General features: G+C 48.2%; 8 protein-coding genes and 2 pseudogenes across 9 annotated transcripts; 6 read left to right on the forward strand and 4 right to left on the reverse strand.

Annotated features, from left to right (window-relative positions):
- The first annotated feature begins 13965 nt into the window (after positions 1-13965).
- Positions 13966-15585, forward strand: HIGD1B (HIG1 hypoxia inducible domain family member 1B). Its single transcript, XM_036268229.1, has 3 exons — positions 13966-14143; positions 14762-14896; positions 15521-15585. The coding sequence occupies exons 1-3, from the start codon at positions 14044-14046 to the stop codon at positions 15583-15585; spliced, it is 300 nt and encodes a 99-aa protein (XP_036124122.1). The 5' UTR covers positions 13966-14043.
- A 547-nt stretch (positions 15586-16132) lies between these two features.
- Positions 16133-60687, reverse strand: EFTUD2 (elongation factor Tu GTP binding domain containing 2). Its single transcript, XM_036268227.1, has 28 exons — positions 60624-60687; positions 54493-54601; positions 47199-47364; positions 45109-45187; positions 43854-43929; positions 43318-43383; positions 42528-42563; positions 39415-39505; positions 38596-38678; positions 32993-33159; positions 31034-31158; positions 28076-28139; positions 27661-27751; positions 25929-26064; positions 24619-24746; positions 23680-23873; positions 22641-22752; positions 22088-22228; positions 21132-21233; positions 20067-20149; positions 19264-19350; positions 18900-19026; positions 18609-18696; positions 18004-18122; positions 17822-17916; positions 17217-17370; positions 16942-17049; positions 16133-16594 (listed from the first exon to the last, which is right to left on the reverse strand). Exons 2-28 carry the CDS (start codon positions 54595-54597, stop codon positions 16499-16501), a joined length of 2919 nt encoding a protein of 972 aa, XP_036124120.1. The 5' UTR covers positions 54598-54601; positions 60624-60687; the 3' UTR covers positions 16133-16498.
- LOC118633946 lies at positions 45943-46293 on the forward strand (annotated as a pseudogene).
- Positions 48549-48660, forward strand: LOC118635185 (annotated as a pseudogene).
- LOC118633945 (mitochondrial inner membrane protease subunit 1-like) lies at positions 58019-58618 on the forward strand. The gene is given in 1 exon segment (XM_036268228.1): positions 58019-58618. A coding segment is annotated over 1 exon segment (501 nt). The 5' UTR covers positions 58019-58117.
- A 38-nt stretch (positions 60688-60725) lies between the features above and the next one.
- CCDC103 (coiled-coil domain containing 103) lies at positions 60726-64036 on the forward strand. The gene is made up of 4 exons (XM_036269827.1): positions 60726-60817; positions 62011-62162; positions 62816-62948; positions 63584-64036. Exons 2-4 carry the CDS (start codon positions 62020-62022, stop codon positions 64034-64036), a joined length of 729 nt encoding a protein of 242 aa, XP_036125720.1. The 5' UTR covers positions 60726-60817; positions 62011-62019.
- Positions 64037-65534: 1498 nt separating this feature from the next.
- FAM187A (family with sequence similarity 187 member A) lies at positions 65535-66776 on the forward strand. Its single transcript, XM_036268470.1, has one exon. The coding sequence runs from the start codon at positions 65535-65537 to the stop codon at positions 66774-66776; it is 1242 nt and encodes a 413-aa protein (XP_036124363.1).
- An 813-nt stretch (positions 66777-67589) lies between these two features.
- On the reverse strand, positions 67590-76762 carry LOC118634771 (glial fibrillary acidic protein). 2 transcript variants are annotated; one of them, XM_036269523.1, is made up of 10 exons: positions 76290-76758; positions 75331-75391; positions 75049-75144; positions 74009-74170; positions 72734-72859; positions 72295-72515; positions 71692-71735; positions 71201-71320; positions 69761-69846; positions 67590-69140 (listed from the first exon to the last, which is right to left on the reverse strand). In XM_036269523.1, exons 1-10 carry the CDS (start codon positions 76748-76750, stop codon positions 69099-69101), a joined length of 1419 nt encoding a protein of 472 aa, XP_036125416.1. In that variant the 5' UTR covers positions 76751-76758; the 3' UTR covers positions 67590-69098. The 2 variants fall into 2 exon arrangements, with proteins under 2 accessions (XP_036125416.1, XP_036125417.1); XM_036269524.1 differs by lacking the exon at positions 71201-71320 and having other exon boundaries at positions 76290-76762.
- An 8294-nt stretch (positions 76763-85056) lies between these two features.
- Positions 85057-108213, reverse strand: KIF18B (kinesin family member 18B). The gene is made up of 16 exons (XM_036268471.1): positions 108102-108213; positions 95196-95522; positions 94413-94570; positions 93974-94078; positions 93569-93679; positions 93291-93488; positions 92959-93135; positions 92238-92312; positions 91978-92078; positions 91164-91341; positions 90725-90852; positions 87713-87918; positions 86936-87452; positions 85904-85993; positions 85523-85605; positions 85057-85399 (listed from the first exon to the last, which is right to left on the reverse strand). The coding sequence occupies exons 2-16, from the start codon at positions 95512-95514 to the stop codon at positions 85203-85205; spliced, it is 2643 nt and encodes an 880-aa protein (XP_036124364.1). The 5' UTR covers positions 95515-95522; positions 108102-108213; the 3' UTR covers positions 85057-85202.
- Positions 108214-118239: 10026 nt separating this feature from the next.
- On the reverse strand, positions 118240-125975 carry C1QL1 (complement C1q like 1). The gene is made up of 2 exons (XM_036269006.1): positions 125122-125975; positions 118240-118854 (listed from the first exon to the last, which is right to left on the reverse strand). Exons 1-2 carry the CDS (start codon positions 125716-125718, stop codon positions 118675-118677), a joined length of 777 nt encoding a protein of 258 aa, XP_036124899.1. The 5' UTR covers positions 125719-125975; the 3' UTR covers positions 118240-118674.
- Between the last annotated feature and the right edge of the window lie 14050 nt (positions 125976-140025).

The following is a 140025-nucleotide window of genomic DNA, read 5'->3' on the forward strand; positions in this document are numbered from 1 at the left end:
CCCGCCGGAGCGCCGCCGAAGTGCGCGCCCAGGGTACCCCGGGCTCTCCTCCCGCCGCCGCGGCCGGGCCCACCCCCGAGCCGTTTCCCTCCCAATTTGGAAACCGCGCGCCTGGGGACAAAGCGGGAGGGCGCGCGGGGGGCGGCGGCGGGAACCCCTTGGCAGCGCCCCAGTCCCTCCCCCCAACTCCTCCTCTTTCTCGGCCCCCAGTCCTCCGAGGCCCCTCTCCCGCCTCCTACAAGTTCTCCCGTCTCCACCCCACCCGGGCCGACCCCGGGCCCGCCCCTTGCCCGCTTCCCCTCAGCCGGCCCAGAGGTCGCCCCTCACCGGGCGGCGGAGTCCCCCGGAGCCGCCTCCTCCGCCGGGCCTGGGCCCGTCCCGCCGACCGCCGCCTCATGTGCCCCGCGTCGCCATCGCCTTCGCCACCACCCTCGCTTCTCCTCCTCCTCTTTGGCCGCCGCCGCCTTCGCCTCAGTCTCCAGCCGAGGCCGAAGCCGAAGCCGCTCCCGCCGCCGCCCGGACCCGCGGGGAGGCGCCTGCGCACTACGTACCGCGATGGGGGCGGGGGCGTCCCGCCGCGGCCTGGGAGCGAGGGGCGCGCGGCACGTGGCGCTCGGATGGGAGAGGGGGGGTCCCAGAGTGCGCGAGCACCAAACTTTCCGCGCTCGGGGCGCGCGCGGTCCCGGCTGGCCCGGGAGGCGGCGGAAGCGCGGCGCGTGTAGGACCCACCCGCGTGGAGTCTGCGCCCGGCGTGGACGCGGACTTCTCTGGGTCAATACATTCCTCCAGCTTAATTCCCAGGACCCGGGTCCCCGGCCGGCAGGGCCTCCCTTGGAGCCGGCGACTAACGGCGCGGTGAGGACACGCCCTTACCTGGATAGTCTGGGTGGGTCCAACCAGTCCGGGAGCTGTCCTCTGCGCTCCGCCAACGCCTTGGTCCACTGTAACGTGGGATGCTGACGCCCCTGGTTCTGCTCTACAGCTGAGGATCTTACCAGGCATCGATGGGCTCACCATCCTAATTTCTTCGAGTGTCTTTTAGTGACGTTTCTAGATACATTTGAAGTCCTGGACTTGTCGGATTAGCAAAACCCTAATAGGCCATTTCCTCTTAACCCCTTGCATCCCAGCAATCTAAAGACTTATTTTTTTTTTTTATCCTCACCCGAGGATATTTTTCCATTTTTTGTACAGATAGAGTGGGAGGGAGAGAGATGAAGGGAGAGAGAGAGAAACATCGACGTAAAGGGACACATCGAGTGGCTGCCACCCGCACGACCAACCAGGGCCGGGGACAAACTGCAACCGAAGTACGTGCCCTTAGCGGGAACCGAACCCGGGTCTCTCCGGACCGCAGGCCGATGCTCTACTGGCCAGGGCTCTAAAGACTTATTAAAAATTTGTATTCATAGGAATCTCCAGTCTTAAACTGGTAAGAATCTGAAAATTTCTCAAATGCTTTAAGTAGCGTGAGTCAGTGCACAACAGAAGAGATACTGAGGAGATGGAAAAGTACTCTCTGTATAGTGTTTGACAATTCCCAAAGCCGGAATTCCTAAGTCATTTCATTTGACCATCACTATACAAAAGGATAGGCTTTTATTTTTCCCTTTTGACTGGAGAGGAAATTAAGCTCTAACAAGTCATATAACTTGCTACAGGTCAACCCCCAACCTCCACCCAGAAAGCCCTTTCGGGCCCTAACAGCTAGTCCAGAGGTTGAAAACTTGAAGGCTGGGGGCATCTGGCCTACTGACAAAGTTTGGGCAGTACAATGTTTTTCAAAAATATGAATGAATTGCCAAATTTTAAAAAACCTTATTTCTGACTTTGAACCTCTATTTTCAAGTGGCAGCTACTTCTGAGTAACACCTGTTTATCCAGGGCAGGCACTTCCCCACTCAGCTGCTTGGACTCTGTATTTAAGTTCTCTTCCCCCTGTTCTTGCCATGTTCCAGTCTCCTCCAATCCACCATTATCACATTATCTCTACAAACCTATTTAAAATGACAAGTGTGAAGACTGTAAATTTATGAAAATTTGAATAAACATGTTAGTGAAAGTAACATAGATGACACATCATTGTACATGCAGATTGAAGTATTAAACCTCTCACATATTGCTAAACCAAGTACAAATTGGTACAAATCACTTTGGAAAACTGGCAATACCTTCTAAATTGGAAGCTGTGGATGTACTATGACTCTGCAATTCCATGGGAATTCCTCTGAAATGTGTATAGATGTTCACCAAAATACTTGTACTAGAGTATTAATAGCCGCAGTATTTGTAAGAACCAAAAAACTGGAAACTACCCAAAATGCCCATCAGTGGTAGGAAGGATAAACTGTATTACATTCACACAATGGTACATTATGCAGCAATGAGAATGAATAATCTACAGTTACACACAATAGGACAGATGAATCTCACAAAATCTTCCATTTATATAAAGTTCAAACACAGGCAAAATTAACCTCTGCCGTTAGAAGTAGGGGATAGTCCCATTCTGTTCTTCATCTGGATGCTGAATACACAGATGTGTTCAGCTGTCACATATAAGCTGTACACTTTTTTTTTATCCTCACCCGAGGACATTTTTCCATTTTTTGTTCAGATAGAGTGGGAGGGAGAGAGAGGAACAGAGAGAGAAACATCGACGTGAAAGGGACACATCGAGTGGCTGCCACCTGCATGACCAACCAGGGCCGGGGACAAACTGCAACTGAGGTACATGCCCCTAGCGGGAACCGAACCCAGGTTTCTCTAGGCCGACGCTTTAACCGCTGAGACAAACCGGCCAGGGCTGAGCTGTACACTTCTGTGTGGGATATTACATGGTGTTAAAATATTTTATTATAGCCCTGGCCAGTTTGGCTCAGCGGTTAGAGCGTTGGCCTGCAGTCCGGAGAGACCCGGGTTCGGTTCCCGCTAAGGGCATGTACCTCGGTTGCAGTTTGTCCCCGCCCTGGTTGGGTCGTGTGGGTGGCAGTCACTCGATGTGTCCTTTTCACGTCGATGTTTCTCTCTCCCTTTCTCTCCCTCCCACTCTATCTGAACAAAAAAAAAAAAAGGAAAAATGTCCTCGGGTAAGGATAAAAAAATAATAAAAATAATATGTTATTATAAATGTATATATAGTGTATACGTGAGTGACAGAAGTACCTTTATAGTTGTTTATATGGAAAAATAGGTAATACAAGAATAAACTCTGTCCCTGAAACCTGTGTAATTTTATTACCAATGTCACCTCAATAAATTCAATGAAATTAAAGACAAAATAGCCTAGCCAGTGTGGCTCAGTAGTTGAGCATCGACCCACGCACCAAGAGGTCACTGGTTTAACTCCTGGTCAGGGCACATGCCCAGGTTGTGGGCCAAATCCCCAGGGGGGGCATGCAGGAGGCAGCCAATTGATGTTCTCTCTCATCGATGTTTCCATCTCTTTTGTTCTCTCCCTCTTCCTTCCTCTCTCTCTCTCTCTTTTTAAATTTTGTTTTCTTTGTTGATTTTAGAAAGAGCGGAAGGGAGAGGGAGAGAGAAATAGAAACATGGATGAGAGAGCACATTGATCGGCCGCCTCCTGCATGCCCCACACTGGGGATTGGGCCCACAACATAGGCATGTACCCTGACCAGGAATCGAACCAATGACCTCTTGGTGCATGGGTCGACTCTCAACCACTGAACCACAACAGCCAGGTATGACTAGGTTATTTTAAAAAAGAAGAGCCTTGGCCTGTTTGCTCAGTGGTTAGAGCGTCAGCCCGAGGACTAGAGAGTTCCAGGTTCGGTTCCTGCTAAGGGCATGTACCTCAGTTGCAGTTCATCCCCAGCCCCTATTGGGGGCGTGTGTGTGGCAACCAGTTGATGTGTCTCTCTCATGTTGATGTTTCTCTCTCTCTCCCAACCTCTTTCCCTCCCGCTCTGTCTGAAGATGAATGCAAAAATGTCCTCGGGTGAGGATTAAAAAAAAAAAGAAGCAGCTCATGTTTCACATACTCACAACTGTAAACCTACTTTTGCCACCCCTGTATATAAAGAATACATATAAACACATATGTACAGGATAGGGCAAAAGGTAGTTTACAGTTGTGAGTACACAAAATGCAGTTTATTCTCTTTTTTTTTAATTTATTAATTTAAGGAAGAAACATCCATCCATTGTTCCACTTATCTATGCTTTCATTGTTTGGTTTTTATATGTGTCCTGACTAGGGACTGAACCCGCAACCTTGGTATATAAGGACGGTGCTCTAACCAACTCAAGTTACCTGGCCAGAGCCAGAGTTTATTCTTGTATTTTTATTTATTTATTTATTTTTAATCTTCACCTGAGGATATTTTTCTATTTCTCTTCAGATAGAGTGAGAGGGAGAGAAAGGGAGAGAGAGAAACATGGATATATGAGAGGGACACATCGACTGGCTGCCTCCCACATGACCCCAACCAGGGCCCGGGAGGAACCCCAAACGAGGCACGTGCCCTTGATGGAATGGAACCCACAACTCATTGGTCTGCAGGCCGATGCTCTACCACTGAGCCAAACTGGCCAGGTCTTGTATTATTATTTATTAATTATTGCATTATTTTCCATACAAACAACTGTAAACCTACTTTTGCCCCATCCTGTATTATGTGTGTGTGTGTATAAATAATATATAATCAAATGTTTATTAAATATTTTCTTGTAAATTCATAGAAGAATGTGCCGAGGAAGCCTTCCCATCTTTTAGCATTGCCCATTCTTTATGGAAATTGGGAACGATACGCTTTCTATATCTGTTACCTTACTACTGAAGGGATTCAGAACAAGCCTCGCCAAGATGTGCCACTTTGACATGTGAATTATTTTGAACTGAAGGTAGTCGAGATCCTAGGAGCTCAAGAAACTTTTAACTCTCCCTTAAAGAATTTAAATTAGGGGCCATGCCCACACTAAGAGTTATCACCAGATAAATGTTTATGATCTATCCCTAGGGTAAGGCAAACTTTTAATTACTGAATATCTACTTTTCTTATCACCCTTCCCCTTGCCTTAGCTCAGAATGCCATATATACCTCATTTTCCCTTTCTGTCTCTGAGTCTCCCATGTGTGGGGTTCCCATATGTCTATATATAAATTTGGCTACTTTGTTAATTTGATTATTAGATCAACTGAAAGAACTTAGAAGGGTAGAGAAAAGTTTCTTCCTCCCCACACTACAAGCTTGCAGTCCTGTTTCTCTTCTGATACAGCAGCCTTTTATTTTTATTATTTTATTTTTTAAATATGTTTTTATTGATATTTTTATAGAGAGAAACATCCATGTGAGAGAGTAATGTCAGCCAGCTGCCTCCTGCACACCCCCTACAGGGGATTGAGCCCACAACTCAGGCATGTGTCCTGACTGGGAATAGAACTGGGACCTCTCAGTCCATGGGACAGCGCTCAGCCCCCTGAGTCACACCAGCCGGGCAGGTAGAGCAACTTTTTAAAGGTGGAAATAATGAGACCCGGGGCAGCTACATTGTTTTACCTGCAGATAATTAAAAAAAATACACATAAGCCCTGGCCGGTTTGGCTCAGCGGTTAGAGCGTCAGCCTGCGGTCCACAGAGACCCGGGTTTGGTTCCCGCTAAGGGCGCGTACCTCGGTTGCAGTTTGTCCCTGGCCCTGGTTGGTCGTGCGGGTGGCAGCCACTCGATGTGTCCCTTTCACATCAATGTTTCTCTCTCTGTCTCTCTCTCTCTTCCTCTCTCTTCCTCCCACTCTACCTGAACAAAAAATGGAAAAATGTCCTCAGGTGAGAATAAAAAAATAAAAAACACACACAAAAAAACAAATATAACCAAAGGATCTTGTCTCCCACTTATGTTTTGCTCATCTGTCACCCTGCCAGTTAGTAACATCCTTTAATCCAGTTACAGGTGGGAAACTGAGGCCAGAAACTTAAGCCAGAGGATTTTTCAACCAGGCATTCACCAGGGTCCAGAGCAAAACAGGGTGTCTGCTAGAATATGAGCTCCTGGAAGGCAGGGCCACAACATCCAACCCAGCTTCTAGAGCACATCCCAGCACATAGTAGGTGCTTAGAAAGATGGAGTGTGGACTGAGCATCATCCCATGGTTGGGGAGGTCCAGGTTCAGGTCCTGGTCTGGGCAAGTGCCTGGTTTTCAGGCTCCCTCCCCAGTGGGGGTAGTGTGTGTGTGTGTGGGGGGGGTGATCCATGTTTCTTTCTCACATCAATGTTTCTGTCTCTCCCTTCCTCTCACTCTAAAAGAATCAATTGAAACATATTTTAAAAAGAGTGAGTGAATGAAGGAAGGCTTGCCATTCCTAGCACAAAAAGGCTACCAGAGAGGAGAAAAAGAAAAGCCCCCATTTCATACAGAGAAGTGGGTGCTTTCCAGCCTCTGGCAGGGAGTAGAGGAGCCCAGTGCTGTGAGAACATCTCTTTTTATTCACATGGGGCCCAAGCTGGAAAAGATAAAAACCCAGTTTGAGAACTTTGAGAGTCACTCTGGGGCTTTGTGGTTTGGGAACTGTAGGGTCAACTTGAAGACTGCAGTGTGTCACTATTTCCATTACACATTTTCCAGGGTCTCCACTTGGCTGGTAAACTCAGAGCAGATTCTTCTGGGCTGGGGGATGGGAGCAGAGGCCCAGAGAGGTAGGATTTGAGAAAGCTCCCTGTTGGCTATTGGAAGCCCTGCCAGCACCCCCCCACCCCACCCCAGCCGATAATAAGAATTGTGAAAGAAGCTCTTGATGACTCTACTGATGGGGGGTGGGGGTGGGAGCGGAGTATTAGTAACACCAGCTCCTCCCCTCTAATCCCCAGTAGTTTCAGTTAACCTGTGTGACACATTATACTGCTTCTCCCTGCCATGGAAATGTTGGCTGAAGCAGATTTTTTTTGTTGTCAATTTTTTTAAAGTAGGTAATACAAGTAGCGTAGAAGGAACAGTAAGATGAGCCCCTACCTATGTTTCCCAGAGCCTGCTTAGCAGTTTCTTGTGTATTAAACCTGAATTTTAAATTACGATCAATTTGCCCTGGCCGGTTTGGCTCAGCTTCTGCCCGTGGACCAAAGTGTCTCAGGTTCGAGTCCGGTCAAAGGCAGGTACCTCAATTGTGGTTCAGTCCCCAGAACCGGACAGGGTTGTGTGGGGGGCAACCAATCAATGTGTCTCTCACATGGATGTCTCTCTCTCTCTCTTTCTCTCTCCCTCCTTCCCACTCTATCGGAAGATAAATGGAAAAATATCTTGGGGTGAGGATTTAATTAAGATCAATTTACTTGCAAATAAAGAATAGGTGAAGTTGGGGTTGGGAAAAAGGGTGTGAGAGGGAGATGTACAGACCTGCTTCGATACCCCCTCCAGGCAAGGACTTTTGGACATGCCTAGACACAGTGCGCTGGCCTAGGACCCATCCTGTCTTGATGATAAGTAGTGGAGTAGGTGTGCAGTTCTTGAATGACTGGAAGTCCACTCTGCCCAGTTGTTTGTACTGGTTTACTTGCATTTCTAAGATGGTGTGAGAATGAGATGATGAAATGTATACGAAATCACATTATTGATTATTGTTAATTTTCTATTGTCAAGTGGTCTATAGTGGTTATCACTATTGGTTGTAAAGCTCAGCCACTTACTTGTGTGATCTGAGCTTTGCTTTCCTCCTTGGTAAATGGGGATAATGAGATCTACCTGTTGGGACTACAGTGAGGATTAAATAAAATACTTAAAATGCCTAAACCTTGTAGTCTGTGAAGACAGTAAGTAGTTCTTTCCCATAGTGTGCTTCAGAGGAAGCTGGGTATTTGGGTATTTAGAAGCATCCAACATAAGGATCTTAGCAAAATATTTCAAATCTCTGGATCACCCATTTGTCATCTGAGAGAGTGGTCTCTATTGGTCTGTCTCTCTCTTTTTTTTTAATCCTCACCTGAGGACATTTTTTCATTTTTTGTTCAGACAGAGTGGGAGGGAGAGAGAGGGAGAGAGAGAGAGAGAGAGAGACATTGACGTGAAAGGGACACATCGAGTGGCTGCCACTCTCAGGACCAAGCAGGGCCGGGGACAAACTGCAACCGAGGCACGCGCCCCTAGTGGGAAGCAAACCTGGGTCTCTCCAGACCGCAGGCCGACGCTCTAACCGCTGAGCCAAACCTGCCAGGGCTCTACTGGTCTCTTTTACAGCTCAGAACTGTTCCTTCAGGACAAGATTCCATAACATCAGCCCTACAGTCTGATTCAGCCTTTTTTTTTTTTTTTTCTTTATTGATTTTTAGGGAGAGATTCGGAGAGAGAGAGAAAGAGAGAACCATCAAGCCCTGGGCAGTTTGGCTCAGTGGTGAGAGCGTCGACCCTCGGACCAAAGAGTCCTGGGTTGGTTCCTGCTAAAGGCACGTACCTTGGTTGCTGTTTGTCCCTGGCCCCGGCTGGGTTCATGTGGGTGGCAGCCACTCAATGTGTCTCATATAGATGTTTCTCTCTCTCTCTCTCTCCTTCTCTCCCTCCCCCTCTATCTGAAGATAAATGCAGAAATGTCCTCGGGTGAAGAAAAGAAAAAAAAAGAAACATCGATGAGAGAGAACAGCAATTGGCCCCCTCCTGGATGCCCCCCCCCCAAATGGGCCCACAACCTGGGCGTGTGCCCTGACCAGGAATCAAACTGGTGACCTCTTGGTGCATTGGTGGATGCTCAACCACTGAGCCACACAGGCCTGGCTGATTCAGCCTTCTAATTATATTAACCACACCCTCTTAGAATTTTTTCAAATATGCCCAGCCTGGGCACACGCCCAAGATGTGGGCCAAATCCCCAGTGTGGGGGCATGCAGGAGGTGGCCAGTCTATGCTCTCTCTCATTGATGTTTCTATCGCTCTCCCTCTTTCTTCCTCTCTCTCTAAAATCAATAAAGAAAAAAATTTTTTAAAGAATTTTTTCAAATATGTGAGCGGTCTCCCCAGAAAGATTAGTGGGTACCAAAAACATTTTCCTGGCCCTAGGCCAGTGGCTGTTGGGGCTGTCCTTGGACAATTGCTGCAAGGTCCTTGGAACTCAGTGCCTGTTTTTAGAAGAAGGAGGTGTCACCCCCCCACCACCTCAGGCACCTTCTAGCGCAGCGGTTCTCAACCTGTGGGTCGTGACCCCTTTGGGGGTCGAACGACCCTTTCATAGGTGTCGCCTAAGACAGTTGGAAAACACATATTTCTGATGGCGATTCATAACAGTAGCAAAATTACAGTTATGAAGTAGCAATGAAAATAATTTTATGGTTGGGGGTCCCACACCATGAGGAACTGTATTAAAGGGTCACGGCATTAGGAAGTTTGAGAACCACTGCTCTAGAGGCTGCCTCAACCTAGCCACATTATCTGGAAACTTCCACTGCCCCTGCCTGTTTCTGTTACCCCACTCTCTGCCTCTCTAGTCCCTGAGACACTGCTTACTATATGGTTTAATGTTTTCTCCCCTGTGATTCCCCCAGCCCTTCAGCCTGGGTCCTTCCCATTCCAACCCCAACTCGGAGCATCCTCTCTGTTCCTTGTCCAATTCATTCTTCAACATCCCCTCACTCACAGCTCTCTGTAGCTCAAGAGCTCAAGGCAAAAGCTGCACGTCCCTCCCTTCCCCTGTCTAGTCACTCAACTCCCTTGGGCTATATATAGCACAGCTGTGCCTTAGATTATGTAGAGCTTCAAGTCCTAGTCCCTCCTCCCCTCCCCTCCCCTCTTCTCCCCTTCCCCCCCCCCCCCAACATAATAGGGAGCCTGAAGCTCCCAGCTAGGATGGGGAAGAGTTGGAGAGGGACAAGAGTTGGAGAGGTCCACTGCATTGTGGACCACCCAGAACATGGTATCCTTCCCATCTGTTGTCAGGGACTTTCCAGTTCTCCCCCAGCATGCTGGCCATTTCCTGCCACTTGTTCATTCTGAAGAAAGAGGATCAGGCAGTGTGCTAGGGAAATTATCTTATTTAATGCCTATAATGATCTTATGGGTACCTGCTATCTCCATTTTACAGATGATATAGACTCAAAGAGGTCAGGTGGCAGAAGACCAAGTATTTAGGGAGTAGTTGGGCCTTGGCCAGTGTGGCTCAGTTGTTTGGGCTTTGCCCTGTGCACAGAAAGGTTGCTTGTTTGATTTCCAGTCAGAGCACATGCCTGGGTTGCAGGCTCTATGCCTGGTAGTGGGCATGTTTCGCTCTCACATCGATGTTTTCTTCCCTCTCTCTCCCTTCTGCTCTAAAAATCAATTAGAGGGTGGTCGGTCAAGCAGCTAGCTAACTGACCCCATGTCTAACTCCAGCCTACAATCTGGATCCCCTGTCAGCATCATTCATTTAGAGCCCTGTAAATTAGAACTTTTATTAGTGAGACCTGATCTGGAAGAAAGACAGTTACTAAGCAAATTACTAATGTAGAAATGCTGAAACCAAAATAATTATTAAAGACTTGGCATATTAGCCCTGACCAGTTTGGCTCAGCGGTTGGAGTGTCGGACTGCGGACCAGAGAGTCCTGGGTTTGGTTCCCGCTAGGGGCACGTACCAAAAAAAAAAAGACTTGGCATATTAACAAAAATGTTATCATAATTTTATCTTCTGTTTACTTAAGCACGATGCTCCAGAAATCTGTTCCTTAAAAATTTCTGTGTGTTCTCAGAAGTTTATGAAAATAAAAGGCAATTTTATTTTTTCTATTTCAGGACTTCCCCTCCATTTTAGTCCTCCTCCCTTAGTCCAGAGTAGTGAGATTTGATTTTAGGAATGGTGAGAAGTCTGGACCTTTTTCTCTCTATCGTCACTTACTGTGACGTTGGGCAAGGCATTTAACCCAAGCCTCAGTTTTTACATCTGTGAAATGGGAAGAATAATAGTACTAGTATTTTCTTCATAGTTATTGTAAGGATTCAATAAAATAATCTACTTAATGCATTTAGCACGCTTTTTGGCTCCTAGGTGCTCAGTAAATCATAGCCTATTATTATTATTTCCTCAGTTCTGGGCTGGAATGCTGTGAACATCAGACATGATCACAACAGGGAGAAGTTGAACTTCGCTCTCTAGAACTTAGTCCTTGTTCTCTATAGGGCTTGGGGTTGATTTTGTTTTGTTTTGTTTTGTTTAATCCTCACCAGAGGATATTTTTTCCATTGACTTTTTTTTTTTTTTTTAGGTAGAGTAGGAGGGAGGGAGAGAGCGAGACAGAGAGAGACATCAACATGATAGAGCCACATCGACTGGCTGCCTCCCGCACCACCCGACCAGGGCCGGGAACTAATGCAACCGGGGTATGTGCCCTTGACTGAAATCGAACCTGCGACTCATTGGTCCGAGGGCCGACGCTCTAACCACTGAGCAAAACTGGTCAGGGCTCCATTGATTTTTTTTTTTTTTTTAGGGAGAGTGTGGAAAGGTGTGCGGGGGTGGGGAGAGAAAGAGGGCCACAGCGAGAAACATCAATGTGAGAGAGACACATCTATTGGTTGCCTCCTGCAGGACCAGGGGTGGGGATCAACCTGCAACCCAGGTATGTGCCCTTGACTGGGAATTGAACCCGTGACCCTTCAGTGCATGGGCCGATGCTCCAACCACTAAGCAACACTGGCCAGGGTGTGATCTGGATTCTTGCCATCTCATTCAGACATTTCCACTCCCCACCTCTGGACCAGACCATCCGTCTCTTGAGAATTCAAGCCACTGTTGGGACCAGGATAGGCAGCATGGGAGAGTGTGTGTGAATGACTGGGAGGAGAGTTCCCATGGTCACTGGGATATGTGAAGGCCCTGGGGAGTTGCTGTGACCCTGGATTTCTTCCTACAGCAGTGAGTGCTGGGGAGAGAAAAGAGAGACATCAGCTGCTGGACACATTTCCAGTGCTGAAAAGCCCCTTTAGGACAGACAGGGGGGCTGAGAGTAATCTAGGGAAGTAACCAAGGCCTGGAATGGAGTGGGACTCTTCAGAGTGTGTCCCAATCTTTCTCCATTTGCTTAGCCAGAGTTACTTTTCTTTTCCTGTTCAAGGGTGGCATGATCAGTTAGCATTCCTAAGCTTCAGTATCAATTCAGAGATGGTTTCAGCTTGGCCAGCCTCCCAGAAAGTGGGTTCTTTGGAGCCAGCCAGACCTGGGTTCAGATCTGCCATTTACTAGTTGTGTACCCTTAGGCAAAACATTTAGCTTCTGGAAAACTCAGTTCCCTTGTCCATAAACAAACTGCTACTTACCATGTAGAGTAGTTGAGGGGTTTGAAATGTAAATATCTAGACTAGAATAGGCACTAAGGCTGGTCTTTGTCATCTCTGTAACCCCCAGACAGCATGAAGAGCTCTGGAGATGTGAGGGAAATCCCAGTTATTTCAAACTCCTGCCCTGGCCGGTTTGGCTCAGCGGTTAGAGCATCGGCCTGCGGTCTGGAGAGACCCGGGTTCGGTTCCCGCTAAGGGCATGTACCTCGGTTGCAGTTTGTCCCCGGCCCTGGTTGGTTGTGCGGGTGGCGACCACTCGATGTGTCCCTTTCACATCGATGTTTCTCTCTCTCTCTGTTCCTCTCTCTCCCTCCCACTCTATCTGAACAAAGAATGGAAAAATGTCCTCGGGTGAGGATGATAAAAAAACAAAAAAAAAAACTCCTGAACAAATCTCCTTGGTCCAGAAAACATCCTTGAAGATATCAGAACCAAGACCAGAGAGCCTGCCTCCCGTAATTGGAGTGTCTTATTTACATCCCACACAGAGTATTTAAGGCAGTATATCTCAGGGGAGAACCCAGGATCTCTACCCATCCTTGCCTCTATATTCCCCATCTCAGGTCTCCATAGCAAGTCCATCTCTGACCCAACCACTTAGGACCATGAGAATTAAAAGATTAAACCTAGCTAAGGGCCCCTTTCCATTTGGTCTTTCATGACTCTCCAGTGCCTGGAGTCCAGCCTGAAACTCAGCAGATGGGGGGTTAAGGCCGATGCCCTGTCCTATCTCCTCCCCTCTCCATTCCTGACTTCAAAGTGTCCATAAAGCCTGCCACTGATTCTCTGACCCCATAGTGGCAGCTTCATCAGCTCTTGTCCAGCTCAAAGCAGACGCTGAGCCCTGGCGCGGCTGCTCACAGTCCACTTTCTAGCCATCTCCTGCGGTAAGCATCAGCATGCTAAGGACCTGTGGGGCCAAAAGTTCTTGCTCCTTCAGGACAGGAAGGGCAACTAGGTATATAAGTTGCCTCAAGCAGGGAGTTTGTTTCATGGTTAGACTTAGAAGGCAACCTACAGGCAGAACCCCTCATTTAAGGACCTTAACTCTGGGACTCTGTCTAGTTTGTGACCAGAGAAGACATTTGCAGAAATTAGCAAGTGGAACAATATGGATCACCAGCCCAGGGATGGAGGCAGGAGGTAGGTATTTGCAAATAACCTGGCAAGAGATGGACCTGGAACAGGAGCGGCTCAGGGACCCGAGTTTGTTCTGTTAGTATTAATGTCTGAAATCTATGCTCAAGTATACACAAATCCATGTCCAATTATTTTCATCTCTGGCTCTGGTGATTGGGTAACCATGCTGTAACACTGTCTGGGATGGCTCTGGTTCCCTGGGGCCAGATCCCATTCTGTAGCTCCCTCAGGAGTAACCGTCACAAACTCAAGGCAAGTTTTGGAGGGGGGGGGGGTCCCAAGGCTTAAGGCCTTTTCCTCCCACCCTCATCTGTGGATTTTTCCAGCTGCTTTTCTTGGCCCAAGGATGACACGCATAGGGATGCAGATGGGGGTGGGGGTGGGGGGAGCAGAGAAAACAGTGAAGTCTGAATGAGCTGGGGAAGAGGCAGATATTAAGATGGAGAAATGGCACTAGTGGTCCACCCATCTGAGACAGGGCATCTGGGACATCTTTTTAAGTAGTGGCTGTATAGGGCATGGTAAGACAGGGTCTCAGCCGGCAACTTTCTCCTTTCCACCCCAAACTGAGGAGCACTGGAGTTCTGATTGTGGGGTGCCTCCTTCTAGGACTGGGCTGAATTCTAGGAGTCCCAGCTGCTAACATCTGGGGGCAGAATCATGTCTGCTAACAAAGGCTGGTGGGTGCCACCCAAAGGTGAAGACAGCGTGTCTGAGAAGTTCCTGAGGAAGACCAGGGAGTCTCCACTGGTGCCTATAGGTGAGTGGCAAAGGAAGGAATGGGGGGCAAGGAGGGGCTTTCTCTTAGAAAACCTCTCTCCTAGTCTTTTCAAAGAATGAAACAGAGAACTCAAGTGGTCCTAACCACTGAACAATCAACAGCTAGGAGTGAACCAATAGCAGAGGTGCCAAGGGATAAAAGGACACCTCTTACAATGAAATGAGGGAGTCTGGACGGGTGGAGGTGGCAGCCAACTGAATGCATGGGATATAGGGAAACATGGGGGCACCAACACCGACGTCAGGAGAAGGAGCAGTTTGGGGTCTCCCAGGGCTTCCTTCAGGGCCCTGGGAAAGTAGGAAAACAGCTGTATCAGGACATGGGAGCCAACAGTGGTTGGAAAAGGGCCCAGAACAGAGCTAATGGGGCTAGGGGAATCATGACGATTTGTATATGGGGTAGGGGAGTCACAGGAGGGAGGCAGCCCACTTTGAAAACACCATCCAGAGAAAACAACTCAGCAGTCTAACCCCTACCTCTGTGAAGCTGCACCAAAGCAGCTGTTCATCCAGATGCCCCGTCTGTCTAGTGAGGTGTATCTCTCATGAGTGATGTGCTTTGTAGATGAAGCCCAGGGGTCATGTTCTCTGACTACAGGCTTAGGAGGCTGCCTAGTGGTGGCAGCATACAGGATTTACCGGCTGAAGGCTCGTGGTTCCACCAAGATGTCCATACACCTGATTCACACCCGAGTGGCAGCGCAGGCCTGTGCTGTGGGTGCAATCATGCTAGGTGAGTGGCGTCACAGGAGAATGATAGCTGTGGGTCCTGACAGTTAAAGGACCGTGATTTCAGTCTGTTCCCTACACAAGGCTCCATATCAAGTCCCTTGGTGAGACCCCCATACCGAGACATTCTCAGGGTTCCGTTTAATCTTCTGTCCCAGGATTGTGGGGGCAGTGTGCAATCTATTTCATGACAGTTTATCTTATAGAGATGAGAAAAACTATGTAACACTGGCTGAATTTCTCTTCCTCTCTGGATCAAAGGGCAGACAGCTACTTACTAGCTGTGTGACAGTGGACAAATCCATTTCTCTGACCCTTGGTTTCCCCAGGTGTAATGCAATAACCACCCCTGGCTTGCCTACCTCACAGGTTACCGTAAGGTTTTTTTTAGATAGAAATGCACTTGAAATGCTTTGTGAATTGTCAAATGGGTTATTTCCCAGGCTGTGTGGTCGGGTGCTTGTAGCAGCTGTTAAGCCCTAGGGCAGAAAGGTGAGCTGTAAGCTGGACTCTCAAGGGACCTGCTGGAGTCAGACCCCTGGGCTCTGGAGTTGTTGGGACCCCTGGGAGAGTCAGAGGATGGGAAGCTTTTGATACCAAGGTGTGTTTTTCCTTCTCCCTCACACAGGTGCTGTGTATACAATGTACAGAGACTACGTCAAGAGAACAGCACAGGATGCAGGGGAGAAGTAGGTTCCTAAAGCCAAGGGCAGTCAGATCCTCTCACATCAATCCCTGGTATGTTCCTAATAAAGGAATTTTGTGGAAAACCAACAGTCACTTCTTCACCTGGGAGAGGGCAGAGTAAGGGATTGGCAGTGGCTGGTGGGGGAATTTAGAGCAAAGGGTTGAAAATCAAAGAGTTTTGGCCTTGAACTCCAGGGCAACAGAGATTCTCAGGAAGCAGAAAAGGAGGTACTGTAGGCGTCTGATCCCAGAAACCCAACAACTCCTAAGCCAGCTCAAGTCGCACTTAGAGAGGCATGGTAGGGAGGACAGGACGCTGGGAATGGGGGCAGTAAATAGGCCTCCACGCTCACGGGAACACTGAATTAAGAGGCAGGCGCTTCTCCCACCACAGGCTGCTTCCCTGGAGACCCAGGCAGGAAGAAGGCTGCAGCTGGGAGCAGAGGCAGTGAAGCCTCATGGGAGACGACATAGATTTAGAACCCGAGTGCCGGGACTAGACTGTGCTGGAGGAAAAGGGGGTAGTGGGTGGGGATGAAAGGACAGAAAGGCAGAGGTTAGAATGTTCTGTTCACTTATAAAACATGTTTAAGGTCAAACTTGTAAAAAAAAAAAATTTCCATGTAAATTCCGAGGACAGGGCCCCTGGGGTTAAACACTTCCATCCCCTTCCCCTTCCCTGAGCCCAGGCTTCTCTCTGTTGTTCCCTGGGAATGGAGCCAGGCAGAGGCCACAGAAAGAACCAGGAGGCCAAATGTGCCTCCCTCACTGGGCTCTGGGTTGGGCTCCTGGGTTGTTCAAGACAGCCACAGCAGCTCCCAGACACTTGGACAACATGGAGTCCAAGTCACACCAGGTCCCAAGTTCATCCAGGATGCAGCCCACTGCAGCAAGCAGGAGCTGGTAGGAGTCCCGGCATTCACATGGGGTAATTGAGCACAACATCCTGCTTGGCAAGCTCCAGCAACATGGGATCATCGAAGAACTTGCTGATGCTCACATCTTCACTCAGGCCCTGCAGAGAGAGGGAAGGGGCAAATACTAGAATGAGTTCTGTGTGGTGTCTGAATGAGCTTGGGGCCATCAGAGACCTGTGGTTGAGTGGGAGGCTAGTGGGCGGTGGACTGTCAGCCAGGCTGTTTCAGGACCCCTGTCTTTAGGGCACTGTCACTGGGAAGCAGGCCTTCCTTTCCCAGACAGACTGGGCTCTAGGACTGGCTGCCTGAGGCCTATACAGATTGCATCTCTTTACGTTGTAAATTGCTTAGTCTTTGAGAGAAGGGTTCAAAAGTAAGAAATGAAGAGAAGTAACACTTCTGCTGGGGGTGGAGGGGTGGCCAATAGGTCTGCAGGGACACACACCTTCCTACGACGGGTTTTGATCATAAATTCCCGGGCCAGGTGAGGAGCTGGCTGTGGCTCCAAGGGGCGGATGACAATGCTCTTGTCCAGAGGATCACCAGGAACAATCTGAAAGGCAAAGGGGTTTCAGAGGGTCCAGGCATCTGGGCCTGAAAGCAGGACCCTTCTTGAGAAGGTTAGAAACTCTCAGTCAGGACTTGTTAGGCGAACAGGTCAGAAGAAACTGGCCTTGTACAGGGGGAGGCCAAGTCAGCCAGCCTGCACCATTTTCTCACCTGCCAATGGTGAAAGACAGACAAGGAAAAGGCTTGCCCCTGGGTGTGAGTCCGCAGATCAGTCTCAAAGCCAAAAGAGTCAATAGCCGGGATGAAAGCTTTGATGGTATAGAGAGGAGAGCCTGGAATGGGTGCATCCTGAGTCACGTGCCCCCTGAGACAGAACAACAAAGACTGAGTCAAAAGCAGAGAAGCAATCTGTCCCCAAATACACCCCAAACCAGAATTACCATCAAATAAAGAGTAACTGTGAATGCACAACAGGAGACAGTGTAATTCCCTGTGGAGGTCAAAGGGGCAGCAATCTATAGGCTGAGGTAGGAACACTGATGAATAAAGTTTTATAGACATTCTCACCACTGACTCACTGCAGTGCTTTCCCCAGGAGCTCTCTGAGGAGGGGTGCCCAATAAGGAATCTCAATTTTTAATTTGCAGGAAGGCTGGGGATTTCCTCATTCCAGTTCCTACTACCTTCCAAAAAGTCAGCTCATTAGGTTTCAGGAGTGGAGAGGGTGGGGAGGCTGATCTCTCCATTGTGGCCCAGTGATTTCCTGCTCTGCTCTTCCTCTCTGTGCTCTCCCTAACATGCCTGGGGTTGCTCACCTGCGCCTGGCCAAGACGGTATAAACAGCGGAGACACAATCTGCAGGGGCCTGGACCTCTACAAAGTAGTAAGGCTCCATCAGGCGAGGAGTAGCCTGCAACAGAGCAATAAGAAAGGGTTCCTCAGCTTGAGGAAGGCTGAGGACTTAATGTCCTGGAGCAGCACAGCCCCACTTACTTACCATAAGGAAGGCAGAATAGACAACTCTTCTCGCTGTGGGGATGATCTGGCCCCCACCCCGGTGCAGGGGCTCCTGGGCAACCACTGCATCTAGGATCTTAAACTTGACATTTCGAATCACTGGAAAGGAGATGGGCAGCTGATTAAAGAGTGGTTCTGGTGCTAATTAAGGGTCCATGGCCAGAACAGCAAGGAGCCTCTTATAGCTCTGCAGCTGTCCTGCGGCCACAAAAGATAAGGTACAAACTTGCCCTGCAGCTGGGCATTCTGACAGGACATGCAAGGCCTGCAGTGAAGAGGTCAGCAGTGAAGCATACATTCATAGTGTTTGTTTCAGGCATCATAAAGCTTCCCTACAAGTTTATGGGCTTCTTTTACAGACATTTAATTATTTTTGGATATAGAGTAAATTCTAAAAATTGCATATTTGTTCCCATTAAGTCCAATACATGTCTATACACCACTCCAATCCCATCCTCCTCTTGATACATGGGATGGCTCTGCTGCTTCTCCTGCCAGGTCCCCAAAATGAGCCCACCCCACCTCCTATAGTGCAAGGACCCTAGAAGACTAAGGTAGGGGAGGCAGAGAAGCCGGTGGACTTACACTCATCACAGAGTGGTCCCTCCCTGGTTCCCCACTGGAAACCTTGAACAATGCTGTCCTTCACTGAGCCGAGGAGAGCCTTGTCCACCTGTAAAGAACATAAGGGTTCTTTAGTAGTGACCCTGGCAATAGCCAAAGAGTTTAGAGGGAGAAGAAGGTAGGTACACTGTAAGAGGGTATTTTCCTTCACCAGAAGACACAAAATACTTTCAGGGGGAAAAAGGGCACTTTGTAGTTTCTTCCACTTGAGCTAAGAGACCTCCACACAGGCTCTCATCAGTTCTCCGGTACCTCAGAGGGCAGGGTATCATCCACCAGGATGTTGGGGCCGGTGGCATCAGGGCCAAAAGCCCAGATGGAACGGGCAGCCAGCAGATCCCAATCATACTTGGTTTGGAAGAACTCCCCCAGCTTCTTCCTGGCAAAGAGGAGACAAAAGAGGGTTCAGCCAGCTCTGTGATTGCTGGCTCCTGGGGTCATGGATCCTGCCTTTCTGTAGGTAGTCACCTCACCCCGCCCACACTGTGCCCAGGAAAATAGCAAAGTGGGAGAGAAAAACTATTTCCCAGAAAGATGTGTGGTATTAGAGACCAGCAGGTAAACTAGGTGCCCTGCCCATCTCCCTTTAGCCCTGGAATCGGAGCTGTGCTCTCGCCTGTTCCACGTGATCTGGACCACTTCATTCTCGATGTCTTCAGCAAGGCCCTTTTCAAGAGGCTCAGCAATCATGGTGATCTTGTTCCTAGTTAGAAAGGAAATGAGTAATGAGGGTGAGCAGGACTAGCAGAAGGGCCATTACTAAGAAAAGGGTGACAAAGAACAGCTAGGGCAATGACATCAGTGAAAGCCACAGAAGCAGAATAGAGTCAAAGGGCTTATCTTCTATCCTCTTTCAGTAGAATCTACGACTCTTTTTAAAAGTAAGGTTTGGGGCAACATTTTAAGATGGTCCTACTAGCCCTGGCTGGTTTGGCTCAGCGGTTAGAGCGTTGGCCCGTGGACCAATGAGTCGCAGGTTTGATTTTGGTCAAGGGCATGTACCTCAGTTGCAGTTTGTCCCTGGCCTTGGTTGGGGTCGTGCAGGAGGCAACCAGTCAATGTCTCTCTATCATATCGATGTTTCTCTCTCCCTCCCACTCTATTTGAACAAAAAAAATAGAAAAATATCCTTGGGTGAGAATTAAAAAAATAAAAATAATAAAGTAAGATGGTCATACTATATACAAAGGAGAAGTGACAACTGCAAGCCATCCTGGCATAGAAAGTCTTATTGCAAAGAATTTCATAGGATCCTGTCCAAAGGCATAATGGATCAGAGGCCTGGGCTAAAACTCAAGTGTCCTAAGCACCCCCATCCTAAGACTTCAGGGTTTCTATTTCCACAGTGTCTGTGATTGTGGTGGAGTTGGTGCAGAGGGGAATGTGTCAGTCCAAGGGGCACTATGACCCCCAGCTTACTTCTTATTGGGTGTTTCAGCAAAGCACTTGAGGGAGGATGTTTCTACCACCGTCTCACAAAAGGTAACGACAGGGTCAGCCACCTGGGAAACAAGATAAATTATTAGGCAAGGTCTCATTTTGTTGGAAGGACAAACTTCTGCCAAAGGGAATTCCGAGGATTCCTTGACACTACCTGTGAGAACCCCCGTCTTACTCAGTGTCAGTGACAAATGCAACAGCAGGCTAGAGTCACTAAAAGTTACCATCACTAAGAAGCCTGAGAAAACTTAGTGTAGTGTAGCATTTATGTCCTGGAGCCAAGAGTACATGGGATCAAATTCAGATCTAAATTATAGTCCCTCAAGGTGTCGTTCAACATCCATTTAGCCATCCCAACCCATTCACTGAGTAACTCCTGCAGGTCTGCCAGAGCTCTGACAGACTAGAGACTGACTGGGGAGCACCCATTTGTTCTCAACCCGAGATGTGGGAAGCGTAACTCTTCCCTGAAGCTCCCACATGGTCTGTACTCAGGAAACCAGCATCTTCTGTAGCACCAGTCCTGGGCATATCAGTAGAAGAGTCTAAAAGGGGTACTTGTGGGCATTCATTCTTATCACCCTAGGGCTTTGGAGAAATATGTGTCTCAACTGGGAGACTGAAGCCATGAAATGGGGCTACTTGAGGGGCCATGTTGAGTTGGCAATGTATCCATAAGAGTCAGGCCCCATTCTCTCCTTGAAACCATCCACTCTGAGCCTTAATCACCACAGATGGGTTAATTGTCCAACTTTTCTTTTTTTTAAACAAATGACCAAGAATAACTTTGGCTTGGGAGCCTTGACTTTAAATGTATGACACTGAGAACAACCCTGCAAAAGGGGCAAACCAGATCTCAAATACCTTCCCATTTAGGGAGCAACAAATCATGTTTTTCCGAAACGAATCTTCTCTAGTAGGGCACCTCTCTTCCCTTGGGCCTTCCAGGGGAATCTAGGGTTTAGTTGCTTGTGAAATCAGTCTGCAGCTGCAAGCCAGCCCCCTGGCCAGGCAGGCAACTCAAGAAAAAGGCTGCTGCTTTACCTTGATGTCTATCTCTGAGTACATCTTCCGCAAATCATGCATCACACAGTCCAGGTAGAGCTCCCCAGTCCCCAGAATCACGTGCTCACCAGACTCTTCCACCTGAAACACAACAGCCCTAGTGGTCATAGCCTGGACCCTCCTGCGCCAGTAACAGCAGACAGAAACAGAACCAAGGCTTGGACCCAGGAGGAGGCGCCTGAATCCACTATCATAGACAGTCACCGCTCACAGATGGTGCCAGCTTCTTCAAGGGTCAGTGAGGAACAGTGACCTATAAGTCAGTCCTCAAGACACCTGTCTCACTCAGCAGAGTGCTACTGGGTGTGATGGGAATTTTATTCCCATCATAGCCATTTAGGATAAACCTTGCCCTACATCTGTGGACATAAGCTGACCTTTTAGCCCTGGCCAACTATTCAGAAAGGTATGCTGGTAGGCTTGAGTATAGAAAGGCCCTGGCCAATGTGGATCGGTGGTTGGTGTCAGCTCATGCACCCAACGGTCACAGGTTTGATCCTCAGCTTGCAAGAGGCAACCAATCGATGTGTGTCTCTCACATAGATGTTCTCTGTCTCTGTCCGTCTGTCTGTCTCTCTCTCTCTCCCCCGCTCCACTCTCTCTAAAAATCAGTGGAAAAAACAAGAAGAATATAGAAGGGTCAGAGTGACTGACTTTTCCCTCTCTATTTTCCAGAAAATTAACTCAAAGTGTACTCTCCAAGGAACATCTCTTTCCTATCTAGACACTTGTTAACGATACACACACCCCTGCTCCCCTGCCCTCAAACATGGGTCTCATCCTGCCTTTAAATGACAGTGATAGGGATTAAGTCCTGATACAGGCTGTTGGAAGCAGCAGATCACAGACACCTGATGGACACGAAGCAGTGGGCAGCACAGACCATTTAGCTGAGGCAAATCGGGCTTGGCAGCTGCTGCAGGCCTCAGGCCTACCTTGGTGGTGAGGGACGGATAGCTCTTGTTGACCTTGCGAAGACCGTCTAGCATCTTGGGCAGTTCTGAGGGGTTGACTGGCTCTACAGCAATCTTGATAACAGATGTGGTATTGAACTTCAAGGGTCGGAAAATCTGAGCCTGAGATAAAAAATGCAGAGGTGTGAGGCTACCTGGCCTTAGTAGGCACAGAAGGTGTGGAGGTAAGAGAAAAGCTGAGGACCTACTTAGGAGCAGACTCTTCTCCAATCTGAAGCCACGGGGTTGCTTGGAGGCAACCTGAAGGACCATTTATTCTCATGTATTTTGGCAGAACAGAGAGAAGAAAAAGAATAAAGGGCATGCCTCCTAATTCCTAGTACCTGGGCAGAGTACAGGGCGACCCCAGCAGGGTCAGATCTAGAAGGCTGAGCCTGTGCTAAGGGCTGGAACCAAGAAGTGGCAGACTCTGGATTAGTCCCCTGCAAGTTCTGCCGCTTACTGCTCATGTGTGCCATGGTTCCTGTGACCCCTCTAGCTTAAGTCAGTTCAGCTGCCTTTTTAGAAACTCTACCTCCTCATTGCCTCGGGGTTCAGTTATGGTCGCTGTCTTCACAATTGGTTGATCAACACCTTCAATCAGAACCCAGTTGCCAGCAGGAACTCGGTTCACCTCAATGTGGTACCTGGAGCAACAATCAATATGCAGCAATGACACTGGGACAGAGTATTCATTCCATAAACATGTACTCAGTGGCTGCTGTGTGCCAGGCCCTGAGCCAGGAGCAGGAGTCAGCCAAACAGATACATTCTAGCAGGGGAGAGACGCAATAAACAATCAATCATATCAAACATATAGCCACATATATATGTAGTTAAAAACCGATAAGTGCTATGATAAAAAATGCAAGGGATTAAAGAGAACAAGATAGGAAAACCTAATTCCAGTTGGATGTTGGTGACAAAGACACAGGATGTAAGGAGAAGCCAACAGCACCACAGAATATACTGCAGCTGTCTCAGTTCAATTTTCTTCTGCCTTCCAGTGAATGGCGTGGATTTAGAGGGAAAAGGGGCCTTCATGAGGCGCAGCAGCCACGTTAGAAACAGGACTGCCCAGTTCTGCCTCCTAGCTGGGATGCTACACTTAGGAGCTGACAAGCAGTCCAGAGGCCCAAGTTAAATTTGATTCTGTAAATGGGAATGCTAGATCCAGCAAAGTCATTTCTCTTGGTCAAAGAATAGTCAGTGGAGGTTAGGAAACAATTTCTTTTTGGAAGAAACATAATGGCTATGACTTAAGGAACATAGAAGAGGAAGAGGGGATTAAGATGAGTAAAAACAGAAATGCTGCTACAAAAGTTCATATAAGTCATCCAAACGCAAAGCAAGGCTCTTGGAATTATTGCAACAGTAGCCGCCTTTTGGCCCTAGCAATGCTGGGTAGTAAGAACTAGGAATCAATAGATCTGCTGAGGGAGGGTCATCTTAGACTCTATTGGAGGGAGCCAGGCAGCAACTGTGTTTCCAGGGAGGACCAACCCTTCCAGCTGCTTGGGGCAGTTCCAGTATAGAGGACAAGGCAGAAGCCTAGAGGCTCTGCTTAGCAGTACCTGGCCACAGAGATCCAAAGGCGGCCCACAGTGCATATCTGGGAGTCTTCCTCATCCTCCAGGGTGTAGTTCTCCCCCAGCACCTTCACAGGCTGCCCAGCATGGATGGTGCCACTGAGCACCCGGCCAAAGGCATGAAACTGAACTCCATCATCTGTGCTGTACATCTTGGTAGTGTGGCACATCAGGGGACCCTGGAGGAGGGGACAGAGTGCAGCCTCAACCACATATACTCTATGGGTAAGCACCACTGTGTCCACTTCCCCTCACAGCAATAGCATGAGCTCTATGAGAAGGCAGCCCAGACCTAGAAGATGTGGCGATCTCCTGGGAAAATTCCAACCCACGCTCTACCCCCTGCTTATTAACAGATGTCAAAGGCATAGCAAAAAACCTATTTTCCTTTTTTTCTGGGGAGATGAGGGCAATAGGGAAGAAAAGTAGGTTTAGGATGGCAGAATGGCACTGTTATTTGCAAGATTATAAGATTAATTTGCCCCAAATTTCCTCTGAAGATATAATTCACCATTCTCAATTGGCTGTATGTTTATGCTGAGAAACTAGATTGCTGAAGGAAAGGCTGAGAAAAAGTTTTTGAAAAGCCAGGACTGACAAGATTAGCAACAATTCTTGAATCTTTTCTACTTGGCAGACACCGTAACACTTTCTTAATCTTATTTAATTCTCATAAGGCACACATACATATATTATCCTCATTTCACAGACCAAGACCCTGAGGCTCAGAAAGACTGATTTCTGTTCCCAAGATTATATCACTAGTAGCAGTAACATCAGGCTCTGAATTCAGATCTGTTGGACTGTGCCCATGGGAAGGGGCATGCAAGGAAGGGGAAAGAAGGCATTACTCCTGTGACCAGAAAACAGAATCCCTGCAAAGGAGGGAAGAAATAACAGAACTGGGGAGCCACATTCCCTTACATCAGGGTCACAGTCGCTCATGGCCTCGCCGAGGTCGGAGTCCACACCGCCAGTGTAGGTGTGCTCAATCTTGGGCTTGGCGCCCACCTTTGGAGAAGGGATATGCTGCACACACATGTCCACAAAGCCTGTGGAGGAAGAGAAAGCCATTATTCTACACCTTCACAGGGGGATGTGAGCGGTGCCTTACTCATCTACTCGTGTTGGTCAGAAAGCTACGTGAGAGGACTGACTTCCTGCTCTAAAAGCTATGACACTATGATTCTAGGGGGAAGTGATACCAAAAGGCTGGAGTCACACTGAGGCCAGGAAGAATAAGAAGCAGGCCTTAGTGGTTCCTTGGAACTCAGCTGACAAAAATTCTCAAGTATCTCTATCAACTCATGACCTGCTAGAATGTAAACACTTACATGAAACTGAATAAAGTACCCCATCTCTTCTTTTTAGATCTACTTAGAACAATCCTCGAATTGACTCTCCCTTTTGGCAAACATCACACAGGTTTCTGTTCAATAAATTATCCTGTTTTTCTAACAGTCAATAAGCCATGCAAGAAAGAATCTCCATTAGCACTTGGGGGTAGGCATGTCCGCTTTAAGTGGTGTCTCCCATCAGAATGATGGCCAGCCCAGGATGAACTACTAAAATTGTGTACTTTGCAGACTCAGACACCTATATCCCACCAGACGCAGAATCAAGAAACTGCTAAGCGGGCCCTTAGCCATTACCTTTTCCTCTCCTTTATTTTACAGATGAGAAATTAGAGTCATAGAAGAACTCTATGACTGGCCCAGGGTCAGCCCATAAGGGCCAGGCCTAGCACAGGATCAAGACTCAGGTTTTTTCTCAACCAGTCCAGGACCCATTTGGCTAGATCACCTACCTTCTGTGTAACTAAAATACGGGAGAAAAGAGCTCAGGGGAAAGACAAATTTGAGTCTACAACCTGTCTCCCAAGTCCTAGTCTGGTGCTTTTCCCACTATTTCACATCACCCAAGAGTCCATCTTCCTGACTGTCCCCTGGCAAAAATACCAGAACCTCGGAATCTGCTTCCCCATTCCTTTACTTGCATGCTCCTCCTGGTAGGGAAATTTAATTGCTTTTGTTTCCCAAGATGGAATTCTTGATACCAACCATTAAGGAAAGCAGCTAGGAAAAAACCCAGGTGCTCTGCATCCTGATCTGCAGTTGATTATTTAAAAGAGCGCACATCTCTGACCACAGCTGTGGGTTAGGGAAAATTTCCTCATGACACATGGCAGGATGTAATGATGGTGATGTTAAGGGGACCATGAACTCTTTATTAACCTGTGAATTCGCCAAAGAACTTTTTGCAGACCAGCCTGAGGAGGGGACGGATGTTCAATTTCAGCTCCTCCTTGGTCAGGTGGATGCCAAGCTCATCCAGGGTCCTTGGGAGGCTGGTGTCCACATCACCTACAACCTGAGAAAGTACCAGACACATCAACTGTAGTGATAGCCCCATTGTGCAATGGAGGAAAAGGGAAGGCCAATGAACAACTTAGGTTCTTGTCTCTGGAAAGAGCTTTTGGTAAGAACAATTTAGTTTCAAGGAAATGTTTGATACCTACCCTTCAAACCAACCCTGGGCAAAGCAGGCTTGGTTAAATACCAGGTTAAACCTGGCACTCTCAGATGGACTGCTATCTGTGCTGCCCCCTGGTGTCTGAAAAGCAGCATCTCATCCCACTCAGGCAATCCCTTACCCTTCCCTATTTAGAGACTGCTCAGATTTAGAGGATCACTGCACTGGAATGAACCAAAAAAGGTCACCTAGCAGTCCATCCGCTGTCAGGGCAGGGCCAAGCTAAATCATCCTCAGCAGACTCAAGGTCTCTACCAAGACAGATTCTATAAATTTCTTTTATTAATCCATTCCAGCCTGACACAAGATACTAAGCATTAAAAAAAAAAAAAGGTTTGATTTTTTTTTTTTTAGAGAGAGAGAGGAAAGGAGGAAGAAACAGAAACATCGATTGGCTGTCTCCTGCATGCCACCTACTGGGGATCAAGCCCACAACCCGGGCATGTGCCCTGACTGGAAATGGAACCAGGGCCTCTCAATCCATGGGGTGATGCTCAATCCACCGAGCCACACCGGCCAGGCTCTATGAAAATTCTTGCACAACATTATTACTTTTAGTTCTGTCTTTTAGGGAGCACAAATTCATATGAATACAACATTACACACTTTTCTTTGGGGCATCCCATATGTTTAACTATATCCTTACTACTGTCTGAAGCATCCTGTTCAATCTGACAAACACCACATACACTTGTGCCCAGAATAGTCATTAAAACCAAGCTCATGTCTGGCCGGTGTGGCTCAGTGGTTGAGCGTCGACCCATGCACCAAGAGGTCACTGGTTCAAATACCGGTCAGGACACATGCCTGGGTTGTGGGCCAAGTCCCCAGTGGGGGGCATGCGGGAGGCGGACAATAGAGGTTCTCTCTCATCGATGTTTCTATCTCTCTCTCCCTCTCACTGCTTCTCTCTCGAAAAATCAATAAAGGAAAAAAAAACCAAAAAAACAAAAACCAAGCTCATGCTTTCAGTCTTTTAATGGCTGCGAAATATTTCATTTTATGGCATAAATTCATTTAATCAGATTCTCACTGATGAACATTTAACTGATTTCCAGGTTTTTAAAATTTTGCCTACTGTTATAAATAATGCCATAACAAACAAATATACATAAAAACTGAAGAACTTCCACAATCATATCTGTAAGTTAAATCCCTATAACTGAATTTACTAGTTCTCAAGTGTCATGTGCTTTTGAAGTAAAAACCTTTGCACAAAATTTATTTAGGTTGTGCCTTTTCTTTCTTTCACACATTCCCCCTTTACTGTAGATTCAACAGCACTTAGAGGACTGCAGTGTTCTAGAACCAGAAGATCGGTGACCAACATCTTCACAATAATACAAAACTAAGCAGGTCTAGGGGCAGGGGGAAGTTCAAGTCCACCTTCTGCTTAGAAGTGCAGACCTACACCAGGTGGCCCAACACATTTACCTGAGCGAGGATCTTATAAAGGGGCTCCAGAATAAACTCCACGAAGCTCCTCTGGGAGCTGCTGGTTGGGGCCTTTTTGGTGAACTTTCGCCTAAAGAGAAAAAAAAAAGCTTATGGGTGATACAGGAGGAAGAACGCAGTGTCACTGACCTCCAGGGCGTATTTCCTAAGTTCTGAATCTAAGCATGGCCAAGGGGGAGATGTGTGTGAGACAGCGTAACATTTCCAGACTCCTGAGAGCGCAGACGGTTATAAGTCTCACCCTGTTAGAACTCATGTAATCAGGTTACTTAGAGGAGAAAACATGGTAGCTCATGTCTAAGTAAAATGTAGGTTTTAATCTTCAGAACTCTTTGTCCTCACGTACTGGGAAAATGGATCACCCCTCTAGTGTCACTTCCCACACCCTACTTACGTTTTGGGGTTGAAGTAGATGTCACCCCAGAGTCTTTTAGCAAATTCCTGGTAGTTAATGTCGCCTATAAGAGAAGCCATATAATTATAATCTATTTAGCAAACTACCGTAATTATAGAAAAGGTCTTGGATTTTGCTTTATGTGCTGATACAAAAAACATTCAGAAGCATATAAATTGGAATCCTGTTTAGATGAATTCACATATTTTCCATCTATCCATTTTTTAAAAAAGACTCATCTGGAGACAACAATAAAATATGTCTGATGATGAGAAAATGGTTAAGTTATTGGTCCATCTATACGGTGGACCAATCGAATTTATATAAAATAATTTTTATAAATAAATTTTAATAAAACAGATAAAAATTATGATCTAATGCTGTGTGAATACTTATCCTGTGTGAGTATATATAAAATATGATCTCATTTTTGTAAACCACTAAACAGAGAAAGAAGGAACCATAACAAAATGTTTGTAATGGTTATGAAATGATGAATTTTCGCTTTCTTGACTAGATTTTACTGTATTTTCCACTTTTCTGCAATGAGAATGTGGTAAACACACACACACACACACACACACACAGTTTCTTTCCTTCCTTCTTTCTCTCTCTCTCTCTTTTTTTGGTACGGCCCCTAGCGGGAAGCAAACCCAGGACTCTCTGGTCCATGGGCTGACGCTCCAACCGCTGAGCCAAACTGGCCAGGGCCCTTTTTTTTTTTAAATCCTCACCCGAGGACATTTTTCTTCAGGGAAAGAGGGAGGAAAAAGAGAGAGGGAAACATCAATGTGAGAGAGACACACTGAGTGGCTGCCACCCACACAACCCCAATCGGGGCTGGGGACAAACTGCAACTGAGGTACGTGCCCTTAGCGGGAACCGAATTCAGGACGCTCTGGTCCAAGGGCCGACACTAACCACTAAGCCAAACTGGCCAGGGCTACACACATTTTCAAAAAGAAGAACGACTAAGTTTTATTTGCCCATTTTTTTTTCCACAAGAGCAAACATATCCACACTGAGTGTAAGGAAGGACAGCTGACTGGCAGGAACAGAAACCCTGAAGCTCCAGCACCTGAGGAGATCGTTCACAGAGCCTGTCTCCTCAGCTCTAAAAACAGGGTGACAGCCCTGGCCAGTGTGGTTCAGTTGGTAGGAGCATCATCCTGTACACTGGAAGGGCATGGGTTTGACTCCTGGGAGGGGCATATAGCCAGATTGTGGGTTCAATCCCCAGTTGGCGTGCATACAAGAAGCAACTGATCAGTGTTCCCCTATCTCCCTAAAAATCAATAAAAATACACCTGTGGGTGAGGATTAAAAAAGATGATAATAAAATAGAAAAAGGTGCCAAGCTGGTGTGGCTCAGTGGATTGAGCATTGTCCCATGAACTGAGAGGTCCTGATTCAATTCTTGGTCATGGCACACACTCGGGTTGTGGGCTCAATCCCCAGCAGGGGGTGTGCAGGAGGCAGCTGATCAATGTTTCTGTCTCACATCCATGTTTCTATCCCTCTCTCCCTTCTTTTTTTTTTTTTAATCCCCACCCGAGCACATTTTTCCATTTTGGGTTCAGACAGAGTGGGAGGGAGAGAGAGGGAGAGAGAGAGAAACATCGATGTGAAAGGGACACATCGAGTGGCTGCCACCCACACAACCCAACCAGGGCCAGGGACGAACTGCAACCGCGGTACGTGCCCTTAGCGGGAACCGAACCCAGATCTCTCTGGACCACAGGCCAACGCTCTAACCGCTGAGCAAAAAACAGCCAGGGCTCTCCCTTCTTTTCTAAAAAAAATCCATAAAAACATTATTAAAAAAATAAAATAGCCCTGGCCGGTTTGGCTCAGCGGTTAGAGCGTCGGCCTGCGGTACAGAGAGACCCGGGTTCGGTTCCCGCTAAGGGCACGTACCTCGGTTGCAGTTTGTCCCCGGCCCTGGTTGGTCGTGCGGGTGGCAGCCACTCGATGTGTCCCTTCACGTCGATGTTTCTCTCTCTCTCCCTTCCTCTCTCTCCCTCCCACTCTATCTGTACAAAAAAAATGGAAAAATATCCTCGGGTGAGGATAAAAAAAAATAAAAATAAAAATAAAAATAAAATAAAAAGAGTGATAATGACCCCTCTAATGAAGTACAGTATTTGACACATGATACCCAGGACATGATTCCTATTGGAATCTGAAGGAACTTGGGAGGCACAGAGGTGGAAAGGAACGCAGGAGCCTCTTGGGATGAGAAGCTGGTCTCAGGGTTCTGGGATCCCAGTGCAGGCTTGTGTGCGCTGACTGCATGTCCAGTATGAGTTCTACCTGCCTAGACATGGCTGGAAAGACAGCTAGAACACTACTAATGAGGGAGAGTCCATCTTTGAGGAAGCGATCTGAAGGGGCTTTGTGAGCATGGATAATTACTTTTTTTTTTTTTATCCTTACCCAAGGACATTTTTTTTTTTGTTTTTTGTTCAGATAGAGTGGGATGGAGAGAGAGAGAGAGAAAGAGAGAGAGAGAAAGAGAAACATCGACGTGAAAGGGACACATCGAGTGGTTGCCACCCACACGACCCAACCAGGGCCAGGGACAAATTGCAACCGAGGTACGTGCCCTTAGCGGGAACCGAACCCGGGTCTCTCTGGACCACAGGCCAACGCTCTAACTGCTGAGCCAAACCAGCCAGGGCTGGATAATTATTTTTACACAAAATCTGACACTCTAGGAGCATCTTATTCCTAAAGGAGCTCCTTCTTCATCCTTTCCTTCCAAGTCAGCTTTATTGTTCTATTGTTTAGAAACTACTTAGCCAGAAGAAAGGGTCTAGGGGCCAAAAAGAATCCCAAATGTGAAGATAATAGTTGATAAGATGCTCCCCTCAACAGGGACTCTGGCAATTTCTAAACCATTCAGCAGGAAAGGCTCACAGGGGAAGCTGGCGAGACAGACTGCCAGCTAGAGCTTACCAAACGTGTCAGCATAGATCTTGGCAAAGGAGCCCAGTGTGAAGCAGATGCTGTACTGGGAGCTGGAGAAGCAGACGTTGCCCAGGAGTGGGGACAGGATCAGGTTCTCATCAGTAGAATACATGCTGAAACACAGATAGTCATGAATGCTCAGCTAGGCTGACACACCACCAAAAGTAAAGGGCAGGGACCCAATATCACAGCCTTTCTCCAGCCCTTGCCCTCCAATGGGCTTACATAATATAGTCAGCTTTGCCAAAGAGCCTGGTCCAAGAAAGTGACATAATGGAGTTGTTCCCTAACTCCCAGTAACAAGCTGACTTCCCAGAGCTGGGAACACTCTGCACGATCTTGGAGAAGTTAACTGCCTAGACAGACAAGGGAAAACTTGGAGGACAGAGACAAAGGTCTTAGAACACAGGAAATGAATCTAATGTGACCACAGAGAAATACACTCTGGAGAAATCTAAAGCTTAAAACACAAATAGACATAAACACCAGTATAAATGACTGACTGACTGACTGAATGAATGAATGAATGAATAAAAGAAAAAGTAACTTTGCTCCCCACTCCTACCACCCTACTCTTTCGTCCTTCTTCTGTTGTTTGGTTTGTTTTACAAATTTGTGTTAAAATTTTGTGTCTAAAAAGCCATGCAGAAGCAACAGCATCATAAGTTCACTAACAACAAAACCAGCTGTGCACAGGGATCAAATCCACAACCCTAGCCTTACTACACAATGCTTTATGAAACTTCTTAATTTAGAAATAAAAGTACTGGCTTATAAAGAGCAGTCCCTACCTCGCTCTACCCCACTCCCAAGTTATGCTCCCCAGAGGCAACTGCCTTCAATTCGTTTAAAGCTGCTTTTGGAGCATTTACCTCCATATTTCTAAGTAATATGTTTATATTGCTACTTCTTGTTTAGAGGCTGAGACAGGACTTTGTGACTTTCTATTTTGGTAGGTGGGGAGTTAGCCCTATTCCATCTCATCTCCCTTTTTGAAGAAGTTTATCGTTTCATATTTTGGATTGTTGATATTATATTGGGCTCTAGTCATTCTCAGACCTTCCAGATACAGAGAGAAGATATCCCTATTGATAGCCAGTGCTGTAACCAGAGAAGCTCCCAAATGAAAATCTGTCTCTGGCCATGTAGGTACTGTCCCCAAGCTTCAATTCTTCCTGAACCCTTTAAGGGGCCACAAGAAGTCATCCAGTACATTCTTCAGCCCACAGTTAAAATTGTCTTTAAGACATACTTAATCTATTCTTCAAAGCCACCTTGACTGTGTATTCTAGCCTCCCAATCACCACTCATATTTATGAATGTAAGTCCTTGTAAACCTATCTCATAAAGCAGCTATATCCAGGATCGACAGCCAACAGTTCCCTCATTTACTAGTGTTAATAAGATGACAGCACCTAGTGTCATTTACTGATCAGTTACTGCTAAGCACTGTACTAAGTGTGTTACATCAGATATCTATGTAATTTCTTGTAACATCTTATTAGGCAAATATTATTATCCCTCTTTTAAAGCAGCAGAAACTAGGGTTCTACAAACTTAAGTAATTTGCCCAACTTTTCATGGTTGGTATGAGGTGAGGACAAGACTGTTTCTAGAGTTCAAGGCATTGACCACAATACTAAATTGAAGATGTGTGCACAACTGGTTAAGGCAGAAAGTGGAAGAAGCCAGACTGTGGAGTAGTCTCTGTAGAACCATGTAATGCATCTCTAGCCCTGCCCAACAAGCTCATCAATGCATAATAAGAAATCAGAGTTGTGAGGGAAGGGGGGGGGGTGGAACTTGGGAGAAGGGTGTCAATGGGGGGAAAAAGGAGAAACATCTGTAACAAAAATAAATTAATAGAAATTGCAATAAAAAAAAAAGGAAATTAGAGTTGTCCCCAGAGTTCAAGGTTCAGATTTATAAAAGCCAGGGTCCCTATACCTTATTAATCCATTGACCTCATCAACAATGTGGCGCAGCTTGTAATAAGCATCAGTTGGAGGCAGCTTCAGTTCCAGGATCAGCCGGTCGATCTTGTTGATGCACACAGTGACTGCCAGCCTCTCTTGCACTGCGTGCTTGATCAGCCGCTCTGTGTTCAGCATCACCTGAGAGACACAAGGCGGTGAAAGTAAAGAGGGCAGAAAAGTCCAGAGCAAAGTCAAAGAAGGTACTATTTTACTTAAAATTTTTTTCTTTATTAATTTCAGAGAGAGAGGAAGGAAGAGGGAGAAAGAAATAGAAACATCGATGAGAGAGAACATCGACTGGCCACCTCTTGCACATTCCCCACTGGGGATTTGTCCCACGGCCTGGGCATGTGCCCTGACAGAGAACTGAACTGGTGACCTCTTGGTGCATGGATGGATGCTCAACCACTGAGCCACACTGGCTGGGCAAGAGGGCCTTATTTTAAAAAATGAAGTATGAGGAAAAGAGGACCTGGGGAAACAGACTGTTGGGTGGAAAGAGATGGTATCTTGCCCAAACGCAGATTTAGGACCTTTAAGAGAGCACCTGCAGGGTTGAGAAACGAATAAACACATTGACGATATTAGGGGCCAGGTTTCTCAGTGCTAGAGAAGGAACAGGCGAAGATTAGGAAGAACCTGTGGTGCTAAAATGGAACTGCAAGAATTAGGATAAATTATTTTTCTTCCTTTTTTGTTGTGTTACTGATTTTTTAACATATATGAGTAAAAATAATTGATATGCATGGATGTGTATTATCTGTGTTCAGTGAAAGGACCAAGAAGCAATGTACCCCAATAGCAATGAACATATCCTGACCTGTTTCTAAATACCAGTCCCTACCCTAAGGAGCCAGAGTTCCTTGGAGAAATGACTGATTCCAGGATTGGAGCAGGGAAAGCACAGGATGAGTCTAGAACATCTTTTTGTGCCTAAAAGTAAGAAAGTACTAAAAAAAAGGATCAGGGAGTCAGCCCAAGGGAGCTTTCACTAGCCAAATTTGGGATAACTAGAGTATCAAAATATCTAAGGATAGTAGTGGATTATATAACTCAAAGAGTATAATAAAAATCCATGTATCCATAAGAATAAATAATAAGCAAGTGGGGGAGAAGAAAAAGCTCTTCTTTACAACAGAATTCCTACCAATAAATACAGAAGGAATAATGAGGGTTAGACAATCACCACTTGAACTATTATAAAAACAACTAGGAATGATCAATAGAAGACAAAATTTACAGGTCAAATTTGACAAGGAACAGAATGTGTAATAAACTCAAGGTATTCCCCCTATAAATTCTGTATTACAAAGGAGAAAATTGTGACTTTACACTTAAGAAACCTGACAGACCTGCCTTAACCAATTGATCAAAGTTAACATCACCAATGGGCTAAGGTGACATCATGGGTCTCCTGATGGGATGGACTAACAAGAACACAACTATACTTATGTAGTATTCCTGCCAAAAATAACCTGAACATAATCATAAGGAAAACTAAGACACACTCAAATAGACATTATACAAAATAAATGGTATATACTCTTCATGCCAATGTCATAAAAAAACTAAGAAAAGTAAAAGAACAGCCCCAACCAATTAAAAAAAACTAAAGAGACATGAAGACTAAATGGTATACAACATCCTAGAGGGAAAAAATTATACAAAGGACATCATTAGGACAATTAATGAGATTCAGTTCTTTAGAAAAAGATCTGTACAACAACACTGTATCAATGTTAAAGTCTCTGGTTTTGGTACTGTACTACAGTTATGTAAGTGAATGTCTTTGTTTTTTTAATTTTCATACAAGGTCATTTTTCCATCTTTGTTCAGAAAGAATGGGAGGGAGGGAGGGGGAGATAGAGAGAAACAATGTGAGAGGGACACATCGACTGGTGGCCAGGGAGGAACTGCAACCAAAGTACACGCCCTTGACCGGAATCGAACCTGCAACTCATCGGTCTGCGGGCCGACACTAACCACTGAACAAAACCAGCCAGAATGTCTTTGTTCTTAGGAAATACATTTTGAAATATTTTACTTTCAAATAGGTCAAGAGAAGAATACCCACACTTGTGTGATTACATGTATACATGTACAGAAAAAATTACAAAGCAAATGAGGGTGAATTCTTTGTACTTTGCAACTTTTCAGTAAGTCTGAAATGATTCCAAAACAGTCAATTTAAAAAAGGCAATTCTGGCTCCCTCTGCTGGCTATCTCACTAATGACAACATGAATGAAGTTAGCCAAATTACCTAATCTTTTTTTTAAATGAAAAAAAAAAAAGTATCTTTATTGTTGAATGTATTACAAATATTTCTTTTTCCCCTATTGACCCCCTCCTCCCCACTCCTGCTCCACCTCTTGTCTTTTCCCATAATGTTGTCTGTGTCCACTTGTTATGCATATATGCATGTAAATTCTTTGGTTTATTTCTTCCCACCCCTCCCCACCCCCCTTTCCTTTGAGGTTTGTTAGTCTAACAACCAATTTGTACTTCTTAATCCCTTCACCTTTTTCACCCATTCCCCCAACCTCCGTCCCATCTGGCAACCAACAAAATGTTCTCTGTATCTATGAGAATGTTTCAGTTCTGCCTATTCATTTTGTTTGTAGATTGAATTGTCTGTCGATATATATGTATTTATTGCCATTTTGTTTGTTCATATTTTTTATCTTTTTCTTCAAGAAGAACCTTCAACATTTCATATAATAATGGTTTAGTGATGATGAACTCCTTTAGCTTTTTCTTGTCTGGGAAACTCTTTATATGTCCATCGATTTTAAATAATTTTGCAGGATAGAGTAATCTTGGTTGTTGGTTCTTGCTTTTCATCAAGCTGAATATTTCTCACCACTTCCTCCTGGCCTGCAAAGTTTCTTTTGAGAAATCAGCTGACAGCCTTATGGGAGTTCCCTTGTAGGTAACTAACTGCTTTTCTCTTGCTGCTTTTAAGATTCTCTTTGTCTTCATGATGTGTCTTGGTGTGAGCCTCTTGGGGTTCATTTTGTTTGGGACTCTCTGTGCTTCCTGGACTTGTATGTCTGTTTCCTTCACCAGGTTAGGGAAGTCTTCTGTCATTATTGTTTCAAATAGGTTTTCAATTTCTTGTTCTCTCTCTTTTCCTTCTGGCACCCCAATGATGCGAATGTTGGTACGCTTTAAGTTGTCCCAGAGGGTCTTTACATTATTCTCATTTTTTATGCTGTTTTAATTGGGGGTGTTCTTTGCTTCCTTATATTCCAAATTGATGGTTTGCTTCTTGGCTTTATCTACTCTACTATTGAATCTCTGTAAATTATTCTTTATTTCAGTTAGTGCCTCCTTCATTTCTGACTGGTCCTTTTTTACACTCTTCAGGCCCTCACTAAGATCCTTGAAGTTCTCACTAAGTTTACTGAGCATCCTTATGAGCAGTGTTTTGAACTCTGCATCTGTCAGATTGCTTATCTCCATTTCATTTAGTTCTTTTCCTAGAGTTTTGTTCTGTTCTTTCAATTGGGACATGTTTCTTTGTGTCCTCATTTTGACTGCCTCCCTGTGTTTGTTTCTATGTATTAGGTAGAGTTGCTATGTCTCCAGCGCTTACTAGGGTGGCCTGTTGTAGTAGGTGTCCTGTTGGGTCCAGTGGCACAGCCTCCCTGGTCTCCCAGCTGGGCCCTTGAAGTGCACCCCTCATGTGGACTTTACAATCTTCTGTTGTAATTGAGTCTTGATTGCTGTTGGCACATCAATGAGAGGGTTTTACTCAGGCTGATCAGCTGCAAGAACTGGCTGTGCCCACTACCCACCGACGTCTGACTACTTTGGATGATCAGCTGTGCAGGGGCCCACTACACAGAGCAAGACTTATTTCAGCAGGGCTCTGGTAGCCACTGAATCCATTCCTTGAGTGTGTCACTTGTGGAGGTGGTTGGGTGGTGGTGCTTTGCAGTGGTCTGAAGCTGTCCACTGGGTGTGCTGGCTCTGGGGCCAGGTCAGCCACTACCTGTGTTCTACCTGGGGCCATCAGGCATAAGTTACAAAGCTGTCTGCAGATTCTGCTTCTTGTGCTGGGCTTGGAGGTGCCCAGGCAAAGCTAAGTTGTGAACCAAGGCTGGCTGCTTCTAGTGCCAGGCCTGGGGCTACTAATGAGAGGTATGAGGCTTGTTGAGACCAGACGCTGCTTGTTTGAGAGAATTTAGGAAAATCTGAAGCAGGAGCCAAGACAGGCCAATCCTATGGTAAAGCAACTGGCAACAGCTTAGGTGGGCCTGAAAGTTGGGTGGGGCGGGGCCTCAGGGAATCACTAGGGTCGGGCAAACAGTGTAAGACAGGTTGCTGGAGTCTCAGATATGGCAGCTGTCTGCCTGCTCTGTGGGGGAAGGGCTCACCAAAGGAACAAAGGCCTCTGACAGCACGTCTGTCCAGAAGAAAGCCACCTCTCCAGCCCTTGCCCCAATGCCAAACAACTCAGTTCTTCCCTGTATGTCTCTGGTGCCTTTCAAGCTGCCTCCCCTACACTGGAACTGAGGGAACAGATCCGAATAAGTCCGTGAGTGGGCCCTTTAAAAGGAACTGCCTGGGGCTCCCACAACCTCAGCCTCCCTCAGCCTCGGTTCCTGCTGGTATTTTACAGCCAGAAGGTATGGGGACTTCTCTTCCTGGCAATGGAACCCTGAGCTGGGTGCCTGGTGTAGGATGGAAGCCCTCACTCCTCAGGGGGCCCTTCCCAACCGAGGTATCTCCTGATTTTTATCTACCACACATGGGTGTGGGACCAGCCCCTGCCACGCCTCCAACCCTCCTACCAGTCTTGATGTGGCTTCTTTAATTTCATAGTTGTAGGACTTCCATTCAGCTTGATTTCAGGTGGTTTTGAATGATGGTTGTTCTATAGTTTAGTTCTAATTTTGATGTGGTTGTGGGAGGACGTGATACCGTATTTACCTACACTGCCATCTTGACCAGAAGTCCATCTAATCTTTCAATTTAGAAATATAAAAGACACTCTGGGCCTTTTAACTCCAATCTCTCTCGAGATTAGAAAAAAGTCAATATTTAAAATCCATTTAGCCTGCCAGTGTGGCTCAGTGGATGAGTGTCGTCCCATGGACTGAGAGGTCCTAGTTCGATTCCCAGTTGGAGCACATGCCTGGGGTTGTGGTCTCAATCCCCAGTAGGGGGCATGCAAGAGGCAGCCAATCGATGTTTCTCTCTCACATCAATGTTTCTATCTCTCTCTCCCTTCCTCTCTCTCTAAAAAAGAAAAAAATCAATAAAAACATATTAAAAAATAAAATCCATTTATACAAATATATTCTCCTCCCTTCCTTTTATTTACATTTGTCATTTTATCATTGTGTTTTCTGAATGGCAATAGGTCCTATCATTCATTTTGAGCTTCACTGGGCAGGGAGTGAGGAACTCATAGTGAATATTAATTTTGAACTTTAATTGTTGCCTTAATTTTAGAGCAAATGTGAGCCTTAATCCTACAGACTCGCATGCTCTCTGGCTCCCAGCTTGCTCAGTATTCTAGGCATTGTGTGGGGCAAGCCTAACAGGAAGGAGGGGTCTAAACTCACACCCTCGGCAGCATCAATGAAAAGGACCACTCCATCTGAGATGCGCAGGCCAGCCGTGACTTCATCAGAAAAATTCACATGTCCTGTAAAGCAAATACCAACTAAGTCACCAACTAAGCAAAGCATGTGAACTCCCAGTATCCCTTTTCCCTTCTCCCCACAGCTCCTTGCAGTGTATAAAATTCCACCATCAGAGTCACACCCTAGGATTAAACTTTTATACAGGAGGTCCCCAAATAAAAAGAAGGAAGTGTTTTACCTAGGAGGGCATAACATATTCACATTCACATAGCAGCTTAGCATAATTAGCAGTAATCAGAGTTCTGTGGGACAGAAGACAATTTGGAGGCAGAAGAAAAGGCAAAGGAGGGCTGGAACATGAGATATAGTACCTGGCAAGATGCTGGTGGGGGGCAGAGCTGACAGGTATAAAGGGCATTGGGCAAGGAAGGCCAATCTGTCAAAACTCAAATTTTCATATTTAAAACTCTGCCCACTTGGTCATCTCCAAAAGATAAACAGTCAGCCACAGGGCAAGGCACACTCCCATGGTAATGTGTGTCCACCAGCAAGTAGTTGGTGTATTGCTCCCACAGTCTCCTTCAAAAGATCGAGAGTACCTGAGGCAGGGAACTATGTCAGACCCACCTTTGTTACCATAGCATCAACAAGGGGCCTGACACAGGCTCAAGTGAATAAATGAATAACATTCCCTAAAATTTAAATATTCTAGAGAAGAGTAAAGAGAGGACCAAAATGAAAGGCCTGGAGCACAGCACTTGCTAATTAGCCAGAAGCCAGAGTCAAGGAATGTCCTACCTGGAGTGTCCATGATATTGAAGAGGTAAGATTTTCCTTTGGTATCTGGCAAAACCACTGTTACAGGAGTGCTTTTGATGCCAACACCTCTCTGAAAGTCACAGAAAGAGAGTGCTTAAGACTTCTTCCTATGCAAGAGGGGTTCATTCTGCTCTTGGGGTTTGCCAGTTGCTAGTAAATTACACTGACTTCTCTCTTTGTAGTGGGTATGATTTGTATCTAGGCATCCAACCAGAATGATCCTGAAGATGAATTATCTTAATGTTAAACAGCTACTTTTGGGGGAGGAGGGAGGAGGGGTAGTTCAAATAGTAAAACTAAAAATGAATAAGCAAGCAAAGCTGTATTAAACCTTAACAGAGAATCAAGGGTCCTAAAGACTTATCCTCCTGATACACTGAAAACAAAAATAATAACCAAGCATCATGTAAGTAAAAAAGAAATAATCTGAGGGCATTTTAAGATAAGCTATAACAGGGAGCAGTTATTAAACTCTAGTCAAATAAATAGATTCAGAAAAAAGAGTAGCTAACATTTGTTGATTGTTTATCCCATGTACCATTCAAAGTTTATTTGTTTGTTTCTTCTATTGATTTCAAGAGAGAGAGAGTGCAACATCGATTTGTTGTTCCACTTATTTATGTATTCACTGGTTGCTCCTTGTATGTGCCCTGATCAGAAATCAAACCCACAACCTTGGCTTATCAGGACAACACTCTAACCAACTAAGCTACCTGGCCAGGGCCAAAGTTTCTTTCTTTCTTCTTTTAATACTCACCTGAGAATATGTTTTGTTATTTAAAACAAATTTTTTGTCCTGGCCGGTTTTGCTCAGCGGTTAGAGCGTCGGCCTGTGGTCCAGAGAGATAGGCATTCAATTCCCCCTAAGGGCATGTACCTCGGTTGCAGTTTGTCCCCGGCCCTGGTTGTGTCGTGCGGATGGCAACCACTTGATGTGTCCCTTTCACGTCGATGTTTCTCTCTCTCTCTCCCACTCTATCTGAACAAATTATGGAAAAATGTCCTCAGGTGAGGATTAAAAAAAAACAAATCAAAAACAAATTTTTTTCTTTATTGATTTTAGAGAGAGGGGAAGGGAGAGGGAGATGGAAACATTGATGAGAGGGAACATCAACTGGCCGCCTCCTGCATGCCCCCAACTGGGGATTGGGCCCACAATCTGGGCACATGCCCAGACCAGGAATCAAACCGGTGACCTCCTGGTGCGTAGGTTGATGCTCAACCACTGAACCACACTGGCCAGACTGAGAATATGTTTTTATTGATTTTAGAGAGAGAGATTGATCAGTTGCCTTCTGTACGTGCCCTGACTGGGAATTGAACCCATAACTTTTTGATGTATGGGATCAAGCTCTGACCAACTCAGCCACCCGGCCAGTGTCTCAAGTTTCTTTAGTTAACCATATTTATGTACTTGAGCTGACTATGTAGTCATTCAAGAAAAAGAGACAGCCCAGCTGGTGAGGCTCAGTGGTTGAGTGTCGACCAATGCACCAAGAGGTCGCCGATTCGATTCCCGGTCAGGGCACATGCCCAGGTAGTGGGCCCGATGCCCAGGTTGTGGGCCCAATCCCCAGTGGGGGGCATGCGGGAGACGGCCAATCGATGTTCTCTCTCATCGATATTTTTAGTTCTCTCTCTCCCTCTCCCTTCCTCTCTCTCTAAAAAATCAATAAAGAAAAAAAAAAATTAAAAGAAAAAGAGCCCTGGCCGGTTTGGCTCAGTGGTTAGAGCATCGGCCTGCGGTCCAGAGAGACCCAGGTTTGGTTCCCACTAAGGGCACGTACCTTGGTTGCAGTTTGTCCCCGGCCCTGGTTGAATCGTGCGGGTGGCCGCCACTCGATGTGTCCCTTCACATCGATGTTTCTCTCTCTCTCTCTCCCCCTCCCACTCTTTCTGAACAAAAAATGGAAAAATGTCCTCAGGTGAGGATAAAAGAAAAAAAAAAAGAGAGACAGAAATAATAGGGGGAAAGACAAGGGGTTAGAGGAGAGGAATAAAGATCCAGATGAAGACAAAGAAAGAACAACCAGTTGGAATAGGAAAGACAGATTTGGCCCACTCCTTTATACAGAAAGAAAAGCACAGAGACAGACAAACCCATTCTTTTTGGTTTTTTTTTTTATCCTCACCCGAGGACATTTTTCGATATTTTGTTCAGATAGAGTGAGAGGGAGAGAGAGAGAGAGAGAGAAACATCGACGTGAAAGCGACACATCGAGTGGTTGCCACCCACACGACCCAACCAGGGCCGGGGACAAACTGCAACCAAGGTACGTGCCCTTAGCGGGAACTGAACCTGGGTCTCTCCGGACCGCAGGCCAATGCTCTAACCGCTGAGCCAAACCGGCCAGGGCGACAAACCCATTCTTAAGGAGAAACTACTCATAGCCCTGGCCAGTGTTGCTCAGTTGGTTGGGTGTCTTCCTGTGCATTTGAAAGGTTGCCAGTTAGAGTCCTCCTGGTCAGGGCACATGCCTGAGGTGCAGGCTCAGTCATGGGTAGGGGGCATGCAGGAGGCAGCTGACTGATGTTTCACTCTCACATCAATGTTTCTCTCTCTCTCCCTCTCACTTCCTCTCAAAAAAATCTTAAAAAGAGAGAGAAAGAGAGAGAGAGAGAGAGAGAGAGAGAGAGAGAGAGAGAGAAGCTACTCCTAGAAAGGCACTGTCATGTGGATTAAGTCATCTTACAGATTTTAAGGTGACATCATTTAAGAATTCATTTTGAGCTTTTGCATAACTTATAGCATAAATGTACACATCACCTCTTAGTATTTGCCCTTTAAGCCACATTAATCCGGGGCACATGCATTTGAAAGGTTGCCAGTTAGATTCTTCCTGGTCAGGGCACATGCCTGAGTTGCAGGCTCGATCATGGGTAGGGGGCCTATACCCCACAGCTTGTTTACCCAACTCTCTTTCAAGTTACAGATAATGGGATGACTGGTAGAAGCAGAGCAATAAAGAGGTGGAAGTGAGAGAAGTGGGTGTGGTATGGACCAGTGTTATCATAAAGGGTCCTTACATTCCCTACAAAACTACTGCTGGGTCTGGTGCGGGCAACAATTGGATTTCCCAAGGCACACTTACCTCTTGCTCTGTGAAGAGGATGTCAGTATAGCACAGCTAAAAAAAATAAACTGTTGTTACCAACTGAATTCAGACTCCTCTCCCCACAAACACCATCAATCACTTTCCCTCACCACCTCCCAACTCAACGGTTTCTGCCTCAGGAGGAGAATAGATTGAAGAGAGCAGGGTATCCCTACAGAAATTCCAAACAATGAAACCAGTGCCTTCGCAGATGGAAAATGCTCCTGGATGTGTTTTTTGGGGGTGGGGGTGGTCACTGAAGACCAGGTATGGCTGGAGAACTAAATTATAGCAAATGCACCAAATTCTTAGAGTGGTAAAGGGAGACATATCCAGCCTTCATCAAACACCCACATGTCAAGACAGTCAATCTGGCAGAGAATGAACAATTATTGCACTGAGACTTGCAGCCACACTTGGCCTCATTCACAGGCATTTAAATTTATCACGAAAACAACAAGGTCCAATTGTATTATATTTATAGAGGAAGCTTTTAATATTATGACAGGAACAAATAGGCTATAAAAGTCAGAATATATCATAACAAAGGAGGAATCCCAAGTGCAAAACAGATCATCCCAAAACACTGCTGGTTAATATTCTTTATGCTCCTGAGAAAGTTGTAATTATTTTCTTAAAGGCAATTAATAGAGATTGCAATCATAAAGCAGTACTTTGTAGGCATCATTATTCATAAGTGGGAAGGCTGAAGGAAGGGGAAGGAGAGAGACACACCCCTGTATATCTGAGTGGCTCATCCTAAATCCTCAACAGAATTTCTACTTACATCTTGGTCATAGCGCTTTCTGATTTCCGGGTGAGTCTGCTCTATTAAACAATCTACAAAACATGTCTGAAAGGAAAGAGAAGGTTAAGACCTGCCAATCGCAGAGGAAAATCCATTCTACCCTCCCCCCAGCTCCCAATACACCACATCACTTAGGGATAAGGAAAAGGAGGAAAAGAACAAGGAGGATTATGGGACAGCAAAGGATTAACAATGAAGCCACAGGATTATTTTCAAATGAAAGATGCAATCTTTCTTGGACAAGCATCCCCAGGGAAATGAAAACATAAAATCAGAGTAAGGCTCAATTTCCCTTCTTCTGTCCAGCTGTAGACACAGGCTCAGGCATGCAAGTGGCTTACTAACAGGATCCACCTGCTGCTTAGGAAAAGCCAGAATTCACAATAAGCACCGAGGCCCCCAGAGTCAGGAGGTCCAGCCTTATGGGCTCAAACACCAATCTGTGACTCCGAGGGCTGAAAAAATGAGCAGGAATGAAGAGAAACCCTGTTCCAAGTACATAAAAGTTCTCTCACCTTGCCATGATGGAGATGGCCACAAAGGGTCACATTTCTGATGAGTTCTGAGTTATCCATCAGATCTGCCAAGAAACTAAAAGGAAGGAAAAGAGAAAAGGAAATTTGGCAAAAGTTTTCTAATGGGGAGGGGTGCAGAAGTGTTTTAGGTATTTTCAGTTGTTCAGGAACAACTTTCAGACCAACAAGAGAATGCTCAGAGGCAGACGTAAATTTCTCTATCTATATAGTTCTGGCTTTGGGACTGGAATAGTCCATGAGGGTGACGCAATCTGTGAAATGTCATGAGAATTTCAACAGTAAAATAATGAGATTTAAAAAGCAAGTAGGAAAAAAAAAACACCCACAAATACCAGAACTGACACACATACATGAGTATTATCCCTTTCAAAATCTTCAGGCAAGTCCTGGCCGGTTTTGCTCAGCGGTTAGAGTGTGGGCCCACAGATCAATGAGTCTTGGGTTCGATTCCAGTCAAGGGCACGTACCTCAGTTGTGGTTTGTCCCCAGCCCTTGTTGGGGTTGTGCAGGAGGCAACCAGTCGATGTGTCCCTCTCACGTCCATGTTTCTCTCTCTCTCCCTCCCATTCTATCTGAAGATAAATAGAAAAATATCCTGAAATAAGGATTAAAAAATAAATAAAAGTTTCATTATTTAATATTGAGTCACAAGCACTTTAATATATGAGGGCCATATAAGTGCATTTCATCAATTTAAATACGTTCAAAAATAGTTTGAAGAGTCTAAATTATTCTATACATACAAGGTTGGGTAAAAGTAGGTTTACAGTTGTTCATATGGAAAATAATACAATAATTAATAAATAATTATATAAGAATAAACTGTATTTTGCATACTCACAACTGTAAATCTACTTTTGACCCACTCTGGATATTTACCTAATTGTGCCCTCCTTTTCAAAATGGAATCATGAAGTTTTCAAAACATTTAGCAATTTTGTGGAGTCAAAATAGTCTGTGGTGGCCCAACAATGACAATTATACTACTCAGCACTCTCTGTCTGAAAGGAGAGGAAACAGCCGAGATATGGATGAGAGCCAAGAGAAAAGTTAAAACTGAAACTAAATATCCCAGAAACCATATACACTAAAAGAAAATCTTGGCAAATTGTAGGAAGAGATTTTATTTTTGCAATTCACTAGTTACTTCAACCATAAACCACCTCCTATACCCCTGTGAAAAAAACAAACCTACGCTATTCATGAGGAGAGGCTGAGAGACCTTATAACTTACTCCATTTCATACACTGTGACAGGTAACGTCTGTTCCATCAGAGTGAATTTCTTGGTTTTCACTGGCTTAATGATGGGTTCTAGGGAAAAAAAAAAAAAGGCAGTGATGTGCAGGTTAGCTGAAAACATAAAAATACAGAGCCCCATTAGGCTGAGCTTTCAGAATGTATGATACATGATATCCATTTATGTTATTCTCAAGGATCACTCATATGTTACGAAAGTTCTGGGAATGCTGTTTTGCACAAGACAGTAAAGGATCTTGAATTGTGGACTAAGTTTGAACTTCATTTTGTAGAAGAAAGGGGGAGGAGCTGGATATAGGTTGAGGTCAATGTCAGTTCAAAACCCCTTCTTGGCCCTGGCCGGTTTGGCTCAGTGGTTAGAGTGTCGACCTGTGGTGCAGAGAGACCCGGGTTCAGTTCCCGCTAAGGGTGCGTACCTCAGTTGCAGTTTGTCCCCGGCCCTGGTTGGTCGTGCAGGTGGCAGCCACTCAATGTGCCCCTTTCACATCGATGTTTCTCTCTCTCTCTCTCTCTCTTCCTCTCTCTCCCTCCCACTCTATCTGAACAAAAAATGGAAAAATGTCCTCGGGTGAGGATAAAAAAACAAACAAAAACTCCTCCTTGCATTTATAAAATGCAACTACTCAGAAAATAAGCATCGTCTGTTTCCCTGTAGCAGTTCTCTATTGCTGGAGAAGAAAAGTGCCCTGGATCCTCCTTTCAGGACTTTTGTCTTGTGAGCGCGACACAAATCGAGTGAGGGAAGGAGAAAAATCCCCTGGATCCCTGCAGGGTTTATTCAAAAAGAAAATAATAGAAAAGTACTCAACATGCAAAAGTCTTGTGAAGAAAATGAAGGAAAACAACTGAACATGCCAAAACCTGAGGAAGCCCATCCTTCAGAAGATGTACCACAGGAGGCAGAAGGAAATTATCAACCTTCGGAAGAAAGTGTAAGCCAGGAAGCAGAAGGAAACCTCAAAAGCAGGCTGACTCAACCTGTCTAGGGATTTAAAGAGGACACTCCCATTAGGCATTTGGACCCTGAGGAGATGCTAAGAGGAGCAGATGAGTTGGAAAGACTTAGGGAAGAAATAAGAGTAAGAAACAAGTTTGTAATGATGCATTGGAAGCAAAGACATTCACGCAGACGACTTTATCCTGTGCGCTTTAGGCCTTGAATTCCACATATTTTTAATCCGATAATAAAAACTGGCCCCTGCTTTCTTTCTGTTTGCATTTTCTGACGTATCTTTTACCTTCGTTTTACTTTTAATCATCTGGTGGAATTTTGTTTTAGACAGTTTCCTTGTTAACCAGCATTTCATTGAATTTTGTATTTCGACCCATTCTCCAGGACTGTTTTTCAATTGGGAAGTTTCACATAAATGCATGAAAATATGTTAATTCTATATTGTAAAATAACTTGAGTTACAAAGCAGCATATTTAGTATCAGCTCACATATGTAGGATAAAAATCCCAAATTCTGTGAGTGCGTGCATGTGTGTATACACACATACATGCATACATCAAAAACTTAACTGCTTATTTCTGTGCGGTGTGTTTTCTTTTTGCTTATATGTATTTTTTAATGAACTTGTGTCACCAACAGAATGAAAATTTTTTAATAAGAGAATCAAATAATTTGCAATTAGCTTATAAGGGCAATAGGGACATTTAAACTCTTAATGAAATAATTATTAAAATGTAAACCTCAAATCATCTCTGGATCTCTTAGCCAGAGGAATAAAACCGGCAATTATTACAGAAAAAAGAAAATAAGCATCGTGAGGATTGGTTAAAGGAGTTGGGATTACTTGGATGAGAGAACTTAAAAACAGTCTTCGAGCACCTAAATAGACATTAGATAAATGAGGAAATAAGTCTTATTTCCTTAGAAAAAAGCTATGAGTTTTAATGAATATTAAAACAGGGTTAACTGAATCTCAATCAGAAATAGTACCTGAAAGTAGTAAAGAAAAACTAATTAATTCATTCGCTGAACTCTGAAGATTGCTGATGGCTATGAAATGAATTGTTCTAGTTTTACTGTCACCTCTCATAACCCAGTGTCTCCTAACTTACCTGTGAGAGGCTGGGTGTCTTCCTCCTGAACTATGGTCTCCACCTCAGGACCATACACCTCTTCAGCTGTGGGATAGTACTTTTTGTCCTCATGTAGCACCACCTCCATCCCAGGGTGATCTTCATCATGATCGCCTACATCATCGTCATCGTCATCGTCATCCATCTAAAAGCAAGAGAGGCTGAAGAGGCACGCACTTTTCCTGCTTAATAACTGACATTACACGAGTTAAGAGCAATGACTTCACATACTGACAGCTTCTGATTTTGAGTTCTGTGCTAGAATCAATGGGGCAAGTTCTACTCTTGCATGATCCTTCACAAAGAGAAGACTATAAGCCATGGCTACAGATGGCTCTTCTCATCAAACCAGCTCCTTCTTAAATGTGGGCCACTGGTCACAAGTGGATTGAGACTGGAGAAAACAAATGGCTGATCACAACACACCCTTTTAAGGGAAAAAATAACTTCTTCCAAGGGTGGAAACCAGAAAGCAGAGGTAGAAATTGAGAATAAGTCCATATCTTTAATATTTTCACAGAAATGTTTTAGAAAAATACTTTTCTGACAGAAAATAACAGGTGTTGGTGAGGATACGGAGAAACTGGAACCCTCATATACTGCCGATGGGAATGTAAAATGGTGCAGCCACTTTGGAAAACAATTTGGCAGCTCCTCAAAATGTTCAACACAGAGTTACCATATGACCCAATAGCTCCATTCCTAGCTAGGTACATACCCAAGACAAACAAAAACTTATATTCACACAAAAACATATGAACAAATGCTCATAGCAGCATTGTTCGTATGTCGAAAAGTGGAAACAACCCAAATGTCAATCAGCTGATGACTGGATAAATAAAATGTGGTACATTCCCACAATGGAATATAATTTGGCAATAAAAAGGAATACTTACACATGCCACAACACTGATAAATCTTGAAAACATTATACTAAGTGAAAGAAACCAGACACAAAGCAATGGTTTTCAACCAGGGGCAATTTTGCTTCCCGGAGAACATTTGGTAACATCTGAAGATATATTTGGTTGTCATAGTCGGTGTGTGGGATCTAGTTGGCAGAAGCCAGAGATGCTGCTAAATATCTTACAAAACACAGGACAGCCCCCAAAACAAATAATTATCTGGCCCCAAATGTCAACGATGCCAAGGTTGAGAAACCCAGCTCCAATGATTCTGAGCAGGGGAGTAACATGATTAGACATTTGTTTTAAAAAGAATCACTCTGGTTCCCATACTGAGAATATACTGGAAGGAGGAAGATTAGAAGGTAGTGAGGGGAGGTTGATTCTGGGTACGTTCTGAAGGTAGAGTCAAAAGTATATTCTAATCACTTCTCAGCCTTTTGGCTAAGTTCAAGTGTAGTACTTGTTCTTGTCAGTTTCATATCTGATATGTCCTCTAACCGCAGACAATATATTTTTTTTCTTTCTCTCTCTCTCTCTTTCTTTTTTTAATTCTTACCCGAGGACATTTTTGCATTTATCTTCAGATAATGCAGGAGGGAGAGAGGGAGGAAGAGAGAGAAACAGATGTGAGAGAGACACATCCAGTGGTTGCCACCCACACGACCCCAACCGGGGCCAGGGACAAACTACAACTGAGGCCCTGGCCGGTTTGGCTCAGCGGTTGGAGCATCAGCCTGCGGTCCGGAGAGACCCGGTTTCGGTTCCCGCTAAGGGCATGTACCTCGGTTGCAGTTTGTCCCTGGACCTGGTTGGTCGTGCGGGTGGCAGCCACTTGATGTGTCCCTTTCACGTCGATGCTTCTCTCTCTCCCTCTCTCTCCCTCCCACTTTACCTGAACAAAAAATGGAAAAATGTCCTCGGGTGAGGATAAAAAAACAACAACTACAACTGAGGTACGTGCCCCTAGCGGGAACCAAACCCGGGACTCTCTGGTCTGCAGGTCGACGCTCTAACCACTGAGCCAAACCGGCCAGGGCATGAGGGCAATATTTACATGGATTTTGGGGGCAGAGAGGCAGAATAGGAGCTTAATGAATTCTAATGAATTGTGGGGCGGGGGAAGTGGCAAGGTTTCTGACCTGAGCAATTGGAGAATGGCATTGTCTTTACTGAGATGAAGAAGACTATAAGAGCAGGTTGGGGGTCGGGGGTGAGGAGGCTCAGTGTTTAGGTCTTAGATATGCTAAGGTGACATGCCCTATTGGACATCAAGTACAGAAGCTAAGAAGGAAGTTGGATGTACAAAACTGAGGTTCAAGAGAAAGGTCCAGGTTGGAGATATACATTTGGGAGTCCTCAGTGAATACAAGGTATTTGATAGATCGTATGAGATCACCAGGGGACAGAGTATAGACAGAGAACAGGTTCAAGGAATGGAGCCCTGGGGCTTGTTGACAGGGAAATGAGGAGGAACCAGTGGTAAAACTGAGAAGGACCAGCCAGCAAAGAGAAGGAAAACCTGGGGATTCCCTGGAAGCCCGAGTGATCAGCTGGGCTAGTCAGATGCTATAGAAAGGTCTAGTAAGAGGAGGACTGGATCTAGGGCAGAGGTCACTGGTGACCCTGACCAGAGCAGTCTCTGTGGAAGAAGAGAGGCAAAAGGATAGAAGTGGGTTTGAGACAAAATGGGAGGAGAGAATTTGGAGACAGCAAGCATCAACAACTCTTTTGAGATGTGCTGCTTTGAGAAGCAGGGAAATGGGAGGTAATTAAAGGGGGGAATGTGGTCAGGGGGATTTTAAGATGAACTAACAGCATGTCTGTATGCTGATGGGGATGATCAAGTACAGAGGGAAAACTGGTGAGAAGGAATCTAGTTTCTAGTAGATAGAAACATAGACAAAACATACATAAGAAAGGAGGGAAAGCATATGGCACAGATGCAGGGAGGTGGGCGCCTGCTTTCTTTCACACAAATTCCAGCACGTCAACTTCTTTCTTAAAAAGAATACAAAACCGTCCAACCCTGGCCGGTTTGGTTCAGTGGTTAGAGCGTCGGCCTGGGTCCAGAGAGACCAGGGTTCAGTTCCTGCTAAGGGCATGTACCTCAGTTGCAGTTTGTCCGCAGTCCTGGTTGGGTTGCGCGGGTGGCAACCACTCGGTATGTCCCTTTCACGTCGAAGTTTTTCTCTCTCTCTCCCTCCCACTCTATCTGAACAAAATAGCGAAAAATGTCCTCGGGTGAGGATTAAAAAAAAAAAAAAAAATTTAAAAGAAAAAGAACACAAAACCGACCAGCCGGTGTGGCTCAGTGGTTGAGCGTCAACCTGTGCACCAAGAGCTCGCCAGTTCTATTCTCGGTCAGGGCACATGCCCAGGTTGTGGGCCTGATCCCCAGTGGGGGACATGCAGGAGGTGGCGAATCGATGTTTTATCTCATTGATGTTTCTATCTCTCCCTACTTCTCCCTTCTTTTCTCTCTAAAATCAATAAAGAAAAAAGAGGAAAAAAAAAAGAATACAAAACCCACCCTGACCAGTGTGGTTCAGTGGTTAAAATGTCGGCACGCCAACCAAAGGGTCACAGGTTTGATTCTCAGTCAAAGTCACATACCTGAGTTGCAGGTTTGGATCCCTGGCCTGGGTCAGGGTGTATACAGGAGGCAATCAATTGATGCGTCTTTCTCACATTGATGTCTCCCCCCACCCCCCGCTTCACTTTCTATAAAAATCATGGAAAAAATATCTTCAGGTGAGGATTAACAACAACAGCAACAAAACAAAACCTACAAACAAAAACAGAACAAAACCCTCCACTGGTGAATCAACTGGCTACCATCTTTACATTCTACCTGTATTAATGTGGCCTAGGATTACATTTGCTCTTTTGGCAGCCACATATATTCTGCAGGTGGCAGATTCAAAATAACCATCAAGAGCCCTGGCCAGGTAGCTCAGTTGGTTAGAGCATCATCCCGATATGCCATGGTGGTGGGTTCAATCTCCAGTCAGGGCACATACAAGAATTAACCAATGAATGCATAAATAAGTGAAACAACAAATTAATGCTTTTCTGTGTTTCTCTCTCTCTCTCCCTTCCTTGCTCTCTCTCAAATCAATCACACACACACACACACACACACACACACACACCCCATCAGTCAAGCCAGTTTCCTCCCACCCATACTGCTGGATATTATTTTGAATCTAAGTGCAGGATTTTATGTAATAATTTTTAAGTACCTGTAATTACTTCTACTTGAGTGCCCTGACAGTAGCTCAAGCTTGACAAATCTAAAATGAAACTAAACAAGCATCTTTTATCACTTCCCTTTGTCTGTTATAACCAGTGTTCATCTAGTCATCCAGCTCCCTTCTCCCCCCACACCCTGCGTACTTTCAAACAGTGGCCCAAATCTACATCACTGCATCCTTCCACTGTGATGAACTTCTGTAGGCTTGCTTTGATCATGTCACCCCTTACTCCCAGTTCTCCATTCGAGGACTTGTATAGTCTGGCCTCTCCCAGTCTGCGTCACACCCACAGCCATGCCCCAGCAACTGTGCTTCAGCAATCAGGAGGAGAAATCATAACCTCTGGGCTCCTGCTCACTGCACTCATTTCTGGAATGCCCTTCCTTCTTTCCTGTCTCTATTATGAAATCCTATGCATCTCTCTACTGTTATATACCTTCAATTAAAAAATGTTTAAAAATATCTATGCATCCCATGTGAACTAGGATATAAGAATCCCCCCCCCCCCTTTATTGATTTCAGAGAGAGAGGAAGTGAGAGGGAGAGACAGATAGAAACATTGATGAGAGAGAACATCAATTGGCCACCTCTTGCATGCCCCCTGCTGGGGATTGGGCCCACAATCTGGGCATGTGCCCTGACCAGGAATCAAACTGGTGACCTCTTGGTATATGGGTCAATGCTCAAATACTGAGCCACACCGATCGGGTGCAGATCATTTTTATCACCCCAAAAGAAACTCTGTACCTTTTAGCCATCACTCTCCAATTTCCAACCTAGATAATCATTAATCATTCTACTTCCTATCTCTACAGATGTCTACCCATTCTTTAAGTTCACTTTGAATGTGACTTCCTCAGATACCTTTCTTGGTCATCCCAGCCAAGAGTAATCTCTCCTTATACCCTATTAGCATGGATATAAATTAATATGTCTTAAATGGCACTTGTCTTTCCCTGTCTTGTATTAAAAACACTTTTAGCCTGGTTGGTGTGGCTTAGTGGTTGAGCGTTGACCCAAGCACCAAGAGGTTGCCAGTTTGATTCCCGGTCAGGACACATGCCCAGGTTGTGGGCCCGATCCCCAGTCAGGGGGCATGCAGGAGGTGGCCAATGGATGTTCTCTCTCATCGATGTTTCTATCTCTTTCTCCTTCTCTTTTCCTCTCTCTCTAAATCAATAAAGAGGAAAAAAACACCTTTATATGTACTTCATCTCCTCTGGCCAGCAGTAGGTTCCTGGAGGGCAGGGATAATGTTGTGGCCATCCCAGCATTATGATTCCATGCAAATAATAAGTGCTCTATAAATAATGAATGAATTTTGGGGCTTTATTTAGCCTGCAATTCAAGTTTGTTGGGATTATTCTGAATTCAGATTGTTATCCAATATATTAGCTTGTGTGATGTGCAAATTTTATGAACTTCTCTATCTTCACCTAAGTGATTGACAAAAAGGTTGAAAAGGATGGGACCAAGAACAGGCCTGGGGCATGTCACAAGAGCTCTGGCAGTGACCCATAAATCAAAACTCTCTAGGTCCTATTGTTCAATGGCTGTGACTTCTTATTGTACTATGACCCAGCCCATATTCTTTCTACAAGGACATGTTACAGTGGTTACAGTGGGAAGGAGAGTGAAATGGAATAAGAACAAAGGAATACTTCCTATTTGGTTTGAATGAGAATGTATTCATGAATTACTTGTATAATAAAAAATAACTCTTTAAAATAATATTTTTAAAAAGAAAATAACTAGCCCTGGCCGGTTTGGATCAGCGGTTAGAGCATTGGCCTGCGGTCCGGAGAGACCCGGGTTCAGTTCCCGCTAAGGGCACGTACTTCGGTTGCAGTTTGTCCCCGGCCCTGGTTGGTCGTGCGGGTGGCAGCCACTCGATGTGTCCCTTTCACGTCGATGTTTCTCTATCTCTCCCTCCCTCCCTCCCTCCCACTCTATCTGTACAAAAATTGGAAAAATGTCCTCGGGTGAGGATAAAAAAAATAAAAAAATAAAAAGAAAATAACTAGTTTATAAAAAGAATAATGTGTCAAATGCCTTGCCCAAATCAAGATACATAATATCTACAGCAGACCCCTGACTTATATCTCCATCTATTATTTGTATCAATAGATACAATTAAGGAAAAGGAGGATGAGTTGTCTGATTCACTTTCTAGCACCACAGCCAGTTCCCAATATCTTTCTTTTTTTTTATTTTTTTATCCTCACCCGAGGATATTTTTCCATTTTTTTGTACAGATAGAGTGGGAGGGAGAGAAAGGAAGGGAGGGAGAGAGAGAGAAACATCGACGTGAAGGGACACATCGAGTGGCTGCCGCCCGCACGACCAACCAGGGCCGGGGACAAACTGCAACCGAGGTACGTGCCCTTAGCGGGAACCGAACCCGGGTCTCTCCGGACCGCAGGTCGACGCTCTAACCGCTGAGCCAAACTGGCCAAGGCCAGTTCCCAATTTCTTAAAGATGACCACAGTAGCTCTCAGGTTACCTCTGCAAGGTCTCAGCCATCCAGGACCTAATGCATCTGGGCCTGGAGACTTGAACACATCTAAGGTTGTAAGATGCTCTCTTTTCACTTCACCTATAGAGCTTCAATTTTCTTTTTCCAGTGTTTATTCTATTTTTTCTAGTTTGAAGGACATTTTCCCTGATGGAGAATACAGATGGCAGCCAGGATTTTTGTTCTGCTTCCCTGCTCTTTTGTTAATGTCACACCTCCATCAATGAGTAGTGGGCCTACCTATTTCTTGTTCTGAACATTGCTAAAACACAAAAGACACAGACTATTCTGAACTTCATCCTCTATAGCTCTTTTGAAGGGGAGTCATAGAAATCTGCATCCCTCTTTCTACTGCTTTTACTCATCTTTCAAAATCTGACCTTATGAGGGAGTTGCCAGTACAGCTGTACTCAGAAAAGGTGACTACCTTGTATTTCCTTTTGGAACTTCAGTAGTTAAGTTTTCTTAGGGGCAGTATGAGACCCCAATAAGTTATATAATAATGTACACAGGTATTATGGGAGCAAAGATGATTCTGTACTCTGTTGTTTCTTTTTTTTAAAGAGAAGAAAAAAAATCAATACATTTGTCTTACCTCATCAAGATCTTTGGTCTCTCTGCCCAATTCATCATCATCTTCATCAGAATCTAGCTCTGGTCCAATATAATTCCCAAATTCATCATACAAGTCAGTATCCATGATGCTAAAATTCAAGAAAAGGAGTTAGATTCTGACAAGGTAATCAAGGCCTCCGCGACATAGCCCCACATGTCTAGGCTTATAGTTGACCATATCCCTTCCCTTCACACATCTCCTCTCCAATTACACCAATCTACTGACTGCCCAGCTTCCCTCTCTTCTACTTGTTGTCTCTGTTTACATATTCTTCTTCTTTTTTTTTGTTAATCTTCACCAGAAAATATTCTTTCATTGATTTTTAGAGAGAATGGAAGGGAGGGAAGGAGAAAAAGAGAGAAAGAGAAACATCAATGTGAGAGACACACACTGATTGGTTGCCTCCCACATGACCCCTACCAGGGCCAGGGATGGAACCTTTGGTCTATGGGCCCATGCTCTAACCACTGAGCAAAACCAGCCAAGGCCATACTCTTCTTTTTTTAATACTAAAATAAAAAAATAATGACTTAATATCAGAAGGTTTCTAAAAAAAAAGTACAACTAATTTTCTTTTTCCTAAATTATTTGAGAATATGTTGTTGACACAATGCCTCATTATCACCTAAAAGTTTGATGCAGGAGTTGGTGCATTATGGCCTGTGGCCAAATCTAGCCTGTCCCCGGATTTTATAAAGCCCTCAAGCTAAGAATGCCTTTTACATTTTTATTTTTTGTGGGTTTTTTTTACCCTCACCTGAGGACATTTTTGCATTTATCGTCAGATAGAGAGGGAGAAAGGCAGGGAGAGAGAGAGAAAAACATCAATGTGAGAGAAACACATCGACTGGTTGCCACCCACACAACCCCAACTGGGGCTGGGGACAAACCGCAACCGAGGTACATGCCCTTAGTGGGAACTGAACCCGGGACTCTCTGGTCCGCAGGCCGACGCTCTAACCAATGAGCCAAACCGGCCAGGGCTACATTTTTAAATAGTTGAAAAATCAAAAGAATATTTCATGATATATGAAAATTAATGATATAAAATTCACATTTCAGTGTCTATAAATAAACAGCTTTAATGGAACACAGCCATGCTCAATCTTTATATTGTCTATGGCCGTTTTCACACTGTAACAGCAGAGCTGAGTAGCTGCAACTGAGCCCATATGGTCCAGAAAGTCTAAAATATTTACTACAGAAAAGGTTTGCCAACTACTGCTTTAGTGTGTGTGATTTCCTACAAATAAAGACATTCCTCTACATAATCACAATACAACCATCAAAATCAGAAGATCAGACACATTACTACAATCTAATTCAGTCTCCAAATTTTACAAACTGTTCTAATAATGTCCTGCACAGCAAAGGATCCAAGCCAGGATTGTATGTTTGCATTTAGTTGTTATATCTTTAGTCTTTCACTCTGGAACAGCTCCTCAGTCGTTTCTTGACTTTTTTTTTTTTTTAACCCTCACCCAAGGATATTTCTCTATTTATCTTCAGATAGAGTGGGAGGAAGGGAGAGAGAGGGACAGGGAGGGAAAGAGAAGAGAAACATCAATGTGAGAGGGACACATCGACTGGTTGCCTCCCGCATAACCCTGACCAGGGAAGGGACGAACTGCAACTGGGATAAGTGCCTTTGATGGGAATCGAATCCGAGAATCATTGGTCTGCGGGCCAATGCTCTAACCGCTGAGCAAAACTGGCCAGGGCTTTCCTTGACTTCTTAACACTTTTGAAGATTACAGGCCAGTGAGTTTGTAGAATGTCCCTTAACTTGAGCTTGTCTGATGTTTCCTAATGATTAGATTAAGCTTATGCATTTCTGGCAGGAATATCACAGTGATGCTGTGTTCTTTTTAGTGCACCTTCTATCAGGTGGTACATGATTTTAAGTTGTTCCATTAATGGTGATGTTACCTTAATCACTTGATTATAGTGGTGTCTGCCAGGCTTTTTTATTGTAAAGTTACTTGTTTTCTCTTTTTAATTAGTTAAGTATTTTGTGGTTTTCTCTTCTTCAATTACTGAAATTCTATTCAAAGTACAATTCAACTGCCACCTTTCAAGCTTTTCTAGATCCTCGATTTCTCTCTCCAGCCTTCTGCACCTTTACCAGCATTTAATCGTTCTGAACAGCAGTTAACTGTACTAATTACCCTCACCAATTACTCTACAGTTTACAAGTAATAAACAAGAGACCAGAGCATGGGTTAACTAAAGGCCTGGGCTCTGGAGTTGGAAGACTTGGATGTGAATCTTATCTTTGTCATTTAGTAACTATGTAACTTCAGGTAAGTTACTTCACTTCTCTAAACCTGTTTCCTCAACTGGAAAATAGAGTGAATAATTTCCACGGCATGGAAGGTTATGTGAATTAAACAAAATAATCTGTGTAAAGAATTTATCAGAGTCCCAGGCTCAATAAATGTTAGCTAGCATTATTATTATTATTTTTTGCTATTCTTGAATACAGGAACCCTGTGTTCTTTGTGCCTACCTGACAATGCACTTTGCATTAAGTAGGTACTATTAAATATTAAATGAATGGAATGTTTAATTTTGAGACATCGTTTTTTTCTTGCACTAGGTTAATTCCCCCTACCTTCCTCAATGCAACCTGTTGAGTGCTGATTGTAGATAAAATACAGAATTAAGAGCTTGAAGGACCAGTAACTAATGTAAATCATTATGGTAACTTTCAATATGCATAGAGATTTTTTTTTTCTTTTTTAATCCTCACCCGAGGACATTTTTGGATATTTTTGTTCATATATATATATATATATATAGAGAGAGAGAGAGAGAGAGAGAGAGAGAGAACATCGACGTGAAAGGGACACATCGAGTAGCTGCCACCCGCACAACCCAACCAGGGCCGGGGACAAACTGCAACTGAGGCGCACGCCCACAGCGGGAACCAAACCAGGGTCTCTCAGGACCGTAGGCTGATGCTCTAACCGCTGAGCCAAACTGGCCAGGGCGTGCATAGAGATTCTTTATACATCCAAAGAACTATCATATCTGTGCTCATTTCATTCTCCCGAAATCCATGAAGTAAGGTAGAGATTTTTATATAAGGCTATTTATGGGACAAACCAAGCTAATTTATGATTCAGGACCATTATACTTGCTGTTCTCTGAAATGCTCTTCCTTTGGATATGCATACCTTGTTCCTTCATTTCACTCAGGTTTGTATGAAAATGTCACGTTTTCCGAGAAACCTTCACTTGTTACCCTATAAAAGTCCCCCATAACCCGGTGGTGTGGTTCAGTGGATTGAGAGTTCCCGGTCTGGTGATTCCTGGTCAGGGAACATGCCCAGGGTTGAGGGCTCCATCCCCAGTAGGAGGCATGCAGGAGGCAGCTGATTGATGTTTCTCTCTCTCCCTTCCTCTCTCTAAAAAAATCAATAAATCGGAGAGCCTACCAGGGTTCTTTGGGGCTAGAGGAATCCTGAAACCATGGATAACCCATGTATGCTTTGAGACATGCATTAGATGCTTTTTTTCTGGAAGCCCTGCAACTACCCTAAAAATTGAATGTATTGTAGAACAGATCTATGGCCAATGGTGACAGAGTCTACATAGAACTATGCTTCGTGGTGTTCTGGGAAAAACCTTTCAACTTGTGGGCTATACTATTCAGTATGGCTGTATAGCTCATTGTGCTTTTGAATATGTTGGTGGTGTTGTCATGTGTTCTGGACCATCAATGGAGCCTACAATTCAAAATTCAGATATTGTCTTTGCAGAAAATCTTAGTTGACATTTTTATGGTATCCAAAGAGGTGACACTGTGATTGCAAAAAGCCCAAGTGATCCAAAGTCAAATATTTGTAAAAGAGTAATTGGTTTGGGAGGAGACAAAATGTTCACCAATAGTTCATCAAATTTCTTTAAAAGCCATAGTTATGTGCCTATGGGCCATGTTTGGTTAGAAGGTGATAATCTACAGAATTCCACAGATTCCAGGTATTATGGACCTATTCCATATGGATTAATAAAAGGACATATCTTCTTTAAGATTTGGCCTCTGAGTGATTTTGGATTTCTGCATGATAGCCCTAATGGCCACAGATTTTCTGATGATTAGCCAGCATTTATTCTTTTGATTTTGTTTTTGTCTTTTAAGTGAAGTTATTATTGCCAATGAAACCAAGTACTTACTAATAAACTTTATTTGCTATTCAAAAAAAAAATCAATAAATCAACTTACACCATACACAAGAATAAACTAAAAATGGATAAAAGACTTAAATGTGACCCATGAATCCATAAAAATCCTAGAAGAAACTGTAGGCAACAAAATTTCAGACATCATACACAGCAGAATTTTCACTGATATATCACCTAAGGCAACAGAAACAAAGGAGAAAATGAACACATGGGACTACATCAAACTCAAAAGCTTCTGCACAGCAAAAGATACAATCATCAAAATGGAAAGGCAACCCACTGTATGGGAAAGCATAATTGCCAATGATATATCAGATAAGGGGTTAATTTCCAATATATAGAGAGCGCTCATACAACTCAAGAAAAGAAAAACAAAGAACCCAATTAAAAAATGGGCAGAGGAACTAAATAGACACCTCTCCAAACAGGACATACAAATGGCTAAGAGACATATGAAGAAATGTTCCACATCACTAATCATCAGAGAGATGCAAATTAAAACAACAATGAGGTATCACCTCACACCTATCAGAATGGCCGCCATCAACAAATCATCAAACAGCAAGTGTTGGCGAGGGTGTGGAGAAAAGGGGACTCTAGTACACTGCTGGTGGGAATGCAGAGTGGTGCAGCCACTATGGAAAACAATATGGTGTTACCTCAAAAACTTAAAAATTAAACTTCCATTTGACCCAGTGATCCCACTTCTAGGAATATACCCTAAGAAGCCTCAAACACCAATCAGAAATAATATATGTACCCCAATGTGTGTAGCAGCACTATTTACAATAACTAAGATCTGGAAACAGCCCAAATGTTCATCAGTAGACAAATGGATAAAAAAGCTGTGGTACATATACACAATGGAGTACTCCTTTGAGATGACATGGAGGGACCTGGAAAGTATTATCCTAAGCGAAACAAGCCAAACAGAGAAAGACAAGTATCATATGATCTCACTTATTTGTGGAATATAATGAACATAACAGTCTGAGGAATGGGGTAGTCCCAGACACGTGGAAGTGGGGTACAGACTGACAATCCCCAGAAGAGGGGGTGGTGGGGGAGAGATAAACCACAGAATTTCAATGCATGTATGCATGAACAATGGACATGAACAACAAAGCTGGGGACAGGGCGGGGAGGGAGGAGGAGGGGGGAATCAGTGGGGGGGGGGGGGGAGAAACATCTGTAACAAAAATAAATTAATAAAAAGCCAAAAACATCAAAATAAATAAAATAAAAAAATCAATAAAAACATAAAAGAAAAAGTTCCCCATACACACATTCTCCAATCCCCACATTCACTGTTTTATTAACACTTATTAACACTTGTTATTATTAACACCACTAGCTGAAATATATCTACTCATGTGTTTACTGTCATCTCCCTAACTACAATTTAAGCAAGGCCTAGCACAATACAGAGCCTCAGTTAATACTTGTTGAGTGAATGAATGACTCTAACAAGGTACTAGGTACAAGATAACTGACTTGCCCACGGTTGCACAAAACTAGTACCTTTAGGTACCAAACCTCACTGCAGCTTCCCGCTATAATGCAGGCTCTCAAAGGAATACAGAATAAGGTCGGAGGGAGCTTGGCAGAGGAATGAAGATGGCACAGATGGGAGAGGGGAGACGGGGGTGGGGGGACGAGAGAGAGAGAGAGAATGAATGAGAATATGACCCCTGCCTAGGGAAGGGATTTTACGGACAGACAGAATTGAGGGAATCCTGGAATGCGGAGTGTGTGTTGGCGGTAGGGAGGCTTTCATTCCTTTCCCGCTCCACACCTCCATTTACCCATTTGTAAAGTGAAAGAGGTAGACAGCATATAAAGTCTCTTTCAGCTCTGACACTATTTAATTTCCCATCCCACCCGGTGCAACTTTCCCGTGCCGTTCACCCGCGTCAGCTCACCTCCCTTGCGCTCAGCCAAAACCTCCAAGTAGCCCAACGGAGACCGCGCTTCCGGCCCACGCCGCGGCACTGCCTGCGCCCGCTGTCGGGAAGGACCCCGCGGACGCCGCGGACGCGTTTCTGCCGCGGAAGACAGCTCTCTGCCTGAGGACCAGCTGGGAGGAACGGTGACCGCGGACACACGAACGGATGAGGTGGAATTGTAGGCCCCTAAACTGATGCGTGGGCTACTCCAAACAGAGTGAGGCCCGAAGAGGCCTGAATCTGATCAGGCGCTTCGCGACCACACTAAAATGGGGCCTTCGGGCCTATCACGTGGGCAGACTGTTGGAGCAGTTGCTGGGCAACCGCGGCGGCTGGGCCTGGTCTACACTGAGCTGTTATGTTTCGAAGAATCTGAGAATCCCCAAAGAAAGCGAGGGACCTGGCCAGAGCTGCTGGGGTGACGGTCAGAGGGCAGGAGGGTTAGTTCTATTTATTCAATGACTGGGAAAGGCTCAGAACTGGACAGCAGACAGAACATCTGAGTTCAATTCCTGGTCAGCCCAGCCCCCTTCTTGATGTTCAGGTTACCCACGTTGGGGTGAAGAGGGAGGGTTATAGCTTTGGTTGCAGACATTCTGCTCTCCTGTCCTAGGGCTGTTGGTGATGATTCTGCCACAACATCTAGCTCAATGCACCAGGAATCTGAGGTTCACAGGGATCTCACAGCAAGTAAAAGCCAGAGCCAAGACTAGAACCCATATAGATGAGCTCCCTGCAGAACAGGCCAATCAATCAGCCTCAGATACGCAGAGGCTGCTGAAGTACAGCAGTAGAACTAAAGAGGTCGCTGAAGTACGTAGGGACCTGTCCCAGAGGGATTTTGGCACAGGGATCAGTAAGCCCCTTCCTCTGCCACTTCTACTTGATTTTTCTGCTCAGTCATTGTATCGGGTTTGGGTGAAAAGTATCCTTTCTCATTAAAGACATTTAATGGTGGGTGAAATTCTATCCCTGGACTCAAGAGTAGCTAACAATAGTTCTGCTTTTGTGGGAGGTTCTTCTCTATCTTGCTATGTGGAAGAGTGAAGGGACTGAATTCTGGGATCCGAATGCTTCCTCATCGAAAACACCTATATTAAAATATTCTTAGAGACGGAGAACAAAATTAAGACCTGGCTCCAAACTGAAAGTCAGAACTATTCTATTTTCAGTGACAACAAATCTTTAGCAAGTCCTCACTGTGTCACTCTATAAAATAGAAAACTAGGTTTTTGTAAACCCTCCAATATAAGTGACAAGATATCCAGAGTGCTTTTGGGTCATTTTGTGGTCTAGCAAACAATCCACTTTCCTTCCCCTGTTATTGACCTTCCAGTGATGGCCATTCCCTTTGCCTTCCCAGACACAGGACATGGAAAGGAATGACATCATTGACTTCAAGGCTCTGGAGAAAGAGCTGCAGGCTGCACTTACTGCTGATGAGAAGTACCAGCGGGAGAATGCTGCCAAGTTACGGGCAGTGGAACAGAGGGTGGCTTCCTATGAGGAGTTCAGGTTGGGTTAATGTCATTTTTCTCAGGCCCCTTGCCATGGTGGACTGTAGTGCATAAGAGCATGTGCTTTGGTCCTGGCCAGTTTGGCTCAGAGGTTAGAACATCAACCTTTGGTCCAGAGAGATCCGGGTTCGGTTCCCGCTAAGGGCATGTACCGTGGTTGCAGTTTGTCTCCAGCCCTGGTTGGGTCGTGCAGGAGGCAGCCACTCGATGTGTCCCTTTCACGTTGATGTTTCTCTCTCTCCCTCTTCCTCTCTCCCCCTCCCACTCTATCTGAACAAAAAATAGAAAAATGTCGTTGGGTGAGGATAAAAAAAAGGCATGTGCTTTGGAGTCAGATAATTCTGGGCTCAGTCCTGGTCCTACCCTCTGCTACCTATGTGACCTTGTATAAGTTATTTAACCTCTCTGAGGCTCTATTCCTCATCTGTAAAAGAGTAACCATTACTATGATTAATGAATAAGATTTCACATGTAAGATTTCTGAGTAGTGTCTGGGACATGGGAAGGGCTTAAAAGCTGTCCACTGTTGTTGCTGCTGTTATTGTCATATTGACCTGCCAACAGGTTCAGCCTATGTCATGCAAAGTCCAGCCACCTTACACACACAGATAGCATTAGGTCCATCTCTTAATCTCTGTCCTTTGCCTACAGGGGTATTGTCCTTGCATCACATCTGAAGCCACTGGAGCAGAAAGACAAGATAGGGGGAAGGAGGACTGTACCCTGGAACTGTCACACTACTCCGGGAAGGACCTCTCAGGATGAAACCACTGAAATCTCCCAGGTAGGTTAGGCCCAGCAGGATTCTCTGCCCTAAACCTCCAGTATTGTCTTCTTACAGCACGTACCTTTTCCTTATTCCTCATGTTAAGCCAACAGAGGCATGTTTCTGCCTCCAATCCCAGAAAGAAGAGCAACCATTGGATTGTGAGGGTGAGTTAAATTGGGCAGAACCAATCAGAAAGTTGGGCTAGGCAGGTGCCTTTCAGTCAGTCCTTTGATTTGCATTCACAGATAAGATTCGGGTTGTTCTGGGTTATATGGTGTACAGTATAATAACCCTGTGGCAGTGTTGGGAGGGAGACCCAGCCTGTCAGATCCATAACACTCCCCTTGAGTTCTTTCTCTCTTCCGGAGGTTTTGTCATTCCCTCTGCTCTACTCAGAGTAAACCCTGACTAACTCTTACAGTCACCAGTAGGAAAATCCTGGTACATCTGAGAATCTCAAATCATGGCCTGGGTTCTTTGGGATCCTTTGTCATCTAAGAATGAGGCCCACATGGACTGTAGCCTTCCCAGTGCTCAAAGAACAGGAGCAGAGTTAAGATGAAAACCCACAGGCTCTCCTCACTCTCACTCTCACTGTCACAGAGCAGCTGGAAGAGCTTTGGATTCCCTTTTCTTCTTTTGTCATCTAGGAAAAAACACTCCTGCAACCTGAGACCTCAGCAGAGTTCTACCGTGATTGGCGACGATACTTGCGGAGTGGGCCAGAGCGCTACCAGGCCCTGCTGCGGCTCGGAGGTCCCAAGCTGGGCCACCTCTTCCAGACGGATGTGGGGTTTGGACTTCTAGGGGAACTGCTGGTGGCACTGGCTGATCACGTCAGGCCGGCCGACCGGCTGGTGGTGCTGGGGATCTTGCGCAGCCTGGCCAACACCAGACGCTTTGCCCTGAACCTGAGTCTGATGAGCTATGCAGAGAGAGAGAGCTGCAGAAACTTGTTTCGGAAACTGCAGGCCATGGGCACCCCCAGACCCATGCAGGAGGGGCTCAGCCAGGAAGAGCAGGGTCTGGAGAGGCAGCCTGGTGGGCTCCAGGAGGAGGAGAGGCTCCTACAAGAACTCGTAGGGCTGTACCAAGTGGATTGATGGGACCAGTTATCTTCAGAGGCGCCCAGTGGTCTCTGAGGGCAACATGTTTTGGTTGTCTTGAGGGCTCTGCAGGACTGTAATAAGAAGCCCACACCTAATTCCCTTCTCAACTTGGAATCTTCAGGGCAAAAGCTAGAATCAAACCTTCCCCTCTTCTCCAGCCCCTCGGTGGCTTGATATTCCAAACTGTGTAGATCCACAGGATGGTCAAGGGTCCAAAAAATTAAAAGGGCTTTGCTTCCCACCCTCAGAATCCTATCAAGTCTGTGGCCCACAGCCCTGAAAGATGGGCATGTGCCTAACCAAATGCTGGCTACACCAGTTATAGTCTCCACCCAAAAAAGGGAAAAAGCAAAATAATTAGTCTTTTGTGATAAACAAATACTGATCTCCACAGCTTTTTTTTTTTTAAATCCTCACCCAAGGACATTTCTGCATTTATCTTCAGATAGAGCGGTAGGGAGAAAGGGAGGGAAAGAGGGGAGGAGAGAGAAAGATAGAAACATCAAAGTGAGAGAGACATATTGACCTGTTGCCACCCGCATGACCCTAACCAGGGCCGGGGACAAACTGCAACGGAGGGACGTGCCCTTAGCGGGAATCGAACCTGGGACTCTCTGGTTTGTGGGCTGACGCTCTAACCGCTGAGCCAAACCGGCCAGGGCTCCAAGAATATTTATGCCCAGCTGGTGTGGCCCAGGGACTGAGAGGTCCCAGTTCAATTCCTGGTCAGGGCACATGCCCGGGTTGTGGGCTCGATCCCCAGTAGAGGGCATGCAGGAGACAGCCAATAGATGTTTCTGACATTGATGTTTTATCTCTCTCTCCCTTCCTTTCTCTCTAAAAAAAAATCAATAAAAACATTAAAAAAAAAAAAAAAGAATATTTATAACATAAAACCAATGAATGGGCATTAAATGGACAAATGGTCAAATACTACATCATTTGAGGTGTAGTATTTTTCCAAAGGGGCTGAGTTCCTGTGCAGTTTGGGCCTGGAAAAGCCCCAAGCCATCGATTTAGGTCTGGCTAGCCTCCCAGTCTTCTTCAGATGGCCAGATGTGAAGGTGGTGGGTTTCCTTCAACTCCTGGATTAACCAAAGGGAAGACCTTTCCACCAGGCAGGCAGGGCAAGACCTGGAACAGAGAGGCAGAGATTTCCCTGTCTAGCTCCTAGGCCTGTGCTTCTCATTCCAGTTTCTCCTGACCCATTCTTGGGTGAGTGCCAGTGTTCTAGAAAGGGGGGGAGAGGGCCAGGTTCTAGAATGATTTTTCCTCGAGATCACAACTGTCACATTAGAAGGGCATCTTGTACGTCAGCTGGGAATAAATTGCCTTGCCTTTGGCCGCTTCCTCTGAAGAATGTTGATTCCTTTCTTGGCTGCTTAATTCTTTCCTTATAAAGATGCCTCCCCTGGCAGTGATTTCCAGCAGCCCATAGGCCTTTAGTGCCTTGGTTTTTCCCTGGCTCTTCTGACCCTTCCCTCCTTCAGGCATGAACCTGGCCCACACCATTGTGCTCCTGTGGACATGGGGGAGTCTCCAGGCCTTTGAAATTGTGGAGAAGGAGAACATTTTTCAGAGGACCCCCTGCCCTGCTTTCCTGATGTTCGACAATGCAGCCTACCTGGCCGACATGAGCTTCGAGCTGCCCTGCCACTGTAAGCCCGAGGAGGTTTCTGCTGTCGTCTGGTACTATCAAAAGCACCTTGGTACTAACACCAAAGTGCTGACGGACTTTGATGGGCAGGTGATGACAGAGGCAGCGCAGGTACGGGTAGGCAGTGACCTGCTGGTCCGCTTCAGCATTCGCATGTTCAGCCTGTTGGTTTTTCGGGCCCAGCCCGAAGACTCGGGCTTGTATTTCTGTGGCACCCGCAAGGGGGACTACTTCTATGCCTATGATGTGGACATCCAGAGCAGTGAGGGAATGGTGGCCACCTTCAAGGACCTGGGCCAGGAGCCCTTTGCAGACGAGTACCGTGGGAGCCTCCATGTCTTCACCACCTTCTGGGAGTGGACCCCCTGTGACCGCTGCGGGGTGCGTGGGGAACAGTGGCGCATTGGCCTCTGCTATCTGCAGAGTCCGGACCTCTCCCCACGCTACCGCAAGACACTGCCGGATGTGGTGTCCTGTGGTTCTCGGGCTGTGCCAAGGAAGCTTCAAGCCAAGGCCAGGGACCACACTCCCGAGCTGCTGGTTCAGAGCTGCATGGTGCCCTGCAAGAATACGACAACGACCCGGAAGGGCGTGATGGCCATTTTCAACTATGTGTCCAAAGTAGGCAGCCGGCCCTGGGTGCCCCAGGTGCCCATTCAGTTCCACCAGCAGAGGCTGGGTCACGGACTCATCCTCTCCTGTCCTGGGGCCCGGCCAGAGCACGCTGTGGCCTGGGACAAGGACCAGCAGTACTTCTATCGCACACAGTACTTGAAGGGCACCAATAGGTCCATGAGGGTGTTCATCGACCATGGCAACCATCTCCACATCCGCTTCACCCAGCTGGATGACAGGGGCATCTACTATTGCTGGCGGCAGGGCGTGCGGGTCGCTGGTTTCCGATTGGGCTTGATATCTCGAGGGCCCTACAGGGTCTCATTCTCAGACCCGGAGGTCCGCTCTGCCCTGGAGCTCACCCTGATAGGGTACCTGCTCATCACAGCAATCTTTGTCACCACTCACCTCTGTCGCTGCTGCTGTTACTCACTTCGCTGTTATCCCACCTTCTCTCGCTAGGCTCTCTTCCCCTTCTCTGAAAACCAGCTGTGCTCAAATGTGTTTGTTAAATCATTTCAGATGCCTCTGAGTGGGCTTCCTGGGCTGGAATGTGTGGCATGGGTGTGTGGACAAACTTGTTAGTTACAGCCTACTCCCTATTTTCAAGGCACATCTGGGACCTGATTTGGGACCTGGGGAAGCCTGAGGGTGGGAGATAGGAGTCTGAGGCTATGATGGAAGTAGCCGAGGTGCACGTCTTCTGACTTCATCAGATCAGAGAGGGAAGAAGGGAACCTAATATTTATCAAATGGCCTATCTGGTATTGAACAGTGTTTGAGATGCTTTATTTTCTTGCCTTCGAGGATTGCCAAGTGGGTGCTGGTGAATTGGGGGTAGCAGGGAGAAGTAGGAAGAAAAGGGTGGGAGGGGCTCGTATTTTTGCTTTCTGCTTTTCTCCCAGCCTTGTCCTGGGACCCGCTGGTAGGAGTGGCAGGTTTGGGAATAAAGGTAGAGACCAGAACAGGGAAAATGGGTGAGGAAAATGGAGGTCAAGTTCAGCACTTTCCTGAGAGACTGCTCCCATGCTGGACACTGGGGGTGAGAAGAGGGGCTGGGAGCAAAGGTGGGGTGGGGTGGGGTGGGGGCACCAGGACTGCTATGGCAGAGCACGGTTGGAGGTGGGATCTGTCATGTGGCTTCGGGGTTGCTGAGCTCCTGAGATGATCAGTGACAAGAAGCAAGTTGGGTCTTGTCTGAGGCTACTTGCTGTCCCCTTCCTCCAGCCACAGCTTCCGAACAGATCAGAGTCCACTCTGGGGGAGGCCACAGAAGTCGACTTTATTTACCTCAGTAACTAAAGGCATCAGTGGGTGGCAGGAGGGAGTCAGAGAAAGGGCACCAAGCCGTGGGAAGAGGGAAGGATTCCCACTTATCCCTCCCTTTGGCCTTAGAGGGAAGAGGGGGATCCTGGAGTGGGTTCTTCTAGTCTCATTTCTGGGCACAGATAATCCCATGCCCCCCACAGTCCTCCTGTGGAAAGCAGAGCAGATGCTCTGGGTGAAAGTATCTGCCCCCCTTCCAGGCTGTAGGAACGCAAACGAGGGTCTTCACTCTGCTCATGCCTCAATTTCCAGAATTATAAAGTAGAGTGCTACCTAAAACACTGGGGTACGTTTTGTATTTGAGTAAGAGGGGACCACAGGGCCCTTGGTTTAGGAAAAGCATCAGGTTACTGTTGGGTGAGGGAGGCAGATGTAGAGCGTTGGCTTCACCCAGCAGTGTTTGCTGGGGCTGGGAGGCAGCAGCTGCAGGGGCTCAGAGGCTTTGGGGGACAGGGATTATGCAGCAAGGAAGGGGCCTTCGGAACTGGGGCAGTGTGTGTCCTGCCCCTGTGAACAGCAGCCCCTTTCTCTCCTATTTCAGTACCTTCAAGAGGATGTCACTTCCTTGATTCTCATGATCCAGAGGGCAAGTGTAACTGGTCATTCACAACCCCAACTCTGATGTCTGGCATCATCCCACTCCCTCCTCCACCATCTCTACGTGCCCCCCTGCCCCAGCCTATATGGGGGAAGTCCTCCTTGGCTTGACCTCTGTACTGACAGCTAGGGGCCAGGCAGCCTTCCCAGCACCACTTAGTAAGATCCCCTAGTGCTGAGAATCAACTCCCACCTGCCCACATGGCAGCTCACTGAGGCTGAGACCCTGGAATCATCACTCAGGAGTCCTCTCTGGAATCGGGGCAGGCCAGGAATTCTGTCTGCTGATGATTCCAGGTAGCAGGATACGCTCGCCTACTCTCAGACTGGCCAGGGTCCGTCTACATTAAGAATGACCCTCTGGCCAGTGCTACCTTGCCTGCGGGGACTTCCCCTTCCTGTCTCAGAGTCCCAGATCCCAGTTTTCCTCCAGCAGCCCCAGGAAACTCAAAGGCCCACTTCCCAGATAGCCCAGAGACCTCCAGCTCTGGCAACAGTTGCCATGACAACAGGGATTAGGATATGGAGGGTGATTTATTAGGTCTCCAGGCCCTCCCCAACTTCTCTCTTCCCTGCCAATTCTAACCCAAGCTTCTGGTCATGCCCCTCCAGGCTGCTCCTGTGGGGTGAGTGCCCTGTTAGGTGAAGTTGCTGGCAGTGGGGTGGGTGCTGTCTGGCAGGCTTAATGCTAATGGAGCCTATGTCAGAAGCTGGCAGAGATGGATGGGGGAGGGGAGCAAGCTATGTTGGGGTGGAAACTCAGGTCTGGGGAAATTAGCTATCAGAGGAGGGACAACTATAGGCCCCTCCTACTACAGGCCCCTCCCAGTGTGGAACAGGGGCCACCAGACGCTTCCGGCCTCACATCATGTCCTTGTGCTCCTGCTTGGACTCCTTAATGACCTGCAGGGGACAGAGAAGGTGCATAGTGCCACAGTTAAGAGCTCACCCAGACCCTGGGTCCACTACTGCCAGGCTATGTGACCTTCGGCAGATTCCCAGCCTTCCCAGGTATTTCTTTTCTATAAAAGTAATCAGAACTCCCTCGTGCAGCAAAGGACCCAGTGATATCACACCTGTAAATCACTTAGCACCATGCTGGTACATGGTGAGCTGTGGTATAAAATGAGCTAGTACTGTTGCTGGTGTGATGGGGAGTGGGTTATGCCAAGTCCCCTTTTCCCATTCCTCTGGAAGGTTCCTTTAACCAAGCTGTAAATGGAAAGTTGGGAGCAAAAACTTCTAACTTTAATTTTCTTTGTCTTTCCCCAAGGCCTGGCACTGGGGGCACCTGAGTCAGGGTGAGAAGGGGAGAAAGCCCAAGTCAGGACTCCATTCAGTGGTCTAGGCACCCAGGCTCCTCTTAGAACTGCCAGTGAAGGGTCATTGAATTACATCCAGGTTCCTGCCCCTCTCTCAGAGCCCCCCCCCCGGTTCGGGTTTTATTCCAGAGCCTGGCCTCAAGAATTCCTGGGAGCAGCCAGAGCCTCACCGGGCCAGAATCTCAGGTCTGCTCTCCTCACCTCTCCATCCCGCATCTCCACAGTCTTCACCACGATGTTTCTCTTGAGGTGGCCTTCTGACACGGACTTGGTGTCCAGGCTAGTTTCTGTGGATGTGAGGAGAGGAGGTCTGTGGGCTCTCCGGGTACTAGACATCCTCCGCCATCCCTGGTTTCCTATCAGACCAGATCATGAGTACAAAAACCTATCCACCCAGGAAGGGAGGACCTAGGCTCTTTCAAGGGGACTGGAGACTCCCAAGTCCCCACCGTGTTGGGCAAGTCCTGACTACTCTGTCCACTGCCCTGCTCTCTCTCCTGGCCTAGCTGCATTTCAGTCTCTCGGTAAGCCCTTGCCTGGCGCCTGGCTTTCTGACAACTAGCACTGTGCCGAGGAAGGAGAAATCAGGCAGGCCAGACCTGGAGTCCCAGCTCAGCCACTAACCAGCCACACAACTGTGGGCAAGTTCATTTACCTCTCCCAGCCTCAGTTTCCTTATCTGCAAAATAGGGATGATGGTGCCTACTTCTAGGTGGGAGTGCCCTGGCCGGTTTGGCTCAGCGGTTGGAGCGTCGGCCTGTGGACCAGAGAGTCCTGGGTTCAGTTCCTGCTAGGGGCACGTACCAAAAAAAAAAACAAGGTGGGAGTAAGGAGTCAGTTAATTGAAATAATGTATGTTAAGCAATTGGCTCAATCAATGTGAGTCCCCTTTCTTGTCCCCCTTCCCCTTTCCTACTTCTCTCTGCCACTTCTCTGGGCCCTGATGACACTACTGTCTGGCACTCGGCAGTGTTACCTCTAGCTCATCTACCTGGTTAACCCTTCTGATGCTGAACTAAGCCCTGGGTGACACATATCTAGTATTACTACATTTCTACCCTGGAAGATTTTCCCCCCTTAGCTGAGAAGCATCTGAAGGCCACATACAAGTAAGAAGTAATTTAGTTTCCCCCCCTCAGAGAGAAAAATATAACATGTCACACTCACTACTATTTAAAATTAAGAGCAGGGAACATAAAACTTTATTCACTGCAAGAGCAGCAGTCCAGGGGGAAATAATCCTCTGGGCTGAACCAGCATTGAGCTGAGCCATGGAGCCGCGGGGACAGGAGAATCAAGCAGAGAGACCCTAGGGGCCCTCTCATTGAGACCCTAGGGGCCCTCTCAGTGATGGGGAAGATGTGAGGCAGAGGCTGGCATTTGCTCAGAGGCCCCAGAGCATCTCATCTGAGCACTTGAGGACATAGCACCCTGAACACCAGCCGGCTCTGCTAGTTTAACCTACATTACCCTGTGCCAGGTCCTGGGCTCGGCACTGAGGTTGCTGGGAAGATGACACAGGCTGGCCCTTTGGGGAAACCTGGGAGGAGGGAGTCCAAGAGGATGGGGAACATGGGCTTGATGAGGCTCCCTTCCTGCCACGTGGAGAAAAGCACCGTGTCTGAAAGGCAGGCAGCTAACCGAGAGCCGGCGGGGCTCCATTTACAATCAGGTGAGCCTGAATTGGTACAACTTGTACTGTGAGGCTTTTGAGATGTCTTGTGACCTTGTGACCTTCCCCTTCTTTGGTGCTTTTGCCCCCTGTAGTGACAAGCAGTTAAAAAAAACAAAAACAAAAACAGAAACACTCAGATGGGCAGAGCTTGTTCAGGAATCTGCAGACAGGACAGAGCTTGAGACCCTCACCCAATTCTGTAGGGAATTAGGTGCAGGGATGGAAGCGGGACACAGGGCAGAGCAGGACAGGAGTGACCGCAAGCCCCACCTGAAGTGCCCTGGGATGGTGTGTTCTGACCAGAAGCTCTGCGTTCTGACCAGAATCATGAAGGCCCTCAAGGAGAACCCAGACCCTTTTACCCAGGTTCTCAGCCCCAGGCCAGAGCAGCAGCCCACAGGCCTGGGGGAGGGGACATTAATCCAATACCCTGGCCACTGGGCCCTGCTCTACTGACCTCGGATCTGCAGGTTGGAGAAGGTCTGCACAGGAATGGTGATGCTGAAAGACAGCAGGGGGAGAGGGGTGACCAGGCTGCCCAAGACGTCCAGGTCCTGGTTCAGGGTTATTAAAACAGGCTTGAAGAGCGCATTTCCTAACTTTCCCCAGCAGCCAGCATGCTCCAGGGAACTCCAAGAGTCTGCAAGGGGCTTGGGGGTTCTCTGCAAACATCTCCATTAGATGGAGAATGAGGACTCAGAGGATGGCAGAGGGGAGGGAAGAGTGGCAAAGAAAGTTCTGAGGAGCCACAAAAGACAAGTCAGGGGAAAAGAAGTCTAATTTTTGTTGGGTGAGTGGGGGTGGGGGTGAGCCTTTTAGTTTAGGGTAGGTGACCCAAGTCCTTGTCCTGGGACCTAATCAACATTGATTGAATTGAATCCATTCACTCATTCGTTAAACTTTTCTTGCATACCTACTGTGTGTTATGTGAGCACTGTGCTGGGCACTGAGATAGGAGGGGGCTGGACACAAGGCTGAATAAGACAGTGCCTGAAGGGAACAAAGTGATTCTAGGGAGGAGCAGCAGGGCGGATTCCCCAGAGCTGTGGTCGGGGCTCACCGGTTCTCCTCGCCCTCCAGCAGCTTCCTATAGGTGGCGATCTCGATGTCCAGGGCCAGCTTGATGTTGAGCAGGTCCTGGTACTCCTGTAGGTGGCGGGCCATATCGTCCTTGAGGGTCTGCCCCTCCTCCTCCAGCCGGGCCAGGGTCTCCTGGTAACTCGCTGCTTCCCGCGCGTGGCGTTCGTCCTGCTCCCGCATCTGCCTCTCCAGGGACTGGTTCTGTAGGGTGGAGCCAGGCGGTCCCTCGAGGCACCGTCTCGCCCTCGACCAACTCCAGAGGGATTTGAAGCCCCGCCCCATCCTTGTTCTGGCCCCGCCCCCAGTCCTGGTCCCACCCTTGGCTATTCTACTGTAGCATCCCCTGGGTTGCAGTGTCCCCTCCGCGACAGCCCCAGCTTGCGGCCCCCGTCCGCCTGCTCTGGCTTGCTCATGCTCACCGTGCCGCGCAAGGACTCCAGGTCGCAAGTCAAAGCCTGCAGCTGGCGCCGGTAGTCGTTGGCCTCATGCTTGGCCTGGCGGAGCAGTTCTGCGTTGCGGGCCGCGGCGTCGGTCAGGTCCGCAAACTAGATGGGAAGGGGATCCTATGCTAAGGGGCGGGTTGCAGCCGCATATGGGGAGCTGCGTGGGTTGTGGGAAGGCACGGTCTCTGGGAAGTCAGGGACTGGGCAGGACCCCAGGGTTGTGGTCCTGGTCATCCCAGGACACTGGCCCTGGGTGGGATTATTCCCAGCGACCGTGAACCATGGGAAAACAGAAGCTACTGCTGTGTCTTCAGCACCTAGCACAAATGCCTGATCAGGGAATGAATGAATGAACAGGAGAACCCAGAATCTCCTGCTCTGGCAGCTCCATCTATGGGACTGAGCCCTGTTTTCCCCGTCATAGATAGTAATGGGTTCTGGCGAGCAGATATCTGAGTTCTAATAACCCTCCCTCTCCCCCCTTTACAGGGCTCCATCAGGCCTCAGTCTACTCAGAACCATCATTGGCTTCTGCTATTCACACTCCTCAGCTCCGTGCCCTGGGCTAGCATCTCTGGGCTCCACCTCTGTGCCTTTCTGCCTCCAGGCCTCTACACCCACTCTGTCCTGTGTTCGGAATGCCCCTTCCTTATTCTCTTCATAGCCTGCCAGTCCCGCTTAGGTCACATGCCCTCCCTTCTATGATATCCTCCCTGGCCCCCACATTGCACATAGACTCTGCCCTGTAGTGTTCTCTGCAGACACCACACTTGATTACACATCACATTTCCCCGGTCGGACATCTCTGTAGCCTGGCCAGTGCCCGGCATGCAGCAGATGCCCAATAACCCAGCATACAGATGGCAGAGGCATCAAGAGTGCAGGCTCCCAAGTGAGATGGCTGGAAATCTAGCTCTACATCTTAGAAGCTGTGTGACTTTGGGCAAATTAGTTAACCTTTCTGGATTTCAGTTCTCTCATTTATCAAAGAACAGTACTACTTCATAGTAAGATAATCTATGCAGAGCACACGGCCTGGCACACAATAGTGTTGTTTAATAATAATAGTAATAGTAGCAATACGTTCTTATTGGAAGTAACATTGCCTATGTGTCACTGGGCAAGTTACCTCACTTCTGTGGTAAATGTCAGTCACCCAGAGAGGATCCTCTCCCAGTTTCCTCCACCCTCCTTTCCCGAGTCTCTTGTATGCAGCCAGGAGGGCTGTCTGGAGGAGGTTGTCAGGGCTACCTTGGACCGGTACCACTCCTCTGCCTCGTGCATGTTGCTGGATGCCACTGCCTCATACTGGGTGCGGATCTCTCTGAGGGCTGCTGTGAGGTCTGGCTTGGCCACATCCAGCTCCACATGGATCTGCTGCCGGGCCAGCTGCTCCTGGAGCTCCCGCACCTCCTGATCAGGGTGAGAGAAGGGTTAGCAGGGCTCAGAGCCCAGGCTGCAATTAGGGTTTTCCCGTAGCATCACGCCCTCTTCTGCCTGCCTGTCGGACATGAACATTGGCTAAGGGAATTGGGACAGTCCTAGTTGGAGGAAGTGCATGGCTCAGGCTGGGGGAAGCAGGAGGTATTTTGGGGCCTCATGGTGTCCTCCTCCCAGGCCTGGATAGGCAGGAGCACTGAAAGGGTGCCTGTGTCCTTAGGAGAGTGTCTGAGTCCCTGTGTGTGGGTGTGTCCATGGGTTCCCAGGTTTCATGGGTTCATGAATGCTGAATCCATGATCTGCAGTCAGAGGTCAGTGGGATCTTTTTTGTTATTAATGGTTCTCAATTAAATGGAGACAGATGGCAGAATGAATGGAGTTAGAGAGACTGTGACTTTAGCAAGTTCTTTTTTTTTTTTTTTTTTTTGTACAGATAGAGTGGGAGGGAGAGAGAGGAAGGGAGAGAGAGAGAGAGAAACATCGACGTGAAGGGACACATCGAGTGGCTGCCACCCGCACGACCAACCAGGGCCGGGGACAAACTGCAACCGAAGTACGTGCCCTTAGCGGGAACCGAACCCGGGTCTCTCCGGACCGCAGGTCGACGCTCTAACCGCTGAGCCAAACTGGCCAGGGCTTTAGCAAGTTCTTTAACTCCTCTGGACTTCATTGTCCTCTGTGAAAAGGAGATAATACTCTGCATTTTATCAGAGGCTGCTGATGATCTTTTGTCTATCTCTCCCTCTGTTGTCTCTCTCTCTCTCTCTCTCTCTCTCTCTCTCTCTCTCTCTCTCTCTGTCTCTCTGTCCCAATCTCTGTGTTGGCATTTCCTCCTTCTGCCTCAGCTTTACCTCCTCATGGATCTTCCTCAAGAATTGGATTTCCTCCTCCAGAGACTCAGTTTTTCTCTCCAGATCCAGACGGGCCAGGGTAGCTTCATCTGCCTCCTAGAGTAGGAAGGAGGCAAAGGGTCACTCTGACCCTAGATTCTTCCTCCCCATTCTCTAGCCTTGTCTGTTCCCTCTTCTGGGGTTGGGGGAGCAGCGCATTGTTCAGGAGGGCTGGTTGCAGGCTATGTGGGCTGTCATCAACCCTTTCCCCCCTCCTGTGCCCCACCCCTCCACCCCCCTGACCTGTCGATAGGCAGCCAGGTTGTTCTCAGCCTCCAGCCTCAGGTTGGTTTCATCCTGGAGCCTGGAGTAGGGGGATACATTCCTGGGTCCATGCTCTTCTGAGGACTCTTGGACCCTTGCCCCAATCTCCCTGGAGGTGGCTGCCAGAGAGACACCTTCCTACCCCAGAACAAGTGGAGTGACAGGAGAGACTTGGCTAGGAAGGTGAACAGATGAGGGCCTTTGCTTTAACTCATTACTAAGGTGCCTTATCAGGGTTGCCGCACCTGCTCCTGCTCACATAGGCGCTTCCACCAACGTACACTCACTGTTACATGCACACACACACATCCTCCTGCACTTGAGAGTACACGCGCATACCCAGCTGGCTCAGCAAAGCACCATGCCCCTGGGGTTTCCTCTGGCCTTTGGAAATGGGTTTTATTAAGAGCTCTGCTTCACAGCTGTGCAAGTTGAAGTGCCTTAACTGGGATCATAAGCTGGTGACAGACAGTCACCTGTGTTCTGAAGCCACCTGCTCTTCCCCCACTCCCTTTCCCCCAGAACCCAATCCTCCTAGTGCACACCAACCTTCTCTTCCAATTCCTCCTTTACACAGACCTGGGCTCAAAATAGACAAGCTCCCTGTCCACAGTCACAGGGCCCCACCGTGAATGAAACAGACAGACCCTGCCTGCCAGGCCTTGACTGCTCTAGACTTCCCCAGGAAGCAGGTGCTGAGAGTACCCTTTTTCCTGGCAGAAGGCCTTTGGGAATCAATTCCCCAAGGCTCTGGGCCCTCTCCCAATCCTTCCCATCATTTGGGGAGCAAGGACAGCCCTCCCTTCCCAGAGGTGTGGAAACCAGTGAGCAGGGAGTCGGGGTCCTGGGTCTGAGACCCTGCAGGCCTGTGGGCACTTTCACTTGGGGGGCTCAGTCCTCCCAGCTCATGAGGCCCCTCTCCCAGGCCCCCTCCTCACTTCTGCCTCAGGGTGCCCAGGTCCTGTGCCAGATTGTCCCTCTCGACTTCGAGCCGGGCGCTGTTGGCGGTGAGGTGATCAAGTTGCAGCCGCAGCTCGCGCAGCTCAGCCTGGTAGACATCAGCCAGCTTGGTAGGCTCCTTGGCCCGCAGCTGGTTCAGCTCCGCAGCCAGTGCCTTGTTCTGCTGTTCCAGGAAGCGCACCTTCTCAATGTAGCTGGCAAAGCGGTCATTGAGCTCCATCATCTCTGCCCGCTCACTGGCCCGCGTCTCCTTGAAGCCTGCATTGAGTGACCCGGCTAAGGAGAAGTCTACCCGGGCCAGGGATGGGGGTGGCATTCGAATCAAGGAGAAGCGGGTGCCAGGACTCAGGCGGTGGCTGGGAGTCAGGCCTCCCACCATCATCTCCGAGGAAGAGACATAGGAGCGGCGGGCAGCTGAGGTGACCCGTCTCCTTTCCATTCTGGCCTGGCTCTGCTCGCTCCTGGGATGTGAGGGTTTTATGGAGGAGAGAGCCGTCTTGACACAGCCCAGATTGTCCCTGGAAACACCCCCTGGCATAGCCTGAGGGGGTGGGGTTGGGTTGCAGCCCAGCCGTGGGGAGAGCTCCTCTACCCCACTGAGGTCATTGTGCCCAGAGGCCGGGCCTCGTGGGCATGCCAGCCCTAGCCGGGCCACAGACAGAGGTACTGTGGGCAGTGCCTGGGGCCTGATGCTGGGTCTGAGGCCCCCTCACTGAGCAAGGAGACCCTCTCTCTAGGAAGGTGGGTCAAGAAAGGGCTGGACCAGGTGGCATCTTACCTGTCTTCTAACTCTTCGATCCCATAACCCAGGCTTCACTCAGTACTCCTCCTTCCAGTGCCTGAAAGTGCTGGGAATGTGACAAGGAACAACCCTTCCACACCCTTGAAGAACAGCCTACATGTTACAGTTTCCTGCCAAGCCCAGTTCCCAACAGGTTGCTGGAGTCCATCCCTCTGAATATAGACATCTGCATTCCTGCTTTCTTCCCATCCCCGAGGTTCTGGGGCTGTGCGCTGGACTGGACATCAGACTTTTGTCTGGAGGGTCAACTGAGGCCTCTACCTAGCAGTGGGGGGATGATGAAAGGAAGTTGGGGGTCCTGATAGGGCAAAAGGGGGCAGGCACTGCACTCTTTGGCCCTTTCCCTGGGCCACTCTTTTTTTTTTTTTATCCTCACCCGAGGACATTTTTTGTTCAGATAGAGCGGGAGGGAGAGAGAGAGAAACATCGACGTGAAAGGGACACATCGAGTGGCTGCCACCCACGCGACCCAACCATGACCAGGGACAAACTGCAACCAAGGTACGTGCCCTTAGCGGGAACCGAACCCTGGTCTCTCTGGACCTCAGACTGACGCTCTAACCGCTGAGCCAAACCAGCCAGGGCCCCTGGGCCACTCTTAAGCCCCTGCCTCAGTCTCACTGGGCTCACCCTTCCGTGTCCAGCCTCCCTGCACCCCCCTCCCAGGGCCCAGGCCTTGACAACTCCACAAAGCGTTATGGATGAGCTGGCTGTCCCTACTCCCATCTTTGTTCCTGCAGTACCCTTTTCCTTGGCCACCCCTCACCTCACTCTCACACTGGAGATTTATCTCCTTCGGTTCCCACACATCAGGTTTCGAAGACCAGAAAGGCCTCTGGGGATAGGTGAATTTGGGAACCTATGAGCCATTGGTTCCAAACTGGGAACCTGGAGCCTGGGGCCTGGGTCCTGTTGCCCCTTGAGAGGTCAAACCCATCTACCCTTATTACTCTGGTCCTTCAGAGTAATAGCACCCCACCTAGGACCCCCACCCATCTGTGTCCTTGGACTTCTGGGAAGTAGACAGCCTTTCTCTCCCCATCCCCACTCTGCCCTCTGCCAACTCCCCATGCGTGGGCCTCTGATCCCTTTTGCTGGGCACTTGCTGAATGGAGCCTTGTTCTCCACCACCAGTGAGGGCGCCGCACAGTGAGGGCAGCCCCCAGGAGGCTGTGCTGTTTTTATCCCAGGATGCCAGGCTGTTAGGCAGGGTGCAGCCCAAGCCCCCACTCAAAGAGCTTCTCAGAAAGCATCTGATGAGGACTGGAGTGAAGCGGGGAGCAGGCTCTGTGCCCACCCCTGACCATTATATCTGTGCCAAGGTGAGTCATTCAGTGGGCATGAGGGGGAGGCCCTGGGGACTGGCCAGCCCAGCACTGCCAGGTCTCTGTCTCTGCAGACAAGGCCTGGCTACCCCTCCGCTACCCAGCTCTCAGAGGTAGCCCGGGCTCCTGAGCTCCAGTCCAGGCAATGCCCTTACCCCATGCTAAGGAAGATGCTTTTCATTTGGGCACATTATGGGCTGGCTGCTGGAGTTTCCCCTGTGAGCCCCAGCACAGAGAGAGGAGGTAAGAGTCCCTAAGGCTTAGCTACATCTGACCCCAGGGCCTGAGCAGTTTCATGGGGAGGAAATCCTGGGGAGGGATCACTTAGTGACTTTTGATCTTGTTGTAGGTGGGGGAGCTGGTGTAGGACAGGGCTTATTAAAGAAAGAGCAAGACTGGGGATAATACCTTGGCTCAACTCTCCTCTCTGTGGCTAGGAGTAGATGCTTTTCCAACTTGCAGCGCAAGTCACAGAGTTGCTGCCTCCTCTTCTTGTTCGAGTGAAATCTAGTTGAAAAGAGCACCAAGCAAACTTGGAGAAAAAGACCTAACAAGAGCAAGAAGTGCTTGTCAGTGTGACTCAGTGAATTGTACCTGTGTGTGTGAGACACAGGAGTGTTTCAGCAGCAGCAATGGAGGCCCGCCTTCACCCACCTCCCTGGACCCGTCATAGGCCCAGGCTTCAACCCTCATCTGATCCTCAGACCCATCCCTGCACTCAGCCCTTACCTTTCTAAAGATATCCACACAGAGAACCAACAAGGGAGACAGACTTGGCTGTGGTTGTGTGCCCGACTTTAATTATTTTTATTACACATTCATTGTAGAAAAATCAGAAAACACAGATACTCAAAACAAAAAAATTGAATTAGCTATAATTTTGCCACCTGGAAATAAATACTACTAGGTTTTCCCCACACACACACATTCATGTTTTTATAAGTGGGCTCATGCTGTACAAATTATCTGTAATTTGCTTTTTTCACTCAATGATGTGTTGTGAACATTTTTCCGTATCAACAAATATTTATCTACATCACCATTTTAAGAGCTGCATGGTTTTCTTCTATATGCATTAATTTAACCAAGCCTATTGTTAGACAGTTATGTCTTCTCTCTCTTTCTCTCTCCACTTCCCTCTTGTCTCCTCCTCTCTCTCCGTCTCCCCACCCTCCTCCCCTTCCTCTCTCTGTTCTAGATCACACTATGATGCACGTCTCCCCTGGGCAGACACAGCTCCCAGCCTCCACTGCTATTCGCATCCTCCTAGACTGGCTCAGGCCCCATCTACGTGGTGCTTCCTCTCCTGATTTCCCAACCGGAGGGCCTCAACATCTGGAGCCTCATGCTAATCCCTAGACCACCTTCTTCACTACACAGCAGGAAGCTGTGGGCCATGGGGAAGGGATGCCCAGATGCCCCTCCACAGGGCCTTTAGCCAAGCTATACCCCTCTTCAAGTCAAGGCAGGGATTAGATGACCTACCCCCTGAACATCCTCCTGTGTCAGACTCTGCCATGATGCCCATCTGCCTACAGGGCCCAAATGCCTCTCAGGACAGAACAACACTACATCTGGCCTCAACCCATACATGAGGTCTCCAGGTTTGCCATCATCTAATTCAGTGGCTGTTTTGCCACTAGACTGCCACCCACTGGCTCCGTTTGAGCCCCTGCCCCTCTCCAGTACTGGCACAGCACAGTGGGTGGGATAAAGAGAACGTGGATCTCTCTGGCTGACTCCTTGCATGAACTACCCAGTCTGTCCATCCCCTGACCCATCTATGAGGAAGAGAACCGGGCCCTCCTGGCCACTAGATGGCAGTGCTCAACTGCCCAGGTTCTGGCCACAGCTGTTTAGAGGCAGGGAGAAAGCTGGACTTGGTTGTAGGCAGGTTTTCCAAAACCCAAATTTGTATCACCCGGAGGCATCACCTCCTTTATTTTCTAAAGTTGCCTCTGACTGCTGTGGCAGTGCCCTCTAGGGGAAAGAGCAAGGCTACTCAATGGCTGTATGATCTTGGCTGACTTAAGGAACCTTCTGAGTCTCCATTTCCACATCTGTAAAATGGTGACTGGCCATACTTACTTCCAAGGCAGTAAGCTGGATGCAGCAGGTGCTTGACAAATCACAGCTTCCATTCAATAACACCTCCCAGGTGTTTTCCCTATCTACATGTTAGCACATTTGTGATGGAGTGGGCCCAGAGTGGAAACGGGTCCGACTGGGGGAGGGGCTGCCATGTCCTGTTGACTTCAATGCAGGTGAGTGTGTCCCCACTCCCAACAAAGGGCAGTTGGCAGTGTGAACAGGACGCAGGGGGCAGCAGCCAGTGAGGACAGGTTGGGAGTCAGCACCATTTGCCTCTAGTCATGTGTGAGTTTTCTCCAACTGCCCAGCCTGTCTTGTCTCCCAGACTCCTCCATCCTTGCCCTTCCCCAACCCTAGATTAGAGGCCCAACTCTACCCAGTTGGAGAGGCTCCCAGTTTGGGTCTCTTCTACACCTCAGCCTGAGGCTTCCTAAGAAGAAGAACCACGTCGTCCCTCCTGGATGAGGACTTCCTAATCCTAGGACCTATGTCTCATCAGACGGGGATTGCCCTAAGGATAAGGTCTGTTTCCTTCTTCAGACTAAGGTGCCCACAGGACAGGAGCCACCCTTTTCTCCCTTGGGTGAGAGCTCCCTTATATGAGAATCCATGGTTCACTGTCAGCGGGATGCTCCTTGAGGGCAGAGATGACCTCCTTCCAGTTGGAAGATGGATGCCCCAGGCCAGGGTAGGTTCCTTCTGCCATCCACAGCTTGTGCCAGCCAGACTCTGCCGGTTAGAAGTGCCCAACTCCCGTGGCTGCAAAGGGTTCCTGGCTGCATTCCCCAGTCTCCTTCGCCTTCCTCTTCCCTGCCCCATCTCAGCACATTGTTATCTGAGGCATCATCAGCTCACACACCTTCATAGACCCAGGGGCCAGGCTGTTTTGTTGGGGTTAATACGCTTGGGCTCTTTCTCCCCCCCCAACCAGGGCCCCACTCCAGCCTCCCCCCCCCCACCTCTCAGCCTCTAACCCTGAGACCTGATTTTTAATTGCTTTCCCTGATCTGCTCTGCTCCTCATTCCCCTCCATCTCCCTGCCTAACTGCATCCCTCAGGGAGGATGAGGTGGGGACCAGATGTGTCCCTGGCGGGAGGAGAGGGCTGGCAGGTGGCCTGTTATTTTCAAGCCAGTGGTCCTCCAAATGGACAGGATGAACCAGGGAACGATGGTGGGAGGGCTGCGGGTGAGCTGAGGGGAGCCCTTGTGGTGAGCTGGAAAACACAGCAAGTCTCCAGGTCCCTCTGAGTGACTCTGGTTTCTTCTATCCCCAAAACCTCCACCCCAAACCCTTCTGAGTCCCCCTCCACAAAGGAACCATGGAGAAGGGGAAGATAGCCATAAACTAGATTCTCTCTGGGAACCAGGATTCCCCCAAACTTAGCCAAGAGCCAAAGGGACATTTCCTGGGGGAACCTAGGGATAGACAAGCAGAAATCTAGGAGACGGGACTCCTGAGTTAGCAGCTGCCAAGGAGGCTCTGTGGGGGCCAAGCCGATAGCTGGGGGTGGGAGGCCCAGAGGAGAAAGCCCAGTCCCCTCCCTTTGACAGATTCCCAACACCGATGGAGGGTTGGCTTACATTCAGGTGACAGGGATAGGTGTTATTCTGACATCCTGCACGAAGGGACCATGTCCTGTTCTTTGTGTTTGACCTTCCTGGCCCTGAGCCTGGTTCTCTGAACTGTGCAGAAGTTTGTGCCCAAGTGGGGTCCAGACCTGAGCTGCGGGGCCTGAGGTGGGTGTAAGGGGCCTGGGAGAAGAGTACTTTTAAACTCCCAGAAGTGGAGTTAGGGGCTCTGCACAGATCACCAAGGGGGAAGAGTCAAGGTGAAGCAGGCACAGGGGCCTAGAGCAGGCTGGGCCCGCAGTGGATGGGGGAGCCATCAATTGCCCTGTCTCGAGGATGACTCTCTTTAAGTAAGAACAATCCAGTCTTAGACCCTGGTCCCCGCCCATGGAGGTCATCTGGGAGCTGGCTGTCAGCTCACTGGCTCCCTCAGCCCCTGCCAGCTCCCAGTGAACTGGGACCAGCCAGGCTGCCTTCTGAGGAGCGGGCAGGGCACTCAGCCTGACCTCCTGTGATCGAGGGCAGGACACACATGTGCTTCACTCCATCTGCAGCCTTTGTACATTTAATGGGTCACCTGAGATCACATTTTGCACCATGGAGCCACAAATGTTTACTGAGTGAATGGCCATCTGCAGAACATCCTTGTCTAGAATGACCTCTTCCACTTGCGTGAGCTGCCCCCAGCCCAAGAGAATTCTGCCTCGTACAGTGGACTCTCTTGTGTGAAGCTTGCCCTCCTGGCCCTAGTTGCCAGCCGCCTTGCCCTGTGCCTGCTGCCTCTGCACTTGCAGGGGTGATGGTGACGATCAAATGAGATAATATATGTGAGGGCCCCAGGAAATGGGAAGTTATTCAATTTGAATCCAAGCAGCACTCAGCAAGGCCTCCTAAGGTCGCGGCACCATGCCAGGCTGCTGGGGGCTACAGATGTGCTTCTGTGGGAATCACGGTACACAGGGGAAAAAAACTCATTAAGACTAATTGGAGAGGAGGAAACCCCAGGCATGTGGGAAAAAATGATGTCTGTTCACTTCTAAAGGGAAGCAGCTTGGTGCCCTGCAAAGGACCGGACCTCAGTTTGAATCTTGATGCTGCCACTTGCTAATTCTGGGCATGTTTTGTTAGACTTTTTGAGTCTGTTTCATTAGACCTCATAAGATCACGATGTTTTGTGAAGATGCCTGCAGCTGGTAGGAACTCGGGGCTCTGCTTTGTGTCCACTCCACGCCTCCAAAAAGGAGTCAAAACTGAGCAGGGAGAGGCTCATTAGAAGTGGAGGCTGCTCCTCCGGAACAGCGATGACTCATCTGACATTAGCAGCATTACTTACACACCACTCACAATGTGTTAAATACCTTTAACGTGTTTGTTTTCAGAAGTGAGTTAAATGCAGACTCCTGTAATTTTGTTTACACTATTCATTCAGACAGCTGCGTCTTCCTGGAGAGACAGTGGTAAACTTGTGTTCAATAGTCATAATCTAAATGAGTCAAGAAGAAAGCCACCAAGGGTGGGGAGGGAGGCTTTTGGGGGCAAGTGGGAGGAAGGTTGCCCTGGGTTCAAGCCTGTTGGGGCTTAGCCTGGAGCTTCACCAGACTGGGGACCACTAACACACTCCCCACCGACTAACCGCAGGGTTCCTAGCAACCCATGCCCACACCATAGGACAGACCAGGCCTCCAGGTGTAATCGCTCCTTCACCTGCACAGGAACGGAACGGACCTGATGCTGCAGGAGGCAGAGGAAAATGTTTTCTATACTCAAGTTTCTTGATGTCTTAAAAAGTGTAAGGGTGAGAAAGAGATGGTGTATTGCCATCCTATTTGGGTGTAGAGAAAAATACACACCAAGGATAGAGATGGTTTATTAATCATTGTAATAAAAAATCTATATCTATAGCTACATGTATATATGTATATATGCAGAAATAAAGGATCAGAGGATATAAACCCAAGTAGTCACAGCTTTTATAAGTGGCAGTATTAAGGCTGAATTTCCCTTTCTTCTTTTTTTATCCTCATCCGAGCACATTTTTTGCAATTATCTTCAGATAGAGCAGGAGGAAGAAAGAGGGGGAAAAGAGAGAAACATTGATATGAAAGGGACACATTGAGTGGTTGCGACCCACACGACCCCAACTGGGGCCGGGACAAACCGCAATCGAGGTACATGCCCTTAGCGGGAACCGAACCTCGGACTCTCTGGTCCGTGGACTGACGGTCTAACTGCTGAGCCATACTGGCCAGGGCTTCCTTTTTGTTTTTTAAAACATTAGTTTTTTTAATCCTAACCCAAGGCTATGTTTTTTTTTTTTTTTTTAATTGATTTTTAGAGCAAGAGGAAGGGGAGAGGGAGGGAGGGAAAGATGAGAGAAACATTGATCAGTTGCCTCCTGTATGCACCACAACTGGGGGTGGAACCACAACCTAAGCATGTGCCCTGACAGAGAATCAAACCTGCCACCTTTTGGTGTACAGGACCATGCTCCAACCAACTGAGCCACCCAGCCAGGGCTCCCTTTCTTCTTTACACTTCTTTTTACACTGAGTGTGTAGCCTGTTTACAATAGGGTAAAAACGGTGAAGCTATCTCCATTTGGCAACCAAGGCACCACCATCTTCTGTATCATCACCAGGACTGTGGCTTCTGCTCCAGACTGGGAGGAGGGTGGCAGAAATAGGGGGATGGAACCGAAGATGTCCCTCTCTCAAAAACCAGGAAGAGCCAAGCTGGGGCTCCCCACCAGGCCCCCTCCATCTCCTCCTCATCCCTCCTCCACTGCCATCATTAGACAGAGCCCTGTGTTAGACTGGGGGTGGGGAAACAAAGCCCCCAGCCACCTGCCTGCAGGGAGGGTGTTATAAACTAGGGGGAAACATGGTAGCACCCTTTAAAATAGCAACACATTCACACTCACAAATTTATATATACATGCTGAGAAGCTGAGTGTAACAGATTAATAAAGAGGGTGAGTAGCAGAATGAATGTCTGGGAGAGGAGTGTTAATAGAAGAGGGTGTTGGCATTAATTGCTCCAAGCTGAGGAGGGAAGGTCAGCGCTCCTGGTGCAGGGTGCTCCAGGATCCAAGAGGGGACAGCAGTCAGGACACCTTGGCGATGCAGCTCCCAGCTGACAGCACTTCCCTAACCCTCCTCAGTTCCCTCTGGCTCCTCAGGTTGCAGGAGGCTGCAGGCAGTGGGGACCAAAGGGGAGCTCCACAGGCCAGTAGGAGGGGGAGGCAGGGAGGAAGGAGAAAAGTGAGGCTGTCTGTTCTCCATCTCATCTCCCATCTCTCTCATCAGGGTTCCTCAGATGCTTGGAAGCACTCCCAGGCCTTCGGGTCTCAGCCCACCTTGTCCCTTCCCAGTTCCTGTTATTATCACAGTTGGCAAGGCCATCCCTGTTCCCAGTGCTAGTCACCCGGGGTTGCCAGGGACTCAGCTAGCCTCTTCAAGGTGCTGCTGGGGAGGCGGGCGATGCGGCTGCGGCGGGAGGCGGAGGAACTGAGGGCAGGAAGGAAGGAGGGAAGGTCAGGTCACAGCTGTTCCCCTGGACTACAGGTGGGGGCTGGGGTGGACCTAGACACCAAGCCTTGAGCACCAACAGGTACTTCCAAGGCCAGATCTGAGGGTGTGAGAGGTGGGAGGGGAGCTTTGTGGGGTCAGGGAGGGAAGTAGAGGAGAGGGGCTCAGTCCCGCTAGTGGCTCCAAGTGGTCCAGGGACACATGGGGGCCTGTAGTTGGCCCAGGTGTCCACCGTCCTGGTGAAAGATTCTCTCCCCCTACACTTCCCCAACCTCACCTCACAAGGCGCCTCTTCTTGCGGGCTGAGGTCTCAGGGAAGGAAGATGCTGGCTTGGGGCCCTTCTTGGTGAACAGGGACACAGGGCCACTGTGGGAGGGAGAAAGATGAAGGGAGGCAGATCAGGAGGGAACAAGAAAAGGGTACCAGCTTGGGGGGTGGGGAGGTTGGACAAGATGACCTCTGAGGTTTCTTCCCACTAAGAGGTGGATTCTTCTCCCTGCCTCACTCAGCCTGGGCTGACAGCTGAGTGACAGGCCTGTTCTGGGAGAACATCCAGGTGTCAGTTTCTGGTGCGTCCAGGGAACTGGAGTTCAAACAATTTCACCCTTCCACCTGCACGCTTTGAGCTTGTTACTGAGAGGTGGTTCAGGCCGTGGGAGAGGCGGGGGCGCAGTGGGCAGCCTGCTGTCCTTGGCCTCACAAGTCCAGGTCAATCTGCCACTTGTTCTTGGCCTCGGACTGTCCTGAGCTGGTCGCTGTTCCCCTACCCTGACCCATGGGTGGAAGGTGGAGGTAAGAGCTTCATCTTTGTACTGAAAAACGCTGAGTAAGTTTTCTGAGGATCCCCTTCCTGGTTCTGGATGCCAAGGTAAAATCAGGGGGTGGCAGTGGCAGACAGAGGTATTTCTCAGTGGGACACAGAGCTCAAATTGGGGCAAAGAACCCAAGCGATGCAGAGAAACAGAGGACTGTACTGCCCACGTGAATTCCTGCTTCCTGCTGACCCTCCCCAAGTGGGGGTCCTGTTTGTAGCTACTCATGGTCGTGCCACAAACCAGCACGGGGCTGGTGGCTTTGAAGTAGACAAGCAAGGCAGGGCCCCTGAGAGGAGCAATGCCTCCCTGGGACTGTACGTTCTGCCCTCCTGGCCTGGGGAGCAGCGTGATCAGACCAAAAGGAAAGAGACGGCAAATATCTAGGCTCCAAGAGCTGGACTGTCTTCCATTCCTCTAGGCAGCACCACTGTCCCTTGCTGACCCCTGATCCCCTGTTGGGAGGGCTGGGAGGAAGGCAGGAAGGGAGACCCACCTGGGGATGAAGGGTTGATCCAGCCTGTTTTGGGGGACATTTTCCAAGCCAGTGCATTCATGGAAACCCAGCTTTGAGGGGGGTTCCTCAGACAGATCAAAGGTGATATTGAGGTCCCGAGCAGGCAGGGCCAGAGGGGTGGAGCAGTTCTGCAGAGCTGAAGAGCCTAGAGGCACCCGGCTTTTGATGACCGTGGCTGGGCAAAAGCGAGGAGAATGGCAGGGGGAGACCCTTTCCTTTTTGGGGGTAATGGGTCCGAATGAAGGCTGAGCCTCAGGCAGGGATCCCCTTCTCAGGCAGGGCAGGAAGGACTGGTGCTGGCGCTTGGTCCCTGGCTTTGGGGCTGGGGGACTGTCTTGCTCTGAGGGGCTCGGTCTCCTTCTCTTCTTCTCCGTGGGCTGCAGAGATGCCTGGGCTGAGGTGCAGTCAGGCCCAGGTGGGACCCCCAGACTGTGCATGAGTCCACTCAGTTGCCTTGCCATGGTCCGGGTCACAGGGCCAGAGTATCCTGGAGACTCTGGGTATAGAGAAGGAGGGTGTTGAGAGGTCAGGGACTGTGCAAAAAGAAGGAAAGTTTCTAGAATTTGGGGAGAGAGATACGGGAGATATGCAGGAGTCCCTAACTCCTCAGTTCTGTCGTGACTCCTGGAGCCTCTCTGCGTGCCCCATGATCCCAGGGGTCCTATTCCAGCACCTAAGGCCCCAGCTACCTCTCAGCACCAGCTGGGCTTTGGAGACGGCACCAATCGGCAGAGGCAGAGCAGGGGCAAGACTCACTTGACTCTGAACACAGCTCCTGAACCAGAGGTGCCCCCCTGGCCGGGCCAAGAGTCCCTGAGGCCTCTGTTCCAGGCCTGGTTTCTTCCCCTTGCACCAGCTGCTGTAGGGTCTCAAACTCTGCGATCATGCCAGGGGTCAGGAGGTTGGCTGCTTGAAGCAGGGAGTACTGCCGCTGGGCCAGGCACAGTACCTTCAGCGCCAACCTGGAACAGAGAGAAGGATATCCCTATCTACTCAGACCTGGCAGGCCAGGGTCCTCTCTGCCATGCACCTGGCCTCATGCTCCAGGTGTGGTGAGGAGCACAGGTGGGCTGGCCTCCCCACCATCCCGGCCATGGCTCCTGCTCTGCCACAACCTTGCTGAAGACCAAGGTTGGCAGAGATGGTCACAGGTAACGGTGGGAGGCTTTACCCACTAAACATGCCTCCCGACAAAGACAGTGACCTGGGAAGTAGAGAAAGGGCGTGGAGTGGCCTTGGACTCAGAAGGTCTGAGTTTCCCCTCAGCTCTGCCACCTGTCAGTGCAGTGATCTTGAGTGAGTTCATTTACTGCAGGGGCAGTGAAAGGTAGCGGTCAAGTCAGACTGCCAGCCTGCCAGCCTGCTCCTACGCTTCCCACCTGTTGAGCCTGGACCACCGCTTACCCTCAGCCTCCACATCCTTTCCCTGAGGATAACAGAGTACCCATCTCATCAGGTTGCTGGGAAGAGGAAATGAATTATTTTACACAGAGAGTATTTAAAGAGCACTTGGTATTTAAAGAGTGAGCACTATAAGGTGAGCCAACTACTGTTTCCTGTAAAATAGAAATAATGCCATTTTGTTAGGATGAGAGAAGATTAAATAAGATAGGCTGTGTGATTTGGTTCTGAGGGGACCCTCAAAAGTGCCTTCGGCCTGTGCTTTCTGTTAGTGGCTGGGATGCCGAAAGGTGTGGGAACCGGCGCACACTTCCCATGCACTGAGGGGCTCTTTAAGGGCAATAAGGAGGGTAATGCGATTATTGATGTTATAAATTTAGATTCTAATAAAGCAAATTTCCTTTCTGCCAGGCACACCTATGATAAAGAAGAAACACAATTATCTCAGTGGGCATTATTTCTGGCCCATAATTTATCCTCAGGTAGCATAATCTACTACCTGCCTGGACACCTCTGAGCCTCCTCCTCTGCCCTCAGTGCGTGTTTGGGGAACCCAAGCTCATTTTCTAAAGCAGCCTCCAGGCCTTTGTGAAAGAAGGCAGGATATAAATTAAAAAGGACACAGCAGAAGCTCATTCGATATCCGCTTAAGCCACACATATAAAGATTAGACTGCTAAGGAAAGTGGGTGTTTAGGAGAAATGTACTGGCCTGGATGTCAGATAACCGGGTCTGGCCCCATCCCTCTTGCTATAGTTGCGTGGCCCCAGGCAAGTGCCTCAGTATCCCGTCTGACAAATGGAGACTTGGTCTATATCGGGGTTTTCAAATTAGGTTTGAAGAAACTCATCTGAGGACATTTTAAATGGAGCAGCTCTGCCTTATCTGTTCTCCATATTAGACTTCAAGCATAAGATTTCATTTGAAGAAAGGACTTCGCAGCAGAAAAAATTCTGAAAACCACTGAACTGGAAAATCTAAGATTGACTCAGTACCCTGGTGGTCTTAGATTCTAAAGTCTAAAGCCAAAGATAAATTATTTTATTTTTTTTATCCTCACCCGAGGCCATTTTCCCATTTTTGTTCAGATAGAGTGGGAGGGAGAGAGAGAGAGAGAAACATCGACGTGAAAGGGACACATCGCGTGGCTGCCTCCCGCACCACCCCAACCAGGGCCAGTGACAAATCACAACCGAGGTATGTGCCCTTGACAGGAATCGAACTCACAACTCATTGGTCCGTGGGCCGACGCTCTACCGCTGAGCCAAACAGTCCAGGGCAAGAGAAATTATTTTTGATTATCTGACTGTTAGGGTGTTTCCAAGTATGGAGATGACCTAGAATGTTCTGTAACCCCTTACATTTGGGGTTTTCTATCACATTTTATTAGTACTTCAGCTCGACGTAGGGAGAATAATTAGGGCTATGATCCTCAAATCATAGCCACGACTGAAGCAACTTGTCAGAGGCCACAAAACCAGAAACACAGCAGAAAAGAGAACCCTGGTCCTCTTCACAACAAGGACACCAGGCAGAGAGACCCTGAGTCATAAGTGGGAACCCATGGTTGTTCCCTGGGCTCCGAGGGGACATCCCATCAGGCAGCCCTGCCACTGCGAGGCCCCAGGGAGTCGGCAACAGGAGACAGATAATAAGCTGCTGATTATTCAGGCTGCGGCATTTTTGCTGAGTTGAGAACAGACACTCCCCGACAAGAAATAAAATTAAACAGGCCCTTCTGTCTGGAAGCTTTAAATACACTGCCTAGCATGAAGCATGCTCGGGAGGGTGGACTGGGGTTGGCAGCAGCAGAGTTAAGTGGCAGGGGATTTATGTTCTGGGGGCCAAAGGGAAAAATATTAGCAGCACCTCTCCATTAAGGACAGAAAGAGTGGTTCAAAATCTCTCTCTGGCTTTGGGTGGTGGTTTGTATTTACTTTTGAGAAGAAACAGCTACAATTTGTTGATGAAGAAACGTGGTAAACATCTGACTCAGGAAGGCTGTCCCTTCCTCAGCCAGCCACCCGACTCCTGGCTGCTCCCTCCTTGTTGAGGATGGTAGCTTGGCCCTCAGACTGGAAAGCAAAGCCCTAGCCCAGGTGGCCCTGCCCTTGCCAACTATCACGACGGAATTGGGCATTTTGCTTCCCTTCCGTTGGACTGCCAGCTGTGTGGAGGAGTAAATAGAGAGATGATAAATGAATCAAGTAGGTGATAATAAGTTGTTAAAAGCACATAATGGACAATGGTGAAAAAGACCTGATTTTTAACTGGAACTTTTGTGACTTAGCACCAACTCCCACCCCAGGAGGCTGGAACCCATCACCTCCCTTCTTGGAGCCCAGAGAAGAGTAAGAGGACACCTACTGCTTGGAATGGTCCCTTCCCAGGTTCTGTGGTGACAGGCAGCCCATGACTTGCTTGGGCTCTAGGGTTAAGCCAGGGGACTCCAGCAGGGACTGTCGGAGGCTCTGTTCTGGCACCTGAATCGGAACCTGAAGAGGAAAGAAGTCACAGGTAGAGGGCTCAGGATGATCTCTCTCCCTATGTGAGCAGCTTCTAAAATCCTTCCCTCTTCCAAGAGTGGGGATGACAGCTCCTGAACAGCCAGGTCCTGCTCGCCTGCTGGAAGCACACACTCCTCACTTCCAGACCCCAGGATCTGACGGAACCGCTCTCCTTCCTCTTAGGCTCTGAAAGCCTCCTAATGACTAAGATGTGACACCCAGGTAGAGAACCTGGGACTGAAGGGATTCTGAGTTGGAAAGGGCATTTCTTCTAATATTCCACCAGCTCTAAGTCTTACCTCCTTGGCCAAGCTTTTGTCTTTGTTCTCTGAGGGCTGCTCCCGGTCTGAGGAGTTCCCTTCCACGACCCTGTCCACCTGGGCCTCTGCCTCCAGGCTCTCCTCTTGAAGGACTGCAGACCCTGGGTGGGGCTCTGGGGTGCAGAGCTCGTTGGGATGGCAGGATGGTGGGGAAGAACTGGGAAGGCCAAGGGGAAATGAGGAGTTTAAGGGGTGAAAAGTAGGGGTGGGGGTGGGGGTAAGCAGGGAAGGGGAAGGTGGTACAGAGCCCATAAGAATGGATGCTTGGGTAACAAGTGGGCAGTAGCTGAGAGGGGGAGAAGGAGACAGGCATTTTCTGGTTTAGGGAACAACGACACCAACCTCTTAACTGTACCTTCTTTTTTTTTGTTAATCCTCACCCGAGGATATTTTCCCATTGATTTTTAGATAGAGTGGAAGGGAGGGAGAGAGAGAGAGAAATATTGATGTGAAAAAGACACATCGATTGGTTGCCTACTTCACAACCCTGACCGGTACTGGGGATCAAACCTGCAACCCAGGTACATGGAATTGAACCCGAGACCCTTTGGTCTGTGGGCCAACGACCTAACTGCTGAGCCAAACCGGGCAGGGCTGTACCTTCTTTTGAATAATAAATACTGCTTATATGGGCTGGGGTGTCATTTACTCATTTGACAGAGCATTCTGGGTGCCAATCAGTGTGCTGGGCACTGGGTGGGAACCTCTAACTCTAGGTGTCACAACCATCTGGAGATGGGGGGCTTTCCCCGCTGAGCTGAAGGATGGGGCAGGTATGTGCCACAGAACTCACGGTTGTTGCGGAGAGCCCAATTTGGGGGGCTGTGGGAGGTCCTGTTGTGGGGCCTGGGTTCCGGCCTCATACACTCGAAGCTTCTCCCTCAGGGTGGCCACCTGGAACCGAAACAGTCAGTTCCTCAGAGCCCCAGGTGAGCAAAGGAGGCAGGGGCTGCCTGCCCTCCCCGCCAATGCTCCTGTCTCTTGTTCTGCTGCCACATCCCACCAAGCCTGGGAGTCCTACCTCCCGGCCATGCTCCCCAGTGGGATCCTCACCTCAGCCTGGAGCTGCTGGCAGATGGTGGCGTACTGGCTGATGTGAGAGTCCAGGCTGACCACATTGCTCTTCAGCTGAGACGGGGACACAGGGGAGAGATCTGTTTGTTCATTCAAAGTAGCTTTAAGCAACCACTTCAAAAGGCCAGGCATTGCGCCAGGCACCTCTCATATTCCGGGGACTCACACTCACCACTGGGGAAACAGACCTGGGAAGGTCAGTGGTTTGCCTGAGACCACAGCAGGAGGCAGAGGCTGCCTTTGAACCCAAGGCCCCTGACTGCCCGACTAATACACTCTCACCCAGCCAGGGCTCTCTGGAGGAGGCAGGAAAACCAGAGCAGCTCTGCCTGTGTCTGTGTTACATGTTGGTGTTTATGTTGTTCTGCTGCTAAAAACAAGTCTAAAAAAGATCACTGGCCAATACTCTGCCACCCCCTCCTGTTGCCTCCCTCTTGAGACAGCTCTGCCGGAATCATCCAATGCTGTATTTGACTCTTTTCCTGAGATTTGGAGACCAACCTGCCTCTCCTCAAACTAGAGTCTTCCCAAGGACAGGGACTGTGTCACTTCTAGCACAATTTCCCTGAAGAGAGAGGCTCAGGAATGTCTTCCCTCTGCCTTGTGGGAATCCTTGCTCCAGGCACCAGAGGAAGCCTGTGGGTCCTGTCCCTTCCTCCTCCCAGCCTGGGGGCTCCCCCTACACCAGGCTGACACGCACCGAAAGTTTGATCTCCTTGGCCCGGTCGGCGTACTTGAGGGTGTTGTAAGTGTCCTCATACGTCAGGCTGGAGGGGCTGATGGCAGCAATCATCACCGTGCGGCAGTTGCCCCCGATGGAATCCTTGAGCAGACGGGTCAGTTTGCTGTCCCGATAGGGCACATGAGACTTGCGACCCTGGGGGGCAGTGAGTGGGCCTGGGGTGAGGTGGCTGCACCAGACAGACCAGACTGGGATCTGGCAGCCTCTGGCCCAGGGCTGAAGGGAGGAACCCTTGGCTTCAGGCACTCAGTGGCTGTCCTGTGGGGGACCCTGGGTCTGTGCAGCTTTACCTTTGCGTCAGCCAGGGCATTGAGGACATTGATGAGGGCCAGCAGAGAGCGGTTGATGTTGGCACCCTCCCGCAGCCGCTCCCCCTTCGCGTGGGTGCTGGACGCCCGCTCTGAGCCAGCCAGGTCAATCAGGCTCATCTTGGCCACCCGAAGGGCCTGGGTCAGACCTGGAACCCGGTCTTGCTGCTTCACGAAGATCTGGGGGCAGAGGGCAGGGGTGAGGGGGCGCTGGGCATCAGAAACCCTGTCTTCAGGCTCTGACCCACGACCCCTCTCACCTGGAAGATGGCATGGGAGCGGGAGGAAGTAGCATTGGCATCAGTGGGGTGCTGCGTGCGGTTATGGTTCCCTCTGGTCAGCATCTCTAGCAGCTGCTCAGCAGAGGTTGGCTACAGAGATGACCAGGAAGGGAGCTGTGGTTTCCCCACCAGGACTTTCCCCCAATAGGAGGGCTGCTTGCCCTGGCCAGTTTGGCTCAGCGGTTGAGCGTTGGCCTGCGGACCAGAGACTCCTGGGTTCAATTCCCGCTAGGGGCACGTACCACAAAAAAAAAAAAGAGAGCTGCTCTTCAGAACCCATGTCACCAGCACCCCCATGGAATAAGGGGTACCCCCAAACTGCCTGGTGAGGGAACCCTGGAGGACCAATGGGACTGTTCATGCCACCTGAGCCCAATCTCACACCTGGTGAAAAGAAAGGCCTTGTACCACCACGCCCTTGTCGGGGTCCTCACGGATGGCAAGGGGCCCCTTGGGCTCCAGGAGGTCGTGGATCTGCTCATTGTACACCTGAGGAGAAAGGAAGCAAGGGAGAGACCTGAGGGGCAGGACCCATCAGGACACCTCTCGCCTAGGGGCTGGGAGGGCTGAGCTGCTGGGTAGGGGAAACGTGACCAGACCCTGTAACACGAGCAGCACTTTGCGGGATGATGTTAAGTGACAAGAGCAGGTTTAGTTCACAAGCAGGCTCTCTCTGAGTGGTTTCTGCCCTCTGGGCCCTCACTGGGTCCCCATCTGCCCACTTCCTACCACCCTCTCCCCCACTACCCACTCCACCCCCTCTTGAGGTGGTTGTGAGAATGAGGGATGAGGCCACCCAGTCCCAGGGAGGGGACGGCCCTACCTCCTGGTAGCTGATGAGCACTTCGAATTGCTTTTCCTCCTGGTGGGCCTCCAGCCGCCTGTACAGTTCCATAGTGGTCAGGTACATGATGCCGGGGTCCCCCTCTCTTCCCAGCATGGTGTGCGTCTTCCCGGCCCCAGTGGCCCCATAGGCAAACACTGCAGAGGACAGAGTGAGGAGCAGGGTGGTGGCAGGGCCAGACCCACCTTCTCTAGTGACTCCCCCTGTGCATTTCCACCCAGCTCACCCCTCCCTCCCCGAGCCCCTTCCTTTGCTTTCTATGTGCATAGTCCCACTGCTCCTACCCACTCACACCCCCCATGTTTGCACTGAAGCTTGAGTTCCCTACGTTTGTGCCCTAGCTTTCCTACAGGTCTGCGAATTCGAGAGCAAAGGGGTCTCCATGGTGGGTGCGGCATCTCCCTTCCTCAGGGATGCCTTCTTCCTCTGCTGAAGGCCCATGGCTCTTTCCCTCCTATCACTTACCTTGGTGTTTAGCCACACACTTGTGGGTGTGATTTCAATTAGTGTCTTCTCTCCCTCTCTAAACTCATGTCTGTCTGATCTGCTACTGTATCCCAGGGCCCAGGGGAGTGCTCATACACAGGAAAAGAATGAATGGAGGACCCACAGAGAATGCAAGGCCCACAGCCCTCCTCAACAAGTGCCCAGCTGAGGCAGAGGGGGGCACCCATCAGGAGACCCATAAAACTCTGAGAGGGAAGCAGGGAGGCAAGGCAGCTACCAAGGAGGGCTCTTCCTCCTCACTGCTCAGATTCTCACCTGAGCAGTTGTAGCCCTGGAGGAAGCTGTCCAGGATGCTGTGAGTGGTGTGCTGGAACACATCCTGTTGGGTGGCCGCCTCACCAAAGACCCGGTCAAAGACAAACGTCAGGTCTTTGCCCTTCTTCTTGGGGCCGTCATGGATGCTGCCCCATTTCAGGCCAAGGAAGCCCCCGTCAGGCTCCTCAGGGTCAAACACCAGTACCCGCTCGTCTACCACCTGAATCACAGGCCTCCTCTGGCTCTCCAGCTCCCGTGAGGTGGGGGGCCGCACCCGGACCACAACCTGCACCATGCTGTCCTCCACCGCCATCACCATGGCAGCACCTGGGAAGAAACACAATGGAAATGAGGACCAATCTGACCCCAGGTCCCCAACCCCGATCCCAACAGCCGATCTCTGTTTTATACCTCGAGAGTAAGAATATTGGTGCCAGCACCAATTATTAATAAATATCTTTCTTTTGCCCTGGCCAGTTTGGCTCAGGGGTTAGAGCGTCAGCCTGTGAACCAGAGAGTCTGGGTTCAGTTCCTGCTAAGGGCACATACTTCAGTTGCAGTTTGTCCCCAGCCCCAGTTGGGGTCGTGTGGGTGGCAACCAGTTGATGTATCTCTCTCACATAGATGTTTCTCTCTCTTTCTCTTTCCCCCCCTCTCCCTCCCGCTCTGTTTGAAGATAAATGCAAAAATGTCCTCGGGTGAGGATTAAAAAATAGTAATAATAAAATAAATATGTTTCTCGCCTGGCCGGTGTGGCTCAGTAGTTGAGCATCAACCCATGCATCAAGAGGTCGCTAGTTCGATTCCCAGTAGGGCACATGCCCAGGTTGTGGGCCAAATCCCCAGTGGGGGATATACAGGAGGCAGCCGATCAATGTTCTCTCTCATTGATGTTTCTATCTCTCTCTACCTCTCTCTCTAAAATAAATAAAGAATAAAAAATAAAAAAACATTAAAAATAAATAAAGATAAATAAAAATAAATAAAGATAAATAAAAATCTTTCTCACTTGAAATACCACGTTTGTCATATCCAAATGACTCTATTTCTTTCAGAGGCCTATTACTGGGCTTTCTGTTATGTTCCACTAATCTTTCTACTCCTGTGCTAACACCACACTGTTTCCATTCCATTCCTTTACAGTATGCTTTTTATCTAGTAAGGCAAGAGGCCCGCCCTCCACTGCTCCTTCTTTTCTATGGTTTTCTTGGCTATATTCAGACATTTATTGTTCTATTTGACTTTAAGAAAATTTTATCAGTTCCATCCCCAACCCAGAACACCTCCCACTGCCCCCAAAACCTTATTGGAATTATATTACATATTTATTTTATATTAAACTTCTTCATACAAAAACATGACTATTGCCATTCTATTTGTTCAGATATTTTTTATGTCCCTCAATAAGATTTTATAGTTTTCTTTCTCTTCAGATAGGTTCTGTAATTGCCCTTTTAATATGATTTCCAAGTACTTTATGGACTTAATCACTCTTATGAATGGAACATCTTCCCCCATCTCCATTTCCAGGTGGTAATTGCTAGTATGGAGAAACACAATTAATTTTTATATATTTGCCTTATAACTTCCACCCTCAAACTCTCTTATTAATTCCAATTGTTGTTTTGTTTTGTTTTGTTTTAAATTAGGGCTTAGTGGGTTTTTCAGAGTATGCAATTATATATCAGAAAAAAAAATTTTTTTTAACCTTTTTTCTCTATATTTATACCAAATATTTTATTTCTTGTCTATTGTAATCCCTAAAACTTCCACAACAATGTTGAATAATAATGATGATAATGGGCATTCCTGTCTTGTTCTTGATTTTAAAGGAAATGACTAAGCTTTAGTGCTTTACTATTTAGAAATTAGTTTTGGATAATAGTCATTATCTTACTAGTAATTTCTTCTATTCTTCTTTTACTGTTGTTATTAGGAAGGTCTAAAATTTTACCTAATGCTCTTTCAGCATCTCCTGATATGTGTTTCTTCTCTTTTATTTTGTCGAAGTGGTAAATTACTGATATTATTCCTGGTATCAAACCAACCATGCATTCTTAGAAAAAATCCTACCTTGACCATACTGAAGCTTTAACATTCTAAATGGTCAGCCTAGTCAGTGTGGCTCAGTGGATTGAGCATCAGTCCCATGTACTGAAAGGTCCCAGTTTGATTCCCTGTCAGGGTTCATGTCTGGGTTGTGGGCTTGATTCCCCGTAGGGGGCGTGCAGGAGGCAGCAGACCAATGCTTCTCTCTCACATGGATGTTTCTATCTCTCTCTCCCAAAAAATCAATAAAAACATATTTAAAAAAATAAAAATAAAATTTTAAGTGGTCAAATGTGTCAAATTTTCTTTTATGATTTTTATGTCATATTTAAGAAGACATTTCTTCCCCCAAGGTAATGGAATTTATTTTTTGTGAATGGTGTAAGTTTTCTAGACTTCTTTCTAAATGGTAAGCAATTATCTCAAGATCATTTATTAAATAGTGTATTCCTTTTTGTTGTTATTGTTTTGATTTTAGAGAGAAGGGAGGGAGAGAGGGGGAGAGAGAGACAGACAGACAGACAGACAGACAGACATCGATCAGCTGCTCCACTAATTTATGCATTCATTGGTTGATTCTTGTATGTGCCCTGACCTGGGATCGAACCCACAACCTTGGTGTATTGGGATGATGCTCTAACCAACTGGGCTACCCCACCAGGGTTAAATAGCATATTCTTTCTCCACCAATTTCAAATGCCACATTTAACATAACCAAATTACCCTATAAACATGAATTTGTTTTTGGACTGTCCTCCATTCTGTTCTGCTGATGTGTCTATTCCTTTTCCAGTAACTCACTGTTGTAATTAACTACTGTGGTTCTATAATATCTTACCTCATTGTTCTTTTTCTTGGCTATTCTCAGGCATCTCGTCTGGCACATAATTTTAGAATCAGTTTACAGAATTCTGTGAAAAATCCTGTTAAGATTTTAATTGGGAATACTTTGAATTTATAGGTTAATATGAGTAGAATGGGCATCTTATCAAGTCTTCCCATCTAGGAACATAGTATCTCTTTTCATTATTCACCACTTTATAGTCCCCAGTAAAATTTTATAGTTTTCTTCACTTGAGTTTTTGTGTATTTCTTGATAGGCTTATTACTAGTTATTGTATAGTCTTTATTATATTGTGAATAGACTCTTTTAAAAATTGCATTATCTAATTCGTTTTTGCCATAATATAGGAAAGCAATGAATTTCTGTATGCAGATCTTGTATCTGGGCACTTTACTGAACTCCCTTATTAGTTCTAATAGACTGTCATTGATTCTCTTAGATTTTTCAATTAAATGATGGTATAGTTTGCAAATAATGACAGTGACTTTCTATTTTTAGCTCTTCTATATTTAGTTCCCCACCCTTCACTGTCCATTAGGAATGGGAGCTAAATTTTATCAGATGCTTTTTTGGCACTAGCTGAGATGATCACAGAGTGTTTCTCCTTTAATTTTTTAATGCAGAGGGTGACATGGACAGATTTCCTAATGTTGACCTGGCAATGATTTCAAACACTTATTTGCTTATTCCCTCTTGTATTCCCCTTAGATCTCTCTCCTTGTTTTTTTCACTTATCCTTCAAGCCAGCCTACCAAGGGTAGAGATGGAATTTTTGGAATGCAGAAGTCACAGATATCCTGAAAAAGTTGAACCCAACTCTAGGGATATTTTAACAGGGGTAAGAAACAGGGGCTGTTGCTGGGGGACATGAACAGATGAGTGCTTTTCCAGGAAAGACAGTCCTGCTGACAGGACCAGGGCCATTCAGCAAAGAAAAGTGCAATTTCTACCTAATACTCCAGCAAACAAATCATTTTTTCCTTTGGGAATGAGGCAGAATTGAGCTGATTTGAAACTCCTGTCCCTACCTCCAAACTTCTTAATTTCTCCCTACACAAAACAGGATATCAACCAATAGTAATCTCTTTACACGTGTATATTTTTTTTCCTGTTCCAGCAATTGGACTGCAACTGCTTACCTATTATATGAGGGACTGTTTTAAGCACCTTACCAGTACGATCTCCTTTCATTTCCATCACAATCCCACAAGACAGATACAATTATTATACTCATTTTTCAATGAGGAAATTGAGACCAAACGAGTTAAGCAACTTGCCCAAGATCCCAATGCTAGTGATGAAGCCTGATTCCAGCCCAGGCAGTCTGACTGCGGAGCCCGTATACTGCCTTATAATAAATATTATATATTATGCTTTCATGACCACACTGTTGTAAGAGGGAGGAAGAGAGAGAGAAACACCAACATGAGAGAGACACATCGAGTGGTTGCCACCCACGCAACCCCAACCGGGGCCGGGGACAAGCTGCAACCCAGGTATGTGCCCTTAGCGGGAACTGAACCCAGTTCTCTCTGGTCTCTCTGATGCTCTAACTGCTGAGCCAAACCAGCCAGGGTGTCCCTTATGTTTTTTGTTTTGTTTTGTTTTTTAATCCTCATCCGAGGACACTTTTCCATTTTTTTGTTCGGATAGAGTGGGAGGGAGAGAGAGAGAAACATAGACGTGAAAGGGACACATCGAGTGACTGCCACCCGCACGACCCAACCACGGCTGGGGACAAACTGCAACCGAAGTACGTGCCCTTAGCGGGAACTGATCCCAGGTCTCTCTGGACCGCAAGGTGGTGCTCTAACCGCTGAGCCAAACCAGCCAGGGCCCCTTATGTTTTTTAATAATTATAATCTCTTTAAAAATTTTTTTTCTTTATTGATTTTAGAGAGAGAAGAAGGGAGAGGGAGAGAGAGATAGAAACATCAATGAGAGAGAACATTGACTGGCCGCCTCCTGCATGCCCCCCACTGGGGATTGGGCCCACAACCTGGGCATGTGCCCTGACTGGGAATTGAACTGGTGACCTCTTGGTACATGAGTCAATGCTCAACCACTGAGCCATACTGGCTAGGCTAATTATAATCCCTTGTATGTAAATAGCATAATGTATTCTGCAAATACTTTCAGACACACGGGATGTACCTAATTCTCAACATTCAGCGAGAGTTCCTGTCTCCCATCCTTGCATTCCCATCCCCACAATCAACCTCTGCCTTCACCCAGGGAAGTGAAGGCAGAGGGTACTTTGCCCCACAGTCTGGGTCAACACTGGCTGCCTTAATGGCAGACCCAGCTCCCTGCAGGGAGGGTTTCAGCTGAGGAGGAGCGACAGCCTAACATTCTAAGCAGGAAATTAAAAAGGGCACTGGCAGCAGAGTGCGTATAACCTTTACAGTTCTCTCCTCTCCGCTTCCTGAGGGCCAGTAAGGCAGAATGTTTGCCTAATGAGATGTTTTCTTTCTTCCTGAAACAGCACTGGGGGCATGGGGTGGGGGTGGGGGGTGACACTTGGCATGGTTGCAGCTAGGACACCTGGGTCCTGGTCTCTGCTCTGCATCTGACTGGTGGGAGATCTTTCCATCAGCCACACCACATCCATACACCAGCTTCCCTGCTTTGAGAGCGAGAGAAAACAGCTACAGATCTGCTCCCACCCCGGGGGGATGGGGAGATTAATGAGAGAACGTTTGTCAAGTTTGCTTTGATCCTCAGTTGGAAAGAGCATTTCAGCCCAAAGTATGAGGGAGATGATTCTTTAATAAGATCTTCAGGGTTCTGAGCCAGCCACAGTCACGTCCTGTTTCTAACCCAGGGCAGCTCATTAAAACCCTGAGGCTAGTTCACTGCAGAGCTGGGGCTAGGAAGCCAAGATTCAGTTGTTTTCAGGATAGCTTCCTCTCCCCACCTTCAGAGGGATAGGTGGAACAAGACCAAGCTCCTCAGGAGTCCCTGGAGAAGAATTTCTGAAGACTTGAGGGGATCTGCCTGCAGAAATTGAGAGCTGGGAAGGCAGGTGGTGCCTAGCCCTTGGATGTTCTATTTTTATAGGAACTGCTGTAGTCCCTCATTGCTCCTTCACATCTCTCACACACTTTTGTTTCTTGTCCATAAGCTCTAAGGGAGCAGAACCCTCTTCTGATACAGTCTGTGCACCACAGATGCCTAGGTACCAGAGCCAGCATGCAGTAAAGGTTGTATATTTGTCCTATGGATGAATAAAGGCCAGGGAAGAGCGGAGTCTGAATCCAAAAGTCTAAGTAATTACTATTATAGCTAACATTTATTGAGCACTTACTATGTATCAGCCCTATGCTAAATGGCTTACAAATGGTGTCATTTAACTTTCACAACAATCGCATTCCATAGTTACATCCACAGAGAAAACTGAGGCTCAGGAAGGAATTTGTCACATAGATGGTAAGTAGCAAGGCCAGAACTTAATCTTGTTCAGACTGTCAGCAGAGGCATTAGTCTTCTTCATACCAGGCCATTCTGCCCTGTAGCTGGGCTTTTGTGGCTTCTACCTCCCCTCATCCTATGACAGTTTTGCTTATTCCTAATTTTATTTTTATTTATTTCTCGTCTTAAAGTTATGGCTAGGATCTCTGGTACAATATTGAACAGAGGCAGCAATAGTGAGCAATCTTGTCTCTTCGCTGATTTTATAAGGAATGCTCCTATTATTTAACTTTGTGTTGGTTTAAGAAAATTTACCTCTATTTCTTATTTACCAAATTTAAAAAAAAATCATGAATGGGTACTGAATTTTGCTGAATTCTATTTCTATGCCTAATGGAATATGTTTTCTCCTTTAATCTGTAATTATATAAATTGCATTAGTAGATTTTCTAAGGATAAACCATTCTCACATTCCTGGAATTAACCGAATTTGATCATAATGCATTTTTTCTTTCTTTCGCTCTTTAAAAAAATTTTTTTTTCTTAATTAATTTTAGAGAGAGAGGAAGGGAGGGGGAGAGAGAGATAGAAACATCGATGAGAGAGAACATCAATTAGCCGCCTCCTGCATGCCCCCCCTGGGGATTGAGCCCACAATCTGGGCCTGTGCCCTGACGGGGAATCAAAACGGCAACCACTTGGTGCATGGGTCAACACTTAACCACTGAGCCACGGCTGGGCTTCTTTATTTATTTTTAGAGAAAGAGAAAGGGAGAGAGAAACATTGATGAGCAAAAACATTGACTGGCTGCCTCCTGCATGTCCCCCACCGGGGACTGGGCCCATAACCTGGGCTTGCGCCCTGACCAGGAATCAAACCAGTGACCTCTTGGTGTATGGATCAACGCTCAACCACTGAGCCACATCGGCTGGGCCATAATGCATTTTTTGTTTTATCCTCACCCGAGGACATTTTTCCATTTTTTGTTCAGATAGAGTGGGAGGGAAAGAGAGGAAGAGAGAGAGAGAGAGAGAAACATCGACGTGAAAGGGACACATCGAGAGGCTGCCTCCCACACGACCCAACCAGGGCTGGGGACAAACTGCAACCAAGGTATGTGCCCTTGGCGGACACCGAACCTGGGTCTCTCTGGACCGCAGGCCGATGCTCTAACCGCTGAGCCAAACCGGCCAGGGCCATAATGCAGTTTTTAATATATATTGCTGGCTTCTGATTGTTAATATTTTATTTAAGACTTTTACAACTACATTTATAAAAGAGGTTGGTTTATAATTTTGTCTCATTTTTGGTATCACAAAAGAGACTGAAAATATGTTCTTGTCTTTTTTGGGGGTAAGGGGTTTATATAAGAGAATAATTTCCTCCAATTGCTTGTAAATTTCTGGCTGAGTTTGGTAGTTCTTTTTGTTTGTTTGTTTATGTTTTTTAATGGGTGTATACATTTTTTAACTAATTCAATTTCCTCAACAGCCCCAACTAGGTCTATTAAAAATTTCCAGAGCTTCTTAAATCAGTTTTGGTAAATTGTTTTTTCCTAGAAAACTGTCCAAAAGCATTGTTAAAAAGTGTGTTCCACTAAAGTCTCTTTTTCTCTTTTAATTTCTCAGTAACTAAAATTATGTCTCTATCTTCATGCTTAAGAACATTTTTCTATGTTTTTTTCCTTTACTGCTAGAGGTTTGACTTTTTTAGTAGTCTTTTTAAAGATACAGATTTTGGCTAAGTTAAGACTCTCTATTATGTAGTAAAATTCTACTCCATTATTTCTGCTCTTAATTCCTTTTTTATGTCCTATACGTTTATTATGTCGTTGTATTCTATCTTATTAAAGTTATATGTTTGCCTCACTAACTTTCAGCTATAAAAAAAAAGTTCAAATATAAACTCTTAACACTATAAATTACCTTTGAAATACTGCTTTAAGTGTATCCCACAAGTTTTCTAAATAGTATTATCACTGTTTCATGCTAATTATCTTTTAATTACAATTATGATATCCTATTTAACTGAGTTAAGTGAGTTTTTAAAAATATCTAAAATATGGGTTTGTTTTAATTCCTTTTTCTTTTGTATTTTTAACTTAATTGCTTATGGAAAGAGAATATGGCTTGAACTCTGATAATTGTTTAGATTTGTTTTTTGTCGCCAGATAGAAACAATTTTTATGAATATCTCTAAAAATACTATTTGTATACTCCTTTTTAAAAAAGGTATAAATTGCCCTGGCCAGTTTAGCTCAGCGGTTAGAGCGTCGGCCTGCGGTCCCGAGAGACCCGGGTTCGGTTCCCGCTAAGGGCACGTACCTCGGTTGCAGTTTGTCCCCGGCCCTGGTTGGTCGTGCGGGTGGCAGCCACTCGATGTGTTCCTTCACGTCGATGTTTCTCTCTCTCTCTCCCTTCCTCTCTCTCCCTCCCACTCTATCTGTACAAAAAATGGAAAAATGTCTCCGGGTGAGGATAAAAAAAATAAAATAAAATAAAAATAAAAATAAAAAAGGTATAAATGACCCGGCCGGTGTGGCTCAGTGGTTGAGCATCGACCCATGCATCAAGAGATCGCAGTTTCGGTTCCTGGTCAGGGCACATGCCCAGGATGTGGGCCAAATCCCCAGTCAGGGGCATGCTGGAGGCGGCCAATTAATGTTCTCTCTCATCTATGTTTCTATCTCTATCTCCCTTTCCCTTCCTCTCTCTCTAAAATCAATAAAGAAAAAAAAAAAAAAGATATAAATGGCCCACCCAGTATGGCTCGGTGGATTGAGTGTCATCCCATGGACTGAGAAGTCCCAATTTGATTCTAGGTCAGAGCACATGCCCGGGTTGTGGGAGACGTGCAGGAGGCAGCTGATTCTCTCTCACATCGATGTTTCTCTCTCTCTCTCCCTTCCCTTCTCTCTAAAAAAATCAATGAAAATATATTTTTTAAAAAGGTATAAATGGAGCTGAATTGGATAATATAAAGACCAACAAATTGAGACACCTTAAAATATCTGAGGGTAAAATTAAGATACCTAGGAATAAACTTAACCAAAGAAGTAAAGGACCTATTCACAGAAAACTATAAGTCACTGAAAAAAGAAATAGAGGAAGATATAAAAAAGTGGAAGCATATACCTTGTCCATGGGTTGAAAAAATCAACATTAAAATGTCCATACTATCCAAAGCAATCTATAGATTCAATGCAATCCCCATCAAAATACCGACGACATATTTCACAGAACAAATACTTCAAAAGTTTATATGGAACCAAAAAAAGACCCCTAATAACCACAGCAATCTTGAAAAAGAAGAACAAAGTAGGAGGGATCACAATACTGGATATCAGGTTATACTACATAGCCATTGTAATCAAAACAGCCTGGTACTGGCACAGGAACAGACATATAGATCAATGGAACAGCACAGAGAACCCAGAAATTGACCCAAGTCATTATGCTCAATTTATATATATGCATATATATTTATATATATATAAATACATATATATATGTGTGTGTGTGTGTGTGTGTATATATACATATATATTTATCCTCACAAGAGGACATTTTTGCATTTATCTTCAGATACAGTGGGAGAGAGAGAGAAACATCAATGTGTGAGAGGCACACCAACTGGCTGCCACTCACCCGACCCCAACTGGGGCTGTGCACAAACTGCAAGCAAGATACATACCCTTAGCGGGAATTGAACCTGGGACTCTCTGGTCTGCAGGCTGACACTCTAACCGCTGAGCCAAACCAGCCAGGGCATGCTCAATTAATATTTGACAAAGGTGGCAAGAGCATACAGTGGAGTGAAGATAGCGTCTTCAATAAATGGTGTTGGGAAAACTGAACAGCTACATGCAAAAAAAATGAAGCTAGACAACCAACTTACACCATACATAAGAATAAACTCAAAATGGATAAAAGACTTAAATGTGACTTGTGAATCCATAAAAATCCTAGAAGAAAATGTAGGCAACAAAATTTCAGACATCACATGCAGCAGAATTTCCATTGATACAACGCCTAAGGCAAGAAAAACAAAGGAAAAAATGAACACATGGGACTACATCAAACTAAAAAGCTTCTGCACAGCAAAAGAAACAAGCATCAAAAGGGAAAGGAAAACCACTATATGGGAGAGCATGATTGCCAGTACAATACATCAGATAAGGGGTTAATTTCCAAAATGCATAGAGTACTCCTACAACTCAACAAAAGGAAGACAAAGAATCCAATTAAAAATTGGGCAGCCCTGGCCGGTTTGGCTCAGCGGTTAGCACATCAGCCTGCGGTCCACAGAGACCCGGGTTCGGTTCCCGCTAAGGGCATGTACCTGGCTGCAGTTTGTCCCCGGCCCTGGTTGGGTCGTGTGGGTGGTGGCCACTCGATGTGTCCCTTTCACATCGATGTTTCTCTCCCTTCCTCTCTCTCCTTCCCGCTCTATCTGAGTAAAAAATGGAAAAATGTCCTCGGGTGAGGATAAAAAAAAAAAAAAAATTGGGCAGAGGACCTAAATAGACACTTCTCCAAACAGGACATACAAATGGCCAAGAGACATATGAAAAAATGCTCAAAGTCACTAATCATCAGAGACATGCAAATTAAAACAACTATGAGGTATCACCTCATACCTGCCAGAAAGGCTGCCATCAACAAATCAAACAAGTGCTGGCGAGGGTGTGGAGAAAAGGGGACTCTAGTATACTGCTGGTGGGAATGCAGACTGGTGCAGCCACTATGGAAAACAATATGGTGTTTCCTCAAAAAATTAAAAATTGAAGTGCCATTTGACTCAGTGATCCCACTTCTAGGAATATACCCTAAGAAGCCTAAAACACCAATCAGAAAGAATATATGTATGCCTATGTTCATAGCAGCACTATTTACAACTACTAAGATCTGGAAACAGCCCAAGTGTTCATAGATAGATGAATGGATAAAAAAGCTGTGATACATATACACAATGGAATACTATGTAGCTATAAGAAAGAAAGATCTCTTATCCTTTGAGATGACATAAAGGGACCTGAAGAGTATTATCCTAAGTGAAACAAGCTAATCAGAGAAAGACAAATACCACATGATCTCACTTATTTGTGGAATATAATGAACAAAACAAGCTGATGAACAAAATAGACCCAGAGACATAGATGTAAGGTACGGACCGACAAACCTCAGAAGAGGGGAACGGAGTGGGGGTGGGGAGGAAATAAACCACAGAACTTATATGCATGTATGCATAACCATGGACATAGACAACAACGCTGGGGGGGGGGGCTGAGATTGGGAGGAGGGTGTCAATGGGGGAAAAAGGAGAAACATCTGTAACAACAAAAATAATAATAATAAAAATTAATTAATTAAAAAGCAAAAAATTGAGGGTAGCTCGGCCGGTGTGGCTCAGTGGATTGAGTGTCGTCCCATGCACAGAGAGGTCGCTGGTTCAATTCCTGGTCAGGGCACATGCCCAGGTTGTGGGCTCGATCCCCAGTGTGGGGAGTGCAGGAGGCAGCCAATGGATATTTCTCACTCATTGATGTTTCTCTCTCTTTTCCCACTCACTCCCTTCCTTGCTATATAAAAAATCAATAAATATATATTTTAAAAATAATTTTAAAAATCTGAGGGTATGATAATTCAATAATAGGCAAAGAGGGACTGGATACACTGGCAGTTGATGCATGAGATGTGGTGAGGGGGAGGAAATAGAATTGGGACAAGATTAGAGAAAGCAGTGTAACACTGAGAAGCTCATTCAGAAAAATGTCCGCTTTCTCCTCTGAGCTAGGCTCAACTTCTCTGTGTTTCCCAATCTGAAAATGTAAATAATATTAGTATTTATCCCACAGGTTGTGAGAAGTAAATAAGTTCATTCAAACGTGGTGCTAAAAAATGTTAACCATTATTATTAGGATTAATATGACAAACATTTTCCCTTGATGCCAGAAGAACTGTCTTTAGTAAAATCCCCTATGTTTCCCACGGCAGATACAAGGCTTTATCTTTTCCAAGTTACGTCACTACCTAAAAGGGTCAAAGCTAAGAGAAGGCATCCTAGGGGCAGTAGAAGAAAGCATGGTCTTCTACCATACAGATATTCTTTCATTCCTTCCTTCATTCAAACATTGACTCTGTAACTGAGTAACTAACTTAGTAACTAAGTTTTGGCCACTGGCACAACTCTGCAATCAGTCCTGCATAGATGTGTGGAGAGTGTCTTAGCTACTCCATACAGATGCGCAGGGGATCCCGGCCTCTAGATCTAGTGTCCAGAAGTCCCAATTCTTCCTTACCCAGGAGCAGAAGGGCCTTTCACAGAGCGGATGTACAGAGGGCCGGCCCGGTGCAGTTGTGCGGTCACACTAGGTCCGGTACAAATGAGCAGAGTGGAGACCTCCTGTGCAGATCGGTAAGGAAGCGTCTTGCTTCCCGCACCGCCCCTGCCCTTTTCCCGAGAGACCCCGCAGAACCTGCTTGGTCTCCACGTTGCACCTTAATACCTCGCACTAAAGGGGTCGAGCTGGGGCAACGGCCTTGAGCAGCTGGGTCTAGGCGTTCCAGACCTGAGCGCAGGGGCCCGCGGGAGCGCTTACCCTTCGTCGGTTCTCTGCCACTGGTGTCTCCGCTCGCTGCCGTGTCGCCGCTCCGGCCGCAGACCCGAGACCCGGGCCAAGAAGGGGGCGCCCCACACTCTCCTCTCCCCGAGGAAACCTCCGCCGGCACCGCGTTTTCAAATTAGCCGGCTCGGCTCGTCCGCGCTTCCCATTGGTCGCCGCCCTGATCTCTGATTGGCTGTTTCCTAAGTAACAAAGTACCTGAGGCGGCGGGCTTTGTCAATGGTGCGCTTGCGCACTTCCTGTAACTGCCAGCTAGAGGTTTGGAGGCAGTCTGCGAGGCTGGACCGACTAGACTGACCCGCAGACACCTGCACGGGATTGAGTTCGGGTGGAGGGGGGCACGGTCCGCCACTGTCGTCCCTCGGACTGGGTTTATCACCAATTGCAGCAACCAGACTTCAAACCCGTTTTCAAACCTGCTTTTTCTGTGGGCATCCGCTTATCCAAACCACTGTCCAGGATCTCTTCTCGCCCCTCGACCATCCCAAGAGTAAATTTCGAGAGCAGCCTTGATGTGGAAAAGCCGGTGGAGGCAGAGAATGGCGATTCCACCCGCTTAGTTTTGACAGTGCCAGGAGTGTCATGGACTGATTGTTGAATGGGTCGGCCCCTTAGGGCATCACTGGGCAGCCCTGTCTCCTTCTCCACAGCCACTCGCTGCCTGGATTCTGGTGGGCCAACCTCATGCTGATACCCAACACCTGAAGTTGTGGGGGTCGAAGAGAGCCTTGCCTGATTCCAATCACTAGTGGTTGAATGTCAGTTTACTAATCTATAAAATGGGGCAAATATCCCGCCCTTCCCACTTACCTAGAAGAGCATGATGAGAAAGTCCTCCAAATGCCCTGCATATGTATAGGGACAGCTTTCTATGACTCTTATTAGGGTGAAATAGGTGATGGCTGCCAGCAGCCAGTTGCTCATCACTTTCATTAAACTGATCTGTTCCCACACATGAGCAGGTCTGAGGTATGCAAGAAACCAAGAGCCAAAATTCCCTCAGTGGACCTGCCATCAAGATAGTAGAGTCACAACCCTGGCCGCATAGCCCAGATCATGCAGATATGCCAAGATTGTAGGTTCCATCCCACATACAAAAATCAACCAATAAATGCATAAATAAATGGAACAACAAATCGATGTTTCTCTCTCTCTCTCTCTCTCACCAATACAATTATTAAAATTAATTTTTAAGAGATAGTAGAGTCATTATTTGATACCTGGTTGATTTGGCCCAAACTCTTCATTAACCTACCTGGACCTCAACTGCCCTCTCTGTTTAATGGGATAACACTGCAGGTCCAGTGAGAATAAAATGAGAAAACTATGCACAGTTCTGTTATTGTAAAGCTACAAGAAAACCAAGGTATTCTTGCCATCTCCACTACCCAAGAGAAATGAAACTTCAAGAATGGCTTTCAGAGGTTTGGGGCTGTAGGGCAGGCTTGGAGTCTTCAGAAGCCTCCAGGGGAAGAGGTGCCTCTTCTGTTCTGTAAGCCAGGTCTTGCCCTGGTCCAGTTCTGGTTTGGACAATTAGCTGGAGGAGGTGAGGTGAGTCAGGGTGAGGCAACAAGCAGAGACTGACCCTGTGCTCAGAGGGAAGTGACATGCAAGTTGAGGTCTGAAGGCAGATTGGAGCTAGTTTGGCAAAGGGGGCTATTCCCTGGCTCTCAGAAGCCAAGGGAAAAAAATTTTTCAGATGAATCACTGAGCCCATGATGCTGAGAGGCCTTTGTAGGGCCTGGTTGGGCCCACTTTAATAGACACAAATGGAAAACCCTTGGACTCTACACCACATATGCTGCTAAGAGGAGATTGATCTGGCACTGGCCCGAAAAGAATTTCAAGGCCTAAAACCCAGACGTGAGGGTCAGGTGCTTTGTATGGTGGCAGAAGATGTTTCTGGGCTGATATGAGTAGGGGTGTGAAAAGCAACAGGCTCTATGCTCTTGTGGGCTCTGTGGATATCTCACTATTTGTATCAAGCAAGACAGCACATCCTTTCGCCTGCACTCTATCACTGCACACACTTAGCACCTAGATGTGGCATTAGCTGTTTCAGATAAAGACTAATTTTAAAAGAAACTTGAACCAGCCCAGCCAGTGTGGCTAAGTGGATAGAGTGTTGTCCCAGTGGACTGAAAGGTCCTGGTTTGATTCCCGGTCAGATCATATGCCTGGTTTCAGGCTGAATCCCTGGAAATGGGGCATGTAGGAGGCAGCCAGTTGATGTTTCTCTCTCAAATCGATGTTTCTCTCTCTCTCCCTTCCTCTTTCTAAAAAATCAATTAAAAAACATATTTTAAAAAGGTCATTGAACCAAATCTAAGACATCATTCTTGCCATCCTTAAATGTGAGCCAGACTTTAAGATCTGGCCTGGCACAGAAGCCAAGCATGATGAAGATGGAAAAGTATCCACTCTGTTTGTCCACAAGGAGGTCACAGGTGGCCTTGGCAGAAGCAGTTTCAGAGGAGTGGCAGCAACCAGGTCACAGAAGGAGGTGAGAAAATAGTCACACAACTCTTTTAAATCAACTGACTGTCAAAGGGAGTAGAGAAAGGAGGTAAGTAGCTGGATTTGGGGTCAAAGGAGGATTTTTAAGAATAGGAGAGATTTAAATGATGATGGGCAGGAGCTGGTATAGAGTGAACAATTGAAGATTAATAGAGAGCTGTGATTGTCAATTACATGAAGTCCCCCAAGAAGATGAGAGGTGGAGTGGTCAACAATCTCACTTTTCCCAGCTGGGACTAAGGGGTTTACCAGAATGTGGGACTTTCAGTTTATAAACCTGAATAGTCCTGGGCAAACAAGGATAGATTCGTCATACTGGTGAGAGGGAATGGATGTGGAACACAGTGGCAGGCTGGACTTTGGAAGGGGACACAGCTTCTCCATGAAGGCAAAAAGGAGGAGAGGGGGGTATAGATTCAGGGAAGTTTGTGGATTTTATGGTACAAGTTGATTGAGTCTCCTTCTTGTAGCTTCTGACTTTTCTGGGAGGTAGGAGATATGATCACCCTTTGTACAGTTAGCTTCACACTCCATCTGCTGCCTTTGTTGCTGGGCTGAAATATAATAGGTACTCAATAAAATCCATGGAAAGAATCAATAAATGAATGAGACTGGGGGGAGATGTTGCAGGTTGGGTACTCTTAGAAGCAGCCACTGAGATCAGTGTTCAGAAAGTTTATTGGAGAATGCTCCTAGAATTAACACCTGTGGAAGGGAAGGAAAGGAAGCAGGATTGGGCATAGCTGGGAGCTGGGAGCTCTGAAGCTGGGAAAATTCTTCAAAGTTGTCCTGAGTTTAAACTCCCATCTTGACCAGTCATTGGAAACAAGAAAGGGACAGGATGTTGCGCAAGGCTGCTCACATCAGCAGAGGCAATCCTCGGAGGGGGTTGGTAGCCAAGAGCCATCTGCTGGCAGCACTTCCAGCAGCTGGGAGAGTAGATCCTCAGTCCTGGAAGAGACCTAGGCAGTGCCTCACAGCATCCATCACAGGAGGTGGAAGTTTATGGGGAGTGAGAGAAATTTGAAATAGCTACTATTGTGGTAGTAGAATGGTTATTGTGTGGCAGGCACATGTTAGGTACTGAGTAAGCCATTGCCCTACTTGGAGGAAGCTCTCAGTATGACCTTGGAGACAAGTAGATAGATGAGTGCAGGGGGAGTCCAGGAAGGTTTCATAGAAGAGCAGGCAAGGGTCCTGGGCTTTGAATAATGAGCAGGTGTTCTCTGCAGGCCTAGGGCCTAGGCCCCTAGCAGAACCATTCCTGGCTCTGGGCAGGCAGGGAGTGGTCTGTAACTCTCCTGGCCTAGACAGTTGTCCTAGTCCAGGCTGGGGCTCGTCACTCAGGGAACAAAGGGGCCTGTGCCCTGGGGGCCTGGGAAGGAACACTTGAATTTGCTCTTCATTTGGAAAAGGCAGGAGCCCCACCCCTGCACAAGCTGCCTGTGCAGCAGACATTGTCGGAAGGGGTGTGTCTGTGACTTAGGGGAGGAAAGACTGCTCTGGCAGGGAGGTAGTGAGATTCTACCCTTCTACTCTGGGGTATAGCCAATCAAGAGGGCTATTCCCAGAAAGAGTAAGTCATGCGATCTTGGGTAAATTAATTCACCTCTCTGTACCTCAGTTTTCTCATCCAAAAAATGGGTGTGACAATAGTAACTACCTTGTGGGGTCATTGTGAGGTTGAAATGGAATAGTGCATGGTACATAAGCTACTGTTATAACTTAGCTGTTGATACAGAGATGAGAGTACATGTTATTCCTCCAGCTCCACTGTTCCCTAAGCCCTTGGACAAGAGAAGAGAAAACCCTCAGCTGCCAGGGTTCTACTGCCCACTGCATCCCCAAAGGGACAGTTTCAGCAACAACATGGGGAGTTACAGCGGGTGGGGAGAGGCTCAGGTTTTGGAGGGATATATGCTTATCGTAAAACCTTTCAAAACAGCCTGGCTGGTGTGACTCAGTGCTTGAGTGTCGACCCATGCACCCAGAGGTCACCGGTTTGATTCCTGGTCAGGGCACATGCCCAGGTTGTGGGCCTGATTCCCAGTGGGGGGCATGCAGGAGGCGGCCAATCGATGTTCTCTCTCATCAATGTTTCTATCTCTCTCTCCCTTTCCCTTACTCTCTCTCTAAAATCAATAAAGAAAAAAAAACCTTTCAAAACATTATAGAAGTAAAAAAATATATAAGCTTCCACTTACTCGAGCTCCCTCCGAAGTAACCCTTTTTAAGAGACTGGGAAGCCTTCCCTGCCCCTCTAATAGCACCATGTCCTGGATGTATCTGTGTGATCCCTGTGGGTATCATGAAGCTCTGGGGGGTTTCCTACCCATCTCTGGATCCTCCACGCCAAGTTAGAGCCTGGTGTGTTGGAGGTGGTTAATAACACTGAAGTGAAGCAGAGCAAATAGAAACAGGAACTGACACATGGGCCAGGGCCTCAGGGTTATTCTGTGCTCTTACTCCAAATTGGAGGCCACAGAGCAGAAGGGTGGGAAAATCCACATGGGAGACCGGACTCAGGGCACTCCATTCTCAGTACTTACTACACATCCTGGGTACCCTAAACCAACCCCTCTCCTAGTGCCTCACATTTACTTTGGGGTTACCAGGGTGGCAGTACAACTAGATGTTTTCATCTTCTTTGATGATCATTATCACCATCCAGGCATTGATATGCAGCCAAAAGAATTTTATTTTTATTGATTTTTTTTTTTTATCCTCACCCGAGGACATTTTTTGTTCAGGTAGAGAGGGAGGGAGAGAGAGGAAGAGTGAGAGAGAGAGAAAAACATCGATGTGAAAGGGACACATCAAGTGGCTGCCACCCGCACGACCGACCAGGGCCGGGGACAAACTGCAACCAAGGTACATGCCCTTAGCGGGAACCAAACCTGGGTCTCTTGGGACCACAGGCTGATGCTCTAACCGCTGAGCCAAACCGGCCAGGGCTATTGATTTTTTTATTGATTTGAGAGAGAGATAGAAACATCGATGAGAGAGAACATCAATTGGCTGCCTCCTGCATGCCCCCCACTGGGGATCAGGCCCACAACTGGGGCATGTGCCCTGACTGGGAATCGAACCGGCGACCTCTTGGTGCATGGGTCAATGTTCAACCACTGAACCACACTGGCTGGGCGCCAAAAGAATTTTAAATCACGGGGCTCAGGAGACTTAGGTTATAATAATAAAAATGCATTTGCATTTTGCTTCATAACTTACAGGTTCTCACCCACTGCCACACAATAGGCTTCAAGTAGATATTTTTATTATCTAGCCCATTTTATAGATGGAGAAACGGAGGCTCAGAGAGGTGAAGTGTCTTTCTCTGAAACACTGAGCATGGCCAGGACGTGAGTCCAGTGTTTCTGCCTCTACTTGCTGCACGTCTAGTGGGTCCTGCTGTCTCTGGTTCTAGCTACCCTGAACCAACCTGAGCAAATTTGGGTTCCTTTCTGGGTCTCAGTTTTTCTAGCTATGTAATGGGAGTTGCCCATTCTGAGGTTTGGGTTCTACATTTTGGCGGATGGGGCAAATGGGTAGCATGTAGAAAGTATGAGGGGCGGGAAGCCCTCTGGCCCTTTTTCCTCCAGCCCCCAGCTTCTACCACCTCTCTGTAACCCTGCCGCCCCTCCCAGTTCCAAACATATGTACTTTTCACTTTCACTTTATTAGCACCTCATTTGTAGAATTTAAAGGCTTGTTACCTGGAAGGGAGTGAAGAGCTCACACTTCCAGTTCCCTTTTTCAAATATTCCTTCATTGCTTGTGAAAATAACCTTATTAACAGCATCTGACTGGCTACAGTTTTTGGGGGCATCCAGATAAATAGATGCAGAAGGAACCAGGGCAGGGGAAACAGCACTGCTAGCTGGGGTAGTGCAGCCTCTGGACCCCTGTGATTTTCTCCCAGCCCTTGTGTGATCCTGGGACTGTTGTCAGGGCCACTAAAACATGGGTAGGCCCAGAGTAGTCTTGAGCATTTGGCCGCCTCCTCTGGGCCCTTGCCTCCTGCCTCTTCCTCTGGTACTGACAGAGATCCTCCCAGAAACAGCCCCCGTGCCTTCGCAGCTCCCCTGTCTCCTGGACGCTTGTCCGGGATTGATTCTCTGGGCAGCCCCCCCTCTGAGCAGTAAATGAAATATCGGTTACCAGGAGTGAGGCAGGAGGCAATTAACCCCTAGACCTCACCATGGTAGATGTGTTTGTAGCAAGCTGAAGAGGGGAGAGCTGCGCGCACCTGCCTGGCTTTCCTGCAAAGTCATCCAATTAGGACAGTCCCCAGCGGTGGGCTCCCACACCCCTCTGGTCCCCATGACTCCAGAAACCAGGGCAGCACCAGCCTCTGGGGCTGGCAACTGCCTGGGCACAGGATGACCTGCCATTCTTTGTGTGGGTGAGCTCCAGGGGTACCTTCATCCTCACACCCCCCTGGCAGGGACATTATTCATTAATTAATTACACATCTTCCTAAAACCGAGGCAGCCTTGGGAGGCTTACTCCTTTCTCCCTCCAGAGTGGGACCATCATTCTGCATGTCCAGGCTCCTTTCTACCACCCAGCCAGCCCTGTGCTCTGGAAAGTCCCTGTTCCAGAAAATCCCTTACTGAGAAGGAGGGGAGACACAAGCCCTGCTTTCAGGGAACTTCCAGTCTGAGAGGGAGCCCCCAGTTAGATTAGGAGACAGAGTCTGTCCTTTGAGGAACCTCCAGTCCCAGTCATGTCTCAGAAAGCCCTAATTGAATAGAAAAAGTCCAATGTCTACCCTCAGAGCCATGGAGAGAAGAGTCACAGTCTCTGCATCCAGGAAACCCCAATCCCCAGTCTCAGTGGAGATGCTCACCTTGCCCTCAACTCACTCAAAACACTGTCCTTGCCCAGCTGGTGTGGCTCAGTGGACTGAGTGTCATCCTATGGACTGAGAGGTCTCAGTTCAATTCCTGGTCAGGGCACATGCCCGGGTTGTGGGGCTTGATTCCCGTTGAGGGCATGCAGGAGGTAGCCAATCAATGTTTCTCTCTCACATGGATGTTTCTCTCTCTCTCTCTTAAGAAATCAATTAAAACAACAAAAAATCAAAAAACAAAAAACAGCCCTGGCCAGTTTGGCTCAGCGGTTAGAGCGTCGGCCTGCGGTCCGGAGAGACCCGGGTTCGGTTCCCGCTAAGGGCACGTACTTGGGTTGCAGTTTGTCCCCGGCCCTGGTTGGTCATGCAGGTGGCAGCCACTCGATGTGTCCCTTCACATCGATGTTTCTCTCTCTCTCTCCCTTCCTCTCTCTCCCTCCCACTCTATCTGTACAAAAAAAATGGAAAAATATCCTCGGGTGAGGATAAAACAAAAACAAAAACAAAAACAAAAAACACACACTCTTTGAGGATCCCCAGTCTGATGGAGGGGACACAGATCTTGTTTTTAGGAATCTTCCCATTCTGTTGGTGGAAACACAGTCCTTGACCTTGGGTATCCCAAGCCTGAGGGGAAAAAACAAACTTTGCCCTTGGGGAGCGCCTGTCTGATGGGGAGAACATTTCCCCAACAGGTCCCCTTGCAGCTGGGATGCTGCCCAAGTGACAAGCACTGACAGTTGATACTGCTGGACACTCCTGGTGCCCCACAAAGAAAGAGACAGTCCTTGGCTTCAGTCCAGTCCCAGTTGCGCCACAAACTTGCTGCATGACCATGGGCAAATCACGAATTTTCTTCAGACTATGATTTCCTCATCTGCAAAATGGAGACTTCAGGCCCATCTCTCAAAATGACATGAAGATTGTCCAGTCACCAGAAAAGAAAGAAAGCCAGCCAACCAGCCAGGCACTCCTCACAGAAATAATTAACATGCTTTTAATTGTAGCAGACGTCCTAGACCAGTCCTGTGGTCTCTGGGGAGGAGTGGGTGCCCCCGGGCGTGGTGACTGGGTAATTCTGGGCCAGTGTGGCCATTACAAATATCACAGGGGGCTGTGGGCAGAATTGAGGGGCTGGGTGGGGAGAGTGCTGTCGAATCTAATCACTCTTCCCAAGGAAACTCTCATTCCAGCCAGATCTGCCAGGGGTTTTATTGGGTTTGTGGGGACCTGCAGATTTCAATCTCCAGACCCCACAGGGAAGGAATACGTATTAAGCTAATTTTATTAAATGGCCACAGCTGGCAGTAGGGGGAAGCAGGGGAAAGAAGAGAGAATAAAGGAAGTCTTTCAAGTCTGCCAGACATGACAAGGGTCCATACATGGGGCCTGACTAGAAGGGAGGCCACCCCCTCCTTCCTGTCTCCCCAGCTGAGCCAGTGGGATGGGGGATGGGGGAGGCCAGATGGGACCTTTCCCTCACTGTAGAGCCTTGGGATTCTCCAGAAGACTTACCCCGTGGCTGCTGCCCAGGGCAAACGCCTGTAAATACACCAGGCTTCTGCATGGCAGGGGTGGCAGGAAAGGGAAGGCTGAACATGATGGGAAAGAAGGCTGAGCTGCCTCAATGCCATCCTTCCTCAGTTTTGCTTTGGTGATCCCAGATCTTTATGAAATATGGTGTGCCAGGTAAGAGCATGGTCTTTGGTCCAAATACTGGCATTTGCCTCTCCCTAGCTCTGTGACCTTGGCAGGTTATTTAGCCTCTTTGAGCCTTAGTTCCTTCATCATTTCAGGGGAAAAAAATAATATCCATTAAAGGGCATGAGAGCATGCCTGACAACCCCCTCCCCCCTTCTCCATGAGATATTTATACAGTTCCTATATGGCATCTGATACGGAGTGGGTGCTCTGTAAATATTAGATATTATTGTTTAGGAATGCCCTAACTGTGTGACTGTCATGGCCCAGTTACAGCAGTGAGGGAGGCAGTGGCAGGGTGAAGAGACTTGGTGTGTTGTCTCCAAGGAGCAGGGCTTCTTAGATTCAAGTGCAATCACAGAACATAGTGACTATGTTACCATAAGCAAGCTATTTAACCTCACTGAAAGAAGAATTAAGCTACTCACCCAACCTCCCAGGGCTCTTGAGAGACTTGAGATGACATACCTGAAAGCATTTTTGCAAACTTTAAAGTGATGTATAAATAATAAAAGCTATGTTTATTGAGCTCATACATTATATCTCTTTAATCTTCAGTCAAGTGAGGTAGGTCACCTACATTTTATAGGTGAGAAAACTGAGGCCCAGCGGTGAAGTGCTTGGGCCAAAGTCAACCAGCTTTTAGTGCATAGGCTGTCACTAATTCAGAACTGAGTCAGAGAGGAGTGACTTGCCCTGGATCACATATGGTGACACTGGATGAGAACCTGGGTCTCCCAGTTTAAACCTTGCTGTGCCTTTGAAATGCTGATGCCACTTTCAAGGACGAAAAAATGGAACTTATCCACCATGGAGGATGATGATGTAACTGGGTGGCTTCCCATTGCAGCTGCCCAGACCCAGTTGGGCTGTGGTGGGCACTGGGCCCCTTGGCCCACCTCTTCCTGGAGCAAGTCTTACTCTGGCACCTGGCTTCCCCCAGATCCATGGGCAGCTTCCAGCAGACCCCTTCCCAGTCTGGAGGAGGGCAGGGTCGTGATCCCCTCCAGTAACTCCTCAGCAGGGTACAGACTGAAATCCAGCGGGGTGGAAGTGTTTTTATTATAGCTTTGGTCAGACGGGGCAGGACTAGGGGCCGGGCTTTAGAGGGTGCTAGGAAGCTATCCAACCCCCACCCCACCCCTTCCCCAGGCGGCGCCACCTGGAGCCGGAGCGAGAGGGCTGCGCATCTGAACTCAGGAAGCGACTCTGCTGGACGGGTCCCCAGGCTTGGGCAGGCTGGCGGGAAGGAAGGGCAATAAACAGTTCTATTGTACAAATATACAGCGCGGGCCAGTTAAATTGCCTGCCTCCCCAGGACGGGGTGCACTGGGCCGGACTCTTCGGCCGGGGCTGGGGACGTCTTAACCGGGGAGGGCCGGCAGCCGGGCCAGGCAGCGAAGAGGTGGGCAGGGGGCACGGATCATTCTCTGCTCGGCAGGATGGGGAGCCCCGGGGGTGGTCAGGGACACAGGGAGCTCAATCAGAGTAGATGATGAAGCCGGAGAACGTGCTGTATTTGTTGCTGTTGCCCCCATGCGCTTTGCCTCCGTCGAGCTTGATGAAGACCTCATCGCCCGCGTCCAGGTGCAGGATCACGCTGTTGCTGGCGTAGTCGTAGTTCTGGTCTGCGTCCTGGGCAATGGCACTGGCCCGCACCTGAAGTGGGTGGAGGAGTAGGGGTGTGTGCCAGAAGGGAGGAGGGAGAGAAGTGGGGTCACGGAGGGAGGGAACTGTCAGAGATAAGGCAGCCACAGCAAAGGATATGGAGGCCCTAAAAGCTCCACTTCCAGCCCCATCAGGGCTCTGAGCCTGCTTCTCTCCTATTATTCCTGCCCCCTTTCCCAATCATAACGTGGGTTGCAGGTGATTACAAAAGAGCCCTGGATTTCCAGGGCTGGTGTAATCTGGGCCTGAATTGGGAGTCAAGGTAGAGTCTGCTTCCTTAACTTCTCTAGGTCTTACCATCTGGCCTGCTTCGAACGTCAACAATGCCTCCAGGATGGCCTAACCTGGAACTCCTTCCTTGCAGAGAGAAATTCTCTGGACTTCCAAGGATGGAGCCCCCCCCCCCCCCCAACACACACACTATTCCTTCCTCTCTGCTTTAATTGTAATAACTATGCCTTACTTTTAAGCCACATCCACCTGTTCTCATGTCAGAGGATGGATACAGAGCACGCTTTGGCCCCATACATCAGGGGACTAGATCAATGCCAGGCTACTGGTAAGCAACCACCCTAATTCTAGGACCTGATTTTTGGACTCCTTATCTGAAGTTCATTCTGGAGTCTGTACACCAGAGCAGTGGGATGGAAGGCCTGGTAATCATTTCCCCTCCTGAGGCTCAGATTGGGCCTGCACACCCACCTCTGAGGAGCTGTAGATAGTTATACTGTACCTATTACCCCACTCAAAAAGGATTTATTTTATTATTATTATCTTTTTTTAATCCTCACCTGAGGATATGTTTTTATTGATTTTAGAGAGAGGAAGGGAGAGGGAGAAAAGAGAGAAATATTGATGGGTAGCCTCCCATATGTGCCCCAACTGGGGATCAAATCTGTGACACTTCTTCGGTGGTCCAACCAATTGAGCCACACTGGCCAGGGCTCAAAGAGGACTTCTGACTTCTGTTTCAGTCCATAATGGCAGAAAGGAAGTGGGTGAGAAGGGAATACTTACATCCCTCTGTGATCCTCAGTCTGATCTGAAATACTTGCTGGTCCTTGTTTTGATGGAGGAGGGGAGGAATAGGTAGGACAACAGGGCAAGGGAGCACTAGCATTGGGTTTGAAGCCTGCCACCATCACTTTTGCAGGCTCTGACAGTGATCATAAGATACTGAGGGTGGGTAGTGGTGGACAAATTCCCTATAGGCATTCCTTTTCCACAGCTGAGGCAACCTCAAGGCCTAAACCACAGGACCCAGGGCCTCTCCAGGACATCCTAGGTGGCGAATGGGAAAAGAAGAACTATCGCCAAGGTTCTGGCTTGTGTTGGGGGGAGGATGCATTGCAAGGGTTCACTCAGCCAGGCTCCTCAACAGCCCCATTCCATCCTGCCTCTTTCTTAAAAGCAGCTGCCCCAAGGGCTGACATTCTGGGCTGGACCAACCCATCCTTCTGGGTGGGAGGCAGGACTGGAGTCTGCTGTGCCAAAGCTGCTGACTCAGCAGTGGTGCTGCAACAAGAGGACCCAACATATTTACACGCAGACCATCATTTAAAGCCCAGATCCTTCCAGCCATCTTCTTCCCCCTCACCCTCTTCTTCTCCAACCTGGGAAGGAATGGTTTGGGGCACTTCGCTGGGAAAATTCATGGTCTGCCTAAAGGTGGGGGCAAATCAAAGGAGAGAGAGACCTTGTTTGTCAAGAAGCTCACTTTCTCTGTTTAGAAAATGAATGAGAAGATCCTGCCTCACCACTGCCACCCTTATAAAAGCCTTTTGATGGCAAAGAAAAAATTTTTTAATCTTGTTGGGGCTTTGAGCTACTAGGGAAGAGCTCAAAGCAAGCAGCCAACTTCCGTATTGTTCCCCGGGCCCTAATCCTGGCAGTATTTATTATTACACATGCATTTCATTATCTTTGCTAATAAATTACTACTAATAACAATTATTTTTATTGCCCAGATTAATTTAGCCTTAACTCATTAAAACAGTGTGCTTGTTAATAGCAAAATCCATTAGGATACAGTCATCTGTCATCAGGAATCTCCTGGTGATGTGACAGGCATCAGAACTGTTATGCTTATGTTTATTATTTATTCATCACCATGATTGTTGTTGTGATTATCCTAATTATCCATGGAGGCAGGGAGAATTTATGCCCTTCCATGCTTAGATGGTGAGGGATCCAGGAACGGAACCCAGGGGTCCTGATTCTCTGCCCAAGACTGGAAACAGTTGAGGCATCCAGCTCCTCCTGGGGGCCGAGAGAAAGTCTGGGGAATTGAGGTTGCCATGGAAGTAGGAAAGCAAGTCCTGGGACTTGTTGGGGTGGGGTGGGGCGCTGTATAATCACCTCTTTAAGGGCTGCTAGGAAGGGAAACTGAGGCAATGGTCTGACCAGGGGCCTGTAAGGGGTGGGAGGAAAACCCAGGAAATGTGCCCTTGTCCCCAGATAAATGCTGGGGTTTTAGATGTGCAGGCATGCCTCCTATAGGCAGTTAGGGGGGCACACATTTATTGGGTCCCTACTGTGCCAGGCACTGTGCTATGTGCTATCTGCAAGGTATTAGAGGCCAGAGAGGATAGCTGGGGGCCCCTCTCCCACCATCAGGTGAGAGGTTGATCTTGTTAGGTCTTTATACCACAGCCCTCAATTTAATATACCCTACCACCTCTCACCTCACTCAGACTCTAACCCAAACCCCTGTCCATTTATAATACTCACCTTCCCATAGGCTTCAGACTGTCCCCACACAGCCCGCCCCCCCCCCAGCCCAATTTATCAATTTCATGTTCTCCTTGACCCATATGAATTGTGGATCTTAGAGGCAGCTGCAGAGAACTCACCTCACCCAGGGTAGCAGCCCCAACCTAGAATCCCTTTCTCAGGCTCCTACGGTCCCCCTGTCCTAATGACCAGGGCTTCGTGCCATGAGATTGTGCAGTGGTCACTCAGAGCTACCCTTGGGGAAAGGGGCCAGTGGGACTTAGACAAGGTCAGATAGTGGGCCTCAGCACCAGGCAGGAAAGTGGTGACTTCTCTCTTCCCAATCTGCCCAGGCTCTGCCTTCCTGAAGAAATTCTGGAAGCCTTTCTGTAGGCAGGAAGTCAGGAAGAAAACACAGAGCCCATGGTTGCCCTGGTCTTAAAGGCACTGGAGGTACAAGCTCCCTCTTTTGTTCCCATCTATTGCCCAGCCCCATCATCTTTTCCTCGCTCACTTGAATGTTCTCTGCCACCTCTGAGCCAATCTTTCCCTACACTTGACCTTTTTTTTGGTAATCCTCACCTGAGGGTATTTTTCCATTGATTTTTAGAGAGAGTAAAAGGGAGGGAGGCGGGGAGAGAGAAACATTAATTTGAGAGAGACATATGGATTGGTTGCCTGCCACAGGGCCCCGGGGGCCAGAAATCGAACCTGCAACCCAGGTATGTGCCCTTGACCCGAAAGCAAACCTGAGACCAGTGAGTGGACTGATGCTGTAATTGCTGTAACCATTGATCCACACCGGCCAGGGCTACACTTGACCTTTTTTTTTTTTTATCCTCACCCAAGGACATTTTTGCATTTATCTTCAGATAGAGTGGGAAGGAAAGAGGGAGGAAGAGAAAGAGAGAGAAACATCGATGTGAGAGAGAGAGACATCGACTGGTTGACAAACTGCAACCGAGGTACATGCCCTTAGGGGGAACTGAACCCAGGTCTCTCTGGTCCGCAGGCTGATGCTCTAACCGCTGAGCCAAACTGGCCAGGGCACACTTGACCTTTTTATTTTCTCTCTAGCCATGTCCCTTCACTTTGGGGACCCACGTTCACCATCCTCTCCCCCAACCAGGTTGGTCTGAAGCAGGGCAGTTTCCACTGAGTCACTCCCTCCAGCCAACACCTTTGGGGACATGATCTCCCAAACCTCCTCTAACACGGTAATCAGTAATCGCTGGGGTATGTTATTGTGTGGTTACTACTCTCTTCCCTGAGCAGATCGCGAGGTCCTGGAGGACAAGCAGATTGAACCCCTGGCTCCTGGTAGGGGCTCAAAACTAATACTATGTGGAATAATCTGGAAGGAGAGATCACCAAGAATGTGGGGGAGGGGACATTTGCCCCACTATTTGTCTTATGTTTTTGGTGGTAGGGGAGGAAATGGTGTGATAATTGTTAAAATGCTGGGTCGTTGCCCTGGCCTGTTTTGCTCAGCGGTTAGAGCATCGGCCAGCGGACTGGAGAGTCTCAGGTTCGGTTCCTGCTAAGGGCATATACCTTAGTTGCACTTTGTCCCCACCTAGCTGGGGTCATGTGGGTAGCAACCACTCTCTGTGTGTCTCTCTCTCTTTCTCTCTCTCTCCCTCCTGTGCTATCTGAAGATAAATGCAAAATTGTCCTCCCGTGAGGATAAAAAAAAAATGCTGGGTCTTTGAAACCCCTAGTTAAAGCTACCTCTTTTCTTCTACTAGTCTGTGGTCCCGCCTCCTTGTCAGGCTCTGCCAATGCCCGGCCCCTGATGGAGGAGAAAGAAGAGACTTTTGAGTGGATTTCACCTCCCAGTGACTGAAGCAAGTGCCCCTGACCCAAGCAAACACCATTTTTGAGGCCTCCTCTTGACTCATCTTGGGAGTCCTGCTGCAACCTCCTGAGGTGGTGCAGGGTCTAGGGCCCACTTGTGGTCTGGTGACCACTTCCCTCTTAAGACAAGCTGGGCCCGCACCCCTCTGAAACCTCAGCTTGGTGCCAGCCCAAACTTCTTCGGGAAGAGAAGAAATTCCATTGATGAAGGTGACATTGCTGCATCCCTTATTGGTGATTAATAAGGGGAATTGTGGAGCTGTCTGCAGAATGAGCCCTCACAGGATACTGGGGCCTCCCTTTTGGTTAGGAACCAAGGACAAAGAGGAGAGACATGGGAAGCCTGACAGACACTACTGGGAGAGAGACACCCGAAGAATAGAGGAGGGGGGGTGGTTAAACCCAGGAGAAGGAGGCCAGAAACCCAGGGAGAGACACAAGAGAGAGACGGGCACAAGAGACAGAGAGATAGAAGAAAGAGGCAGGGGAGAGGTGGAAACCAGAGAGAAGCAGGCAGTGGGGAGAGAAGTGTGGGATGGGGAATTACTTACAAGCATCTGGTCGGTGGGTCAGCTTTTTGCTGACTCCCACCCCCAAGCCAAGGGTCTACCTAAGGTCAGTGCTGTATGTAGTGGGAGGGATTCCAACAGTCTTGGGTCTTAATTGCAGGAGATTCCTTCTCAACTCCCACTAGCCTAGCTTTAGTTTTGACCTGAGCAGGTCCCCTTCTTCCACAAAAATGCTTGGCTTGATTGTCTCCAGCGACCCCAGGCCACCGTAGACTGGAAACACCCGGAAGGGAGGGGGTATCAAAAGGGAAGGGAGCTGGGCAAAACTGTTGCAATGGGGCAGAGTTAGGTCGAAATTGGTCCTGGGACAGTAGTCCCAAGAACAGCACCATGCACTGCAGGTCCAGGTACCAAAGACCCTGCGTGCTTGACGCCTGCGGGCTCTGATCTCTGTGATGGGGACAGGAAATGAAGAGGATTTCCACCCCCCCCACCCCCCCTTCCGCAAATACACACAACTCCAGGTGTCAGGAGTTGCGGTTCGGAAACGAATGGGGGCGGGGGGGTGTTCCACCTCTTTGTCCCGCCTCATTAGCGCCCCTCCCACCCCGCCCCAGGCCACCTTCTTGCCCGGAGAGCTCTTACATAGTGCCAAGGGGCTGCACAATCCCTGGTTTTGCAAAGGGTGTCCGATGGGCCCAGTGATCCCTTCCCAAGGGCCGGGGATGAATTGCAGTTAAGGCTTTGCGCGCCAGGGTCTCTTTGCCTTAGTGCCCAAAACATCGCCTTCTCGTCTTGTGCGCAGAGCCGTGTACCTGGTCGCCCGCAGGCGCTGAGGCTGCCTTTTCCCATCCTGCCCTCCCCTAATCTCCCGCTGGTGTCAACCAGACTCCCAGCTCTCAGATGCCGCTTCCCAAGGGCCAGTCCGCACGCCTGGGAGCCCTGCGCTCGCACTAGTTCGATTTATCTCCCGTATTTCTTTGCCGCGGGTGCGCAGCAGCATCTGCCTTGGAGTCGGCGCTCAGGAATTGAGGAGTTAGGGGTACCCCTGCATGCGATGCCTTAAGCCGGGCCACAGTAGGGTTTTCACCTGCGCCCGCCGATCAGACCCGGTACCCATGTGCCCCGGGCTCCTTGCGTTCCCTGCCCCAAGCCAACCCCGTGCCCCCGCCGGGCCCACCTGGCCGTTCTTGCAGAGGTCAGCCCACATACTGGTGCCGTCGCCGCCGCGCATGAGGACGTGGTAGGTGAAGAAGTAGGTGCCGGGAATGTTGCACGTAAACTTGCCGCTGGTCGCGTCGTAGTTGTTGCCTAGGTTGGTGACCACGTCGTCGAACTTGAGCACCTCGTAACCCTCGTGAGGGTTCTTGAGGCCGGCGTAGAAGGCCACGCGCGGCACCGTGGTGTAGGTGGCGGTGCTGATGGCGCCGCTGCCCCCCGCGCCTGGCAACCCAGGAGGGCCGGTCTTGCCCGGCTCACCCTTCTCCCCGGGCGGCCCTACAGGGCCGGGAGGACCCCGGTCTCCGGGGGGTCCCGGGGGTCCAGGTTTGCCTGTGCGGCCCGGCTTCCCCTGGGGGCCCTGCACCAGCGTGGAGGGCGGGGGCGCGCCGCTCTGCTCGCTCAGGGCGTCGCCGCCGTCGGGCCGCGCGCCGGCGCCGGGGCCCCGCGCGGGGTAGGGGTCGCACACCATTCGGCAGGTGCCCAGCATCTCATAGTGGCCGTCAGGGCCGCCCGAGCTCACCAGCACGGGGATGAGCACCACCAGCACCAGCAGCATCACCACGCCCGCGGCGGCCGCCAGCAGCGTCTTCCGGCCGGCGCGGAGCCTGGGGAGCGCCGGGCCACCCGGCCGCGCCGTCGGGGCAATGGTGTCGGCGCGCGGGGGGCGCGGGCTGGGAGCCCGCGCTCAAGGGCGGTCCGGCGGGGCTGCGGGCATGGGGCCGGACCCGGGGCACCCCGTGCTGCGCTGGATGCGCCGCCGAGCCTAGCCTCCGGGTCCTGCCTCGCGCCTCCCTCCCGCTGCGCGGCCGAACTGAGCGCCGAGACCGCAGCCTCCTGCCTCGCTGCTCCCGCCTCCTTGCGTTGGGGCTACCGCCCCCTCCGCCCCGCCCCGCCCCGGTCCACCCGCTTCGCGCGACTCAGCGCCCGCGGTGGGTGGGGCTGAAGGCGGGGCATGCACCTAATTGGGCCGCTGGCGGTGGGGCTCCGCCCACCTAGAGCGGCGGGGCAGAGGGGGCGGCGCCGCGGAGGGGAGGAACAGAGCCTGGAGAGGAAGGGAGAGTCTGAGAGCGGGATGAGGAGGGGGCGAGAGTCTGAGAAGAGGCTCCCATAAGGAAGGGGAGAGTAGGGACCAAAGAGCAAATGGAAGAGAGGACCACCGGGAGAGTTAGAGAGAACGGAAGGGGACTGGGAGAGAAGAGGCCTCGAGGGTCGGTTACGTGGAAAACCCAGAGATACAGAAAGAGGCGAGAGGGGCCACGGTCCACAGGGGGCGGAGACGAGGGGGCACCCCGGTCTGCAGAGGACAAAGAAAGGGATTGAGGGGAGGACGGAGCGGGAAACAGAAGGGACAAGGAAGAGAATTATGTGGGGGGAGAAGAGGGGAAGGTAAGAGGAAGACAGGGAGGGGACCATCCCGCACTCAGGACTCTGAAGACCACTCATCCGGGAGATCCCAGGGAAATCGTATGCCTGTCAGGGTACCCAGAGGGACCACGAGTACTGACAGCAGCTGCCCCTCCTCTTTTCTGGCCCCTGGCTGTTCCCGACCTGCCTTCACCCGGGAGGGGCAGAATCATCTACCCACGTCTCCGCTCCTCTGATCCTTCCTCACCGAGCTCCAGGCCAAACCAGGCTGCTTTATCCTGGGGGAGGTAGGGCGCCTCCATCTTCCTCTGATCATACCCCTTATCTCTTTTAGACAGGGAGAACTGGGGGCCCTAAGAAAGTGGGCATCCCCACATAATTTTTCCATTCTGACTGGTAGGGCTCTGCCAGTACAAATATGGTCCTGGGTGGTGGGCCCCTTTTAAGTCTCCAAGAAAAAAGGTTGAGCTCGCCCAGCCCCTCAGTTCCTCCTCCCCACCCCAGCCTTCTCAGCAGCCCCCTATTTCTTCTGCCCATCAGGTTGTATGAAACAATCCTCTTTCTCAAGTGCAGTAAAGTGTTTAGGTTGCATAAACTGAAATGTGTCTGCTTCCATAAAAATATTTGTCACATTATTTGAGGCCCAGCCCTTGTGCTGCTCCACCATTCCTCCTTCATTCTCCCTTATCCTGTCCACCAGGTAGGGCTCTGCCTTTTCCGAGGTCTCTGGTTACTGCTAAAGGATGACCCTCCAGCCCTTTTCTTTTCTCCTGAGAGGTCCCTCCCAGTTTACACTCTCCCCCTGCTGACCTGTCATGGAGTTCTTATGATGCTCTGACTTTCTCTACTCAAGGCTGAGATTGCTTAATTCCACCCAGAGCTGGGTGGATGAAAGGGACAGCAGGATACCAAGTGGGGGGCTGTGAGAGAGGACCTTCCAAGCACTGATGGTTGATCCCAGGTTAGCGTGATGACCACGCAAAGGAGGGAGCTAAAACAATTCAAAAAATAACATTTATTCAGGCCTTACTGGGTGCCAGGCCCTGTGCTGAATGCTTTAGGTATGTGGTCACACTTGATCCTCACACCAATTCATAGAGGTAAAATCCATCATTATTCTCATTTTACAGAAGCAAGTTAAGAGATTTGCCCAAAGTCACACAACTAATAAGTGGTAGAGTCGGGATTCAACTCCATGCTCTTCCAACCTCCGTGCCATTAAGTCTCTAGGTGCTGTGCATGGCCCGAAGGGAGGAGGGTGTCAGTGCAGGGGGAGGGGCGTTCTAGGTAGCTAGCGCTCCCCAGGCTCAGGAAGAGTAGTCCTCAGCCCTCGGCTGTCATTCTGGCCTCCTGGCGCCCACCGCGGTCTCCCCCACTAGAGCAACAGGGCTGGTGATTCGAGGGACAAGTGCGCGGTCATTGGAGTGTGATTTTGTATATACCGCACTCCCCTAGTTCGCACGCAAACGGGTCCCTCCTCCGTTATGCCGCTGGGGCTTGTCCGACCCCCGCAGCCCTCCCAGAACCCGCCTGGGAAACAGCGGCTGGCCGCCCGAGGCCGAGGAGGGGCGGGAGCACCCGCCGCCCGCGCTCGCCCGGGCGTCCAAGGCGGCCCGTCCCCCGCCCCGAAAGAACGCCTGCTCCCCTGGCGCGGTGTGGCGTCTCTGTCAGCCCAGCCGGATTCTCCCCGCTTCGCTGGAGTGGAAAATAACGGCTTCAAACTTTGCAGAGAGGAGCTGGTGCCAGCACTTTAATTAACAGCCATCTTGGCCTGTGAACCAGGGCCACCAACCCGCTCCTCCTGCGGGCTCACCAGGCCCCGCCCCGGCCCCGCCCAGGTCCCGAAGGAGGTGAACCCCGCCGCGGCGTTGGGTGCCCCCTTTCCCTGGCTGATGGGGGCGGGTGCTGCCTTGAGGAGGAGCCTCTCGTCAGCTTAATACCTGAGGACCCCCAGCACTCACACCCTACCCGCCCACCTCAAATTCTCTAAGCCTGGCGTTGAAGATTCAGGAATTTGAGACCTAGACCGACGTGCCAATCCCAGCTGGTGACTTCAGGCTAGTCGGTTAACCTGCAGCGCCTCAAGTGTCTTCTGGAAAAGGGGTTGTGAGGATAAAATGAGATATAACAAATCGAAGTGCTGGGCTCAGTATCTGACCCTTGTAGTGTATACTCAGTAAATGGTGGCTAAGAAAATCATTCCACCTCAAGGCTAAGAAGGCCCTTCCACCACCTCAGGCCTTGGGTGTCCTAGTCCTGCCTTCTGACAGACTGCTGTACTTGGCACTAGCAGAGGAGGACAATGGCCTATGCTTCCAGGTTCAGAGACAGGACTTGATGAGTGAGGAGAAACCCTGGAGTTCTGGCTCCCAAGCCTCTTTCTCTACCACCTGCCAAGATCAGGGATCCAGGTTTTCAGAAAGTGAAAGAGGTGAGTGGTGGGGGGAGGGAGGGCAGCACTCTCTGTAGCTAGGATGCACCAGTGCTAGGGGCTGAAGGGCCAGCTTTGCTTGCCCTCTTGTGAGTGGGAGCTCCCTCACTCCTACAGCCCCACCATTCTAGGGCTGGGGAGGGGGTTTTGGTCATGTCGGTGGTATGTGGAGGGTGCAAGAAAGTGGGTAAGTTCTGCATTTATGCGTGGCTGACTTTAGGAAACTGGGTGGCTGTTCTGTGGTATTTTGGGGTTCTTTGAATAAATGTGAGTGGGTGTGAATGTATTAGAGACTGTGTTTGTGTTAATGTGTGTCTGGGTTTGTGAGTGATGAAGGGGGTGCTGTGCCCTGACTCATCAGCTGGCAAATCTGCCTTCATTTGTTCATTCAGTAAACATTTACTGAAAACACCTAGGGAGGCATTGCCAGGTGGTAGTGGTGGTGTATCCAAAAATAAGTTAAGTGTAAGCAGTACCCCTAAGGAGCTCACTCTTTGGCAGGGATCACTGGAAGGAAGAAATGATAAATGCTATGGTAATTATCACAGCTAATATTTTTTGTGCACTTACTAAGTGAAAGATTTTGTTCTAAAGCACTTTATGTGGATTATCTCATTTAAATTTAACAATCTATTATTAGCATGGACTCAAAACTATTATATTGCTTATGTCATTTAATATCAATAACTCCATGAGGTAAGTACTCTTATTTTCCCAATATATAGCTGAGGAAACTAAGTCTTGGGTAGAAGTTTGTACTAGGTGTTATCCCTGCTCAAAAGACTCCAGGAATACTTTTCAGGGGAGGTGTCATTTTTCCATCTATCTGTCCATTCATTCACCCATCTTCCATTCATTCTATAAACCCACAGTAAGTGACTGTCCACCATACTCTTATTATCACAGGACACAGTGATGATTATGAAAAGACTTCTGACCTCATGTTGCCTACAGTGTATAGTAGGAACCTGGACAATTAAACAAGCAACTGCTATCTAGAGTGACAAGTAAATTGGGAATGTGTGGGGTGCTGTAGGAGCATGCAGCTGTGTCATCTAAATTCATCTAGAGGCAGGGAATCATGGGAAGCTTCCTAGAGGAGGTGATATTTAAGTTAAGCCCTGATGAAAGGATGGCAGGAAGAGGATGGCCACCAGAGGTGGAGGAGAGAGGGAGGGAGGGAAGATTATTTCAGGTAGAGGGAACAGCATGTGCCAAGGACTAGCTTGCAGTACCTTATGGGCTGTGACAAGAAATGTATCATTTATCCTGAAGGCAATTAGAAACTACTGAAGGGTGTTGAGTGAGTGTTATAATCAGATTTTTCAGATTAGATAGATCACTCTGGCTACTCTGGGAAGCAGGGATTAAAATAGAGTAAGAGTGTCATAAAGAGATTAGGGAGAAGGCAGTTGCAGTGGTTCAGGTGAGAGCTGATAGTGTCCTGATCTGGATGGGATGAAGGTGGGTGGGGACTTCCAGGTTTCTGGAAAGATCTTGAAATGTTTACACAATGAATTAAGGATGGATGGATGTTGTTGTTTTTACCTGGGTACTGATATGTACCAGGCACTTTACATATTTTATTTTATTTAATCCTCACTGGAAGTCTGAGGGATAAGCATTATCACCTCTGTGTTGCAGATGAAGACGCTGAGGCTCAAAGAAGTTAAGTAACTTGCCCAGATCACACAGCTTGTAAGAGGGAGAGTCAGGATTAAATATCAGGTCTGTTTGACCCCAGGTTGGGGCTATTTATTTATTTATTTATTTAATCCTCACCTGAGGGCATTTTGCATTTATCTTCAGATAGAGCGGGAGGGAGAGAGGGAGAAAGAGAGAGAGAGAAACATCAGTGTGAGAGAGACACATCAAATGGTTGCCACCCACACGACCCCAGTTTGTTCTGGGGCCGGGGACAAACTGCAACCGAGGTATGTGCCCTTAGCAGGGAGCAAACCCGGGACTCTCTGGTCCGCAGGCCAATGCTCTAGCCGCTGAGCCAAACCGGCCAGGGCCAGGTTGGGGCTCTTTACCACTTGATCCAGTAGGCACATACATGGTAGGGAGAGCAAGGAAAGGCACTTTAGGGAGAAAGAACAGCTTGGGTCAAGGCCCATGAGTATAAAAGGCATATTTTTGGTTTTTGGTTGAAGACACTGGTCTATAGCCCTGGCTTGGGCAGGATGAGGAGCTGGACATCAAGAGGCAGAGACCAGCTCTCAAGATCCCTAAGGCCACCAACTTATCACATATATTTGGAGATGTCTCATCACACTTACGGACCTCTATTTCTTTCTCTGGGCCAGAGAATTGTCCAGGGAAGCTGTTAAAGGCTGTGATTTTATGCTAAAGAAAACTCTCCATTGACATCCATTAAAATCTTTTAAATCCTTTCATGGCATTTAAACTCAGACACATCCAGATCCTCCATGGGAAAAGCCTTTATAATTTCAGCTCCGGTTGGGGGAGGGGCTTTGGACAGAAAATGTGGAAAAATGGGAGTTGTGTTGTAATTTGGCATGAGGGGGCCAGGACACAACTCAGTGAACTGACCCAGGCTGGGACTCAGCACTCCTGAGTCTAGTCAGGTCTTGGAGATTGGTGAGGAACCTTCTTCAGGAGCCCCTCTTCCAGCTCCATATCCTAAGGAGGAGAGTGGGATTAAGGGGGCAGAGCCAAGTACCCATGTCATAAGCAGGTTTTCTCATGCTCCTTCACCAGAGACCTCTGGGCCTCCTGCCTGGGGGTACCAGGGTGATGCCCAGCTCTGAGCCTCCTCCCCATCACCTCTGACCTGCAGCTGTCTGCCACCCATCCCAAATCCAGCTCCAGGGAGGCAGCTCCATAAAGGCCCCTGCAGTGGGAGGGGAGAACTCTTCGAAGGGGCCTTCTCCCCTCGGCCAAGCCTGCATCTCCCAGCTGCATGTATAAATAATGAGGCTCCACAGTCCCAACAGGAACCAATATAATGGCGGGTGCGCGGGGGTCAGCCTGTGAGACAGATAGCGGGATGCAGCAGTGACAAGCAGTGCAATTATGCTGAGCCTCCTGCAAAGGCGAAAAGAGAAGGCCCTGCCTGGCCAGCATGGTTGAATGCTACCTCCCCCTCCCCGTCACACACACAGGCCTTGATTCTTCCAGACCCCCTCTCCCCCAGCCCTAACTTTCAGGCAAGGTGGACAAAGGCAGGGAGAGGAGAAGTGGGGAGAGGGCCGTGGAGGAGGGACTGGGGCTGGTGGGCAGCAGCTGGTTTTCCTGTGTTCTGGGGAATACACCCCCAATCTGAGGATGGAGGCATAAGGGGGAAAGCCTCCTTTTCCCCAGGATGACTGAGGAAGGCTTTTTTCTTTCTTGGAAGCCCTGTTCTTTCTAGGAAAAAACCCTTCCTTGCATTCTCATACCAGCAGACCTACAACTTAGGGTCTGGAAAGGTCTTAGAGACCCCTTCTTTGACAGACAGGGAAACTGAGGCTCAGAGAGGGCAAATGGCTTGTCCAAAAGGTCATAGGCCTATCTGAGGCAGAGCCAGATGGGAGCCCTGGGGGCTCTTTTCAGGACCCTACTGGGGGGATCAAGGGCCAAGAGGAGGAGGAGGTGACTGCTCACCCCTGTGCTAGATGGTTCCCGAGGACCCTCTGAGGTGGTAGTGGAGTGTGGGGCTCAGAGCAGTCTCACAGCTGGGTGTGGGGGTTGGGACTCTGGCTGCAGCAGTATCCTAAGGGAGCTCACATCAACCAGGGCTGCAGGTGGCCCAGCCCACCCTTCTGTGTTCAGAGAGGGGTCTTTGAGCACTTTACCTCCATACATTTGAGGACAGGAGTGGCTGAAAGATTATTTCTGAGGTGCTAGAGCCAGTAAAGCAGTGGTGCTTAGAAAATGTTCATTAAACCGAACCCCTGAACAGGGCCAGTTTCGTGGATGTGCAACCTGTGCAGCAGGCAAAGGCCCCACGCTCAGAAGGGATCTGCACTCGGTAACACTCTGCTGTCATTGCCTTGACATTCTTAACAATTTTTGAACAAAAGACTTCACACTTTCATTTCACACGGGGCCTCGTAAATGATGTCGTTGATCCTGCCCCTGAACCAGAGATATGGTTTGTTCTTGGAGGGACCCCCTTGGTCCCTCCCTGCCCCAACCTCATCTCAAGATGCCCCAGGTCAAGGGGAACACAGAGCTAGGAGAAGCTGGCATTTAACGGGCTTTTAGGGGGTCCCCATCCTTTAATGGGTGACTGTGAGTGGGAGAACTTGGCTGCTCTTTCCTGTCAGCCTTGATCTCATCCACAGGCCTACACTTTGCCTGTCTGTCCATCTATGTGATTATCACTGAACTAGGCCAGGGGTGTGTGTGTGAGGGTGGTGCTGGGCCACAGGATCCAGGTCCCAGCTGGAGTGCCCTGTCAGTGGGGAGATGGCCCCTCTGCTTACTCATAACCACCCCACACCTGCTAGGGCGAGAGGGACTGGTGCAGGGGTCCAGTGAAGGGCTTAATTAGCAGCCCCAGCCAGGCAGCAGGCGGTGGGCCCAGAGCAGGCTGACTTTTCCCGCTATAGATCTGCTCTCCAGGAGAGGCACTAGCCGGCTGGCTTAGGCTTTGGCTGGGCTATTTTAGGAATATTCTTAACTCTTCCTGTGCCACTCACTGCCATCACCGGACCTCTCTTTCAGAGCACATGCCAGCGTCTGACTGTCCTCCTCCTGAGCCCTCCTCCCAGTCCCTGCTCTTCCTTCTGTCCGCTGAGAAGGTCACAATTTTCTCCGGAGTGAGGCCAGTTGCCTTTCACCAAGGAAAGTTCCTCTCAGGTCTTCCAAGCCCCTTTTTTGGCCCTGCTCTGTGCCCCCCTCCCCCCATCAGAGTTCTGGACTAAGGAGATTGGCAGATTTGAGCATCATCCTAGCCCCTTTTTCTCATTTTATGAAATTGGGAGTTAGCCCCTACTCCCAGTGGAAACGGCTAGCCTGGGCACCCAGGAGATGGAAAGCCATGGTCCTGGCTTCCGCCCTCAGGCAGAGCAGCGGCCCCTGCCTACCTGACTTTGATGCCCCATTAGGGTGCCCACAAAAGCAGCCAAAGCCCCTCAATGTCATGGGGTTCCCTCTTAGGCAAATTTAGGCCAGGATAGAGCCATTACTTGTGCAAGGCCAAGGGGAGTCCCACCGGGAGCTGGGAGGGTCCAGCATTAATAAATCTGAAATTCTAGGCAAGATAGGGGAAGAGATTTCAGCTCACTTGGTGTCAGGGGTTCCTGGGTCCGTGCTGGGCCAGCTTGAGCTGGGAGGTCCAGGACACCCAAGACCTTGGTGCCATCCCTCAGGCACATACCTGCTGGGACTAGAGTTGGAAGCTGCTACCAACTGCTACTGGGACACTTTACTTGGAAATCCAGGCATATGGCTGATGACTACACACAGATGCCCAAGGGCCGGTGGTGTACCTGTCACTGAGCTGGTCACCGGATATAAAGGATCAATAATCAATAATTAATCTCTGAGAAGGTTCACCAGGGTGGCCTGGGCCATGGTGTTGATGCACTGGGGCAAGTAAGCCCTCCCCACAGGTCCCACCTGCCTCCCCCTCCCCCAGGTTCTCACAGCCAGCCCAGCTCCAGAAGTGATAGGGCTGGCTGACAGTAGAGGGTAAAGCCAGATGCAATGCTTTAGTCCCCCTCAGGTGTTACAGAGGGGGCTCTTGCAATGGGGCTCACTGAGCCGCAAGTCCTCCAGCATCCGATTTAAAAAAATCCAGAGGGATTTAGCAAGGTGTCCTGGGGAAGATTTTAGTTTAAAGACAATACCCTCTAGGGACTCAGGGGGAATTCTCTGTGTCTTTTAAAAAGTAAGAAGACCCTGCCCTGGCCGGTTTGGCTCGGCGGTTAAAGCGTCAGCCTGTGGAGCAGAGGGTCCCAGGTTCAGTTCCCGCTAGAGGCACGTGCCTCAGTTGCAGTTTGTACCCGGGCCTCCGGCCAGTCGGTGTGTCTCTCTCTCCTCGATGTTTCTTTCTCTCTTCCCCCCTCTCTCCCTCCCACTCTATCTGAGCATAGATGCAAAAGTGTCCTCGGGTGAGGATAAAAAAAAAAATTAAAAAGGAAAAGTAAGAAGAACCTTCCTTTTCCCCCTAATTGAGAGACATGAATAGGAGGCAGGAGGCTGACTGTGCAGGGGCCCCCTTCCCACCAGGTAGGGATGGTGCAGGCTTCCTGAGGCAGAGGCATGGATAAGGAGATTTCTGGCTCCACAGTTTCATTGAGGACACTCTGGGGAGCTCAGGCTAACCTTTGGCAAAACTAGGAGCTGAACCCAGGAGTCCTGTCCACTTGCCTCTCCACCAGACACCCACCTTTTCCTCCTTCATATTCCCTCCCCATCAGCTTCCAGGCCGGGAGCCCCAGCTGGCGGAGGATGTCTTGCTTTTCCGCAGCTGGGATTTGTAAATATTTATAGGAACATGGAACAGATCAGTGGCTGACAGGCCCAAGGAGCGGGCAGGGACCTTGCTCAGAGCTCAATAGCTTCACTCTCCCTTGCCCACACACTGACCTGATTTGAGGGAGCCCAGGATGACAGAGATGGGGGCAATCAAGCAGGGCACGGGGCTGGCAGCCTCCACATTCTCGAAGGATGCAGGTGTCCATCTTCCTGCTTCCACGTTCAGTCACTCATGTCCTTCCAACCTCAACCATCTCACTGTGTGCTCACACCCCAGGGCCACCCTGATAGCACCCTCACACACATTCATCAACACTCATGTACATTCACTGTCACACTCATTGTGTGTACACGCGTTTTCTAACTTTCACATCCACATCAATGCTCACTCTCGTACTCACATCTTTGCGCACCTACCAGCTCACTCACAAACGCAGTGGAGTCCCAGATCCCAGCCACTCCCCGTGGGTCTTAATCACAGGTCCCGGGAGGGAACCTCCTGTTTCCTGTCTGAGATAGTGTGTGTGTGTGTGTGTGTGTGTGTGTGTGTGTGTGTGTAGGGAGCAGGAGGTCAGGGGGTAAGGAAGAGGGGGAAGAAGGAGTAGATGAAGGTATGGACCAAGTGCCTTTCAGAGGTAATATCAGCTCGGAATGGAAGCAAGACAGAGACACAAGCATGCCAAGGAAATGGAGACTGACAAGAGTCAAGGCAGATGGAGCAGGAGCTGGGGACAGAGAGCCCCCCTCACTGAGAAGCTGTCACATTGTTGCACCAGTGGCCTGTGAGACCAGCAAGCACCCCCGCAGCTGAAGCCTCTCCCCTCTGGATCTTGTCACTGTGGCTTTGCTTTGTCGCTTGGGCAGCCAGGAGTGGTGACAAGCAGGGAAGACAGCGCCCAGGGCAGCGGGCTGTGCCACTCTGGCCTGGCTGCTAACTCACCCATCAGTGCCCATCTCATCACCCACAGGGGCCCAGATAAGAACAGTGACCGGCCTGGCTGCCCTTACCTCACAGAGCCACAGCAGGGGGAGAGAGGCAACTGAGCCACCCTCCCTGAAGGAAGGGTGATAACAACCAGGACCCACCAGACACGGACCAGAACCAGTGCATGAGGCAGGGCTTGAGGAGGGGGTTGGGGAAGAAAGCCGCTGTGAGAAACCAAACAGGTTTGACATAAACTTTTTATTTCATCTCCTTTACAATGCACAAGAATGATGTCCCCACACCCTGTATCCTGGATGCTGTTTTAAATAACCATCCTTCTTGCCTGGGGTCTGTCTCTGGGTATTCGTTCTGGGGTGACAGTCAGTTTGTGCTCTGCAACTTGGGAACAACCATTTCTATAAAATCAGAAGGGCAAACAAATACTACTACTAATAATAATAATCATAATAATAAGGGAAAATTGCATTGACTGCTATTTTCCTGTTTGTTTTTTTGTCTTCAGTGCAGCTTCCCACCATGTCCTGATTGATTCACGCTTTCACAGGTTCATTCATGTATTTACTCAATGACCATCAGTCAACCAGGCGCCGGGCCCTGTGCTGCAGCCTGGAAGCCAGAGCAAAAGCCAGACGAGGTTCTCACCTGCACAGTGTTTAGAGTTGATGGGAGAAGACAAACAATGCACAACAAAGTGTGATGCCCCCAAGGGGCCAGGGAAGCACTGTCTCGGTGCCCTGCCTGGGGACCCAGATGTCCTGCTCTTCCACCTAAATGCTCAAAAATGACACAGAATCCCTCTCGTCCCAAGATCAACATTCCTATTCCTTTCTCACCCCTCTCCTGCCTCTGCAGGTCTGCCTCCTGCGCAGCCAGGCTGTCTGAGAATGGCGGGAAGAGTGTGAATGTGAAACTGAAATCTCAGCTTGGACACTCATTGGCTGGTGACCTCAGGCAACTCATTCATCACTCCAAGTTGCAGTTTCCTTCTCTGTTAAAATGCAGTAACTAATACCATTACAGCGGTACCATCAGCATCAAATGAGGTTAAGAATATAAAGATGGTGCCTGGCACGTAGTAGGGCTTCGACTCATGCTGGCCCTTCCCTGCCCCTTTGCCAGTGCTATATACAGAATCTCTCCTCAGTGGTGGTGGGGGGAGCTTAGGGGGAATTTGGGGGTGCAGGAGGACCCAGCATTCCATATACCATGAATCTATGCTTTATGCCATCCTACCAAGAAGTCTGGTTTTGCTCTGTGGGGACTCTCTTATTTCGGGGGAGGAGGGTGGAGAGATCTGGCTTTGCCTCTTGGGCCACCTGAACATTACAGAGAAACATCCCCTTTCTTCACCATTTCCCTTCCCTGTGGCTCTCAAGTTTAAAAAAGCATTATTGTGTCAAATCCTGTATTCTTTTGTGAACCAGTGTCATCCCAATAAATTCAATACAAAAATAAATAAAAATTTAAAAAGCATTATTGTGTGTGTGTGGTGGTCGTGAGATGGTGAGGATGGTGATGGTGGAGATGGAGGTGCTGGAGGTGATGATGGAGGTGGTCGTGATGGTGATGGTGGTGATGGAGGTGATGTGGTGATGGAGGTAAAGAAGGTGGTGGTGATGGTGATGGTGGTGATGGAGGTGGTGGAGGTGATGATGATAGTGATGGTGGTGATGGAGGTGATAGTAGAGGTGGTGATGGTGGTGATGGAGGTGACGAAGGTGGTGATGGTGATGGTGGTGACAGAGGTGAGAGTGGAAGAGATGGTGGTAGGAACGAATTTCAGAACCCTATGCTCAGATTCTGAGTGCTAGAAGAGAGCTCAGTTCCAGCTAATCCACCGAGGGCCTACTATACAGTGGGCCCTGTGGTGCTCACTTTATTTCCAAAGCAACTCATGGAAATTATTGTCTCCTTTTACAGATAAGGACACTGAGGCCAGAGATAACAAGTGACCTGGCTACCGGCTCAAGCTAGTAAGACATGGAAACATAATTAAACCCTGAATCCTTTGACTCCTAGCCCCATGTTCCTTCTCTGTGCCAACACGAAGCTACCCACGTTTCACAGTAGGGGACGTGGAGACCCAGGGAGGTTAATTGATTTGCCCAAGGTCATGAGCAGTTCAAAGCAGAGCCTGGCCATTTTCTCTGTACTTCTAGATCTCAGCAGCCTTCCCACTAAGGGTCTGGGTCTCACTGCAGAGTACACCAGTGCATTGCCCCTCACAGCCCTGACAGAGGCCCACTGCCCAGACCTCCTCAGGCCCCTGGGGCAGGCTCTGTATCTGCTGTCCTCCTGACCCTGTACACTGTCAACTCGAGTCTCCTCCTCCAGCCTCAGAGGGAGAGTGACAGATACCCAGCTGCTGCCTGACCCATTATACTTGACATCCCCTCCCCCAGATCTGACTGTGGGTATCCTTTAGCCTGTGCACCATGCTGCAGCAGCTCTGACTGGCACTGAGTAGGAGGGACAGGGACTGGCACCCTCTACACTCATCCCTGTCTGAGCTCTGAGGTAGTAAGCTTGAGAGTCCAGTCATCTTGCTCTCTTTATCCTTTTCTGGTCCTGGACCTTAGCCCCTAACTCAAAACAATGGTTAGCTCCACCTTGATCCCCTCCACCCCAGGAGTTAGTAAAAAAGGGAAGAGGAGAGAAATAATTGTGCCCAGGCTGCATGTTAGCTACAGACTTCCTCCCCAAGGAAGCCTTCTGGACTCATTTTACACAGTTCTACTCTCTCTGACCCCTCTGATCATCCCTTTAGTCTCAAACTCTGTGTCTGACTCTAAGTCTGAGTCATAGTGATGATGATGGTGGAGGTGATGGAGGTGGTGGAGGTGGTGGTGATGGTGATGGAGGTGCTAATGGTAGTAGTGATGGAAGTGGTGGAGGTGGTATCTCTGGATGATTAGAATAAGGTAGGGCCTCCTGGAGGGAAGAAGATGGACTGGTCACTATCTTCCTCTATACCTTCTTCCATTCTTTAATAATAGCTACTATTTATTGAATGTCACCCATAAAACAGGTGCATGCTCAGTACTTTATATGTAATAATTCATTTAACCCTCCCAACAATCCTATGAGGCAGGTACTAATATTTTAGAGGTGAGACAGCTAAGGCACAGAGAGGTTAAGTCACTTGCCCAAGGTCACACAGCTAGCAAATAGCACATCCCCACACTAGAGTCTTGACTCCTCCCCTCTACTTCTACCACCAGAGCAGGCATGGAGGAGAGCTGTCTGGTGAGTGTGTATGTGTGTGTGTGGAGGGGGGCACATGGGGATGTCTTTAGGGGACTCCACAATCATGGGGTTTCCATGGTCAAGGCCATGCCATTCTGACAATCTTCCTGCCTCCACCTTCCTCAGGAGCTCTGACCAGGGAGATGAGGATTATGGATTTGGGGAAGGGGCTAGATTTCACCAGGTGGTGGGCACAGAGTTGGGGGTTGTGGGGTGCTCTGCCTGACCCATGTGGGGCACTCACTCCAGCTCTGGCTGGGGCTCCTGCCCTTGGGAGTTCCATCTGCCAGCCTCCCTCCCTCCCAGGATCTCATTATACCCCTAAGAGAAACTGACAGCCTCAATATCTTACTTTGCAAATATAGTTTATTCCTTCAATAAAGCCGCCTGCGCAGGGGAATGTTTAAGCCCCGCTCTCCCTTGAGAGCCTCATTTGAATTTCT

This window comes from Molossus molossus, unplaced genomic scaffold (genome assembly GCF_014108415.1).
Source record: "Molossus molossus isolate mMolMol1 unplaced genomic scaffold, mMolMol1.p scaffold_m16_p_19, whole genome shotgun sequence".
Lineage (NCBI taxonomy): Eukaryota > Metazoa > Chordata > Mammalia > Chiroptera > Molossidae > Molossus > Molossus molossus.

Coding starts and splice junctions, on each gene's coding strand:
- HIGD1B (XM_036268229.1), top strand. CDS start 14,044: ATGTCTGCTAACAAAGGCTGGTGGGTGCCACCCAAAGGTGAAGACAGC. Junction 14,144..14,761: donor GTCTCCACTGGTGCCTATAG/GTGAGTGGCAAA, acceptor CTCTGACTACAG/GCTTAGGAGGCTGCCTAGTG. Junction 14,897..15,520: donor TGTGGGTGCAATCATGCTAG/GTGAGTGGCGTC, acceptor TCCCTCACACAG/GTGCTGTGTATACAATGTAC.
- EFTUD2 (XM_036268227.1), bottom strand. CDS start 54,597: ATGGATACTGACTTGTATGATGAATTTGGGAATTATATTGGACCAGAG. Junction 31,159..32,992: donor GAGGTCAATGGATTAATAAG/GTATAGGGACCC, acceptor TCTGTGTTTCAG/CATGTATTCTACTGATGAGA. Junction 16,595..16,941: donor TCAAAACCCGTCGTAGGAAG/GTGTGTGTCCCT, acceptor CTCTCTCTGCAG/GGCCTGAGTGAAGATGTGAG.
- CCDC103 (XM_036269827.1), top strand. CDS start 62,020: ATGGAAAGGAATGACATCATTGACTTCAAGGCTCTGGAGAAAGAGCTG. Junction 62,163..62,815: donor GCTTCCTATGAGGAGTTCAG/GTTGGGTTAATG, acceptor CTTTGCCTACAG/GGGTATTGTCCTTGCATCAC. Junction 62,949..63,583: donor AAACCACTGAAATCTCCCAG/GTAGGTTAGGCC, acceptor TTTGTCATCTAG/GAAAAAACACTCCTGCAACC.
- FAM187A (XM_036268470.1), top strand. CDS start 65,535: ATGAACCTGGCCCACACCATTGTGCTCCTGTGGACATGGGGGAGTCTC.
- LOC118634771 (XM_036269523.1), bottom strand. CDS start 76,750: ATGGAAAGGAGACGGGTCACCTCAGCTGCCCGCCGCTCCTATGTCTCT. Junction 75,145..75,330: donor ACCTGGCTGCCTATCGACAG/GTCAGGGGGGTG, acceptor TTCCTACTCTAG/GAGGCAGATGAAGCTACCCT. Junction 71,736..72,294: donor CTGGAGGGCGAGGAGAACCG/GTGAGCCCCGAC, acceptor GCTGTCTTTCAG/CATCACCATTCCTGTGCAGA.
- KIF18B (XM_036268471.1), bottom strand. CDS start 95,514: ATGGTGATGGCGGTGGAGGACAGCATGGTGCAGGTTGTGGTCCGGGTG. Junction 93,489..93,568: donor GCTCCCATGCCATCTTCCAG/GTGAGAGGGGTC, acceptor CTCTGCCCCCAG/ATCTTCGTGAAGCAGCAAGA. Junction 85,606..85,903: donor AAGAAGAGGCGCCTTGTGAG/GTGAGGTTGGGG, acceptor TCCTGCCCTCAG/TTCCTCCGCCTCCCGCCGCA.
- C1QL1 (XM_036269006.1), bottom strand. CDS start 125,718: ATGCTGCTGGTGCTGGTGGTGCTCATCCCCGTGCTGGTGAGCTCGGGC. Junction 118,855..125,121: donor ACCTCTGCAAGAACGGCCAG/GTGGGCCCGGCG, acceptor CACCCACTTCAG/GTGCGGGCCAGTGCCATTGC.